The sequence below is a fragment of the Dermacentor andersoni genome, chromosome 6 (genome assembly GCF_023375885.2).
Source record: "Dermacentor andersoni chromosome 6, qqDerAnde1_hic_scaffold, whole genome shotgun sequence".
Lineage (NCBI taxonomy): Eukaryota > Metazoa > Arthropoda > Arachnida > Ixodida > Ixodidae > Dermacentor > Dermacentor andersoni.
Genome location: NC_092819.1, coordinates 109,897,646 through 110,041,824, shown reverse-complemented (window position 1 = coordinate 110,041,824; position 144,179 = coordinate 109,897,646). Strand labels below are relative to the sequence as shown.

The 144,179-nt window shown below is 49.1% G+C and overlaps 2 protein-coding genes across 3 annotated transcripts; one reads left to right on the top strand and one right to left on the bottom strand.

Moving 5' to 3' along the window:
* The first annotated feature begins 14,044 nt into the window (after window positions 1-14,044).
* LOC126522232 (uncharacterized) lies at window positions 14,045-16,108 on the top strand. The gene has a single exon (XM_050170961.1). The coding sequence runs from the start codon at window positions 14,045-14,047 to the stop codon at window positions 16,106-16,108; it is 2,064 nt and encodes a 687-aa protein (XP_050026918.1).
* A 17,199-nt stretch (window positions 16,109-33,307) lies between these two features.
* On the bottom strand, window positions 33,308-143,175 carry wts (serine/threonine-protein kinase warts). 2 transcript variants are annotated; one of them, XM_050171017.3, is made up of 10 exons: window positions 142,732-143,175; window positions 130,288-130,370; window positions 81,731-82,029; window positions 68,152-68,263; window positions 57,148-58,616; window positions 56,370-56,654; window positions 53,974-54,394; window positions 52,762-52,935; window positions 48,754-48,860; window positions 33,308-43,297 (listed from the first exon to the last, which is right to left on the bottom strand). In XM_050171017.3, exons 3-10 carry the CDS (start codon window positions 81,926-81,928, stop codon window positions 42,839-42,841), a joined length of 3,225 nt encoding a protein of 1,074 aa, XP_050026974.1. In that variant the 5' UTR covers window positions 81,929-82,029; window positions 130,288-130,370; window positions 142,732-143,175; the 3' UTR covers window positions 33,308-42,838. The 2 variants fall into 2 exon arrangements, with proteins under 2 accessions (XP_050026974.1, XP_050026975.1); XM_050171018.3 differs by lacking the exon at window positions 130,288-130,370.
* Between the last annotated feature and the right edge of the window lie 1,004 nt (window positions 143,176-144,179).

Here is a 144,179-nt window from a genome sequence, read left to right as displayed (position 1 = left end):
TGCTTGCCAAGAACATTATTGAACCATCATATAGTCCATGGGCGTCACCTGTAGTACTGGTCAAAAAGAAGGATGGCTCATGGCGCTTTTGCGTGGATTATCGGCACCTTAACAGGGTTACCAAAAAGGACGTGTATCCCCTACCTCGGATTGATGACGCCCTTGACTGCCTCCACGGTGCTCGCTATTTCTCTTCTATTGACCTTCGCTCCGGCTACTGGCAGATTGCCGTGGACGATCTCGACCGCGAGAAGACTGCTTTTGTCACACCCGACGGTCTTTATCAATTCAAAGTGATGCCGTTCGGTCTATGTAACGCCCCTGCCACTTTTGAACGCATGATGGACTCCCTTCTTCACGGTTTCAAGTGGTCCACGTGCCTGTGCTACTTGGACGACGTTATCGTATTCTCCCCAACGTTCGCTACGCACCTCGAGCGCCTCTCAGCAGTCCTGGACGTTTTTCGGCGAGCCGGTCTGCAACTCAACGCATCGAAGTGCCAATTCGGCCGTCGCCAGATTACCGTCCTTGGACATCTCGTTGACGCGAACGGAGTGCAACCGGACCCAGGCAAGATCCATGCTGTTACGCACTTCCCTGTTCCGAAGTGTGTCAAGGATGTGCGCAGCTTCATCGGCCTTTGTTCGTACTTCCGCCGTTTCGTGAGAAATTTCGCCGCCATAGCACGACCACTAACCGACCTTTTGAAAAAAGACGCTCCTTTCCAGTGGGGCGATAACAAGGCCTCTGCATTCTCTCATCTAATCGACATTCTTACAACGCCTCCCGTTTTGGCCCATTTCGATCCTTCTGCGCCTACCGAAGTCCGTACTGATGCCAGCGGTCACGGAATTGGAGCAGTACTGGCACAACGCCAGCGTGGCCACGACCGTGTTATCGCTTACGCCAGCAGGCTCCTCTCACCCGTGGAGCGCAACTATTCCATCACTGAGCGTGAGTGTCTGGCCCTAGTTTGGGCGGTTGCGAAATTCCGCCCATACTTATATGGCCGATCCTTTTCCGTTGTCACAGACCATCACGCGCTTTGCTGGTTATGCTCACTGAAAGATCCTACAGGAAGACTTGGTCGCTGGGCCTTACGCCTCCAAGAATATTCGTATACTGTCACCTATAAATCTGGCCGACTACACAAGGACGCTGACTGCCTATCTCGCTACCCGGTCGACGAGCCTGACGACGCCGACAGTAGTAGCCCCAACGGCATTTTCTCTGTCTCTGCCTTCGGTAACATCGCCGATGAGCAGTACCGAGACCTATCGCTGCGAGCACTTATCGAGCGTCTGCGCTCTACACCTACCGACGCATCCGTTCGCCGATATGTCCTCCAGGGTGGCATTCTGTATCGAAGGAACTTCCTCCCTGACGGCTCTGACCTTCTTCTTGTCGTGCCAAAACAGCTACGACAGACTGTGCTCTTTGAGATGCATGACGCACCCACTTCAGGACATCTTGGGGTAACCCGCACGTACGACCGCGTCCGCCGCCGCTTCTATTGGCCTGGTCTCGCTCGCTCCGTTCGACGCTATGTTGCTGCCTGTGATCCCTGCCAGCGTCGGAAGACACCTCAGGTGCTACCTGCCGGTCATCTCCAGCCGATCACCGTCCCTGTGGAACCGTTCTTTCGTGTTGGATTAGACCTGCTCGGTCCCTTTCCCACGTCATCTTCTGGGAACAAATGGGTAGCCGTCGCGACTGATTACGCCACCCGATACGCTATCACTCGGGCTCTCCCTACCAGCTGCGCCACTGACGTCGCGGACTTTCTCTTGCGTGACATTATCTTGCTTCATGGCGCCCCGCGACAGCTGCTTACTGACCGTGGTCGAAACTTCCTCTCGAAAGTTATCGCTGACATTGTGCGTTCCTGCTCCATTCAACACAAACTGACTACTTCATACCATCCTCAAACCAATGGCCTGACAGAGCGGTTAAACCGTACTCTTACCGATATGCTGGCCAAGTACGTTTCCAAGGACCACCACGACTGGGACATTGCCCTTCCTTACGTAACATTTGCGTACAATTCTTCCCGGCACGACACCGCCGGATTTTCTCCCTTTTATCTACTGTACGGTCGCGAACCTACCTTGCCCCTATACACGGCACTTCCTCCTGCTGCGGTCTCAACAAGCGAGTATGCGCGCGACGCCATCGCCCTCGCTGACCATGCACGCCAGCTTGCCCGTGCTCGACTGACGGCCTCACAGACCACTCAGCAGTGTCAGTACAACGCCCGCCATCGTGACGTACAGTTTTCACCTGGTGCGCTCGTGCTCCTGTGGTCGCCCTCTCGTCACGTCGGACTTTCAGAGAAGCTCCTTTCGCGATACACAGGGCCCTACCGCGTGCTGCGCCAGGTGACGCCTGTGACTTACGAAATTGCTCCTGTGGCCTCAACCTCGTCCTCTCCTGTGGCATCTAGTGATGTCGTACACGTCAGTAGGCTCAAGGCCTACTACACTGCTTCCGAGTCCGATCTTTAGTCGCTCCGGGACGGCGCTTTTGCAGCCGGGGGTAGTGCTACGGCACAATATGCGCGATCACGAAAGGCCAGCAGTGTGAAGACGACGACGACGATTAGAAGCTAGCGCGGGCTGTTGCCTCTTGGCCAAGCGCAGCGTATTTTCCTTGTAAATATATTTGTACATAGCTTTTCGTCTGCGTCTTCCTACGTAACAATATTACCAGCTGCCTGCATAACTTTCTAGAAATACCAAGACGCCAACTCATCGACTCCGCCTTGGAAAAGGATACACAAAGTGTTTTCTACATTGCATAAGACGCGCTTCATCCCCAGCTTGTTCCTTTAGCGATGACCATAAAGATGTGCGCCATTTACTACTACTCGAATGTCCCAGACAGGCGGTGCAACGACGGCAGCTAGAACAATAGCTACACTCCGCTAATCCTCACCGACCTTTCGCACTCGCAATATTTCTGGGCCCTTGGCCATCAAAAATAACGGAGAGCAATGCATTGAACGCACTCGAACACTTTTTGGAAGACTATAAGCCGCACAGAAGTACTATAAGTATAAGTACTAGAAGCACAGAGTACTATAAGCCGCACAGAACAGTAACACAGTGTAACTACAACTCCATTCCATTACTTATATTTATTAGTGCTTGTATATTACGCGTTATATTCTTTTGTATTCAGTGTTGAAGCTCACTTTTGATTGACCTATCAGTGTGCGTGCAATATTTTGTCAGTGTGTATTTCGCCCCTGTTTTCCTGTTCACCGCAGGCTGCGGCGCGGCCGTGTGTGTGTGTTTGTGGCTCCATTTACGAACTGTGTGTGGTGCGATTTGCCTTGGCGTTTTATATCGTCAGGTAGCAGTGACGGTGAACACAGTAGCAAAAAGTGCGTATGACAAAACTAGTTCTTTATTGATCAAATTTGTGCCCCTAAGAGCAAGTGGCATTCACAGCCGAACGATAGCGGCGAGAACAGAGGGTGATCGTCAAATACTTGAACTGCGGGTCAAGCTTGTCGGCTTTTATAGTAAACATGACTCGTCGAAGGTTCTATAGCGTAATCGATGGTGCTCGTATACCTTCCAGAAAGTACAACGCTACTCGCGTTTTCCCTGTTGGTAAGTTGCAGCAGGCCTGCTGGGAATCCGTGAGATCGTCCGTGGTTAGTTTGCGTGTTGGCTTTCGCGGATGGCTAACGCGATGGCCAGCTCTTCTTCGGCTTCCGTGATCGTGCAGTGCCGGGACGATGCACCCGAATTAACGTGGCCTCGCCGGCTGCAGACCACTGCCACTGCGCCCTTGTTTTTCGTCCGATACATGGCGGCGTCCGTAATACGGGGCATAGTATGGAACCCGAATGTTTTCTCCATGTACTGGGCCCTTGCTCTCCCCATGCCGTAGTGTAGGCTAGGGTCCATGTTGCGCAGTTTCGGGGCTACGTGATACCTCTCCTAGACATGACGAGGTATCGAACAGGTTTCTCGGGTTCGTATTGTTGTAGCTTGGAAGCCCAAGGTTTTAGGACCTGCCGGCCCGTGCGACTCCGTGTAAATCTCTGTTTTTGCGAGACGTAAAGAGCTTTTGTCAATTCGCTGAGGCTGTTGTGTAACCCTAGCGCCAATAATTTTTCAGTCGATGTACTCATCGGCAGGCGGACAGCGGTCTTGAAAGCCATCCTCAAGAGCGTGTCAGCCTGTTTCGTCTCGGGCTGTGTGAGATGGTAGTAGGGCAGGGTGCATGTGATTATGCGCACCACCAGTCTTCTGACCAGTCGAAGGGTGTCCCCTTCCTCCATGCCTATGTTCTTGGATGTTACGCCAGAGATCATGCATGATATCGCCTTGACACTGGTTTTGAGGAGCGTAAGGGTGCGGGTGGCCCGCTGGTTAGACTGCAGCCCCATGCCCACCATCCTGAGTAACGGCTTCTCTGGTATGAGGCCCCCGTCGGATGTACCTCGAGTTTTCGCGTTGGGTCTGTGGAATATGGAAGAATATGGAAGAACGTAAATGGGCTGGGAGAGTTTTCATGTATTTGTACAGGAAGAGCATTGATTTACAGTGGAGCAAAAGAACTAGGAAGCTCTCTAGCAAGTATGCTACCTTTATGGTGAGAAACATGGCAACAAAGAACGTCAAGCGGAAAGTCAGAAAGGCTGAGATAATCTCATAGGTGGCGGCAATGGAAAAGAAACCTGCTATGAGTAACTACACAAGAGGAAAAACTAAATCAGGAAAGAAACAGTTTATGATAGCTCAATTACTTTTCGAAGCGAGATCACGATGCCTTAGAACACGCACTTGTAAAGCGAGATGTAGAAAGGAAGAAGACGCATGGTCTTGCTGCGGTACAGCTAGGAAAACGATGGAGAATGTTTTATTAGAATGTGAAGATATCTGCCCAGCCGTCGATTTAAGCATCTCTGGCATAGAGTTAGTATAACCAACTCTAGAGGAAAAGCTGGCCCGAAAAAGTGGGAACCACTAGTGCGCCGCCCTCTTGCTACTGGTCAATGTGGCCAGAGCAGTTTCTATTGAAATAGCTGAAAACAAGTACAGGTCACCTTATGCTTTGTCATTTAAAAACGCATACCTGTTGGCTCTATGAAGGTGATGCGTTAATATTAAGTTTACAGAAAGCGCTTGCTAAGTGCGTCACTTATGTAAATCACAATGTACACATTCATGCAATAAAGGATAACACGAATTTCGGTTTTAAATCTGTTTTTTCGACGCGTAGTAGTTTCGTACAGTTTAGGTTTGACATCCAATCGCGCGTCAACACCTGACGCTACGGCAGATTCGTGCCTTTTTTGTCACCGAAGCCCTGAAGTGCTCTGGCATATACCTTCACATGTAAGTAAACGAATGTATCTTGTTAAGAACATCACGCGAGTAGACAGCTCCTGTCATGTATCGCAATCGTTTGAGAAGCGTCACAGTAGAGCATTTTTTTACATGCGGAGCGGTGTTTTTATTTGCAGGTTTCCCTTCAATAGGACATTGCTGGACAGGCGGACCAGCTAGCGCACCAGAATTGTACTGGCGAATCCACAAGCAAGTCATAGAATCTGTTTAATAGTTGCACTCAAATCATGCTTCTACAAAGGCTACAGCAGAAAAACAGCCTGATGCCGAGTATTTCTGTGCCACGAAGCAATCAAGAGGCGAGTGCCTAATTCGGACGAAATCGAGTGCATGAACCCACATATTAATAGCGTAGGCGTTTTATTAACTGTGCAATATTTTCAACCCTTCCTTGCATGCCATTTCATGTGGCATATTTTTTCTGGTCAGAAATGTGTGCAGCGAATCTATTTGCATGATCGACTCCGGGCCTGTGGGACCGTTCACTTGCACTTGATGCTGAGTCTTTTACACGTATCCATAGACTGCAGATATGCACGTCAGATCCCTACGAGCATTTTCAAGATTCAATTATTTTAGACACCAGGCACATATATGCAATACTGACATTATCTCAAATTCCACTAAGCAGCTGGGACACATTTTTGTTGAGTATACTCGCAGGTAAAATAGGTAGATCATGTGGACAGATCCAGCTCGTTTTCCTTAAATCAGTGTTTACAAGCGGTATGCAAAAATAACTTTTTTGTCGCGCACCAATTACTTTGCTGTATAAGCAAGAGAACCCACCACGTTAGTGTAACATATGTTGTACATCACACTAATATGTGCTTTAATTTACCAAGTCAGACGAGTTACTTTTATGGCTCATTCAGTCAAATCACACTGCAAGCTGCATTCACCAATCTTCTATTGGATTGTACAAATATTTAATGAAACATGTTCCCCTGTTATGAAGATATGCAATGACAAGCCCTTCTGTGTGTTCCAAAGGTAAAACTCGAGCTCTAAATTGAAGAAGACATTTCTAGTCAGGAACAACAAGCAAAAACGGTGAATGCATAGTATCAGAAACCCAAGGTACAGAAATTATGAGAAGTGTCGAATGATTTTAAGGAAAGAATGGTATTTGAAAATGCAAGACTCTTTAGTGGAAGTCAAGTAAGTCAATATAGGTAGAATACTCTGCAAAATTATGCGAGTGATGGGACGGCAAACAATGGGCCAGAAATTCTTTGTTTTTCTGCAAAAAAAAGCTGATGATTGTCATTACATAAGTCACTTAAGCATCATAAGACTGTTGCTTGATAAATTCAGAAACAAACCAAAAAATAAGACTCGCAAAAATAAAAAACAATTTAATGGTGCTCTCTCCACACTGGGACAAATAAAAATAAACGGATCACATCTAATGTGGACATATCAGACGCCTTGTGAAACACTAAAGGAAAAATTCAGTTTCGAGCTATGGCACTTGCCGCATAGATGTGGGGGGCCTTGCACCAATAGTGATAGTTACAACTGCATTTAGAAATTGAAAGCATTCATGCTGACAAGGATTATTCTTTATATTTTTGGCAACCACTTCAAATGCCTCCACCAAGTGTTACAATGCCGCACGCAGTCATACTAAGGATCTCACAGCAACACCTGCAGGTAAAAAGCAAAAGCAGTCTAAGTGCAGGTGTGTTCTGGACACTATGTTTGAAAACATTTAGGCAAGAAGAGTGCAAGAAGCAGACATAACTGCATTTATTTCCATAATTCCCCATTTGAATAGCCTTTTCTTTTTGCTTAGACAATGCCTACGCCTAGCCACAGCAGCATTTTCATGCAGACTCTGCAAGCCAAGAGGCCGTGGAGGCAAATGCAGGTAAGAGGCAAGAAGCAATAGCACTGGTATTGACATTCATCTATTTTTTCTTTTTCTTACGTTTCGGCAGCCAGCACACCCCGAACACCCACCTTGGCTGCGGGTGTGTCACCCAAGTCGCCAAGGAAGCATTTGACGGAAAGCGACAGGCAATGTGAATAGCCACTTCTCCATGTAAACGATACTCTTTCTCTCGGATGTCTCCTACGCCTCGCCACGCCAGCTCACCTGTGCAGACTCCACCAACAAAGATGCCGCGGAGGCACGTGCAGGTCAGAGGCAAGAAGCAGTGGCACTGGTATCGACATTCACCCAATTTCTTTATTTTTCTTACACTGAGGCAGCCAGCACACCTCGAACAGCCACCTTGACTGCGGGAGTGTCAGCAGATTCCTCTTGTACATATGCTCACAATAAACTTCAGTGAACTTAATTTGAACTTAATATTAAACTTGAAGGCAAATGGGACATTGATGAATTGCTTTTTTGAACATTTAGTGTACACATACATGTTATACTTTGCAGTGCTACAGAGCGTATCTTGAAGCTTCCCTCTATATATATTTTGCACCTTTAGTTACCTATGTGTTGTGTAGCCCTCAATGCAGTTCATGTTGTAGCAGCTGCTTTGTCTGTGTATTGCACATTGGATTAAGCTTTTGATATCCACAGGTGCAAAAGGCCTATACTTCTCTCACATATACAAAATAAGGTTATATGTAGTTCTCAGTGTTACAATAAAATAAAACAATCCGATCGTGGAATTGTGTTTATTACAGTAATTCCTATGGCAGTTATTCACAAGCTGACAACTTGAACTGGTAAATCCGTCATGGGAAGGAATTATATGTATACATATAGAAAAAAATGTGTGTGCGCGCGTGTGTGTGTGTGCGTGTGCGTGTGTGTGTGTGTGTGTGTGTGTGTGTGTGTGTGTGTGTGTGTGTGTGTGTGTGTGTGTGTGTGTGTGTGTGTGTGTGTGTGTGTGTGTGTGTGTGTGTGTGTGTGTGCGCGTGTGCGTGTGTGTGTGGGGGGGGGTGTAGGATTAGGGCGGTACGAAAAAACGTACCAACACCATCCTCTAGGCCCATTGCTTTAATATACCGTAAGAAAGCGTACTATGCATAAAGTTCATACAACTAACTCTGATGTTACTACACACACCAGGCGACGCGAGCTACATTTGCCACGACTCGCATTCGCGACTGCACCGGATGCCCTCCATATTATTCTGCTTAATCTTGCTCACTGCACCGAGGCAAAAGTACGATCATGGGGGCAGGTGTCTTTAAAGTATCTCGACCTTGTGAGGCACCGCTGCGCGTGCCAGAGTCTGGGCGAACACTTCCTGGCACACACCTGCCTCGGCGGCCCCAACCTACGTACCGTTCTGCTTCGAGCTTTCATCCCCCCACTGTCCCTTGGGTGCCCTGGTGTTCCTGCGCTGCCTAATTATAATCTCAGGTGCTCTCCTGAGACTTCCGTTTGTCGGTTACATGTGCCCTACAGCAGGATCAGTACTTCAACAAAAAAAAAAAACGATCTATCGTCGCGACGACAGATCGTGACAGCGGCTTCTACAAAATACCGCGCCCGTGCGAAGAGAATTACGGAACGCCAACGAGGAATCTGACCACAGCTTCGAGCTCCAAACTCGTAACCTCGTCGAGTGACACTCCTGCAACAGGCGTGACCGCTGAAAACCGCACACCGCTGGGAAATTCAACAGGACCATCCTTCGTTTGCATAACTGCCATCTGCACGGCTAACATCTACCACACCCACACCATCCCGCAACATAGAATAAACAGCCCAAACACACGGCTGCACGCACACCACATCACCACACTACAAGCGAGACGCCATGCTGCTACGCTGCTACGGTTCCCAGATTAAAACTGACTAGTGTCAGCAAGTCTAGCAAGCGTCTCAGGAGCTGGCAACCTGGGCGCGTAGCAACATTGTGGCGCTCTTGCCGTTCCCTATTTCAATGCATGGACCCTATGGGTAGCTTGTCCTCTAGAGTCAGTATAGTAACTCTATGATCTCTGGCCTTCTGGCCTCCTTGAAACCCTTGGGTTCAGCGAGAGCAGGGGAAAAGTAAACACATCCGCCGTAGCGATTAGTAAGCGGCGATTGGAAGATTGGTGGGAGAAAGTACGGAAACGACAAACAACGGAGGCGTGCAAAAACAAAGTTCACAATAGGGGTTCACAAAGTTGGTGATGGGAATTCATCGTGGGTTTTCGTTTCCATTTTTTTTTCTTTTTTTTTTCTTTTTTAACATAGGTAGGACATTAGGCAATATAATAAAAAGGGCTTGGTGGAACAACCTACTGCCCCGTTCCAAAAGGGACGCTCATAGCATTCATCCATCCATCTGGAGCTCCGCCGGGATGTGAGCGGACCAATCAGAGGGCGCGCTGGGGGAGAGGTCAGGACAGGGGAATAGGAGCACATTTCGTCGGCGCGCATGGGCGCGCGCCCATTCGCCCGCATTCGCCCATGGATTCCACTTGATGCGAGCGGCGGAGGGAGCTCGCACGAGAGCGGCAGCGCCGACGTCGCGCGGATCCCGAGCTTAGAGAGGGAGAAGCGCAAGCGGAGGAAGCCGCTACGGCCGAGGATCGAGAACGGGAAGCGCAAGCCAACCCCCAATTTCGAAAGTAGGAGGCCGAGCAGAGACGTCCACGCAGAGAGGTTCCTCCCACGGAGGGTGCCCGTGGACGGTTCCAGAGAGAATTCCTCGACCGTGAGTGCGACCACAGCTGCAAGCTGTGTGTTAGACTGTGGTTTCACCGCAACCTCACGCAACTAAAGAGTGCGCGCAATCCGGATCCGAAGCTTGAATCTAGCAAAACGAAGACAACGAGACAAAAGACTTTTATGAAAATCGCGCTAAACACGAGTTCATATTTCAAAAAACAACCACTAGCTTCGCTGTTTTGAAAGCTCTCACTGCGTGGAACTGGCTTTACTTTTTAGTCGCTTCTTCGTACTCTCAACTTTGATTTCACTTTTATGTGTTCTTTAATCATGACCGACTACGCTGTACATTGTCCATTTTTCAAACGTGACATATGGCGAAATTACGCTAAACCTGGTGTCCTGGCGCGACAGACATGGGAGCGGATGTACAACGGCTACGGCCTCTACTCGGACCACTTGAGAGGAAGGGGCTACGCCGGCTGTTGGAGTGAAAAAGCCGTCCCTGATCGATGAAGGTAAGGAAAACAAATTAGTGGTTGCTAATTTGTGCTTCTGTAGTTCATTATTTTCGCTCAAAAACCACTTGGCAGGGGACGGCGCAAGTGTCACGAGCACGGCCAGCGCTGTTTTTTCCTCGTCGGTTGCTACAGCGCCGGGTGCTCTCTGACGTTACGCAGCGAAATGTGCTCCGCGTGCGCCAAGAAACCACGTACTCGTCTGCGGTAGGCGATATTCCCGATTATAGGCCAAACTAAAATAACCGAACGGTTTTTCGCTGACAATGCGCGAATTCACGTTCCTAAAGTCGCGTCTCGCTTGGAGCAACGCGGTGAAGCCCGTTCTTGCCGCGCGCTGCCTTCTTTCTCCCTGAGCTTGGTTTGCCGCTTTATGGCAGAAATTCTTTCGGATAAAAAATTACAACACTCCAAAAAATTTTACACCCTTTGGTGCTTACCTTGTCCGCAAGCAATAATCGTCGTCTGCCTTGCTTGCGTTTGCTCTCTGGAAAACTAGGCGCTCGCTATTTTCCTGTCGAGAACGCTATGTCAAGCTGATGACGCGCAAGCCGTTCGTGACTATAGGAAGTACCGGGCTCGCAGCGTTATAGAAAAGGAATGCGGGCAAGACAGGTGATTGTTCGGGCACAATATAAAACCCAAAGGGTGTAAACTTTTTAAAGAGTGAACGCTCAGTTGCTCAGCACCTTTAAACTATTGGAAGTTTATCGTCTGCAATTGGTATTTCGCAAAAAAATAATCTGAGGCCAAATTAAATAAAACGCTCAATTACGCAGTCATTAACACGATGAATAAAATACTTTCATCGATAAAGAAGAGTAGCTCTAAGAAACTGGTGCCTTGTATTCTCAGCCAGGTATTGAGAAACCAGCAATGCTTAACATGTTACATGACTATATAGGAGCGCTAAAACCTGGAACATTGCTTATTAAATTTTGCGATTTCTACTTGAAAGCCTGCAACCGAAATTAATCAGAACAAACCTGCATGGATTGAAGGTGCTATTTTACGAAAACATTTCTATTTTTTGTCACGAGCGCTAGAAATTTCATAATGAACGGGCTTTTCATGTCGTGTTTCCATAAACGTGAAGCGATGTCATATGGCACGCATGTGTTGCCAATGGAATTCGCTTTACAGTAGAACATGACACCCATGCATAGACAGGGGGCATGTGCTTGTCCTGTGTGCCGGTGTGTAGTGTTCCTTGAAACGACGTGCAACTTCGGCGAAAATTTGCCAACTAGCCTGACAAGATGTTCTGATAATGCATCTGTCTTTACAGGTTATACATTGCCGCAGTAAGGCCAAAAGCGGAAAATATATTCACCAGAGGCCGCAGGCGTCACCAACGGACTGGGAAATGATACGTAAACGTGTCGCAAGTCAGCGAAGAGCTGCCGAAAGATTACCACGAGGGAAGCACAAGAGAAGTTGGTTTATCATGTGAGCCCAGAGATCTACCAACTCTTGCAGCGCCAGGTGACGCCCCATTATCGCAAGAGGAAGGGGAAGGACATGGAGTTGTGCGGTGTGTTACCGAAAGATAAGCTAAACAACAGTGCACTATAAGAACTTTTTTGCTCTAATAAGTGTCGCATAGACCTGCAGCAGTAGTTCTGCTATGCGTGGCTTATACTGCACATAAATGACATCGATCTGGATCTCAAAAACCAGCGTGAGAGGAAACCAGCTGCATAAACAAAGCTCCAAAAGCTTGAAAATTAATAAAAAAATTTGTTTACTGATATTGTGTTCTTTTTGTAATTCCGATATCTCTTAGTGCGGTCTACTGATGAGTCTATCGTTAGAAAATATTCCGGCATATTTCAATATTTGAATAAACATCGTGCAACGTGTTCTTTCTGCAGACAGTCATTGCTCGCACACTTGCACGCTCTTCAAAGATTATTACATAGCTACCATACATGGACCTAGGATGCTAGAATCTTCTTCAGCTTACTCCAGTAAAGTACTAATGTTCCTCGACACTCTTCAGTGGTTTCATTAATATGGCAAAAGTGCGAGGTGGGGAGGGGGTGGGAGGAGGGGGGCGCCTTTCGACAAAGTCAAGAATAATCTTAATAAGTAAAGAAGGCATGCTGTGCCAAAACGAGTGTTCTAGAAAAGTTGAAATGTGTCGACATAGAAATTCTCATAACGGATGACCTCCAGTCAATTATTAAACTCGTAACATAGCTCTAACACCTCTCCTATATGTTTCAAAAAGGTCGTACGAGAGTGAGCCTATAGGCTCTGTTAAAGAAAGTGCGTATTGTACATTCAGCGTATGAGAGGAAGGTCTTAAAAACCATTAAAAAGAGAATTGTGCTGAGCATGTTTCCCTGATGCATTGAATGCAGCCGACTTGCGTTGTTTTTAGAAAATATTTCTACATGTCCCAAAGCTACGCCTTCAATAATACCTAAGTGCATCACTCCGTCCTTGCCCCAACCTCTACTGACGATGAACCGCCGATTGACACATGCTTCTCCTGCATTTACTGTTTCTCAACAAAAATACTTAGAGCTATTTGTTGTATTTTGTCACAAAGTGCGTGTACTCCTCGGCGTCACCCCAGCGCCGCCAAGAGTTCCCGCCGCGGCGTGACCGGCGCGGGGAGCGCTCTCCCTAGATCCCGCCGGCACCGAGACGGGTTCCTCACGTGACAGCCGGCGCGCAGCGAGAGAGAGGGAGAGAGAGAGGAGAGGGAGACGAGCATGGAGTGATCTGCGAGAGGCGGGCAGAGTTGTTGGACCGGCGAGGCAAGCGGCACGTGAATTGGACGTCAGGCAGGCGTGAGGACGGCGGCCTGAGTCCCCGTAGCCGGAGCCTCCGTAGACGCGACCCCGAGTCCGTTCCGATCTTCGGCCGCGACGTGCGGTGACGGCGGACCCAGCAGCCCGGCGCCTCCCCAGCTCGGACGTCCTACTCGACACTCCGCAGATAAGCCTACGCCACGTGTTCAGCAACTCTCAGAACTTTCCGCCGGACTGTATTTTTTTAATCGTGTTTAATCTTTCATTTATTTATCCATCGCTTGTTACTTCTTTTATGTTCTGTTAGTGTAGTGCTTGCCGTATTTATTGTCGCGTGTATTTTTCATTTCTGTCGCGTATTTTTTGTTTATTTGCGAGTCTTAGCAGCTCCCACGTGGTGGGCTTAGTGTCGCGCGAGTGGCGTCAGGGCGTGTGTTGTGCGACCCGCACGCCTTCCGCGAGCTAGGACCCACTACTGGAAGTTTGCATGTTTTTTTTTCCCATTATGTCTCGGACATGATTTTATCTTATTAAATTGAATGTGTGTGTTGTACGTCGCCTCCCGTCTCATGCTTCTGGTTCACGGTCGATCAGGCGTGGACCTTATCGCCGGTCAGCAGTCGAACCCTCAATAAACGCACGCGGGGTGGGTTTGTTGTCGCCCCATCCCCTCCGGTTCGGAGAGTGCGACTAGCTCACCATCAATCTTTGACAACTGGCGTCCGCACGACAGGACTTGCTGACCACGATCTGCCGTGAACACGAGGCATAGAGGGCAGAACAAACGCGTTCTGTCAAAAAGCGTAAAAGGGCCGAAATATGGCCGAGGAAGCGGAACGATTTGTTGCGGTCGGGAAGCAGCTGGGCCTGGAAGGGACAGCGCTTCAGGAATTTTTGCGCGAGGAACGAGCGGTGCATCGCGAGCGCCTTAAAGAACAGGAGCAGCGAAAGCGCGAAGACGATGAGCGCGACAAGGCGCGGAGCGACCGGCGTCTCCTCGAAATAGAAAAGGAGCTTGAGCTACTGCGCGCGAAGAGTGATTGCGCAAGCAGTAGTGGTGGCTCCGAAAGCCTGCCCAATGCAGGCCTAGTGACAGCGCAGTTCGCGGGGGTCAGTCCCCAAAGACTACTGGCACCCTTTAACGACAAGTCGGACGACCTCGACGCATACCTGACGCGCTTTGAGCGAGTGGCCGAAGCCCACGGATGGGCGAGGGAACAATGGGCCACGGCCCTCAGTACGTGCCTGACGGGCGAAGCCCTTAGTGTGTTCGGCCGCATGCCAGCGTCGGAGGCGTTGGCCTACGACAAGGTTAAACGGGCCCTCCTACGTCGTTTTCGCCTCACAGAAGAGGGCTTCCGGAAGAAATTCAGGACGGAAGCGCCCCAGGATGACGAAGCGCCATCGCAGTTTTTCGCCCGGCTCGAGAATTACTGGGAGAGATGGGTCCACCTCTCGGAGGCCACGATATCCTACGAGGGCATCAAAGACCTCCTCCTAGCCGAACAGTTTCTTGAAAACTGCGAGCCCGCGCTGGCGATGTTCCTGAAGGAAAAGAAGAGCCGGGACACCCTGGATATGCTCCAGAGGGCCGACGAATATGTGAGCGCCCGCGATACAATCAACTTCGGCAAGCGTGAGGCACAACAAGGAGGGCAAGCCGGGGAGAATCCAGACGCAGACCGAGGCAGGCGACAATGCCACAGTGGGACGGGGCTCCGTTGTTACCTATGCTCACGACCGGGACATGTGGCGTCACAATGTACGAGCACCAATAAGAAGCCGGAACCGTCGAACAGGGAGCAGCCGGCCGCTAGTAATGTTTTGGCTTGCCTTGAGGAGGATGGCTACTTCGAATTAAAGGATGGCCAGCACGTGCCCGTCGTAAATCTAGGCACTTCACCAGGCATGGGCGATCTGCCTGTCGTCGAGGGCCGGGTTGCCGGGCACACTGTGAAGGTCCTGAGGGACAGTGGCTGCAACCTCGTTATAGTCAGCCGTGACCTTGTCCAGTCGTCGGATATGACAGGCCGGTACCGAGCCGTCTACTTCATAGACCGTTCGGTAAGAACTTTGCCCGAGGCTCGAATCAGAATAGACACGCCCTACTACCGAGGAGAGGTCCTGGCGGCATGCATGCAGGACCCACTCTTCGACCTTATCCTGGGGAACATCGAGGGTGCCCGAGCCCCGGCCGAGCCAGACAGCGCGTGGGGTGAAGCCTTCGTGCGGGATGAACGCGACTGGGCGGAGCCCTCAATGGCAGAAAGCCAGCCTCCGGCTGCAGCTGCTGTTATCACACGCCGGCAGACACAACAGCAGTACTCCCAGGCGTTCCGGAGATTGCAGGTGCCGTCCACCCTGGCTGGGGTCACTCCCGAGCAAATGAAAAGGGACCAGCAGCGAGACACTACCCTGCGAAAGTTCTTTCAGCTACACAGGGAGCAGCGCAGCGGGAAGTGCAAGGGGGGCGGATCATTCAACATCCGAGTGAGGGACGGCCTGCTGTACCGTGAATACGTGCCAGACTCGGGATCGAGCACGGTGCAGCTGATAGTGCCGAGGCAACACCGCAGCAAAGTCCTGCACCTTGCACACTGCGGTCTAATGCCGGGTCACCTCGCAAAGAAGAAGACCGCGGACCGCATACTGGCCAACTTCTTTTGGCCGGGAGTGCATGAAGATACACGCAGGTTTGTCGCTTCATGCGACATTTGTCAGAAGACGGCCAGCAGTGGGTCTGTAGGGAGGGCACCGCTCAAAAAGATACCTCTAGGAGGGCCAGTTCGCGAACTCGCGGGTTTGGGCCTTGCCCTACAGGAGTACGACTTTAACGTGCTCAGCGTCAAGGGTGCGGAGAACGTGGGGGCCGAATTGGCATGAATGGGTAGAGGAGTTCGTCCAGATTTTAGTTGTCTCCGTTTTGTTCTTTTTTTTTTTCACTAAGACTACTCCGTCCATCGTGTTGCTTCATAGCCTCGTTGAGGTTTGCCTTGTATTTTATCTTTTTCATTGTACGTCATGTGCTCATAACAGTGCGGGGACATTGCGGAAGTGTGGTGCAGTGGTTTGTGCGCGACTGTTCGCGCAACTCAAGAACGCTCATCGACGCGGTGGTGCGGGTAACCATCGGCAGCGATCAGAGGCTTTTTTCAGTGCGCGCACACGACTTTGTGTTTTGTTTTGAATGTTATTCTATAACATTCTTGTCGCCGGGGTGGTGTCACAAAGTGCGTGTACTCCTCGGCGTCACCCCAGCGCCGCCAAGAGTTCCCGCCGCGGCGTGACCGGCGCGGGGAGCGCTCTCCCTAGATCCCGCCGGCACCGAGACGGGTTCCTCACGTGACAGCCGGCGCGCAGCGAGAGAGAGGGAGAGAGAGAGGAGAGGGAGACGAGCATGGAGTGATCTGCGAGAGGCGGACAGAGTTGTTGGACCGGCGAGGCAAGCGGCACGTGAATTGGACGTCAGGCAGGCGTGAGGACGGCGGCCTGAGTCCCCGTAGCCGGAGCCTCCGTAGACGCGACCCCGAGTCCGTTCCGATCTTCGGCCGCGACGTGCGGTGACGGCGGACCCAGCAGCCCGGCGCCTCCCCAGCTCGGACGTCCTACTCGACACTCCGCAGATAAGCCTACGCCACGTGTTCAGCAACTCTCAGAACTTTCCGCCGGACTGTATTTTTTTAATCGTGTTTAATCTTTCATTTATTTATCCATCGCTTGTTACTTCTTTTATGTTCTGTTAGTGTAGTGCTTGCCGTATTTATTGTCGCGTGTATTTTTCATTTCTGTCGCGTATTTTTTGTTTATTTGCGAGTCTTAGCAGCTCCCACGTGGTGGGCTTAGTGTCGCGCGAGTGGCGTCAGGGCGTGTGTTGTGCGACCCGCACGCCTTCCGCGAGCTAGGACCCACTACTGGAAGTTTGCATGTTTTTTTTTCCCATTATGTCTCGGACATGATTTTATTTTATTAAATTGAATGTGTGTGTTGTACGTCGCCTCCCGTCTCATGCTTCTGGTTCACGGTCGATCAGGCGTGGACCTTATCGCCGGTCAGCAGTCGAACCCTCAATAAACGCACGCGGGGTGGGTTTGTTGTCGCCCCATCCCCTCCGGTTCGGAGAGTGCGACTAGCTCACCATCAATCTTTGACATATTTATTGTCTTCGAACTGTGCCATTTATGCCTAGATCACGATAGAACAAAGTGTATGACAAATTTTAAGAAACATTGCAATATGCTCGTGAGGAATTTCATGTTGATACCTTGTTCGCAATGTTACAGATCTGAATGAAGCTTTATTGGTTTTATGTGTTGTATAGCGTAACAAACCCAAATATGAAAAAACTATAGCCATTTTCAGTATCATTTGCTAAATATCGGCACATTAGCACGATGAGAGCTATGCAGAAAAGTGAGTAGGTATAGCATGCTGTTTGGACTAGCAAGTACACCCGTTGTATGGAATAAAAAGAAGTGTTTTTTACTGGTATGCGAAAACTGTGGATCTGCTGCTCTGGATAATTTTTTATTCACAAATAACTGTTGCGCAAAAATTTCTTTGGTAGAGTTGTGTTGTGCACAGCAAACAAACATGCCGTCTGTAGCAATTTTCTGTCTGAGTAATTGTAGGAAGCTGTCTTACGTAAGAATGATCCCAGTACAGAATGCGTCAATTTGTACACACTAATGATATACTCAGCTCTAAATGATTGTATTGAGTATTGAATGCCTTGCTGTGCGTTAAGTTGTTAATAAAAACAGTGAATAAACCAAATTTTTTCTGTCTAATGTTTTGCCAAAACAAAAATAGCCGCGTGACATGGCATGCTGGCTCGAACATCTTGACCAGAAAAAGAAAAGTTTTCGCGCAGATTCGTTGCGCCAATGTTGTGAGCAAGAAAAGAAAATTAGAAGCCGAAGGGTGCTGAAAAGAAAATATAGAAGAGGAAAACAATTTGTAAAAATTAATGAAGCGGTGTTGGTTTCCGTTGCCGCCTGCAAAGAAAGTCGTGTGCTCGTGGGGCGCATAGCAGACGACAAGCCGGATGGCATTTCCCCCTCGCGCATCAAAAAAACTGTTACCATGGAATCATGCCTTATTTTTCCTGTTTTTTTTTTCCCTGTCGGAGTTTGGCCTACCAAGCAGGGGATAAATTGGCACTCCTGACGCAATTCCCGTTTACCTGATCTAGCCGTGGTGGCACTTTAAATGTCGCTTGCGACGTACTTGCGCATGACATGGCAGCCTCTAAGCATGACATTGGCCTTCATGGACAAAGCTTTCGTTATCACCAAGAAAGGATCTGGATTTCAGGCGGTACCTTGGTGCTTGCTATCCAGACTAGAGAAAAAGCTTAATCACGGCAATAGCACTATTCCGTCTGCATACGCAAGTTGGCTAGGCCGGGTTTCTAACAGTTTCTGTTTACAAACAAGGACTGTTTGCAAATGAGTGGGACCTCTTATCAGTCATATGCAATAGAATCTCTTTGTAACGAAGTTGAAGGGAGAGCTGAAGTTATTTCATTATATCCATTACTGCCCTTCATTGCAATATATGCGCCTTGTCATGTACAAATTTGCACTTGCATAAAGACGGCATTGTGGCCAACAGAACGGATACGGGCCACATGCACGCTGATATTTTTATAAAACAGCAAAAGTAACTTCGGAGCGTCCTCAAAACGTGACTTCTTAGCATCTGACACAATTGCGTTTACAATAGCTGCTTTCTTTTTCAATGCGATGTTTCTTTTGCGCTTTCAGTTGGCTCGTGTCCAGGACCGGATTAAGAAAAATGAGGGCCCTGGGCTAATGCGCATGCACGCTCCCTTTCCCTATACTGACCCCCCCCCCCCTGTCACCTGCTACGCTACTTGAAATATACCATGTTTCATTTTAATTCCAATAAATTAAAAAGAACGAAGTGCGATCGACGGGATTATTATTATTGTTATTATTATAAAGAAAACAACAAAACTTGCTTGAAACGCGTTCTGTTGTAAACACCAACACATATGTTCACTTTGTGATTAATCTGCATTCTGTTTTCAGCAAAACCTAGGCTTTAAGGAAAAGTTTAGTGCACTCAAGACGAACAAGAACGTAGAGAAAACAACACAGCTCAGATGTCGATCCTTCTGAAGCTAGGCTTCGTTTGCATCACTAAGTTTAATCCCGTGAGGAGACGCATGGTTGTATACAAAACATTCTTTATTAAAATTCAAACATCAGGCTGCATTAATCGTTATACACGTTACTCTATAAATATTGTGACCCTCTTACGTGCATAGTGGTTTCACGCCTCAACAAACAGTATGCGGGGGCACCGAAGAGTGGTGAACGAGGAAGACGACGGGTGGCTGGCTAGCTGAATCTCGACAGGCGCTCAGCTAATCAAGGCTATCGCATCTAACGCTACCCGGCTTCAAAGTAACGCCTTTTGTGGGCGTAACAGAGTGGTGGAGGTGCGGGGTACGACACAACGTACCACGGAGTCGCAACATCTAGAACTTCGCCGGAGCCGCCGTCTTGCCGGTCTCTTGCCAACGACTTTCCCTACGGCTCAGGACGGAGGTGGACAAATGCCAGCTCTAGTTTCACCTGCTCAAAGGTCAGCGCTAGTTGGACCTTTGCAGCACTACATGGAACCACGCTCGTTTGCGGGAAAAATGGGCGAAGACGTCGACGAGTGGCTGACGCACTACGCAAGGGTGAGCCGCTACAACCGTTGGGATTCTGTCACTCAGCTTGAATATGTCGTACTCTTTCTGAGTGAGACAGCGCTGATGTGGTATGAAAACCATGAAGACTCCTTAACATCGTGGGAGCGCTTCGTCGAGGAAATTAGGAAGTGTTTTGGCGACTCCTACGCCAAACAGAAACGCGCCGAGAGAACACTAGCTCAAAGAGCTCAAGCTCCTGGAGAAACATGCACTATATACATTGAGGAAATCCTCAAGCTGTGCAAAATCGTAAATTCGCAGATGTCTGAGGAAGACCGAGTCGGACATCTCGCCAAAGGAATTGCAGAAGATGTATATAATTTCCTCATAGGCCGGGAACACGTTGATTCCGTTTCAGATGTCGTGCGTCATTGCCGTACGTTTGAGACGTTGAAAACACGTCGCATTGTGCCAAAATTTGGACGCCTGGCGAATGTGACAACCGTTGCCAGCGCCGATCAGAGCCCGTCCACCGATATTTCGTCTACTATACGGCAGATCGTGCGCGAAGAACTGCTGCGGCACCAGGAACTTGTGCGCGACGTCATACGACAACCTGATGCTTATTACCCGCAACACATGGCGCCTGCCGCACCCTGCGCTTCCTGGCAACCGGCGGTATGTGTCACAGACGTCAACCACAGAGGAGCTCCATGGCCACGTGAGGGCACATTTACGCCCGAACACCGACTTGCAGAACATCCTCGACCCAGCAGGCTTGCACGCAGACCGACCGTTCCTCCTGTACAGCAGGCTCAGCCGCTTCGCTCTGCTACACGACCCCCCACGGCTGAGCGCTTCGAAGGGCAGTTCATCGATCGTCGTTTACCTGTGTTTTATAGCTGTGGCGACTTGGGTCACATTGCCAGGTACTGCAATCGCCGCCAACACCGAGGTTCGACCGATCGACGATGTCTAGGCGGTACCACGCTCCTCTGGGCGAAACATATTCGCCCTCGCACACATATTTAGGAAGCTTGCCTCACCAGCACCCGGAGCCGCTGCGGAACCGTTCTCCAGCATCCGATCGCAGCTTGACACCACCACCCGCTCCTCGTATAAGCCGATCGCCCTCTCCGCGGCGTCGATACCCGTCGCCACCTCCGGAAAACTAGCCAGCGCGGCCGTTGGAGGTGAGGTCACTGGACAATCTTCGATGCCGACAGAGATACCTCCGACCATTTGTATGTTTAAGAATAAGGTGTCTATTTTAATTGACGGGGTTTCATCTATGGCCTTAGTCGACACGGGAGCAACCGTTTCAGTGATGAGTCTTGCGTTCAAATGCCGTAGGACGAAGAGTGATGTTTCGTTGGGACCGTGCCGATACGTTTCGCGGAGTGAGTGGGGAGTTGTTGTATCCTGTGGACGTGTGTAATGTAGACGTTACCTTGGGTGGTCAAATATTTAACGCGGAGTTCGCTGTCCTACCTCATTCTACGCATGACGCAATCCTGGGCCTTGATTTTTCGAAACTGTGTGGTGCCACCGTCGACTGCAAAACGGGTGAAATCAGTGTAGGTACGAGCTTTTCTGCTGCGTTGCCCACCGTATCGTGAAAGTGTGATTTGTGTACCCCGGGATACAGTTGTGCCTCCGTTATCCGCAACGTGTGTTTCAGTTGCCTGTTTCCCTACCACTGACGGAACGTTTGACGCTACCGTGGAGCCCGTTCATCTGAGTTGCATTAAGAGGAATGTACTGATACCGTATTGCACGCTGTCAGTTGTTCAGGGACGCACTAACTTATGGGCCGTAAACTGTTCGAGTGAACCTGCAATACTACCACAGGGTCTGAAACTTGCCGCCTACCATGAAGATCAAGTGCTATCGCTCGCATTCTTACAGAGGCCCTTGATTCTGCGGATGAGCGCCATTTCGTTAATGCCTGCCCTGCGGCACACTCCTCATTTCTGACTATGGTGAACAAGTCACTCAGCACTAAGCAGCGTCACGAAGTGGCGAATATCCTGTTAAAACATGCCCGACTGTTTGACTTTTTCCAGCAAGAGGGGCCACCATGGTTTCCTCCTTCTCGTATACACCATCGCATAGATACGGGATCTGCCCAACCTTTGCGACAGAAACCATACAGAGTCTCACCACCGGAACGCAAGGTGATCACTGACCATGTCCACGAAATGATAAATAAGAATGTATTCCAAGAATCCTGTACTCCGTGGGCAGCGCCAGTGATTCTGGTTAGAAATAAAGATGGTACATGGTTATTTTGTGTTGACTACCGCCGCCTCAGCACCATCACTAAAAAGGACGTATATCCTCTTCCGCGTATTGATGATGCTATCGGCTGCCTCTCACCAGCGTCTTACTTTTCGTCTGTTGACTTGAGGTCGGGGTACTGGCAGATTCCTATGCATTAGGCAAACAAGGAGAAAACAGCATTTGTAACACCAGATGGACTTTTCGAATTTAATGTGATGCCGTTCGGGCTCTGTAATGCGCCTGCAACTTTCGAGCGCTTCATGGACAACATCCTGCGTGGTTTGAAGTGGGAAGTATGCATGTGCTATCTAGACGATGTAGTGATTTTCGGGCGCACGTTCAGTGAGCACAACGCACGTCTCGATCTTGTGCCAGACTGCTTGGACAAAACGGGTTTGGTGCTCAACTCGAAGGAGTGTCATTGTGGAGAGCGCCAAACACTCGTTCTGGGACACGTAGTGGATAAGGACGGTATACGACCTGATCCAGCGAAGACTGCTACGGTGGAAGCCTTCAAGCAACCTCGCCATGTAAAAGGGCTACGCAGTTTCCTAGGGCTTTGCTCGTACTTCCGCCGGTTTATTCGTGGAATTGCCAACATCGCATATCCGCTGACATGCCTCGTCCAGAAGGGCGTTCCCTTTGAATGGACTCCTGAATGTGAAGCTAGTTTTCGTGAGCTGAAGTCTCGTCTTACATCCCATCCCATTCTCCGACACTTCGACCATGCGGCTCCCACAGAAGTTCATACGGACGCTAGCGGTATTGGCATCGGCGCTGTCCTTATTCAACGCGTCGACACCAAAGAACACGTCGTCGCCTACGCGAGTCGTTCTTTAAGTAAATCCGAGCGTAACTACACCGTTACAGAGCAAGAATGTCTTGCAGTTATTTTCGCAGCACAGCGCTTCCGGTCGTACCTGTACGGGCGCCCCTTCACTGTGGTGACAGACCATCATTCTCTCTGCTGGCTGGTTAATCTCCGTGATCCGTCGGGCCGGCTTGCGCGTTGGACACTCCGTTTACAGGAATATAACTTTACCGTTTCTTATAAAAGCGGCCGCCGACACGCCGACGCTGACTGCCTCTCGCGCATGCCGCTTCCAACGACGGACTGCGACGCGGACAACTTCGACTGCTATATCGCACCACTGGAGCCGGGATTTCCTGATATAAATACCTTCAAGGTCGAGCAACAAAAAGCCAGAACTTTAGAACCACTGCTCATTACTGCAAGGCAATCAGCACCATCCACTCGTTTCTGCGTTCGTGATGGGGTTCTTTACAAAAAGAACTATTCTGCTACAGGACCACGATATCTTTTGGTGGTCCCGGAGAGTCTCCGTGTCTCCATCTTGCACGCTATGCATGACGATCCAACATCTGGTCATTTGGGTTCTGCGCGAGCTCTCTACCGCCTTCAAGAAAGGTTCTACTGGCCTAAAATGCGCCAGACGACCGCACAGTATGTGTCCAGCTGCAGCGAGTGTCAACGTTACAAGCGTCCGACGAGTGCTCCTCCTGGTCAACTCCATCCAGTGCCACCCCCCAGCACTCCCTTTGAGCAAGTTGGCATCGACCTCCTCGGTCCTTTCCCGCGTTCATCCGATGGGAATCGCTGAATTATCGTGTGTGCCGATCACTTGACACGCTACTGTGAGACAGCTGCAATACCATCGGCTACTGCAACCGAAGTGTGTATTTTTCTGCTGCGTTTTGTCATTCTCCAACATGGACCTCCCAGAGTCATCATCAGCGATCGTGGGCGGCAGTTCACTGCAGATGTGGTCGAAGATATGCTTCGTCTATGTGCTTCAAGGTTTTGACATTCCACCCCGTATCATCCCCAAACAAATGGCCTTACGGAACGCACGAACAGAACTCTTACTAACATGCTGTCCATGTATGTCGCGTCAGATCATAAGAACTGGGACAGCGTGCTGCCTTTCATTACGTACGCATTTAACACCTCAAGCATGAAGTTACGGGCTGCAGTCCCTTCTTTCTTCTTTACGCTCGTCCGCCTCGTTATACACTAGACACTATCTTCCCGTTTTCCCGCCACGATAATCTTTGTATATCAGAGACAGTCTGTCTTGCTGAAGAAGCCCGACGACTTGCTTCTTTACGCACCCTTGTTTCACAAGACCGCTCAAAGGGACGCTGCGACCGCCGACGCCGCCACGTGATATATGACCCTGGTGATTTAGTGTTGCTCTGGAAACCAACCAGGAAACGGGGATTATGTGAAAAACTGCTGGCCCACTATGTTGGGCCCTATGTTATTACTGAGCGTATCAGCGAATTAACCTACCGCATAGCACGTCTCACATCAAATGGCCGACGGTCAGCAAAGACTGTCGCCCGTTTATGCAATAGGTATATGCAATACTTAAGGCAATACAAACATAAACATGCACTAGAATACAGATGAAAATTACCAACTGTAATTACAAAACATTACTTGAAAATATTTTCGTTAAAGGTAAGGCAAGCAAGCACGACACCAAATAAACGTGACACTATCAAAGACAACAAAAATACAGTTCTTTATAAGCACGCTAAATATCACAAGAAGAACAAACAAGAGACGAACACCGAAGATTTGCATATCTTGAATTACACTAATCAGCGTTTCATTGGCCACGTGGAGGCTGGGATGCGACACAACGAACTTAGTGGAACTATTCATGTATACCGCAAACAGTCCTCTTTTGAAATGGCATCTTTCGCGCCTTCGTTTTGGCGAAATCAGATATAGTCTGTTCGAAGGATGGATCGCGGAGGAGGTCACTTTCAATGGACATGATAGCAAGCGAGTTCACCTTGTCGTCAAGGAGGCTCGAACGAAGGCGATTTTTTATCAACGACAGCTTGTAAAACGATCGTTCGGTCTCACAGTTTGCCACGGGTATGCTTTAGTACATTCGCAAAGCAATAGAAAGGTTCGGAAACACATCAATAAGCTTTCTTTCATGCAGCAACTTCATTATTCCCAGGGGTCTCGTGTTCTGGCACACAGACTTGTGCAGAAAGTTCGCAAACTGAACGATTTCAGCGGAAAATGCTGGCTCCAAATCATTTTTGTAGGTTTTCACCAACTTCTCAGCCTGCTGTGCCAGAGTGGCCTCGCTCCCAATTTTAAGAATTCGAACCTTTCGCGGAGTTCAGTGTAGGCAGCCTCTCGCACTCACAAAGCAGAGCCTAGACTGTCAAGTACAACATTGTAGGTCTCTACGATAAAATTTTTTCCACCTTGTAGCGCACAATCGCATTTTCCGTCCTGGTGCTTACTCAAAACGATGCGTTTGCTCTCATCTTGATAACATTGATTGGTACTTAGCGTGCGTGCTCTCTCTTCGAAGGTACCAAAGAGAAGTCGCAAAGAATTAACAAAAGCCTTTTAGAGAGCTCAGCAGGTCTACAACAGTTGAAATGTCTAGGCCTGGTTTCTGAAGTGCCACGCTCGCTTTGTCAAAGCGCTCCAAGATTTCACTCCAGAAAATCTACATGAATGCGGTCTCTAGTTTTGTCATTTTCTTGGAGAGTGCGCTTCGTTCCTAGTGTTCCTCGTTCCTTGATATAGCTTCAAGGCAACACAAGACTGCATTGAAATTTTTCTGAATGGCATTACATGATTCAGCATGTCTTGACCACTTGGTATCAGTAAGACTTTTGAAAACAAGCTGCTGGCCAGTTCCGCCCATGCTGTCCAAAAGATACCTCGATCGCTTAGGTGAGGCAGCAAAGAACGCATAGTCTCTGAATTACAGTGAAATGTTTGACTGCCTCAAGGCAACTGTCAACGCTACACGCGCCTACTAAGTTCAGTGAATGACCAGCACATGGGACGTAGACTGCCAATTTGTTCAGGTGTTTGATTTGAGCTTGCAGTCCCTTGTATTTTTCTGACATATTACTCGCATTATCATAAGCTTGGCCCCTACAATCATCAATTGAGATACCGTTGGTCGTCAAGAGGGACATCACGGTATCGAAAAGATACAAGCCGGTATGCGATTCAATTGGAACAAATCCAAGAAAGCGTTTGTACACTTTCCCATTTAAATAGTATCGTAAAACAACTGACAGCTGATCAACGTGAGTAAGGTCCGGAGTCGAATCAACAATTAAAGAGAAGTATTTTGCGCGTTTCACTTCGTCAACGAGACGTTCCTTGACAGCCTTTGCCTTATGCTCCATAAATTCATCACAAATGGTTTTTGACAGATACGATGGGTGACCTTTTCCTTTGTTCCCGTAGCGTTTGATGTGCTCCTCTAGAAAGGGATCAAACTTGACAATGGCCTCAAGCACTCCCATATAATTGTCATTTCTCGGTGAATCAAAAATCTCCTCACTGCCCCTAAACGCTAGGTTGCGCTCAGCTAGAAGCTTAACTACAACGACTACGCGCTTCAACACCTCTGTCCAGTAAGCGGTCTCAGTGACAAGATGCTTATCCAGCTCCTTGTCAATTGTGCTGCTCGAGTTAGAGCGGGCGAGCCATGCTGCCACGTAGTTGCGGTGCTCGACGCTATTTTCATGAGCGCAAACCTTTTCTTCTGCTCTTTTCCAATCAGAAAAGCCGTGCGTGTTGGAAGCACTGGGATTGCTTGAAATCGAAAATAGTTTGCACATGAAACAGCAAACGGAACCTTATGTTTCCGAGTACATTAACCAGTGTCGCTCGTACGCCTCCCCATTTACAGCCTTTCGCACGAAAATATGAGGTGACATGTAGCGTTTCTGAGTTTTGCATTGCCTTTCGGAAGAAGGAAAATTTTCTGCCCGATTTTGAAAATACGATGGCCCTTTCTCAAGGCATACACTCCGAAAGCTGTCAGTAATTACGTCCGGCCACTTAGCAGGGTCACTTCGTAGAATCTCGCAACGTACCTCTTGCTGCGGGGGTGTCGTACTTCTCTGCTGCCGCAACGAGAAGCCGTCTCATTCGTCCTCTCGAGGCACACTTTGTGGGTGGAAACATGATTATTTGAAGCCAAACTAACAGGAAACAAGTGAGTCGGTTCTTGGAGTGTTGTTTCCTGGCGCTCGTCAGTAGAAGGAGGCTCATCGGGGAGGTTTGGCACCTGTTGTTCAGCAGTAGTAGAAATAGGGCGTGGCAGACCGGACACCTGGAGCTCTGTGGAAGGGGCCCGGCCGAGTAGCATAGACGTTGCTGACTCAGGAACAGAACAGAGCTCGGTTAGCGTCGGTTGCTCAGAAATATGGACGACCGAGGCTGGCACCGTTTTCACAGGATCGAGACAACCAAGATGAGTCAAACCTTGCTTCTTGCCAGGAAGCCGTGGTGATGGAGTTGGCAAGTCGCCCATAGAAGCACAGTCGGTACTATTGGGAGTTTGACACGGACTCTGGGTAGAGCCATCATACTGCTCCGTGGAAGCTGCATTCAGTAGGTACTTTGTCATCTTTGGTAGCTTCTTTTCACGCTCTTCCCTTTCTAACTTCGCCTTTCGTTTAGACGCACCAACTCTGATGCTTCCGACCGAGCATTTTCGCATGAATGGATGCTAATTGTTCACCGGGCACTTCGTCAGTGCGACGCGACCGCAGGTGTCCAACGGTGGCCATCCCGATGACTGGCGCACGCTGCCTGGATGGTCCGTGGCTGGCCGAGAGTGGTGCGTCCCCCGGGATCTCCTCAGCAGGCGGGCTTATGCAAGCTTAACCAGCGGCTCGGGGCTGAATCGCAGACCGCGATCAACTTCCTTTTATAGACGGGGGCCGCGTCAGTCTTTTACTAGCGCCGAAGCAAGCGTTCACATACGCATAGAGTACATATTCTCTCCTTCTCCCGTTCCGGTCTCGTCTTCCTATTGGCTAGGAGCAATCGTCTGTTCTGCGAGGTTCTCGATTTTTCTTTCGCCTCGTCGACGTTGAACGCGAGAACGAAGGGGAGAGAGCGACTCCTAGCGCGGGCGAAGTTACGCGCCCTCCGTCGCCTCTGAGTCATCTTTTTCTAATTCTTTCTGGAAAGTTCCGTCGAGCGCGCGCGAGGGTGCGCAGCCACTAGGCAGGAATGGGCCCTGGTGACAGGCCTTTGTGCACAGCTCTCCAGCTTCTCCCTTCACTCTTCCACAACCCTAGCCCGAACAGTGAACATTCCATGCCCCACGGCACGCGGACAAAAGCACGTGTGATGCCTTCTTTCCTTTCCTGCCTAGACTCTGCCATCAGACTCATCATCATCTGCTATCGGACTCATCCTCCCCCGCCCAAATTACCATCACGGTAAAGAAAAGTCGAATGGGAGGCACTGTTAGGTACTGCAGCACATCCCTTCTATGAGAAAGACAGCAGCGGACCTATTTGAGAGGTGGAGGGGTGGCGTGGTGGTGACGAGGGGCAAGGAAGATTTAGGTCCTCATCCCACATTAGATGTTTTAGATGTTTCTCCCTTGCCCTTCCTCTCCAGACAGCACTGGACAGACGGATTGACAGGAAACCACGAAAACTCTTCCAAGCAAACGCACCTCGCTTCGTAAGAAAGCTGTTTTTGCAGCTCGACAAGCTCTCCCCAAATGATCAGGCTAAACGCATGCTGTTACATTAGCCGGGGAGTCCCGTCTGCTCGTTCTGGTTTTCTCACTTCATACGTGTCGCTCGAGGTTCCGTTGCCCAAGGTTATATATATTAAGCAGGTTAGAATAAATGGGCTCCCTTCTACTGCCCGAGGTGAGGCCCTGGGCTGCAGCCGCCTTAGCCCCCCCCCCCCCCCCCCCTTAATCCAGCGCTGCTCGTCTCTAACACCGTGAAACCAGCGAAACGGCAACGCGGTTGAATAGGCTGCACGTTGCGACGCCAACAATGTTCGTCGTGTTCCCGCAGCACGTGACACACACAGGAAGGCGTATCCTCTGAGATTTCACCAGTGCAATCTCCGAGGCCATGCCTAACTGCAGCAGCCTGCGCGGTAACGCAGTAAAAGAAGGAAGGAAGGAAGGAAGGAAGGAAGAAAAAAGTGAAGGAAAGGCACGGGGGTTAACCAGTTTAGCTCAACCGGTTTGCTACCCTACACATGGGAGCGGGATGGGGGGTTGAAAGATGGGGAGGAGAGAGTGTAGTGGTATCGTGTATCAGTGTATTGGTGTAGTGGTATCATGCAGTAAAAGAAATTCAGATGGCGATAATGAGCCTCTGCTTACGCGCAGCTACGCTCTGTGGTGAGAAGGACCAGTGTTCGACGGCGCATTAAACGCAAATATCCAAAAGTTTTGAACATCGGCCGCGTATGTGTGCTCAACCCCGCGGAAAGCGATGTATTAAGCCTGCAAGGGTCGGGCATTTCTTGTTTTGGCGACAAATCAAGTTTGGTACATCTATTGGCCGAATAATTTTACTTCGTTGAAACAAGGTTTTAAAAACGTGGCTATCTACGGGGATTTCAAGGGGGATTTCACTTTGTTATATCCCATAAGTCGTTATGTCCCGTTTCGTTATAACGAAGTTTCACTGTAACATGTATTTGTTAATATATGTTGTTTTACATTCTAATTGCAGGTCCCAATTTATAGGTCAAGCATCATTAGGAACGAGTTGAATTTCCTGCAAGTGCATCAGCCTGTAGAACTAAGCCAGCTCCCTGAATCGTGAAGTGACCAATGTGTCCAATGACCAGTGCTTTGTGGCTGTAACATACAGCCACAAAGCAAAACTTTTGAAGGTGCATTAGAAACATTTTGCTTATGTACTGGCGTGTTATTGATTGATTTATTAAAAAATTCTTCGAAACCTTTGGCCAATTTAGCGCTCCATTTGTGTGATTAGTCATGCTTTATGTTAAGCGAGGCTCTCACAAGTGATCACTTTTGCGGTCTTGCGAATATTTCAGTGATGCTATGGAGGGTTGTAAGAAATGGGCCTTGGTGCTGTCGGTACAGCCAAGCTTTTTGCAATAATGAAAAGATTAGGAGCGTTCCCATTGATTTGTCTATTTATCAGGTAACAGGAGGCACTCAGTTCCTTTATAGCTACTGCTATAATGGAAAGGTGTTTCTGTTTTCAAATTCAGGTGTGTGCTCATCATCCATGCAAGAAAAACTTTCGTGATAGTGTTGCTGGAGTCGTTGATATTATTCCATCTGCAAATCTCTATCAGTCTTCACAAAGTAAGTAGAATGATCTTGTGTCTTCCTAGACCATTGAATATGTGCAGTGCATGCCGTTTCTAGCCAGATAACTGAAGCTAAGCAATATTTCGTTGGATATTTCATATCGGAAGGATATAGACCATATGGATGGCAATATGATTGAATCTCAGTGTGCAGAGAATTTTTAAAATGCAATCTTTGTGCTAGTGCTTCCCCTGACGATAGAGTTCCCGCTGTAAATTGGCAGGTATCGTAAGCCTTGGTGTCATTTTTGCAACTACTCCCTCGCCCAATGAACAAGTCATGCTTTTCGATTCAGTTTTAAGGTGCTGACAGCTGCAATGAATGTTAAACAGTCCTGACAATACATTGTGCTGCCACTTTTTAAACAGCTTTGAAATGGCTTGTACGTATGTAACCTTGTGGCCCTAAAGGACCTGCCACTCAACAAATTATAGGGTTACGTTACGTAAATGCTGACTAGATGTCATACCTTGCTCTTCACTTTGTTAAAATACGTTATAAGATGGCTACAAAACGTCTCGCAAGATTTCTTATCGCTGTTTTTAAAACAACTAAAATATACCTTGCAAAACATTATAGCCATTATTAAAACGGCTACAAGATGTCTTGCATGCCTTATTTGGCGGTGTATTAGCCTTCACGACGGCTACAAGACGTCTTAAGACATCCGACAGTTCTGACAAGTTGTCTTGAAGCCTTAAATGTATTGCCAATGCGTCTTAGCAAGACATTAGTAAACGTTTACAAGATGTCTCAAAGACGTCTTGCAAACGTTTAAAATGATTTTCAGGACGTCTTGCTGATCTTGTCAAGGCGTCTTGTAGACAGCTAATAGACTAATGTGTGTTCAGCGGGTACCTAGTTACCCACGTTGGTGTCAAAGGCATTTGCTGAAGACCGGCACACCTACTGACATATATCCAGGAACCCAAGATGGCATCATGCAAAGAGGTTCATTGTAGAGAGAGAGAGAGAGAGAGAGAAACTTTATTGATGCTATCAAGGGGTTTAGCGGTGAGCCGTCTTGCGCTTGCTGCCTGGCTCTTCAGCACGGGTGGGCCCCTATTCCAGGGCTCCACTGAGCCTGGCCACTTCGCACGCGTGCTGCACCATTGCCCTTTGGGCGGTGAGCTCGCTGCTGGTGAGCAGGCCCTCCCATTGCTCCGCACTCGGGTTTTTTATGTTTATGGGATGTGTAGTTATGCTTACATTCCCATGTTATGTGGTAAAGAGTTGGTATTTCTCCGCACCATGGGCAGGAGTTTCTGTATTGTGTCGGGTACATTTTACTTAGTATGTGTAGATTATAGAAAGTTCCGGTTTGTAGCCTTTTCCAGTCGGCTGCTTCCTGTTGTGTAAGTAGTGTGTGTGGCGGAGGATATTTGATTCTCTGCCCTCTATAGTAGTTTAATATTTCCGCACACGTCGGCTCCACCGTTGTAGGGTTCTCGAGAGGCTCTATCTGTCCAGCTCGGTATGTGATCTCGCGAATTAGACTGTCTGCTCTCACGTTCCCTTCTATCCCGGTATGGGCCGGTATCCAGAAAAGTTCGTGTTTCACTTTATTACCGAGGGTTCCTGCTCCGAGAAGGATTCGCAGGGCCCCTTTACAGACTTTCCCCTGCATGTAATGCCTGCAAGCAGCTTTGGAGTCTGTTAATATGGTTAGTGATCTGTTACTTAAGTAGCCTTCGGTCGCTGCAAGCGCTATGGCGACCTCTTCCCCCTCCGCTACCGTGCAATTCCTTATGGTTGCGCAGCTGATTGAACAGCACAGGGTGAGTGGCACATACCCAGTACTCCAAGTCAGCATCAGAGATTTTTCAAACAGCAGTCCCTTCCCAGTCCAGCATTTAGTGACCTATGTCGGTGTGATAAAGGTTGGTTGAAGAGTGGCATATATGTACACATTGCCACCTACTCAGTGATCCATGTTGGTCCAGTGGTGGGCTTCAAACCCTTTTACCTCAGCAATCCAACGCGCAAGCGATTCTACTGTTGACTATCCAGTGAACTAGGTAGGTGGGACAACAGATACATAGGGACAAACGCTGATACATAGCTCCCGGAAAGTCTGTGAAGTACCCGAAGAATGCTAATGCATAAGAAAGGAATCTGGCGATCGCAAACCGCCACTTTCCCAATAGGTGGGTATCTTTCCAAGCATCTGGAACTCCAGTAGTCGCCGGACACCCAACCGGGAGGACGCTTGCACCTATTTTACCTGTAGGTACCCGGCAGCAGCACTCGTCTGTCTTCCGTTGCAGCGGTGAATTCTCGACTATTTCACCAAAGCTCTGGTGGAGACGGGGTGCGCAGAGACCCTCGAAAATCTCTATGGGCCCCCTTTAGATATAAAACCCAATATAAATAACCAAGCGCCATATCGCGCTACATCTCTACCCATTAGAAAAAGCTGGTGGGTTCCCGGCGGCGCCCGGATTACCAGGATTCAAACTCGGTACCTCCCGCATACGAGGCATTCGCTCTCTACCATTTCACCGCCGCTGCGGAGACATCACAAGACCATCACATCACGTGACTTGCCAGTGCACAGGGCTTCTCAGCTCGCCCTCTGCCCTGGCCCGCGCATAAGATAACGTGACTTCCAACCAGCAGTCTGCATCTCAAGACACCAGCCTTCGCAGTCTTGCCCTAGCATCATGCCTTGCATGCTGGGCTGTCGTCCTGGCGCCCGTGAAGATCACGAGACCTTTAACATGCGGTGCGCTGATCCAGCAGGCTGGGCAGCTAATGCACCGTCGAACCTTGCACAGCAGCAAATGATGTACACACAAGTGAATAAAAGCTGAGCCTGAGCTTTTCATGCATTCTTATATTTGTTCAACGACTGTGTGACCATTTCCATTTTAGCCGGTTGTATGAAACTCCCAGCTTTCATTCTTCCTAGCATTCTCATGGTGGCGAAAAACTGCCACACAACTTTTACACTGTGCACCACAGGCAGCATTGACAACAGACAGAAGTCGATGATTCATAGAAGAGATTTAGTTTTATTGTTACTTCTGTGCCACAGCAACACAAGAGCAGAACAAAGACTCGAAGAAAGAAAAATCTTGTGGCAAGGAGGACAGAGGGAAGGAGCATTGTATAAAGACGAAGGAAATTCCAAGCACTTGACAGAACGAAAGTGACACAGCAGAATGCGAATCCGGAGAGCACAGAACAAGGAACAAAAACAAAAGCCTTTAAAAAGACATCCTCGCAATAACGTGAGGCTGGAAACTGTACAAGGCTTCTTTGTTTTGACTAAAAGCCCGCCTTCCTATGTACACCATCCTAGAAAAAAAAATTCGTATTGCCAAAAGAAATACAAAGCAAGAAGCCTATATATGTAAAAACAAGGGAAGCTACAAAGAGAACAGGGAACAACAGTCATATGTCCAACCAAAAATTTACAATATGTACACACGGCACAGAACAGGGGGGAGGGGGAGGGTTTTGGTGCAATAGACAAGAAAAGAAAACAGCAAAATCCTCCGCTTAGCACTTTGTTTCTTTGTCGAGGGGTTGGCAGGGCAGGGCTTGAGCGGAAGGCCTGTTTTCAACACGATCCATGCTCTGGAAACCCATCACTGCACTCTGCTAAACGATGTAGGAAGCAGTGTTATCACCTTTACTTCAGTGCACAAATGGGCAAAACAGCATTTTTCATGCAGGAATTTAGCATAGGAAACAATCTACATTGACACCGCATCCAGAAGCATCGTCAAGTTCTCTGTCTATTGTACAGGCAACACCATTCACCATTCTAACATTGCAAATTATTTGCAAACTTGCATCAACCCTTTCTATACAAGTGTGTGCTTACAGCATTTTTGAACATAGAAAAAGTGTTTCTGCTTAAATGTCAATGAGATATGCACAGAGCAGACATCTCATCCCCCATGCACCAGAACAAAATATGCATCGGTGGTTTTGATTTTTACACACTACGAGGTCTAAGGTGGAGCAGGGACCATTATTCATGGGATGATGTTCAGTGTGGAACCAATTAGATTTGCCTCACAGCAACAGACAGGCATGAATGAAGAATATTTTCATGAATACGAAGGGCATGGTCTGAGCATGACTAAACATTGCTTTGAATTCCAATGCGACATTTACATATCAAATGCACTTGGTTCAGCGTGCAGCACAATTCTGCACGGTAGAGTGGCCAGAGGAGGTGTTCCAGTGTCAGAATATCCCCCACCTCTCAAATTTTATCCCTGTGAAAACACCCTTTTCAAAAGAGAAAAAGTTTACAACTGCACTAGAAATAATTCCCTCACCACAACCCCCACATACGACATAAAGATTTAGCATCACCACAGTTCGAGCAATTCACATTCACCGGCACTCTGACCACACAAAGCTGTGGACTACAAGCTAATTTAACAAGGTACTTCTAGAACTAAGGGCAGCGGCATAATACGCAAGTCAACGCCTGAATGAGTATCCACAAGTGGTTGTTCTGTAGAAACAAACAGAATCATCCGATGACATTGCCAAGGCACACTGTGTCATACTGGCAGCAACGCACCAGTGAGATTGGATAGCCCCAACGTTGTGCCAAAAGACATATAAAGGACCCCCCGCAAAAGGTGAAAAATGGCAATACTACCTAATCGCTAACCTTCAACAGCTCGCAGGCAATGTCCGTGCAGCAAACAGCAACAAGCGTGGGCTTTAACAGTAGAGTCAAGACAGAAGGAACAGCAAGACCTATACTTGTAAACTTCAAGTATTCTTCGCTATTTAGGATATCACCAAATTTACAATGTCAAGAAATTGTCATGCTCAAGAACAACATTATAAAGTTGACGTATTTTTTTTTTGTCAAGCCAAATCTATCCTTGTCTTCCTCATGCCAATGTTCAAATATGAGAAAGAGTAGACAGTCCCACACATGTAAACAAGTACAGGATGGCAAAATGGCAGCAATGCACCACCAGACACTGCTAGAAATGTGTCTGTTTAAACAGACAGATGGACACACTACTTCAGTGCTTCCTGTCTTGAAGTGTAAGGTAAACACCCTAACTAAACAGGGCATGCCCAAACGAATCTACTTTTAACGTCAAACTGGACAAAAAACATGAATGCAGAGTAATAGACTATAAAAAAAACCTGTAGAACGAGTTACAAGTACGATCAAGGATGGATGTTTAAGCCTGAGTAAGGAGCTGTAACCAAATTACGGTCACAGCAGTTTCTTTATAGTCTTACTTCCACATTCCACAACACTCTCCTTGTAGGTATAAGAAGGTTCTATTGTTTTGCAGATTACCGGGATAACCATCAGTTAAGAAGTGCTTTCATTTTATTTATTGACATTCAAGAGCACTACTTCCAACTGAATTTTTCTTCACCTCGCCTTCAGGAGCATAAATGGGTCATACGTAAATGACAAAAAGACTGAGAGGCCTCGCAACATGCATGAACACAATCTCCCAAGAGACAAAGAAGAAGCACATTGATATCCTGTTTGCCTTGTTTGTGTACACCTCTCCATTATTCTTAATTTTCTGCTGTCCATGAACATAACTATCTCAACAGCAAATTGTATTCTGGGTTTCCTGCTTTTTTTTAGAAACATCTAGCCCTAGAATGATACAATTAACAAGCTGAGCCTTGCTTGAAAGAATGGCCCCAAAGAGCAGTCTATAACCAGCCCTTCGATTATTTTTTAAACACTGCAGTAGGAGAAGCAGGTAACAAAGAGGTCTAAACTGTCAATTTTTCTATGAGGCACTGAGAAATGTGCAATCGTGGAGTATACTTCAGACAGCATGCTTCAGCAAAAAGTTTCAAAGTCAAGCATCAAGTGCGACCGTCTTAAAGGACTCATTAGATTTCCGTCCATAATATATTGTGCCACAAAGCCAAGCTGACAGAAATTTAAGTCCATCTGTCAAGCTGCGGAGTACAGATATTAACCCAGAAAACTTAAGAATATTTCAGAAAAAGAACAAGAAATTGAATTGAACTGGTCGTCATTCAGCTCTCACCCACACGAACCTTATACACCATTTCACACACAGCAGGCAACAGTGTGGAAGCCATGCAATGTCTCCTGGCTATGAAGGTCAAAGGTACAGAAACAAAGTACGTACAAAACATTGCTGCTGAATACAGTTCCTCAATTTTGCCAACATTGTCTGTTGGTAGAAATAGAAAAGTGTTATAGCTTTAGTTGCCGCACAATTTGAAAAGACATAATAATGAGTACAGACTAGTACAGAGGTAATTTCACAGCTACAACCTTTCCAAGAAAACATGCAGAGTGATAGTTTTATCATGGCACAACTTTCACAGCTTTCACACTGTCGCCTACCAAGTATGAGATGGAAAACAGGCAATCTACACAGCATGGCATGAGGATGTGGCAGACAAAGCCTACAGAGATGAATCGTTTGCAATTTCTTACATGTGACCAGGTCTTCATCATAAGTTACTTGACAAAGAGCAAAGATTGTGCAGCACCAATGCTGTCATCTGCTCGTTTTTCAATTTAAATCATGGTATTATGCCTCAAAGCAACACATGGGCTGAGACATTGTAGTCAGGGACTCCAGGTTAATTCTTACCACATGGGGTTGCTTAGTGCGTGCCTAGATCTAACCACACAAGCATTCTTGCTGTCTGCCCTTTTTTGAAATGCGTCTGCCACAGTTGAGAATCAAACCTGTGACCTCGCGCTCAGCAGCATACCGCCATAGCTGCTGCGGTGACTTGTCTGCTCTCTTTACCTGCACTATGTTCCTTCGTTTAGAAACCCGCAAGTCATCTACAGGTACAAATTCCTTAACCCATTCATTCACAAGTCAGAGAGCGCAATGATTAACGACCAGCTACCACTCAATCTCGGTTTGGCACGTATGCACACTCACAGTAACGCACACAGGCCTGATATGCGGTCGCTTTTATGACGGACATGATCAGCCTCCAGCCATAGCCACTAAGCCATCGCACCACTTAAGTTAAATCTGTCGTGCCATGGCTGACGTTGCAGGAGCTGCAGCAGCACAAACACAAGCAGTGAAATTTGGCAGTCAGCTCTTCTCGTCAAAAAATGCAAAATAGGGTTTCAAAATACTCTACCCGTTCAAATCGATTTACTGTTTCAATTTTTGACCACTAAGTTTAAAGTTTTGTTCATAATCCTAGTCACATAAATCAAGGAAGGTGAGAGGCAAAGAACTCCGAACACTGCGCGAAGTTAGATTCAACAATGCTCCTAGCAAGGCTTAGGATTTGTGGCAGCTTGCTTTATGACTTTGCATGCTCTATTCGACACATTTGCTTTGCTCGTGAATGTCTTGATGGCATCAGCTACTAATGAAGCCCATGTTGGTGCAAAGAAAAGACATGTTGAATAGAGGCTCATACAAGGTGTTCGCAGTTCAGCTGAAAGTGGATGACAAAAATGGAAGAGCACCTCACTGCGGTCGCAATAGATCAACTATGAAACTAGAGCACATTCTCAGTCTGTGTTAAATTACAATTACTCTAGTACAGCCTGTACAGATTTCTTGAAACGCCAGAAAACCTGCACCAAACTTTTTCTCCATTGAAAACTTCTGCCACTGCTCAGTCTTTCTTAGTTTCTGTTTTGTACCTTGTCCGATGTCAACTACACTTAGTTTGTCTATTTCCCAGTCTGCAAGAGCCAAAAATCATAATTTCAGTCAAGTGAACTCGCGTACTGCATTTCCCGGTGTATAAGTTGAATTCTTTTTCATGAATTTTTGTTGGTGCATCTTATAGAAGGGTGTGAGTTATATATGCTTCTTTTTTTCGTCTGAAAAAACTGCCGTCAAAATCGGATTGGATGCTATGGCCAAGTGAAGCATGCTGGGTTGACCTCCTCTAGCAATTGCTATGGGTTGTGCGCAGACTATGGAGGTATCAGGGTCTTGTCGCAATCGAGTTGCCGAGCGTCGTGCAAGAAGGACGGAGAAGCAAGGCTAGCTGCAGCAGGCCAATCACGAGTCAACAGACTCTAAAGTCGTCGCATCTGCAGATCGCTTTCAAGATACGGCATGCGCCACTGCACAAACTAGGCAGTTGCTACTAAAGTACAAGCCACCCCCCCTCCCTCTCACGCTGCCTTCCTGCTCTCCTCCCTTGGACGCCATTCGGCTCACTGTTGCATGTTTTCCTTCACACATATAGCATACGGTGCATGGGGACAACGTTATTGCCCTTAGACTTTATACAGAACATCGTAGCGACCATGACAGCAGAAATGCGCCTGGAGTGTCCATATAACTGCTATCCCAATTCTAGAAGAATGGCACCTATAGGCTTGCACGTGACATGTGTTTGCCAAGTGAAATGTTACTGTATTGTTTTTAAATCCCTTGCCAAATGAACAGGTATGTCCTATACAACGGTGTGATTTATATTCATTTTTTTTTTCCTCCGGAAAAATTGCCGTTTTGGGGCAGGTGCAACTGACAGACTGGAAGATACAGTAATTACAGGACCTTGTTATAGTGAATCTGCGTGTTGCGAACACACGATTATAGTGAAGAATGGGATATAGCAAAGAAGAGCATTTTTCTATTATTCTGCAAGCACGTGACTGACTGTACTAACGAAACAATAAAACTGAAAGAAGAGGGTAGGGGCCATATTATTCACTTCAGGGGCTGTCCTTAACATTTTCCACTCTTTTTGTCCTTCGCCATTGGATGGCATGATGGCAGCTCTTTGCTGCCACTGCAATTGAACCCCTGACCCACTGATTTGAGCAGACATGGCACCACAGCCACTAAGCCATTGCACAGGGTAACCTAAATGTGCCATGTCGACGAGTGTCCCTCCTTAATGCAAGTAGGATGTAGCAAGTGATCACTACAGGCCCTTCGCCATGACGGGTGATAGGAAATGAGTAGAATCAAGGGAAAATAATCCTTGCATAATATGACCCCAGGCAAGGCAAAGGCAAGACTTTCGAGGAACCCGCACAATGACATAGTGCAAGCTTCATCTGGGATGCTGTCAGATGACGACAGAAGCAACAAAATCATTACCGATGTCACCAAAGATGTGTTTGGTCAATGACGACAAGCCTGTGGCCACAAATAAAGCCCAGATCACCCGAGCTCACAGTGTGATTAGAGACACACTAAATGCATGGGAAACGGGGACAAATCACTGCATGCTGCCTGCCTTGAGGTGGTTCTGGCAAGACTTTAGCAAAACTACAAAATAACTACAGTGCTCACGATACTAATTTAGAAGTTAAGCAACAACAACTCTGCACTTCTTGGAAGAGGAATTCATTGAATGCATTTCGGCGGAGTAAGCTGAACTGCAAATCGGCAAAATGTTGAGCCACTCTTAAACTAAAGATACTGATAGTGTTCATTTCTTTGGGTCACAATGAGTTCTCAACAAAGAGGTTGCACTGTAGAAGGCACACAGATTACAGCAGGCCAAACATATCAATTCGAGAAGCTGCCAGTCATTGATTTTTCACACAGGAAAATAAAGCACATCTAGCAACCGTCATACCAGCACCAACGTGTGCACCCACTACACTGAACATATCAGCTAAACACATCGTGAAATCACTGGACCAACACACAGGCATAGCTGCCCCACAAATATATATCGCTGCAAGTGAAATAATTTGTTCCACACTCAGTGTGCATCTGTAACGAGTCCTACAAACTGCCTCTAATGCTGGCCTCATCTCGTCAAATGATAATGGCAAACAAACACCGATTTCACCACGTTCAGAATGCATATGCAGCGACTTTGTCAGCACCACAACAGCAGCTCTCACCACTTTCCCACAGTAGTTGGGTTTGACATAATAGTTCTGTGGAAACCCCCAAGGTGGAGAGAAGTAATTAATAAAGGGAAAATTAGACATCCACCCAAACATAGCTAAGTGCTACAAAGGAAACCCATACAGGTTCCTCTTTTGTTTTTTTTCTTTCAAGGAACCCGTATGCATTTCCTTTGTAGCACTTAGCTACGTTTGGGTGGATGTCTCATTTTCCCTTTATTAATTACTTCTGTCCACCTTGCGGGTTTCTGCAGAACTATTACGTCAAACTCTAGCCTTTGCTTCGAGTTGCTGATAAATTCGACTTTGCCCTGCCATCCGCTAGCCACCTTCTTAGCTCAGATGGTGAGCGGCTGCCCTGAAAAGGCGGTGCTCTCGGGTTTGAGTCCCGGACCAGGACGAATTTTTCTTCAACTGCGAGGGTTTTCTTTCAAAAAACCCGTGTGGACTTCCTCTGTAGCACTTAGCTACATTAAGGTGGATTTCTCATTTTCCCTTTATTAAGTACTTGGGTTGAAGGCAACAATGAAGAGAATGCCGAGGACACTGACATTGCAGATATTTTTCAGGAAATTTTAGGTGAATGTCGGGGCATTCTCCTACCGAATCTTTTTCTTTTCACATCTCTGCCTCTTGACCTCATATGACAAGCAGGCTTATCATGGAACCAACACAACATGCTTTGTACCGTAGTTGCCCTTGAACCCTCTAAGGACTACTAAAGCAACATTCTTTGCAGCAGCGGTGATGAAGCGAAACCTGTCATGAAATCGATCTATTCAGTCAGCCTGTAAGACTGGGACTCCAACAAATGCTAGAAATGCTGAACTGACCATAGCGTTCAAAGGCTTGCTATGTTAACTAGTGAGCAGACAGGCCACGCAGGGTAACTCCCATAAGGCACACGATAAAGCTGGATTTCGAAAGGGAGTTTCGTTCAGGCTAGAATGCCATGTAAACAAGGCACAATAGACTATACTGAATGACGTTTTCGGAGAAGGCACTTTGCTCACACAATGTGTTGCCCTAAATGCTGTGTTCATGTTTAACATTGGACACAGATGCACTACGTTGGCCGACAGAAGAAAGTGCAAAAAAAAGTTGGGTCTCCGCCTTGGCATTTTCTGTCCGGGTGGCATCCTCGAGACTACATTTTACTGCTGCACCGCTTAACTCCCCTTCAAAGAAACAAGGAGCTGTGGGTCGTCACACACCAAGGCCAAACGCACCTCGAAAGATATTTAAAAGAAAAAAAAGAAGAGAAAGAACGAACAATCACACAGAACACGGGAGAGCAAACTGACAAAGGGAAATATAAAGGACAGACACTCACAGACTTCTCCAAAAATCCTTGCAGATCAAATAAATAACACAGAGGGCTTGGACTCCTCAAGAGGAGAGGTAGCTGGTGGAAGCTATGATACAAGAGGTAATAATTATAATAATTAATAATAATAGCGTTATAGAACAACAAGCAACAATCGCGCCTAAGGACGCCAGCTGGCACCCTTCTGTTGTCCCCCCTCTGCCGGGACGTGCACTGGGAAAGAAAAAAACATTGTCCAGCCACGCCACACACGCAGCAGACGACAGTGTCCTTCCCGAGCACCGCCTTGGTACGTATCACAGTCCAGCGCGTCTCCACAGCGACAAAAACAAGCCGCCCCCGTTGAAACAGCTCGAACGGGGGACGCGACGGCAAGGAGTGTGTACACCTTTTTTCTTTCTTTCTCGCGAAATTGAAACAGAGTCTCTTCTTCTCCTAGTAAAGTACCGGGACTTGGCTTTGCTTTGCTCCCAAAGCAAAAAAGGAAAACCTAAAACAAAGAATACAGTAACAGCACAGAAACAGTCACCACAACTAGAGCTCTTCAAAAATACAGACAGAGGCTTCGACGCAACACAGCGGTGAGACTCTTGTGGCGGCGCTTTGTCAAAAGGCATTCATTTTTCTTTTTGTTCGTTTTTGGCGCAGATGGTCAAGGCACTTGTCGCCGGATCCCTTTACGAGGGCTCATTTGGTCGCAGCCGGTGAAAAAACATCGCCTCATTGCAAGGTTGTCGGTGGCAGGGCCCTCGTATCACTTTGGACCTATCACTTGGCTTTGGCAGATTCAACGAGCATGTCATCTCGACAGCTGGTCTGCTGCGAGGTGATGGAGTAGCCGGTGATCCAAGCAGGTCAGCTGATAACAATGGTGTCAAGTGCGAGTTTCTTCCGGCTGGACATTCGAAGACATCTGAAGATTTTTTGCCACCTTTCATTAGCGACAAGCGCTACTCCTGTCCTCGGCCATAAGACATCTCTGCGGCATGTTGCGATGACCAGCATCATTTTGACAGGGTCGTTCCCATGCATGGGCCATTCCCAGAACATCCCTAGAACCTCATCCACTACACCTTCGCAAAGATTGCTTACCGGCACCCAGCTCTTCTCGGCAGATGGAGCTGCAGACACAGACCAACCAGAGACGGTTGCGAACTGGGATGCCAATAGCAGCCACAGCAATGGCAAAGCAGCTCACCACAAGCACTTGTGCAAACACCAGGCTCTTAGTTGAGTGCTATCTTCGGGCCTGGCCTCGTATACTGCACTGCCTTTCTGACTGCCAACATGAGATGCACGGCCAGACCACTGCTATTCGATGCGCATCGTAACTTCGAACACTGTCTGCCCCTCAAGTTTATCATCAAGACCACGAAGGGCAGGGCCTTGGTCACACGTAAACTGGAGACCCCTGTCCGTCCAGACCGTCCTCACTGGTTTGTGACCCCGTGACCCCCAGGGCGGCCCCCGTCCCCGCTCGGACAGGGTACGCCTGGCCGCCGTCGTCGAAGAACCGTCGGAAGGTGAACTCGAAGAAGGCATGCTCGGGATGCCGGCCATTGGGCTCGGGCGCTGAGGCCGGGGGTTTGTCGAGAACCATGTCATCCACAGCGTCGAAGTTGGATGTGTCAGCCGGGTAGCGGATGTTGGGAATGTAGGGGGCCGGCTTGTTGCGCAGGCCTCCCTCGAAGTCTATGGAGGCAAAGAACGGGTGCGCCTTGATCTCGTCGGCCCCGTTCCGGCCAAGCCGCTGCTCTGCACCACAGCAGAGCCGCAGGATTAGGTCTGTGCTTTCAGTGGACAGCAGGGCAACCTTGGGGATCTGCAGTGTCGTCTCCCAGTTGAGCACCTGCATGACAGCACACGATTACATACACATTACAGAATGCCACAAAAGTGATTTCTCACCGCAACACTACATCTTCGTCACTTTTCCTTTTTATTTTGCATTTTCAATACAATAGCCAAGCGATTTTTCGGACTCCAAAAAATTCGGACTTGATGGATATTCCGGACTTCATAAATGCACCATCAGGGTTCCCGTAGAGCTAATGCATTTTCGCAACTGATTTTTCAGACAACATAAAGCCAGAAGTTCAACTTTCTGGGCAAAATTTGCCATCACAGACCAGCGCTGAGTCAGGGAGAAAGCCATTGTGAATCTTGAGCCGCCTGACTAGCTTCGGATCGGACGTAAAGTGGCTTGGATCGGTATAGTAATTTGATTAGCAAGTATAGGAGGCATTCAAATCCATTCGGCAATGGTGGCGCCTGTTGTAAGAAACGCCTATCTGTAAGAAACGCCATGCTTTTGCCTGTAGCCTGTAGCAGAAGCGATTATGAGAGCCAGAAACCAGTCATGCACAGCCAGTTTTGGACACCACCTATGAACGCCAGGTGATGCTTCTGACAACCACCATCATCATCAGTTTTGCTTCAGTGTCGTAGGTGGTATCACGCACGTTTTCGTCCAGCAGTGATCTGCCGGCTTTTATCCAGTACAGTGCAAGTGAAATCATTGCCTTCCATTACTAGCCACCATACAACATGTCATCGCTATTTCAGTGTGTTGCGGCCATTTATTCAGCGCAACGCCTTGTTTTCGATGCCATGGCCCCTGCTCTTCACCTGCCTCCACCAAATGTGTCGAAGAACCGTGGAAAATATTCAACCATGACGCTGGACAAGAAGGCCACCATCAAAGGCTTATCGGGAAAGGATGGACCCATGTCGACGTCGCGAAGGAGTTTAATACAGTCGAACCCACTTATAACAATATTCAAGTGCCACGAAAATTCCATTGTTATAACCTATAATTGTTATAACCAGGTTGCATGAAAAAACTAAAATAGGGCGATGGCAGGGCTGATGTGAGAAAACCATAATGGTGGGGAGGTTGGTGCCCCTCCCCACCACTTTTTTCCATCGAGCTGCTGATTGTGTTCACTCATTTAACTGCTCCCTGGGCATTCCAATCACGTCTAGCAAGTCGCGGCTATTGGCATTAAAGAATGGCACTGCTATAACTGCAAAGAAGAATCACGGGTGGCAAGCGATATGCGAGCACCGCCAAAGCATCGCTTTGGTGGCCCCAAAAGGGGCTTTTTAAATATTGCGAGAAAGCTGCCGCGGCAGGCTGTCAGTTTGACAAATCCAGAAGAAACGCTGAGGCGAGATCACCACAAGCATCTCGCCACGTACTTCTCACTGGCTTGGACGAGAAAAGCCTATGTCCGTCAGCCTTGCATGCTTTACGCGAAGCTTGCCGAAATCCTTCTCCAAGGCATCCAGGTGCTCCACGTAGTGCAGCCAGAAGGTTCCTCGCGAGAATGAAGCCCCGGAGGGAATGAATCATCTGCCGGATCTCCTGTGAGAACAACGTTGAGGCAGCCTGCCCTACTGCGTCATCGCTGCCGTCGCCACCATCACTATCAGATGAAAGCACATTCGCAACAATCGCCTCATCGGTTAGAAGCATTTAGGCTTTCTTTTCTCTGGCAACGCCGTGCATTGCCGATGATCAGTGGGCACATCAGCCATCTTCAACTTTGGTGGCGAGTCAAACCAACTGTTGGTCAAACAAGGCTGAGAAACCGTGGCCAGGTACGACTTCGACACAACCAACAAAGATGAACGCGAGAGATTAAGCTGTTTGCAGAACTGCGCTGAATGAGGAGCCAGCGAGCAATATGCGAGCAATCTCTGAGCAGCGCAGTTGGCGCGCTCCATTCGTGTTTCGGAGGGTAAGGCGGCTTAGAACTATGGGCGCACCCCATTAGTGCTCGGAGGAGTGAAAGGGTGATGGGAGGGAGGCGCGCGGAGATGGCTGGAAAATGAGCACGTGTCAGCTGTTGATGCAGCGGCCCATCGTGTAACGGCTCGAATTTCTCGTTTTATTATTTTCTTTTCAAGGATTTCGCATTTCACTACCTTTCGGCTCGGACACCCTGCAGCCAGACTTCATTGTTATAACCGATAAAGCAACATCGGGACATTGTAGTAAGCGGGTTATTTCACCATGGAAAACATACAAAAGTTGAGGGTGCAGCAGCTTCTCATTGTTATAACCAATATATTGTTAAAACTTGTATCGTTATAAGTGGGTTTGACTGTATATCTAAACAGACGTTGTCTGATTATGTGAAAAAAAAGGAAAGGATCTTGTCTGCAGTCGACCAGTCACACTGTAAAACTACAAAATATGACCGGAAAGGACAACACCCGAAGCTTGAAGAGGCCCTGCAGCTGTGGTTAAAAGGAGTCCTAGCAAAGAACCTCCCCGTTTCGTGCAACATGCTCAAGCAGAAAGCAGAGATGCTCGCTTTAAAAATGGGCATTCAGGACTTCAAAGTTCACCTATGGGTGGATCCATGAGTTTAAGAAAAGGCACTGAGTATCTTTCAAGAAAGTTTGCAGGAAGAGTGGTGCCATGGATTGATCTAGTGTCACGGATTACCGGACGAGTAAGTTGAAGGCTCTGCTACAAGAGTATGCTCTTGCAGACATTTTTAATTGTGAAGAGACAGGCTTATTCTTCAAAATGCTGCCAGACCGTTCACTTTCCTTTACTAATGAGGCCTGCACTGGTGGGAAGCATAGTAAAGAGAGGGTAACTGTCATGGTCAGGGCTAATGCGGTTGGCACCGAGAAGCTGCCCCTTCTAGTGATCATCATCATCATCATCATCATCATCATCAGCCTGGTTATGCCCACTGCAGGGCAAAGGCCTCTCCCATACTTCTCCAACTACCCCGGTCATGTACTAATTGTAGCCATGTTGTCCCTGCAAACTTCTTAATCTCGTCCGCCCACCTAACTTTCTGCCGCCCTCTGCTACGCTTCCCTTCCATTGGAATCCATTCCGTAACTCTTAATGACCATCGGTTATCTTCCCTCCTCATTACGTGTCCTGCCCATGCCCATTTCTCTTTCTTGATTTCAACTCGCGTTTGTTCCCTCACCCAATCTGCTCTTTTCTTATCCCTTAACGTTACACCTATCATTTTTCTTTCCATAGCTCGTTGCGTCGTCCTCAATTTAAGTAGAACCCTTTTCGTAAGCCTCCAGGTTTCTGCCCCGTACGTGAGTACTGGTAAGACACAGCTGCTATTATTAGTGTTTTCGCACAACTTGGAGCAATTGGCACAGCACTTCCATCCCTGCAATAATGCCTATCATAACTATCATTGTCACGTCTATTCGATCTCGAGGGCATTTGTGAGACATAAATACAAATTAGTGAACATTTGATCATCAATTGAGTTTGGATTTCATGGGTGTATTGGGCAAAGAAATCTAGAAACTATAACACACCTGATGCTTTTCTTTTTGATGTGCATATCTTTGGGCAACATTTCTGTAATGCTAAGCAACAGATATGCACATTCATTTTGGCAAACATCAGCTGGTTTGCATCATTTTCTGTCAGAAGCAGGTTAACATCACATCGAAAAGTGCCATACCATTACGGCTATTCTCTGTGCCATCGAGCGCGTTTCAGATGCCGCACTTCTTGAATGCGTGACGCACAAGGTCCTCTGATATGCTGGCCCATGCGTACACAATCCACTTGCATAGCATGGCTGGCGACGCCCACTTCAGCTGCCCGGTCGGTGTCACTGCAGGCTCACCTGAGCTCATCCAATCTGCGTAACACCACTTGAGCGTGTCCTTGAACGGCTTGTTCGCACAAACATCTAAATGCTGCAGCTGAGACGTCATCCCACCCGGGATAACGACAAGTTCAGTGCCGGATTCGTGCAACGGCCTCTTCAGTGAGTCAGCCAAATGGCAGCATAATGCGTCCAGCATGAGGATGGACAGGAATGACAACATTGCGCTGGGCCGCCTACACCAGACGGACTTTATCCAGTCAAGCACAAGATTCTCGTTCATCCAGCCTTTCTCATGGCATCTCACGATCACATTTTTTAGCAATATTTTTGGCAGCTCCTCACCTTCAGGCACTGTCTTGCGCGTGAAGACAACATAGGGCGGGAGCTTGCGTCCCTCTGCCGTGCACGACAACATGACGGTCACTTGCGTTTTCTCGTTGCCAGTGGAGCGGACATAAACTTGTTTAGAGCCCTTTTCGTGCATGGTGACAGGCGATGGCATGTGCAGATAAACCGGCATTTCGTCAGCATTGCCGATTTGCCCTAGCTGGAAGTTCTTGGACTTGCGCAGCAAGATAACGTGGCGTTGGAAAGCCACAAGCAGTTCTTCGAACAATTTGGGCAGCTTTTGCGAAATCGAAGTTCAGCGGCGTAAGGAATATCCAGCACAGCACATGAAGCGATAAATCCAGTGCTTGCTTGCTTTGAAGGCAGAGCTCGGTAGCCCTTTTTCTCTTGCAAGCTCCTTAGCTTTTGACTGCATAAGCTCCACGCTCACAGCTAGATGCGCGGCTCGCTATTGGCGTACGAACTCCATCAGAGCAAGTTTGATTTACGGGAATGTCCCACTCTTCGGGCCACGACAGCTTCTTCGCGTTCCGCTGCACACGAAGAGGGCTTCCTTCTGTCGACCTTCCTTCTCTCTCTTGAAAGCAGCCGAGTACTGTTTTCGTGGTCCGGACATCTTGGTCTTTCAATGTGGGATAGAAAAGATGCACTTCATGAAGCCGAGGTGTGCTGCCAAGGTGCACACTCAACAACAAAGAAACCAAGCTGTAGCTATGCAGCAATACGGAAGCCAAGCCGTAGCCATGCAGCAATAACGAAACCAAAACTTGTAGCCCAAATTTCTGACTGCAGTTTTTGTTACAATCCCCATATAGTACAAGGCGTAAATTTGGGACGCTAATAATAGGATGAGCGTACGAGGGCGCTTGTTCCTGGCGGCAAGATAATTAAAATGGTGGTGGCTTCGATAGCGGTCATCGCAACAAGTCCACAAAATCGGACTGCGAAGGGTTTTTGTGTCCGAAATCATTGAATCCAAGAGGCACGTGGCGGTGCCCTGAAGGCATCCAGATGATTAAGCATGTCCGAAAAATCAGGCATTCGGAAAATCAGTCGTTGACTATTTCCAAAGAACAACATTCCTGTCTACAGCGCTCAAGCTGCTGTACGAACAGGCCACACACTATGTGGATTCTATGTCAATGTAGCCACTGAGGTCCTCAAGCATTAGGACTTAGCACAGCCATTAGAATATACCCTCTCTTCATTTTGCTACACACCTCTCAAGCACTCTGGACAAAAATGTGCAGCTCCATCGTCATCCCCATCATGCTATTCTTTAAGGCAGCATTGAGGTATCAGAAACAGTAACAGCCCTAAGCAGTGAAAGATTGGCACATACCTTATACTGCGTCTCACCAGGTGTGTTGGCTAAGAAAGGTGGCTGGCCAACCAGCATTTCATACAGGATGACCCCAACGCTCCACCAATCGCACGACTGTCCGTAACCTGCGAGCAAAGGGGCACACCATGTCAGGAACATGTGGTGGTCATCCTTCACAGAAATTTAGTCATACATGTGAAGTTTACACAAATAAACAGACAGACACAGAGTAGGACAGGCATACTGGTGTGCTCATCCTCTTCTGCAGCTTTCCTTGCTCGCGTTTCACAGGCATTGAACATGCCATTTAGAAAGGCCCCCTTAAAGCATCCCTAAATCTTACAAAATTTTGGTGACACATCTGCATAAACACAGGTCAGTTATGAAGCATGACAGGAGGTTTCACTGCTGACAGACTAGTGAAAGCATTTACCAAAGCGAATGTTTCTCCACAGACACAGAAGGGTCCTTGGGAGAAAGATACAAGGGGACCTGTGGAGATGTGGAGACAAGGGGACCATTCTAGAGATGAGTGAGCGATGAGCACGTTCACATACCATAATATTTCAAGTTATTGCCATCCTTACCTCTGCAACATATAAAATTGATAAGCTACAGGGGGACAAGCCCAATTTCATGTGTAAGAACAGAAGACTTATAAGGAAATGCTCAGAAGTCAAGCACGAAGAAATAGCAAGAATCCCCAATACAGTTGAACCCACTTATAACAACATTCAAGTGCCACGAAAATTCCATCGTTATAACCGATAATTGTCATAACTGGGTTGCATGAAAAAAATCAAAATAGAGGAATGGCAGAGCTGATGTGAGAAAACTTTAATGGCGGGGAGGCCAGTGCCTCTCCCCAGCACCTTCCTTTATCCAGCTGCTGATTGTGTTCACTCGTTTAACTGCTTCCAGAGCGCTGAAGCGTTGAAGAATGGCACTGCTATAACAACTGCAACGAAGGGTCACGGGTGGCAAGCGATATGCGAGCACTGCCAAGGCATCGCTTTGGTGGCCCCAAAAGGGGCCTTTTAGAATATGCGAGAAGGTTGCCACTGCAGCCTGTCAGCTTGAGAAATCCAGAAGAAACACTGAGGAGAGATCGACACAAGCATCTCACCCCGTACTTGTCACTGGCTTGCACGAGAAAAGCCTATGTCCGTAAGCCTTGAATGCTTTACGCGAAGCTTGCCGACATCCTTCTCCAAGGCATTCAGGTGCTCCACGTAGTGCAGCGAAAGGTTCCTCGCAAAAACGAAGCACCGGAGGGACTCAATCATCTGCTAGGCCTCCTGTGAGGACAACATTGAGGCAGCCTGCCCTACTGCATCATCGCTGCCGTCGTCGCCGTCGCTATCTGATGCAAGCACGTTCGTGACGATCATCCCGTCGGTTAGAAGCACTTAGTTTCCAAATCTATAGCCGTGCGCTTTCTTTTCACCGGCAACGTCGTGCATTGCCGATTATCAGTGGGCGGATCAGCCATCTTCCATTTCGGCAGCAAGTCAAGCGAGGCTGAGAAACCGCGTGGCCAAGAATGACTGCGGCGCAACCGACAAAGACGAACGTGAGTGATTAAGCTGATTGCAGAATTGCACTGAGCAACATGCAAGCGTTCTGCTTGTGGCGCAGTTGACACAGTTCATTCGTGTTTTGGAGGGTGGCGCAGCAAGAGCTATGGGCGCAGCCCGTTTGTGTTCGGAGGGGTGAAAGGGCGTTGGGAGAGAGAGCTGCGTGGAGATGGCTGGAAAATGAGGGCGTGGCAGCTGTTGGAAGTGGCCCATCGTGCAGCGGCTTGAATTTCTCTTTTTGTTTTCAAGGATTTCTCATTTCACTGCCTTTCGGCTTGGACACCCAGCAGCCAGACTTCATCGTTATAACCGATAATCTGGCATGGGGGCATTGTAGTGAACAAGTTATTTCGCCATGGAAAACATACAAAAGTTGACGGTGCAGCAGCTTCTCATTACTATAACCAATATATCGTTAAAACCGGTATCATTTATAAGTACAGTCGAACCCCAATGTATCAAACCCGTTTACATCGAATTATCCTGTATATCAAACAATTTCTGAACACTGCATATATACAATGAGCATGCATAGCAAAAATTACGCTTACATCGAATGAAAAATAGCGACGACTCCCGATATATCGAACGTCCTACGGCACAAAAGTGCCCCCAGAAGTTGGCTTTTTCTCGCGGCGGCGGGTTTTCCCGTCGAGGCCTCTGATAAGTGGCTTAGCACGGGGTGCAGATCCGTCCACCCGCTTTCCCTACCGTGACCACACCAGGTCAGGCGAGTTGGTGACAACCTCCCTGCAAAACAAAATGATCCTGGCCCACCCGCAGCACTTGCTCAGACAGCCAATCAGAGGCTCTTGTGCCCTCGTGAAAGATGGTGCAAGTTCAAGTTGGCTCACTGCTTTTCTCGTTCGTTGCGTTTGCACCTTGTGGGCCATCTCCCGCAGTGCTGCCGTGATAACCAGCGTGACGCAATGGGATGCCTAGCCCGGTAGCAAGTCGGATGTTGCCATAGCAGCGAGATTCTGGGGTCCACTCTCAGCATGATCTTGAAGAATAAGGCGCAGATTAGGAAAAACGACCTGGTGCCCATGGTGCACGGCATACGCACGGCTGTGACGTCGGAGCGGCTGTGTACAAGTGGTTCATCCGAAACTGCTTCCGACGTGCCAGCTTCCGCATGCCCGGTGATGACTCTGAAAATGCATATGAGTGTGACAAACCCATTGCCAGTGTCGCCGAGTATTTGAAGCAAGCTGCCACAGTTTCTGGAAGCCGCTGACAGATCATCCAATGGTCCACCAATTTGTGAGTACAGATGGTGGTGTCGTGACCATGGGAAAGCCCGAAAACGAGGACTACACTGCCGACATCATACCGAACACAATTGAAAGCGGGTAAAATGAGGAAAGTAGAGACGATCCTTTGCCCACATCCTCCGAGGTTACCTGTGCACTCACACTACTCCGGTGCTTCTGCGCAAATGTTGAAGGTTGCAGCTTCAGCTGCTCTAACTCTTTAGACAATGTGGAGAAGAGCGTGCTGTCGCAGGTAGTGAAGCTGCCCAAGCAAAAGATACACAAGACAGGATACAAACTAATCTAGTTTCATCAATAAAGTGCTTTTATAAATGGTATGTGCTTTTATGACCAGGTTTGACGGTAGATGTTAGTGTATGAAGGGTCTTGGAATGCTTGTTAAGATAGCCACACGTGACACACATCACTGTGTGTTCTGCATTCTGCCTGTTACAGAGAGTAAGCGCAGGCTGGGGAGCCCCTCAGGCTACCCTGCGACTGAGTGTCAGCGCAAAAGAAATAAACTGCTCTCAAACCCATCGAAAGCGTTGCCCGAGCAAATCAAATGCAGATCATCTAGGACAGTCTAGGCTGACACGTTGAAGAGGCCTGATGACATACCGACAGCATTGCAATCCAATGTTCCTTTCATCCCACGCACACGACTGGGTGCACTCATTCATCTCACAGGGCCAGCTGGTGAGAAAGTCTGATGTCATCTTCATGGATGGCAACTACAACACGCTCCTTCACCTTTATAAGCGCCCCTTGTGGTTATCACTAAATTATGCTCAGGAGGCTGTGGGCCAGGGTAAACCTTACACCAGCATCCTCCAGTACTTGGAACTGGGCTCACTTTCTGCTGAATGCAACATGTCCGTCCCCTTCCAATGAGAGAAGCAAACAACCGCCACTCTATGTTCACTTGTCCAGCCGGACAACAATAACACTCCCATCTGCTGCAAGCTGGCCTGCCCTACAGTGTTATGTGTAGCTAGACTCGCTGAGTGCACAACAGATACCACAAGACACTCTGAATTCGTACACAACACAAACCTTACGTTACACAACATGTACCAAACACTACACCTTAGGGCAGTTTCCACCGAAACAAATCAATCTTAAAAAAAACGCAGGGTGCTCCCTCTAGCCACACTGTGCATTAACATTGCTCAACCAAGCTTCGCGAAACTCACCGTGCCTCGCCAGCACCTCAGGCGCGATGTAGTTGGGTGTGCCCACCAGGGACTGTGCCAAGCACCGCTGATGTTCTCTCCTCCGCCGTCGCTCCAGTGGCTTGCTCCGGGCGCACTGGCAATCCTCCGACCAGTTCTTGTCTGGCTCCATCGAGTCCTGGCGCGCATGCTCACCTGCGAAAGGAACCTCCAGTAAGCCTCAATCGCCTTCACAACAACCGACACAGTGCAAGCTTCACGGAGGAAGCTGTGCTGATACCAAACTTCGATGCAAAGGCATGTGGAACTTTCAGCGTACTAGGAGCCACAAAAAGGAAGGAGGTGTCACGAAGATGAGGCTGGGACATTTCAATTCAATTAAATTCAGTTATTCATTTTGACATCATATATGCAAGTGTCAGCCAATGACATCTACTGTACGGACTCGTGTAAGGGCTGCATTTTCTGTTTTTCATAATTTTGGCGAGGTGCGGCCCTTGCACACGGCCAGACCTTTTTGTCAAAATGGTGCCAGCGCAGCCCTAACTTGTGCACAGCCCAGATGTACCACTGTGTCACAGGTCAATGCCCCCAGCTCTCACCACCTGGTCGAGGAATGTGGGAGTATGCAGAGCGAACATTCGCCAATGCACAGCATCGGGACACCAAACGTGACTGCTTCTCCATTGAAATTTTTCTCCCCAAATTTTGGGCTGTCAAGTTGGGGGTGCGGCCCTCACACAGGTGTGGCCATTACACAAGTCTACACGGTATACAAATATAACTACTCACAGTAGGTGTATTCAAAATCTTGTTGAAGAAAATCCGTAATATGACACTATATTATACCAGATATATTCCACACCTTAGAAGATGTGTTGTGCTGCTCCTTTAAAGATACACTGAACAGAAATTTAAAGTTAACCTATATTAATGCATTCAAATGATGGAGAAGTTGTGTAAACTAGAATCGGCACAACATTGGAGTACAGCTGGTGACGCCACCTTTAAAAAGCTTTTTCAAAGTATTCTAGCACCAAAATGGCGATGCACACAAACATGCTTTGACATCAGTGCCGTTGCACTGACAACCCAGCACAGCGACTCGGGCATGAAATTCAAGAAAGGGAAATAACTCACTTCTGTTTCCTCCACCATAATCAAATAAATATTTAAAAATGCAACTTTGAAAGCATGTTTTACTAGCAGAAACTGTTCTGGCCTTCTGCTCACCGTTCTTCTGGTAGTACTTGGAGTTGTGCGTCCACCGAAAACCCGTGCAGAGGCCAAAGTCGGTGAGCTTGATGTGTCCGTCACGGTCGATGAGCACGTTGTCGGGCTTGATGTCGCGGTGGATGAATCCCAGCTTGTGAACGCTCTCCAGGGCCAGCACCAGCTCGGCGATGTAGAAGCGCGCTAGGTGCTCCTCGAAGACGCCCAGCCTGATGAGCAGGGACATGAGGTCCCCGCCCGGGATGTAGTCCATCACAAAGTAGAGGTTACGCTCATCCTGGAACGAGTAGTAGAGCTTGACGACCCACTCGTTGTCCGCCTCGGCCAGGATGTCCCGCTCGGCCTTGACGTGTGCCACCTGGTTGCGCTTGAGCACATCCTCCTTGCTCAGGGTCTTCATGGCGTACAGTTGGTTTGTGTCCTGCAGCAGAGCGGGAGGCAGTTTGATTTGCACAGCTGTTCTTCTTTTGTGGCATTATGGTAAGGTGGGAGTGATTAAAAAGACTGATATAGGCAAAAAGAATAAAACGCACGTTAGGACTGCTGTACAAGCACCTTAATTCTTTGCTGCATCATTTATTTAAAGTTAAACTATGGGGTTTTACGTGCCAAAACCACTTTATGATTATGAGGCACGCCGTAGTGGAGGACTCCGGAAATTTCGACCACCTGGGGTTCTTTAACGTGCACCTAAATCTAAGTACACGGGTGTTTTCGCATTTCGCCCCCATCGAAATGCGGCCTCCGTGGCCGGGATTCGATCCCGCGACCTCGTGCTCAGCAGCCCAACACCATAGCCACTGAGCAACCACGGCGGTTGCATCATTTATTTGCTTTGCCACTAAAGCACGGCACATGATGGGTTTGCAAAGCATTCTTCTCACTGCACATCTACAGGGGTTCTAGAGAGAGGTGGCCCATGCGCACTAGGACTAACATATCATGTCACATACTAACATATTGCATATCAGGCAATGCTAAAATGCTGCAATAATGACATGAGCATAATAGCACACACTACCATTCCCCCTCTCTGTGGGTAACCTGTGGCGCTAGTTTTTATGCTACATATATCTTTCTTGCTAAGGGCACAAATGGCAGCTTTCGTAGGTGATGGCAGTCCCACACGTGCTAGCACCTCTGCCTGTCTCGGTAGCATCTACATGCATATTTATTTATTTATTTATTTCGTGTACCCTCAGGGCCAGGGGCATTAAAGAGGGGAGTGGTTACATCAAATACAGAAAAAAAAAGTACAGTGCAGCAAAATGGTTATTACTACAGAAATAGATGGCTCTCGGTTATACAATGTTATCTGAGTGTTCTTGGAATGCTGGTCAATAAAATGAAATACGGTGCATGCAGTGCAGTAATACAGTTTTCCGGTAATACAAAAACAGTGATACAATTGGTAGTACAAAACACGAATTAAATGCTCCTGTTTATACAATGTTATCTAATACTGCCATGAAGTGCTGATGGTCAACAATAGTAGCGGTTGAGGCGGGTAGGTGATTCCACTTAGCAGGTGTACGGGGAAGGAATGAATGAGACATGACATTGGTTTGGCATAATGAAATTCTGACTTTGTTATTGTGATCTAAACTTGATGAAATGTATTGAGGAGGGGAGATAAGTTCATTGCGAAGTGAAGGATGATGAAATATCTTATGAAAAAGTAAAAGGCGAAGGCCTTTACGGCGAGAGGCTTAAGATGGCAAATCAAGGTTTAATTTCATTACTGAAGTGCTGGCAGTTCGGTTATAATAAAAAAAAAAAAAACGAGCATAGTTATTTTGTACCATTTCTAATGAGTGAATTAGGTTTTTCTGAAAGGGATCCCAAACTGCTCCGGCGTACTCAAGCTTTGAGCGGACTAATGACTTGTATAGCATTAATTTTAGGGGAGACGGTGCCTTAGTGAAATTGCGTTTTAGGTATCCCAGAGTGCGGTTAGTGTTTTCAATTACGTAAGAAGCGTGCATGGACCACGAGAGGTTTCTAGTAATATGGATACCAAGATATTTGTAGGATGAAACAGGGTCTAAGGGGAGATTATTAACGCAGTAAGAAGGAAGCTGGTTAGAAGTTCTGGACACGCACATAAATTTACATTTTTTTATATTTAATTCCATTGACGATGATTGGCACCAAGTAGAAATAGCGTTAAGGTCGGATTGAAGAGAATATATATCAGTGTCGCATATTATTTCCCTGAAGATTACGCAATCATCGGCGAATAAATGAACATATGCCAGCGCACTTTCTTTCACTTCAGTGTAACCCCGTACCTAAATGTTACACATTATTTCCTGCATTAAAGCAGTGAATACCAAGAGAAAATTTCAGAAGGACAGATGCAACACGCACAACTCCCACTCCCTCGTTCTCCTTACGTGCTTGCGGACGAGGGCCACCTCGCCAAAGGCTCCAACTCCAATGCGCTTGATGTGGTTGAACATGGACTTGTCCATCTTGGCACGACTGCGGCGGATGTAGTTGGACTCCTTCTGATATAGCATGTGCCGGATTTGGCGCTGGGCCTCTTCCGACAGCCCGACCTTGGCCATCTCGGCCTCAAGCTGCTGCCGCCTGTGCTGCCTCTGCTCATGGCTCTTCATAATGTTCTCCACGTGCTGTTCCATGAAGAACTTGTACGCCTCCGGAGAGTAGTTCCGCACCTACATGGGGGGCAGCCACAAAAGGGGCATGAGCAACAGCTGTCTCAGGGTGGCAAGTCTAGGTGCCAAGGTTATAAAGGGCCCTACAACACCCTTTACAGAAGCAGGAATGTGTCTGGTATTAAATGGCACCAACCAATTTTTCTTTAAAGAAAAGAAAAGTGCATGCACCTATAGACATAGAGTCACCATTGTGTACATCGCACGCCTCGGTCAAAGCAACCCCGAGTAACAGAAACTAATCTAAGTAATCTAATACAGTACACAAAGGCGTGACGCCTTTGTGTACTGTAAGCACCTTAAAATACTACGTGGCCACCACGCTTTGGCAATAAAATGCTGGATGCGGTTACTCTTATCATCAACTATTCTAACAACCAGTAAGTTTCCAGCAGCTCACGACAGTCGCGAGTCTGTCCAACGTGCCATCCAACAAACGGAAGAACACTCCGACGCGTGCCGGCCTCTGCCGAACGAACGCGCACGTACGCACCTTGGAGGCTCGCCTCTCCTCCTCCTTCTCGAGGGGCCAGTTCCGTCGAACGGGAATGGGCGACTGATGGGTCGTCTTGCCCCGGCCTGAGTCGTGGGTCGAGTCCGACTGGGTGGACGGCGACGAGGCCGACGTCACCGACACGAACGACACGGGCGACTCGGAGCGCGACGCCGAGCTCGCCGTATCTGTGGCCACGGGCGAAGCCTTGCGCGGCGCCGCCCCACCGCTCGGCGCCCCTAAGGACGCGCCCCCTTGCAGGGCCGACACCTGCGAGGAGCAGATGCTGGCCACCGTCGTCACCAGGTCCGAGGACGCCGTCGTGGTGGCCACCGACGTGGTCCGCCCGCTGCTGCCGAGCAGCGAGGGGTTCTTGGAGGAGCCGTACGCGGCCGCCGCGGCGGCCCTCTGCGCTGCCAGCGCCACCACGGACGACGCGTAGCTCGGCGGCTCCGTGGTGGGCACGGTGGCCGCGGGCGGGGGCGGCGGCGGGTCCTGCCGGTGCAGCGCGTAGGGGGGCGGCGGCGCGCCGTTGTGCGCCGCGTACGGTGGGGGCTGGGGCTGCGGCGCCTGGACGGCCGTGACGGAGGCGACGCCGCCTCCGCCGCCGGCTACCTGGCTCGGGTACGGCGGCGGTTCGTGGATCCGCGACGAGGCGACGGACATGGTCGGGGGCCCCGACGACGACGAGGACGACGAGGCGGCGTAGTTGTACGGCGCGAGCGGCGCCGTGGGCGCGATGGCCGTCTGGAGGACGGGCTTCTGGACCTGCGTGCTCTTGACGGATTGCATGATGACCGGCGACTGGGACTTGGCCTGCCGCGCCGACCACGCCTGCAGGGGTCGAGGCGGCGGCGGCGGCCCCGAGACCCCGGCACCGGGCGACTGCGCCGCCGGCGGCGGCGTGTACGCGGGCGGAGGCGGCAGGGCGCGCGACTTGGAGCCCCCGGAGGCCACCGAGTACTCGCTGCAGCTGCTGCTCACGGTCGTGTTCGCGGGGCTCTGGCGGCCCGAGCTCGACGAGGCGGCGTACGACGGCGCCGACGATAGGCTGCCGCCGCTGCACGGGTACGGGGGCGGCGGCGCGGCGCCGCTCGGGTACAGGAGGCGGCCGCCCCCCATCAGGGGCACCGGGCTGGGACCCTTGAGGAGGGGCCCCGCAGAGCCCGACGAGGTGCTGCTGTAGCCGCCCACCGAGGACGGCGCCCGCGGGGGCTGCTTGAGCAGCGAGTGGTGGTGGTGGACGCCGGCCACGGGGTTGCCGGCCGTCGGCCCGACGACGACCCCGCGCGGGGGAGGCGGTGGCGGCGGCGGTTCGCTGGGCGGGAAGTCCGGGGGAGGCGGCGGTTGCCGCACGCCGACCGGACTGTCCGAGCGCGTCGCCTCGAGCATGGAGCGCTCCCAGAGCGGCACGCCCGAGTCGGCCTGCAGGCTCGCCTTGCGCAGGGCCTTCATGCCGCCCACCTTGCCTGCGAGCCACACACGTTCCGGACGCTTATAGCTACAGCAGCCTCGGCTTCACAGCGGAAGCAAGCGAGCGGAGGCTCCGGTCACACAGCACAGGCGCCCGCCATGCTCGCACACAATGACACAGAACGGGGCCAAAGAAACGGCTCCTCCGCGGCACACATTCACTTTTCGGCACACAAGCACACTCTTCGAGACGCCTGCGGACAGCAGCCGTGCCACCACCTCCGCGACGGCAGCGGAACGACAAGCACTCGCGGCAACGGACTCTATTTGGCACACCACGCCGACCGGGACGAGCCGCGCGGCACGTCTTGCGCAGAGAGACCGAGCGGTGCCACTTCGCGGCCGACCTGATCGACGAGCAGCGATTCCTTGCGCGCGACGTCCCGTGACGAGCCAGCACTGACCGCGGGCGGCCGGGAACCGCGGGCCCGCGCGTTATAAATAGCGCTGCGCCGGCGCCCCGAGCCGACCGCGCTCCGCCAGCCCGGGGAGCGGTCTGCGTGCGTCAGGCGCGCGGGGGGGAGGGGGGGGGGGGGGCAAACAAACGCGCAGCGAGCACCCGTGGCTGGCACGCAGCCCCGTCTGGCCCCACTTCCTCACAGCGTTTCGCACCGCTGCAGGCGGATTCCTGGTGCGCTTGCGGTTTTGTCTCTAGGCGTGACTCGGGCCCTGGCAGGGGCGCATTTGACAACGGTCGAACCTCGATATAACGAAGTTGCAGTTGCAGCGGGAAACTTCGTTAAATCACGAATACCGTTAACACGAGGCTTTAAAGTTTCAGCATTAAAAATAACTTCACAACTTCCCAGAGAATTCCGGGTGGATAATATCCTCTTAGTAAGCACTTATAATCAAATCGCACGACGGTCGGGCCATAACAGCACGGTTATGAGCGCCAGCGCTCGCGGTGCAGATCGCACCGAGAGCAATACCTCGACGTGGTTCGCGAAGTCCGAGCTTGTCGCGCGGCGCCGTAAATCTTGGACGCCATAGCCGACCGTGCTTAGCGCCCGCAGCCCGAGCCCCCAAATTAACAACAAAAGTGCACAAAGACACGAACATTGGTCTTGAGCAAAAAACAAACAAAGGAAATGGCACGTTAATTTCGCCACATAGGTGGAGCACTGATGGCGATAGCAAAGAGACTACACGAAGGTTCCTATTTTTATCGGTGTCACGCGCACTCAGGCAAACATTAACAGATCTCACTCGACGACCACGAACTCGCAGTCTCAACGCGAGCGAGCGCTACGAGCCGTGTCCCGGAAACATGAGATTACGCGACCGCCAACACTGGACGCGCGGGAACGACAAATTGCGCGCGAAGGCACCGTCCAATCCGGCTTGCCGCGGGGAGACGAAGATCGATACGGCACGTCGCCCGCGAGGAGGAGAAGGCAGATGGGCGCGCGTTCGTCACGAAGTTACTTCGTTAAATCGCGAAAAATAAACAGGCGGTTTTCAATGCAACTAAGATGGGGAAATGAAGATAGTTCGTTACATCGCGAATTTTGTTAAATCGAGATTCGTTATAACGAGTTTTGACTTCATAACCCCTCTCTTGCAAAAGCTAGCCGTTTCTTACTTTTCATCGCTAAACACGACCACTCCGGCGACGCAAACGGGCACCGCCGAGAGCCTCCAACCTGGACACGTCGCGGGTTCGGTCGGTCACGCTGCGTTCAGAGACGAGGCCTGAGTACCACCGACGCCCGCGTGCTCGACATTCCGTCCCAGGAAAGACCGGCGGTGGTGAAACGACCTGAAACTCGGCACCACCCAGCGGACCCGGCATGCGTCTTAAGCCACGTTAGCTGACGCGTCACCAACGAGCAGCCGAAGCGGGACTGGCCACTTATTCAGAAACTCTGACGCCAAAGGACGCTACTCACCGTTAAGTATGCCGCGCTTCCAAAGAAAGCACGGATCATCCGTCCAGCTAAGAAGCCGTCGGTAATTTTTCTTCCCTGAAGTCCAATCGTTTAATTAAACGTCATTGCCAAAACATTTGTCACCTAAAGACGTAAGGTGAATACTCGCGCCGGATAGCGCTGCCATCTGATGGGGCAAGCTGTTCGCACCTCTGTTAGCGGGTCGAGCGGCGACGATAGCAGCGCGCTCGTTCTTTTCCGCGTCGCGTCAACAGATCACGGCGATCTTCGCGTGTAATTTACACAGTGGAAACGCGCTGCGCCAGCCTGACACGAGATTACGCACAGGGTCTGTTTGGTGGCATCGCTACTAAAGACATGTTAGTGATGCGTTCTGCAAATGTTAGACAATTACTTAAATTAACTAATAAATAATTGCTGGCGGTTTCTCTGCTGCACCGCGAACAACATGTGCTTGGTCTTGTTCGCGTATGACGATCCGTCTTTCTTTTCTTTTTTTTAAATACCGGTGCACGATAGCTCGCCGGGCAACCTCGCGCGGTACAGTGAGGACATGCAGGCTCGAATGATCCCTGTGGTCGCGCGTTCCACGGACGCGCTACGCCTCACGTACTGCAATTATATACCAGCATAGCAGTCTGTCGCACTGACGACTTCCGAGTTCGTTAGTGTTTTGAATTGTGAAAAAGTTTTCCGACATGCATGCTTCTCTCACGGCGTCGCCACACGTGCGTGGACCTGCGCGCCTTTCTTTGCCGGCTGACTGGAGTCCAGCAACAAACGGAGGAGGCCGAGATGCTCCTAACAGCACGTCACTTCAACGGAACGCGTGCAACAAAGAATTCGAACCTTACTACATAGTATATACGGGAGGCATCTTCTCTTGGTAGGGGCGTATTTCCCCTAACCGTGAACGCGACGGGCCGCGAGTTATCCGTGACGACGGCTCGTGGTCGCAACCGCATGCGCCGAGAACCGGGCGTGTCGTCGCCTCCGAGCTCAGTCAGCGGCGGCGACAGCAGCCCCCCACCCACCGCGTGACGCAGCGCTGACGTCCGAGAGAGAAATCGCTTCGCGCACGCGGCTATCGGCGAGCGCATCGGGCATTTCACGCGTCCACACGAGAGGCGAGGCGGCGCCGTTGGCAGCGCGCCCCCGACGATGAGTCAGCCGCCGGCAGCGTCGCACGCGCAGACACTGCATGCCGCCACGCTCGCTTCCTCGTCCGCGGCGCTCGAACGAGCAAATTATGCCGTATGGGCCAGATCGCAACGTGGCTTTCCGCTTCGTTTATAGCAGCTTCGAGGAGGAGGAAAAGAAACGCGAACGTCTTCGAGAAATCTCTCGGCGATACGGAAGACCTCGCGAGCTACGTATCTGCAGTATTTACTGCAGTATCCTAGAAACGCGAAGAAAATAAATTAGAAGGATGATCGAGAGGAATGCCAAGTTAAAACATTTGAAGCGCTGTGCACACAATAGCGCACGACAAGATTAGTGCATCGACAAGAAAAAAATAATCATCGATGAAAGTAACCATATTTTAAATGCGTCGCACAGATCTTGAAACACTTCTGATTGGAGTTGTGCTGCAAGTTCGAATAACGCGTGCAAAGTGATTTAGTAAAACGAGTGGGAAAGCTGGTGACTGCTCTTGCTCGATGCAAATATATGTCATTTTATGCAGCGCGTTCACTCATTTCATATATATATATATATATATATATATATATATATATATATATATATATATATATATATATATATATATATATATATATATATATTGTGTTGCACCAGGCCTGGACAGGTGCGTTTCAAGCCCGATAGACACGAAATAGTTGCTATACCCCCATATCTCGTGTTCCTGCAACGAGTTCTCGCGTGCAGTCCATATTCTGTAAACTCGACAAGACTCACTACAGAATATAAAATTCTTAACCTATTCTGCAGCTGTAAGCCTTTCATATGATCCTGGAGGTGCAACAAATACGGTCAAATTAACATCTTCATCAACATAAATAGTTGGCGCCTGAAAGAGGTTAAGCTGCGTTGGCGAGGTGCAATTCCGCATCAGCGAAACGGCCACTCTTTGCGCCGGAGAAAGCACGGTTAAGCCAGCTGGAAACATGGCCGCTCGATGAATTGAATAGGACGTTATTTTACGCCCTTGGCCAGATGCTCAATCGAGTTTCAAGGCCATCCAGGCATTACTGAACTGTTTAAAAATTACGGGCCTGGATTGCAGACTTTGAGCATGCCAAATTGCTTGCCATATGTTCATCTTCCTTCTATCGTCATCGTCACTCATCATGCGCTTCTTTCTTCCCTCTTTCCCCTCTTCCCCTTCCCCTATGCCGAGTAGCTGGCTAGAGGAATATACCTCAGGCCGACCTCTCGGCATTTCGTATCATTAACCTTGTCTCTCTCTCTCTCTCTAGCCGCTCGATGAAAAAACGTAAGGATTGCGTGTTTTCATCGAACGGCAGTCCTAGACACGACGCACGAAATCGTCCGCAGAGCCGCATATAAAACGCTGCCACGTGGAAGGCGTACCCATGCACTGCGGATGAAAATATTTTGCATCAGCGGGCCCGGTAAACAGTAGTGAATATTGAGTGCGCAGTCACACCGCCCGAACCCGAACTGACATGTCTCACTGTATGAACTCGTAAACCTACGTGCCTCGACCAATATGGCCGCCAGATGCTTCTTTCGCTCCAGTGCGCGGCTGCGAGAACTGCCATCTCCAGAAGTCTTTGCATAACATCTCTGGAAGCACGTTAGCGCCGACGCAGGTGAGATGGAACTGTGAGGCACGCACGAAGCGCGCGCGCTGAAAACAACACTCCAGGGCGGTGCGTTTCAGGCGGTCGATTCGGCAGCGTGTTTGTATACCACACGGCACGGGTGGGGGGTCTACAGAGCAAAAAGGAATAGGCGCCGCGACCGAAGTGAAAAAAAAAATGCGTTAAAGAACTGACGTTGCGCCCTGGCTTTGTTCACTTCACGATCCTATACCGGGATCAGACAAGATTTTGTCAGACTACACCGGGGCACGTTCCTAGGGAACGGCGGAAACCAGTCACCCGAATCTGGTATTACGACATATTATAGCTCTTAATAACTTTTTAAGGCGAAATCCCTATGTGACTCGTTGCGCGATGGCCTTGAAAAAAAAAGAAAAACGCGGCGTCTAGTCGAGTGGTACAAAAAAATAAATATCACGTGACCTTCTCCGAGCGATCGCGCCGCGTGCACACAGAAAAGCAGCTGCTGCGTTGCTGACGTCACGTGGCGGCAGTCGACTGCGAAGCGAGAGAGACGGCGACGGAGGACATCGACCGAGGTCTAGCGCGTTGTGCGGTAGGCCTCGGAAGTACGCTACGGCCGATGATGCTCGCCAAGCGAGTAACGACGTGCGAAGCGGCGGGAGCAAGGCGTTCGATCGCGAATGCTGCTTTCCCTTGCTGAGATGATGCAACGTAATCACTTACCGGTGACAAGGATGCTGCACCACTTGGTAGTGCATAAGGAGCTCGCGTGTGTCGCTCAGGAGATCGACCTAAAAGCCCCACACGTGTACTTCACACTGCGGCTCGTTATCTTTGATCATATAACTAAATGCATTACCACGTGCGCACTAGGCCTTCACCTTCACGTGTTACAAGAGTGCAACGCGCTACCGAACTTTTCAAGCGAAGCTTGTACTGGCTCACAAGTTTATGTGGCGATGCAGTCACGCAAAAAAACCCAGATGCTCCCAGAGCAGAGCAGCTACGCGATAGCGCACACAATAGGGTGGATTGATTGGTTGCGCGCTCACGCCACACGCGTAACCAATCAGAGCCGTTTCGCTTCCACCGGGGAGAGAAAGGGCAGGAAAGGGCTTCACGCGAACTGCGCCGGCTTCGTTACCGTTCGGCTCATTCTCGGAAAACGGATGGGACGGCCACGCGTTGCGCGTTCCACCGAGGAACAGGCAGCCTTCGACGAACAGCGGCGAAAACTCGCTCGTGAAAAGGCTCCCCGTCGGCGCGCCGATCCAGCCGTTAAGGCCTAAATATAGCCCGACGTAGCGTGAACGCACGCACATGTTACGTCACGATGGCGAAAACAACACCGTCTATCGTTCGACCGATGGTTCGACGCACTGGCGCCGCCAACGTAACCGGACGCGGCCAACGCGCGCCGATAACGTTGGACTATGCACGTGCCTTTAGAGCCGCCCCAGCCCAGGCAATCCGACAGTAACGAGGAGAATCCCGAGCTGAAGGGGTGGGTGGCCGAAACAATCCGGCACCATCATCTGTGGGTTACTTAAAGGGACACTAAAGCGAAACAATAAATCAGTTTAGACTAATGAAGCATTGTTTGAGAAGCCTGCAGGCAGTCATTTTAAAAAAAAATAGTTTGATTATTAGATGAGAAAATGAAGGTCCAAGTATCAGTATTTGAATTTGGCGCCGAAACCCTAGCGCCGGTACGTCAGCGTGACGTCAGGGATTCGAAAGTATGTTCTCGCATTTGGGCCGCGTTGGCTAAATAAAGGTTCCCGAAACTTGCCATGTTTAATATTTGGTTCCTTTAGAACACAATGTAGTCAATCTGTACCGCTATATATAATTAGAAGATGCCATCAAAATCCAAGACGTGACAGGCCCCAGATGCGGGAACTTAAGTAGGCGTCGCCACCCGTATTTCGTTCTTGCGCTTTTTCTGGCTTACGAGCTGCGAGAACTCGTGTCCTGCGACGACAAAACAGGAGCGCACGAAACTGAGCGGGAACACGTCAACTTGCGCGCGCGACAGCGGGGCACTCTTCTTAGCGTTGTAAGAGTAGTGTTTTTGGTGTTGTAGAACGGTAATTTACTGATGCAGAAGAAATTATTTTTCGCTTTAGTGTCCCTTTAACGGGGCCATGAACCACCCCTCGGGCTTGGTTCGAGGGTAGCGTACGCTGCTGTGAACATCTCAGCCAAGTTTGGCTGTCATGCGCGATGCGTGGAGCTCGCAAGCGCATCGCGAAGTCACCTTTCTCTCAAACGCTCTCTTTTCAACAGAAGGTCCTGTCCTCACTCTCTTCTAGACGTACTATTTCGTCCATCCCTTATCCGGCTGACATCAATCAAGCTAGGTTCGGCTACGTGGCGTAGATACCGCGTCCGCCGCGGGGTGCCGCCACGAGTCCACTGGCTAAGTGCACTGCGGCTCGCCGAGGTCAACTGCGCTTGGCTTATGTTTAGCGCGTCGTAGGCACCAAAGGCGGAAGTCGTGGCGTCTACGTTAACATTCGAAATGAAATTTGAACAGCGCGCCACGGTGACATTTAGAAGGCGGATCGTTCTTGGCACGCCCCACTGCGCCGTAGCCTTCGCAGTGCAAGGAATTGAAGAAGGAACGGGAGCACAGCGGAGGCCGTGTTTGATTGCCAGTAACTAACTGCGCTTCTGCCGAACGCACTGAAGTATTTTTGCGGCAAAGTATTTCTGAAATAGCCTATTTTCACTTCAAATGCATTTGTCCACTTCGATAAAAAGTGGTTCAGGGCCCCTTTAACCGTGACGAAGGTCAGGAGCATGCTGAACAAGCGTCGCTTACCCCCATTTCCCGGTAGGGAAAGGGTTGGTCCCTTTTGTGAACGCGGACCCCGATGCGCATTCAAAGCCGCCTGCTCTCTCTGTTTTCGCTCTCCTTCCACGTAAACATTCCTCGATACTGTTTTGTGTGCGCATGGGCGTCTTGCGCTGGAGTTTGAGGTATAGTAGCGGCGCCTGGTGGCGCCGCGGGAAATGACATCTGGGTCGTACCAGCTTGGGTCGTATTGAGCCCTGGATGTGGCGAAGCACGTTTCTAGGCCGAGTTTTGCGTCGATTCGCACTTTTTTCTGCCCTGTTGCGAGTACGAAAATGCTCGTCACTTCTCACAGACCACGCCGATCACGCTGCGAGCTGGCCGCAGCCTATAGTTTAACGAAAACGGACTATCCGTGTGCCGTGGGACGTAATTCTGGAAGCAGAAGGAATCGGCGACGCCGATCCGGAGGGACCTAGCTCAGCATCGAAAAAGCGTCACCGTCGATACTGCTGCGTCGTGGGCTGCCATGAACAAGAAGGCCTGAATCCCAACATCCGATTCTATCGTTTCCCTTCAAGGCCTCACGAAGCGGAGCGTCGGGCGCGCTGGGTAAGCGAAACTTCGCGCCATGCTGACTGCTTCACCTGTCTTGAAGCTTGCTTGATTATCTACGTTCTAAAATTCGGTCTTTTGCACCTGCAGTCCCGACGGCAGACCGACATACTAGCAGGCATGGCCATGGTGATTCACGATTCGAAACCCGGCCACAGCGACAATTAACAATTCGACCGATGCGAAGTGGTGAAGTGACCAGGTGTGTGCAAATGACCACAAATGGCCGGGCTGATTCGGTGACAGTTCACTACCCCACTACGAGCAGCACAGGTTAGAGAGTTAAATGTGCTCATACTTGACCTCAAGCCAGCATGTTGAGGCAGCGCAGCAAGGTAGTATTGATTACAGCAGATCGATGTTCGAGCGCTGTCATTAAAAGCTACATCAAGCGAGCAGCGCACGAGCTCGCGCTGCAGCGCGATTCGCACGTACGTGCGAGCTCATATGCATTGCATCAGTTATTGCCAGTTACTAAAAGGGACAGATGGCCGCTACTACAACGCAGGCATAACTACTTGTTTAGCGGCATGCAGTCAACAAAGATTGCAGGAGGCCCGCCGTTTCGCGGCATGTCGAAAGACCGCTGCCGTCGCGGCGCGTACCGTCGTGTGCTCGAGCAGTTCCGTACACATGATGCTTGCTTATCGCTGCTGTGGATTCATTTATAGCAAGCATTTCCTCGCGTTTGTGCGCCTGAATCTAGCAGCGTGCAAACCTTACCTGATGTTCCGCTTCGTACGCGACTCGCTTCACTTGCGATTGACACCACGCTAAATCTTCGCCGCTTAATTCTTGAACGGCGTACACGTATTCGGCCCTGCATAATTTCTTGCCTTTACGCAGCGTGCCACCCCTGAAAAAATTTTCGGCGCCCGATATTCGCTGCAGGCAGTGATACAACACAACCGAAAGTGGCGGGTCCATATTGTAAACGTGCTTTCCGAAGCAGACGACCGAGCTTGGTACGACCCATTTTAGGACAGAGGGCGCTTTTTAGCACCTTTTTTCGCAGCGCCCCCTGGGCAATGCAAGAGCCCCATAGGCTTCAAAACTAGAGTTCTAGCTTGTCCGAAAACTTCGTGCCGGAGGGGTGCACACGGCAGCAGTGACGCTTCGTCTAGCACGTTTTCGCGGTGTATAAGCGTTAAAAGAAGCTTTTTTTTTTCTTTCTCTTTAAGGTGGCGAGGTAGAGTACACTCGGTTACTGCAATAGCAGCAATTCCCTCGTCTGGTTGATCTCTGCGCCAGCACGTAGCACCGCCAACAGGGCCGCTCACGTTTGCGGCTTTGGTCAACCGCAGACGGTGATCTAAGCTTGCGGACACGCTATAGCTCTCTCTACCATCACCCGACGCTGCCTCCTAGGCGCCCTTCCCGCGCGACTCTGTAAAGCGGCGCAAGGCGGGCCCACCGCACACGGCGAGTCGGGCGTGCTGAGGCGTCGTACCTGGCGCGCTCCTGGACAGCCCGTTGACCATGGCGGGAGGCGGCGGCTCCTTCTCCTGGCCGAACTCGATGCCCTTGGAGGAACTCCACTTGGAGCTGCGAGAACTCGTGTCCTGCGACGACAAAACAGGAGCGCACGTCAACTCGCGCGCGCGACAGCGGGGCACTCTTCTCGAAACAAGGGCAACTCGCACAAAGAGTTCTACCGCGCGGACAGACTTGCCCGGATAGCGTACGTTGCCACGCAGCAAGTTGTCGAGCGATGAATAGTTACCAAGTCTTTCAGCGTGGGTTCAAAACACCTGGTGCGAGCCGCCCCGTGCGCTAACCGGTAAAAAAAAACTCAATTTACGAGTGGGAAAAAAATTTCCACAGTAATAGTGCCGCTGTCCTATTCACGAAACACTCAAATTGACCTTTTGCAAAAAATGCTGCTGTTCGTGCGCGACAAAGGTATTTTGCAACCTTAGAGCACAGATTAATAATAGAACAAAGTATCGTTCCTAATCGACAGAGTCGCCACGGCAGGAGCCCGTTTATTCTGCAAAGGCTCCACGGTCCCCAGAACTTGATCAATTTAGGCGAACCGCACGCAAGGCACCCCACTGGCCTCCGTCGGAGCCCGCGCAACGCAAGCGCCGGCCGACCCCGACGAACCGCGGGGCCGAGCTTCGGACACGGCCACCGACGGGCGCCGGAGGGGCTCCCAGGCGAGCACGCTCGCGACACTCCCGCCGGGCACGCGAGGGCGACCGCGGCGGCACGAAGCCAACGCACGCGTCAACGGCGCCAGATGCGCGACCTGGGCGGCGAGTGGCCCACCGAGCCTTCTCGACGGAGGTGGAGAATGCCCAGCGGCGTCGCTCGTTTCGACCCCGTATACGAAACGAGGGCCGGCGTTGGGGCCCCGATCACCGACGTAATGCGCGATGCCCGGCCACACATCTTCGACTGCTACGCGAACACTTTCAGAGCGACGTCATGGTCACGAAACGTCGAACGCACGCGTGCGACCATCTTGTGCATACGAATCGACTTGTTACAGATCGAAAACAGCAGCGTTAACAGCTCAAGACTGGCCCTCAAACGCTTCCGTAAAATAGCGTACATTCACCTTCGGTTTGAGGACGCCCCGTCCGAGTAAGCGGCTCTCGTTCCGTCATCCCTGCCCCTCATCACATGGGGCGATCCGGCCCAACGTCCATGCATCTCGCGTTGCGGGTGAGCGCGCAGTGAACGGACATTGGACAGTTTTCGCTTGGCGTAACAACGGGCATCGCGGGATCGAAATGCGTATGCGCAGAACGCTAAGCGAACCTTACCGTTTAGCGTAAGCACGCTATTTCTCGCATATAACGTTGCCGTCTTTGCGTGGTTTGTGTAGTTTACGTAAAACATGGCGGCGGTCCCGGCCGCCCGCTTCGAACTGAATCTGGCTTTGTTTTCGTAGAATTCACTTCGTTTGTAGCAAATGACTGTGTAAATGGCTTTCGCTTAGTATCATGCGGCGTCGACGACAGAGTATTATGGATCAAATTGAGGGGTTTTCGAGATCGCTTCCCGTTTCGAACGCGTCTAAGCCTATCGAGAGAAATAAAGATGATGATGATGACATCCCATTGGAAACGGAGCAGAGACAAATCGTCCCTTAGCCTACTTGAGTTACTGAGGTATGCTATCAATGCATTTCCCTTCAAGCATTCTCGTGTATACATCTCTTTAATCTTCTCTATCATCTACTTTGTACCGCTGCCTATGCCAGTAATGGATCCGGCCGCATCAGTTTCTTCCCTGCTATTTTTCCACCAATACTCTTAACGTCTCCTGCTCATCTCGACTGCTGACCGGTTTATATCTCCGTCTACTTTAAATCCAAGCGCTTTTGGAAGGTGTACTTTACATATTGGTCTCGCTGGATGAATCCCTTCGCATTCTATTAAGATGTGCGAGGTCTCCGGATTTTTTCTGCGCAGCACATACATGCCTCATCTAGTTGCGAATATTTGCCCCGGTATGTATTTGTCCTTCAGCAGCCAGCTCGAGCATCAAATAGCGAGGCACTTCCCTTCGTGTTATCGTAAAGATGTTTCCTTCTCATTTCTTTTTCTCATTCTCGTAAATCTCCACGGTCCTTTTCGTTTCCATTGTTTGCATCCAATTCGCCGTCTGTGTTTCTCCCAGTTTCGTGAGCTCTTCCTCCATACTGTGTCCACACCCTTTAGGTGCAGATACCTGTGCACTTTAGCCGCCCATTTATTTTGATCCGCGTTCTTGAGTTTTTCTTCAAACCTAATTTTCCTCTGTTCTTCTCTGCTTTAAACGAGGCCCAACCCACGTCCCCCTGCACTCCGAGATGCCGGTTCCACCTATTGATGAAGTAGGGAGATAGGCGCGACGATGGCACATGGCCTCCGAGATTGGAGATTTCGGAGACTATGGCAGACAGCCCGTACTGCTGTCACAGAACACCTACGTTCCACTGTTTAGCCGCAGACCGGCGGACATCACAAACACAACGCGCTCCTGGTTTTTAGTGCGCTACCACTCGCACTTTCCGGACGTACACACAGATAGAATCACTCAGATGCACTATATATGTGATATGCAAAGCGTAATGTAATGTAATGAAATTCAAAGCGTCCCGCACATAAACTACGCAATCCCGCTATACTAAAACTCGCTTTCTGCAAAGCTCGTTTGCGCAACGGTAACGCTATCTCCCTTAACCCCGCTATTACGCTAACGTTAAACTAAAGCCGCCCGCTGAGCGGTAGGCGCCGCAGCGACGCGCCTCCCACCCTCCTCGTGCTGCAGCTTACGCAACTTTCCTCCTCCGCGCCATCCCGTTGAGAGAGGAACATCCCGATAATCTCCCGGCGGCGACATTACACGCAGCCCGTCGTGTCGTGACGGCCCGTTTCCCAATCACGCGAAGCTCACGCCAAACATTCCGCATACCTCGGCGATGACGTCCGTCACACTTGTTCCGCCATCGCCTTTCGCCAATTCAAAACTAGACGCAACGCGCTTCGGGCGTCGCGCGAAGCGGCCGCAGAAAACCGCCGCGGTAATTACGTCGCCGAGCAGGTCGGGAGTTTGACTCCGGGCCATATTCTTTTTTTTTTTTTTTTTCAATAAATAATTTTTTCTGAGGCTTCCTTGACCGCGGCTGCTACTGCCTGCCGTCCTGCCGAATAGGTTACACGCCCGTCCGATGGCGGCGAGAATAACGTGCGGCGGTGCACAAACGTAAACACTGCGCGAGATTACGCGTCGCATACGATCACAATAACGACAACTGTACGCATCGCATTTACTTTTATAGCGTGTAATTTAACTCTCCAGAGAGCTGCATTGCACATATTCGTATGTTCGCTGGATTTTCATTTTCTTTTTCGGGCTGAAGGGGGGCGGGGGCTAAAATTTGAGCACATTTTCACATAGCCACAGCGGCCTAAACCCGAGAAAATACTTCGAAATCCGTGACGCGATACAGATGTACCTGCGATGAGGTTTCCGCGCGAACCTTTAAGAACGTGTGTCCCTCGTTTTCCCTTGTAGTAATCATCAACCTCTAACGGCGAAATTAACGCCGCTCAGGCTCCGAGAGAACGCTTTCGTCAGACAGATACCGTGGTCAGCGCAGAGCGGCGCCAGCGCAGCTCGGCATTCGGTCCCACACTGCTCGCGCAGCCCGCGTCGCACGCGCGCGCAAAAGAAAGACTCCCTCGGGCGGCCGAGAGAGAAGGCCCCATCGGCGGCGGCGAAAGCGTCTCCCCAGAGCAGCAGCGGTCGGCCCGGCCGGCGCCAGGCGACCGGTTTGCGCGCCCGGGCCGAGCCGCCCATTACTGCCCTGCCAGCGGGCCATACTGCGGGTGGGAGACGCCCGCCGTCCCCTCCTCGGTCGCCGCCGAACAACAGCCCTCGGACAGCTGCCGCCGAGGTCCACCTCGCCGAAAATTAAATTACCGGACGACGACCAAAGGGGGAGGGAGAGAGAGACGGGTTGCGCCTCCGCCAACGACGGCGCGAGCGGAAGAGCAGTGCGGCTCTGGCGACGAGCGATCCTCCTCCGCGCGGGACGGCAGTCGCGATTGCCACTGCTCCCCCTCCTCGCCGGTGCCGCGATAAGAACGCGTGCGTGCCACGAAGTTACGCAAGCGCACGACGACTTGTCCGAGGGGCCCGCCACCGGGGTAAAGAGCAAGGGGGACGCTGCGGTACAGAGCCCCCACGCCCGAAATTAGACGGCTACTCGGTGCAGCTGGGGCGACGAAACATGTGCTCTTCGGCCTCCCACTTCTCGTCACGGACCCCCGTTCTCACCAGCCACAGGCGTAGGAGCCGTTTTTCGAGAAAGAAAGAAGACGATAGAAAAGCGCCGCGATTTCCCCACGATGGCTTCGGCAGAGCCGTACAAGCCCTATTTAAATTGAGTAACTGCGCGACGGGGCAAACGGGAGGGACGGACGATCGCGTACCGTTCCACACCGAGGACCGGAATGGAAGCTTGCTACGAGGCGCTGCCAAGTTGCCTGGTTCCCACCCGATGACGCACAACGACAGCTAATCTGTGTGCGTGTTCCCTGAGAGGGCGCGCAAAGTTAGGCCGAATTAGCACTTTTTGCAGCCATAGGCCGATCCCCTGCATGGTATTTACCTGCTCCGTTTTCCTGCACGTGGTATTTACTGCAACACCGAACACTAAATCCTCCCGTCCGGCAAAACGGATAAGGTAAATACGAGGCAGGGGATTGCAGTTTACGCCTCACACGCAAACGTGGCACGGCAAAGGAATCCGAATTCGCGAACGAGCTCCTACGCTAGAATTGTTCGTAAGAGCCAATCGTGGAGTCGAACACGCCACCAGCGAAGGCCACTGGCGAACGGCACTTGGCGAACGAAAAGCTTTGCGAGTTCGGCTCGCAGCCGCGCCACTGCGAAAGCGTCAATCTTACCCGACTGCTCGTAGCGACAGTAATGCGATGAAGAGGGAATTTCTCGCGTCACCCCACAATGCCAGAGCAGTTTCGCGTTGCGTTGGGTTCAGCGGAGCATAAGCAACTAACGCTATGATGTGCCAAACACAAGGTGTAGTGTCTCCAAAGGGGTTAAAGTCCCCTCGACAAGTCCTTCTCTGGGAAGGACACCGAGGAACCCAAGAAATTAGATAAAAAGCATCAGCCTTCTTCCCAGACATGAGAATGCGCGAGAGCAGTTTTCTATTCATTCCAGTAACAAGCCGGGCGCACAGCGCTCGAGAGGCAGCCTACGTGGGCGTGACAACGTATTCGTCGGGCTCCCGAGTAGTCCTCGCCGTCGCAAACAGTCGGGCCCCATTACCGGCTCCGGGCTCCATCACCACAGATTCATCCGAAGCTGCAAGGACGCAGCCATTGCGCTCGCTCTCATCTCTACGTCTGCCACTAAAATTCTTTCCGACTCAAAATCCGCCCTATGGAATTTCGCCAAAAACCTGGCATCCCGCACCACGGCCCGGTTTCTACGCTTCTTGCCCAACCCACCCACTCCGCGACCCTCATCTGGACCCCCGCGCACGCAAGCCTCCCAGGTAACGAGGAGGTCCACTCCCTCGCCCGAGGTCTTACTTTCGGGGCCGGAGTTTGACCCCTCTGCCAGCCCGGGAGCGACTGTTTACCTTCGCAGGTATACTTACCCACTACCGTAATACCCTGCATGTTTACGCACCGCCAGCTCCCTCCCTAACCCTAACCCGTTTCCCACTGGCGTCGACTGCAGACCCGAACTGCTCCCTACCCTATTCTCCTTCATGCCCGATACCCCGATCAGTGCCTGTCCTCCCGTAAGCTCTGCGGAAAACCGGTAGACTGTTCCCGTCAGCCTCACGTGCCCTACTTTCCCGCACCCTCCACCCGCCAACCACGGCGGAGACATATTGGGAGACTATGTCCTGGCCAGCTGCTCTGCTACAGTCCAGCGCCGGATTATCGCCGACGCCTTGACCCGGGTAGCCCTCCAAGGCCACGCCTTTGCTCCATAAGGGCAGCCCCTCAAGCGCTGCCTCGTGCCACGTAAGATCGATTTTGCCCCCCCCCCCCCCCCCACCACACTGCATTTATTTGGCAATAAATGATTTCACCACCACTGCCGCAGCGCTCGGATTACACTTGAAAGCGCAGAATGTCGAGCTGCTCGCATGTTTTTTATTGGAACGCAGCGGTACACGTTCTCGCAGGTTCCGCGAAAAGGCTGTGTTTTCGCTTACTTAATACGTAAGGCGAGTAAAATAGAACAGCGACGTGTTCGCCGTAGATGGCAGTCTAGGCTGCGGATGCCAACTCAAAGCGCTGCGGCTCGGCTCCTTCCGAGGACTCGTGTGCCCCATCAACTTCTCGCGCCTAGTGTATATACGCGGCTCCCCTTAGCCAAGACCTTGGCGGGCCGCGCACACGCAAACGGGCTCGAATTATCCCGGCACGGAAATCAAGGTCGCGTCTGCAACTTTCATCGCCTCAAGAATGTGGAAATGGCCGTCGATAGCCGCCACGCGCGTTGTCGCAAACCGCGCTCTGCGAGAACGATCTTTTGCGGAACCCACACGTATAGCTGTGGCCGTGCTTGTACGGCGGCGCCCGTCCTCCGAGGCACAACTCGGCCAGCGCCGACCCCAACCACAAGGCTCGGCCAATGCAACCTGTCGTGTGCGCGCCGCGATAGCCAAGTGGATACATATTGCTTCTGAATTTGTTAAATGTGGTGCGTCTTTCTTTCTTTTGTGCTTCACTATACGTGTGTTCCTTACCTGTTCACTTTTTTGTTGTTGTTGTTGGATTCCACAAGCGGTGATTTTTACATTCTCGCCAGAAGTCTTTGTGACATGGCATATGGCTCTAATATCCACTGTCGCGCTGCCATTGACTGTCTGCAAGGGTACAGGGATCCCGTCAAGCTTGTCGACTGACAAAACTTTTTGTCCCTATTCCCTGCGTTTCTGGTGCATGAAGTGCAGGAATAAAACTTGACTAAATGAGGCACTGCGCTGCTGAGCTCGAGGGTTCGATCGCGGCCGCATTTCCGTGAGGACGAAATGAAAAAAAAAAAAAAAACCGAGCGCTCGTGCACTTAGGCGCACGTTAGAGAATCGCCATGTGGTCAAGATCGTTTCAGAGCCCTCCACTACGGCGTGCCTCATAATCACATCGTGGTTTAATTTGGCACGTACGAGACCCAAGAACGTAACTTCAACCCGTGCATTCCTTTTCTCCCTTTTGAGCGCAGTTATTGAGCCAACAAGTTAAACTAAACCTTCGCACATACGAGGTGCGCACAGCAATAAAAGAGAAACAGCATAACCCAGGAACCTTCGTATACGCAGGGCCTTGGTGTCCCGAACTTATGATTTCTTGTTTCGAAAACTCCGTATTAACATTTATAGAACATCGCTGACGCACACGCGAGCAGGACACTGCTGCAGCCATTGTCTCGCTGACGTGCTAATCACAACGAACACGTCCTACTTAGGTGCTGGTGTAAAGATGGCGGCAGCGACCATTATTAATAGATAGTGGCTGTTCCTTTATGATCTTGCCATAGGCTATAGTTGGTTCATCATGAACGCGCTGATCCTGTTTTTTATGTGTCTTTCTTCTGTCCTCGCCTTCCTCACCGCTGAAAAAAAAATTTCTTCCAGCATTAATTTGTTATTTTGCTTTCAATGAGGACACAATAACGCAAGTTTCTGTAAGCGCCGCGTAACTGAATATGGCGTCAAAATAGACAGTTTTAGTACAACGTAAAACGCTTGCGTTAGCGTTAGCCTGCGGCGCAAGGCTAACGCATAGAAAGGCTGCACTGCGCAGCACAAGGTAGTGCTTTAGAATAGCGGAACGGAGAAAAGCGCTAACGTTAACGGAAACATATACGGCGCCATCTAGATTACAAAACACGAAGCGCTGGAAAGCCAAATCCACACGAAATGTCGAGCTGATTCAATGCCGAATCCGCAAGTGCGTCCCTAAGTCAAGCTTATCCAAAGCTACAGTCACTGCGTTAGTTGCGCATGTATAGGTGTTTGGTTTCAGTGTTGTTTTGTCGAGAGTCGTGAAACACACCGATAATTCTTAGCATGCCGCGATGGAGTGTTCTGTGGGACCCATGATACCTGCCCTTTTTTAAGTTGGGATGACATAGACGCCCTCATGCTTCGTGAACGAGAGCGACCGCGCAGGTTGTACGTGTCCTCAAGAAGCGGCCTGCTCAACATCCAGGCTATTTCGGAGGGGACGTTTCGCCGGCAATTTCGCTTCCAGAAGGCGGATTTCCTACTTCCTTCCACTTCTTTGCAACGGACGCCCATCTTGACGTCTGTCCGAATGCATTCAAGGCGAGAGGTTCATGTCATCGTCGTTAGTAAAGCGCACACGCATTGTGACCACAGCACCGACCACACTACTTTGTTTTGCCGCAGAAAACGTGACATGCATCGGCTTGACATGCGGCTTTACGCCAAGCGAACGAGCGAAATACACTTGGGCGCCATCTCGAGGTGGATACAGCAAACATCAGCAAATTTACCCTCTCGTTAAGCCTACTGCGCCGCTAATCGAGAACGTATATCGTAAACAACGTCCCTTTGTCACCTGTACGCCGCTGTCGAAGCATCATCACACAAATCTAAAGCAAACACGAGCATTAGTGGGGAACGAATGAGCCGAACAGTGCAGGCCGACGACTCGACAGATCCGAAGCGGGCAGCTCTCACTTAGACGGGTACCGCCATGTTGCCGTACGTAAGGGTACCCCTTGCATGCGTTAGCGTTCACCGCTAAATCCCGAAAATTGCGTACGCGCGTGCGAGCGCCAGCACCGTTTACGTACAGCAGATGCGGGTGCACGCAACGCTAACTCTTTGCGTTTGCTGCTTTACGCTATACTAAAACTGTCTACTATGTCGCTATGCTGCTGCCACAATACCGTCACTCTTGCGGTATTCCGTAAACGCCAGCTGTGCTATGCTCCACGTCACAAGTCGTTTGCAGCACTGCGGAAGCTCCAAGGCTCCTCATCCTCGAGATATGTTTGTCCGCGTTGCGTCGTCTACTCAGCGGCTGCAGAATTTGCGGTGTACAACGTGCATGCGCGAAGATCCCAACACGTCACGTAGCGCTCTATCGTATCGTGTACCAACAAAAAACAGAATTCCCTCGCGCCGCCACTGATCAGACAGTCCCGCCCGGAGCTACACTCCGCTGTGCATGGACACTGCCAGTGTACGCCTCGTACCTTCGCCGGTGCTGCAAACAACTCGCGAGTGTGCTAGAACACTCTAAACGGCGCACCAACAGGCTACCATCGACCCATTGGCGCTGCTCCAAGCAGCGCCAACGAAACTCGACCAATTCCAGAATCAAGGAAAAGCTTCTCGTGGCCTAGTGTGCTAGACACACTTGGTAACTGTCAAAGAGACACAAAAGACGCATACACAGAGCCAACAAGGTGGACTCCACGTACAATGGGGAGGGCGGGGGGGAATAAAGAAGGAAAAAAAAATAGCTAGCTCCTACGCCACGGATGTCCAAGCTCCTGGGCATGGCCAACAAATATTGGACGACGGACGGCAGGAGATGAGGACGTACGGACCGAGGGTTGTCGGAGAAAACGAAGAGTTGCACTTTCACGCACGAGAGGATAAGGCCAACCACTGGCACGGACTCGTGCAATAAGAATGAAGAAAAAAGAAAGAAAATGGAAGAAGGAATCCGACCGTGTAGTTATTCGCATTTACCAGCCACTGGACGCCTACGAAGACCGGGGAATTCCAAGTTGCAGAGACCGAACCGGGACTTCCGCAGTTGCCAACAGAGAGGTTGCAGAACCATTCCGGTATCACTTCAGTTTCCTGGACATAATGAACGCGTCTGCAGAGGGGTGATGCCGATGAGACACTATGGCGAGAAATCCCCGACCTAAAACGCACCACGCGAAATTCTACCCCGCACGCAGTTCCTCCTCGCGTACCAAAAGAGAGGCATAGTGTGGCGGGGAAGGGGTGTGAGACGGTGCAGATAGGAAAAAAAAAAAAAGATAAATGTAGGCACGTGCCTGCCGCGGCACGTGCCGCTCGCGCAGCGGGTGGAGGCTGCCCACACGGGCTGCGGCAGGGAAGGCCGCTCGAAAGGCGCAGGCGAGAAGCCACGGCTCGCACAAAAGGGCCAGAGGTACCGCGGAGGGACACCAGGAAGGCCTGCTCTGTGACTCGGCGGGGGCACATTCGGGGCGCACAACACAACAAACAAGGAGCAAACGAAACGCGCATAGTTCTTTCTGCAATCCCCGGGATGCCTTCGCTAAATATCCACCTCCGTGCCCACTAAAACGAGTACACCCCCCCCCCCCTCCCCCCGCCGAGGAGTGGGGAGGGGGGTAGCCTTTGCCCTCTTCGTCCGAAGAAGGAACGCGAGGAGACGGAGAGACCTTTCTCCGTCCGGCTGCCAGAGCGGTCGCCGGCTGTCGGAGGAGAGCGGCCACGAAGGCACGCCCGGAATGCGCCCAGCGCCGCCGCTCCCCCTCCCCCCCCCCCCCCCCCCCCACCACACACCCGGCGCAACATCGCGTCCTTTTGTTGCCGCGGTCTGCCGTGGGCGTGGTGGCCTCCCTCTTCGTCTCGGCCGCGCAGAAACCAAGGGGGCCTGCTCGAGGCGCGCGCGCGACCTTGAGGATGGAGCGAAGAAGGAAGGGAGGAGGAGAAGACGACGACAGCAGCAGCATCTCGGCGGCGGCAGGAGGCGACCGCAGCCGAAACGTCCCTCGCGGCGCCAGCGCTGCCCCCAGCGGATCGGCAGGCGAGGGGAGCCTCTCTTTTGGCGGCAGCTTCTCGCCGCCGGCTGTCGCCCGCGTCCGCACCCTTCCGCCCCCGGGCGCGGGACTCGCAACGCAGCTGACACCGTTCCGCGAAGGCGGCGACACAAAAGGGCCGAGCGCTCGCTGTCGCCGCGACGCTTCGGCCGCCGTACCGCGATTCGAGACGGCACAAATTTTCGTACGAGCGCGCTGGCACGCTTGTCCCTCGCAACGGTCGCCGCTGCCGCGTCCGGCGCGCCGTGGAAGCCGTCGACGTCGAGCGCCTCGCGCTCGAACGAGACGGCACGGCGAAAGCGGCCAGCGCTCGAGGATTTGCCAAGCATGACGTCACCCGGGCAGGCTAGAGGAATTACTGGCAACGCATTTCCTCTCGGGGACCGTGCCAGGAAGTCTCGCCGAGGCAGCGTGTAACGCTCGGCGGCGTCTGGCACTGATCTAGCCCGAACCCCGAGCCGCTGGGGACGCAAACGAGAGTCGCTGTGGAGTTAATTTTTTACAGTTTTTCGCACCGGAAGTTCGGCATGCGAACGCCGCCGGACGCACAAAAGAAGGCAAGCAGGACTGCGGGGCTTTCGGTGCGCAATGACGCTTGGGCGCGGCATTTCTAAAGCTTCGTACGAAACGAAGCTGCATTAATAAATTAGGTTTGCGCCGTAGCAAAGCGGCTACTCTTTTATCGTCAGAGGAGGCTCGCTAGGCCAGAAAAGCGGCAACGACAAGACACAAATGACAACGTCGCACTAAGTTGCCACTGATTCCCGCGGCGATCTCATGAATTTCGACAGCGCCTGGCTTGTGCTCTAGCTCACCGTTTGTCGACAAACGATTACGGTGGACGCCGAACGCTCACTCAAAGTAGCAAGTGTCGAGAATTATTCGTCGCCAGAACGGCCCGACAACGAGAAAACGAGTAGTCTTTGCCGCGATGCATCAGCAACAAAAAAAAAAAAAGTTTCACCTTCATTTTTTGCGATAATTATTATTTTCCTACTAAATATATGACAATGTACAGACTCCCAAGAATACGCTGCCAGTTTCGATTCATTCACTGCTAGTCATTTGTGTGAATGACGATGTCGAGCATGAATAATAAATAAACCAAGGTGGCATTTCTGTATTTTCTTTTTCTTTCTCTTGTGCAAGCGCATCGAGCCTACAGACAATGGAGTCAATGAATATTATTTGCTCTTTCTGTTTAAATATAGAAAATAAAAAGGAAAAGTACACAATAAGAACCTGCCACCCTACGGGGTGGGGGGGGGGGGGGGTAGACGAGTATATATCTTCAGCGATGCGCGTACAGGCAACGTGCTGTTCTACCATCCAAATTCTTGGGTATAAGTGGAGGTGTACAAGATCTGACCCTGGGAGTCGTGGACGAAGGAAATGAACTAGGAAGGGACCATTACGTCACGCAGCCAGCCTAGACAAGCGAGCTGTACGCGAAGCCATTCCCTTCTCTTTATTTCCCTCGCAAAGTCGGCCCAACACGCCACCACTGACACTGAGCTATGGGCCGAGAACGTTTAGATGCTGGAAGTTTTATTGCGACAACCATAGTGGGGACAGTTTAGGCGAATTTCCGCCGTCGCCGCGAGGTTCCGTATTAAGACCAACTGCGATGATTCTATCGATAAGATTCTATTCTACCACACGTTGTCTGAATAAACTCTTTGACTCTATCGCGCCCCAAGAAGCCCGCAATTGCACGCAAAATTGACGCGCGACTGGCCGCTCGAGGCGCTGTGCGTGTATTCGTGGGCTTCTTTCGCGCTCGGGAAAACACTTTCATGTAGTACGTATCGAGCAACATAAAGCTGTATCGGGACTTTTCCATGTCGGTCTACAATTTGTTCATCGACACTATTAATTTAATTACAATGTTAGAGAAGTCTATCAATTAATTAAGACTGATTATCTAATTAGGCGGAATGAAACAGAGTAGTGCCAGTATCTCCAAGCGACGGCAAACAACATTACCTTGGTTCTGTCCAGCTATCTGGCAATCGCACATTTTTAAACCCTGTATATGTTGCGCAAGGTTTGACGCCAGCGCCCATTATGTGCCCACTTTATTCAGGCGTTCTACCGACCAAATGTGCGTACGTCAAAAAAAAGGGGGGGGGGAGGGGGGGCAGGCTGACGAAGAGTACGCACGGTGCGACACGGGGTGCGCGGACACACATAGCCAGCGGACGTATGGAAGACACGGGCAGAACGACGCGTGAAATAACAACTGTTCATTCTCACAATTCTGCACTTTCGCTCGATGACATAACTTACACATGCCCTGTGGTCACGTAGTCGATGTCTTTTGTTTTTGTCCATTCATTGTTACTGCGCTACGAACAGCAAACACGTACGGGGAGAACATTAACCCCGATAGGAAACGAATACACAAACTGCTTCTTCGTGTCAGTTTTGTGTATTCGTTCCCAGTCATCTTGACCCCGCTAGTCTGTGTGCCGTATTGTACGTTAACGTACACCAACTAGCCCAATTACACCGATACGTTTTGTGGTGCGAGAGAGCAATTGATGGCGCACTCTCACACCTATCGGTACACGGATGCATTTTTCGAACGCTTTCAACCATCCTCCGCTCGCTTTGACGTTGTTCAACTGCGTCACGATTTCTTGCGTTGCCGAAGTGTGGGCTCGCCGTGCCACCATCCCCTCCTCCTCTCCCCCTTCGCGGCGGCAGCAGCAGCGCGCGCAGAGGCGAGGAGGAGCACTCACCTCCGAGGAGGCGACGGACGGCGCGTACGAGCCGGACTCGCTGGCCGTGGAGGAGGCGCTCGACCGTCGGTCCCTTCCCTGGTGGGCGAAGGGCATGAGGCTGTTGCGAATCTGCTGGAGCGCCTTCTGGCGGTACTCCTTGTGTGCCGGTGCCCCCCCGGGCCCACCGCCGGGGGGCTCGCCGCAGGGCCGCATCATGCCCCCTCAGCCCTTCTCAGGGAGGTCCCCCCCCGCTAGGCCCATCGGGTCGGGGACCCCCTCCTCCTCCTCCTCCCCCCAAGGGCGACACCCCGAGAGGCCTGCGGGAAAAGAAAATACGCACGTAAGCGGGTGAGGTTAGGTGACAAGACCAGCTGGTCAACACTCGCGGCAGCACAGCACGCACGGTTGTCGGCCCATCACTCGTGCATTGACAAGGCCGGCGTGACGAAAGCGGCGACGTCAAAATCGCCGCACCCTCTATTTGTCTCCATTAGATTCAGTCGGGCAAGGTAGCGTGACAGCACAAGGCCCGTGCACTTCGATCGGTGTCGTCTAGAGGGCCAAGCGTCTCAGCGCTTGGCCGCGAGGAGTTCATCACTGGGAGAGAGAGAGAGTGCGCTCCGGCGGCGTTCAACTGGACATTCATTCGTTTTTCTTGCGCTATAAGTACTGTAAGACGCAATGGGGACGAAACGAAACACTCGATATGAAGCAAACACGAGGTCACGCACGGGTGTCACAAACTACCAACAATAAACGGGTTGGTACAGTAACATCGGAGTACGTGTTACTGTACTCTGGCAAAGGCTGGTCCACCAGCCGAAAACGTTAAGTAAACACGTCTTACTTTCAAAAAGCTCGTCTCATTCCTGCATTTATTTACACACCCACACACACGCATATTATATACATATATATATATATATATATATATATATATATATATATATATATATATATATATATATATCGTTTCGCCCGTGCCACGGCCGAAACGTTAAAACATTAAACGCGCAATTTTCGTAAGTGTTCCCCTTCCTTCCTTCAACTACCTATGCACCGGACCTACAGAACTTTTCCTTGAATTTGTATATACATTGCCAACCTTGGTGCCACCATATGTTGGCTCTTTATGATAGAATATATACACACGCTCTTCTATAAGCCCTCTGATCGACTCTCTACCTCTACCCCGTGAACCGGCTTACCATACTTCCCACATATTCACCTTTAATGAGTAAGGATTCTTTGCCGAGTACCCCAACAAAATTTGTCCGTCCCGTGACGCATTGTGTCGGCCAAATAAGTGTGTAATTCGTCAAATTAACACCTGTAATCGTTACAACAGTGTAATAGTGGATGATTGGTAGCTTTAGAAGAAAAAAAAAATTTTTGACCGGGATTCGCACCATGGACCGCAGCGCGGCAGGCAGATGTCTGTGTTAGCCACATTGATGGACAGCGTTAGAAAAAAGAAAGAAAGAGAAAAAACTGGTTATTCGCCGTCGCTGCGTCAAAGTCGCAACAAAAAAGGAAAATAAAGAAGCTAACACATGTAATAGTTATTGTAGTGTAATATTTGACGATTGGTCAAGTTAGAAAAAGAAATTGTGCCGTCGCGGCGTGAACGTCGTAACAAAAAAGGAAAGACGATAACACATTGAAGCCATTGTAGCGCAAAGAAACACGGAGAAAGATGACAGGACGACACCACGGGCGCTTTGACTTTCGGCACAACAGGAGTTAACACGTGTGATCGCCATAATAAAGTAATACTAGACGATAGGTTACGTTATAAAGAAAAACAAGAAAAAAAAACTGGTGACGTCGCTGCCGGCGCGTCAGGGTCGTAACAAATAAAGAAAATTAAAAAAAAAAAGCAGTTGGGTGGCAAAAAGAAAAAGAAAGTTGCGACGGCGTTTCGGCTCAGAGGAAACGATATGTCTGCAAAATAAATGCATAATTGGCCAAGATAGCACACGTAATCGTTATAGTAACGTAATAGTTCATGACCGGTAGCGATGAGTAAGCATGCATAAGCTAGTTAAATAACTAAGCAAAAGCGAAGTAGCAGCCGAGCCAAAGAATGCTTACGCATTAGCGCCGAATTTCTGTAGCAATTTTTCCACTTTGACATTCCTAGTGCTAACCGCTTTAAAAAGTGCAATTCAAATTCATGCTTCAGCTGTGTGGAATGTTTTAATGTAAGCGCCGTAGTCCGTAAGATATTCACGTTTTTCTGTTGCACAGATTAAACAGATTCGAATGAGACTACGAGAAAGGGTGCTGTCAACGCGTCCAGCTGCTTCGCTTCCGTAAGCTTTGCTTTCGGCGCTACAGAAAAGTTCGAGACCACAACACCAGATGCGCGAGCAGCTTCCTGGAAAAGGCTGACGTGGCTTTGTTTCCGTCTCGGAGTGGCTGGCGCCAAGAGATTTCCCCGAGGCGTGGCAACCCGAAGCTCCGTTCGACAATGCACAACAGTATCCCCGTTGAGGTGACTTCTCGGCACAACACGAGTACGCAGCAGTGAAAGCAGCTTCGGTTGCTGGGAGAGAGAGAACGGATATCCTTCCAGAAAGTAAGTCAAGAACGAGGGATTCGGAGGCGAAAGCGAACAGCTTGCGCTCGTTGATTCGACCACGAGGAGACGTACGAAATACGGCCGCACTCTGCGGCACCCGAAACGCAGACGATAATGCTCGACTATGCTTTTAGCGCGTCAGGTGCTCCGAATGACCTTGCCGGGAGGGCAGAACACGATGACTAACGCGCTATCCGCGCTATGCGGCTAGGAAAGGTTGTTTCTCCGCATTTCTCTCGCTAGGCCGGCGGTAAAGGAGCACTGCTACTTAAATGTGTCTCTAAGGACGCGCCTGCAGACAGTCGCGGGGTGCAAGCAAGCCAGTCACAATACGAACAAAGGCCCCGACACAAGACAGAGAGCTCGGCGAGTGAGAAATAACGGTGGGACGAGCGAACGTGGAAAAAAGAAATAAAAGAAGTCTGGGCAGGTCTACGCAGACTCGGTGTACAGGCACACGGCCGAGAACGAATGTCGGATGTTCGCCGCGCTGCTTGACCGGAAAACGACGGCGGTGCGGTGGAGGCCTCTACGTGGTTGCAACGCGAGCTCGCTGGTTGGAGCTCGCTTGGAATACCGGCGCAGCCCAAACGAGATACGAACGAGAGAAGACATAGACGCACGCGTCGCTATGAGTGGAGCCGTCGTCGGCTTAACCCGAACAATGAAGACACATCTCTAGCGTATATCAGCTTTAACAAAGCAGGCCGTACAGGGCAAATATCGAAGAGCACACTATAGCCAAGGCATTCAATGCGCCCCAATTAGGTATCTGCAGCAGCAGCATGTGCAGAAGCCTTGCAGCGCAGCATTTGGAAATACGTTATCGCTGCCGGAAGTTAGCGCCGCGTCAGTGCGTTCCCATGCGATGCTCGCCTCTGGGCATGTTGTTTTGCGCCGCCCTAGTTAGTATTCCGGGGTAGCCACGGCTACCACTTGCCGTGCTTTAAGAGACTTCCTGCGCTCGTTCCGGCGACAGCAGAGAGAGAGAGAGAGAGACTAAGGATGCACTTCCCTACCTTTCTGGCGTCAACGCAACGCTGCGCACTCGCCCTCAGTCGCGCTCCGTTCACAACGATGACGGCTCGCGTTACACGCCCCCCCCCCCCCCCCCCCCCCCCTCCGGAGCGCAATCTCATTGCGACGCGCTCCGAGCAAGCGCCAGCCGCTGCCGCTCGAACAGCCCCACTTAAAAAAGAAAGAAACTCGGCGAGCGCGCTGGTGGGTGTGCACGCGTGTACGCACCCACGGCGGCGGCACGCGGCTTCGCGTCACCTCCGAGCCTCCCGCACGTGCCAGCGTCTGATGACGGCGACGTGCAGCGTCACTGGACGCGTCTTTCGCCGGGCCGAGAACGCGCGCAGGTTCGCCAGCTGCGACGAGGTGACGTCAAGACCGGGGCCTGCTACGTACAGCCAGCCGCGGCTGTATACCGGCGGCCGAGTGGACATCTGTGAATGCCGCGTGACCAAAAAAAAATGTCCTCGCGCAGGACATGCCCCGCGCTACGAAATTTCGCCACCAGTTCCATCGACAAGTGCGCCGCTTTCAGAGACTGAGGGAGAAGTAGTAATAATGCGAGCAGCGTGCCCCTTATGAAAAAAAAAAAAAAAGAAGAAGAAAAGTTGTGCCCTCAATGACGAAATAATAGCACGAGTATAAAAAACAAAGCGGGCTAGGAAACTTGAGCGGTGGCGATTATCACGTTTCGAACGCAACGCAATCCGTTCCACCCAACTCGAACAGACACGTCGGAGCACGTCACCGAGGCGGCCAGCACTCGCCCGGTCTTCCACCACTGCATACAGCAGACAAACGCCCTCCTGGACAACGCGACGCCTGTTGTGATGGGAGCCGTGACGTCACGGATGCTGGCCGACCACTTCAGAGCAAGACGTCGAACGACGTGTGAAGCGTTTGTTTATATATATATATATATATATATATATATATATATATATATATATATATATATATATATATATATATATCGCTTAAGCTTTTTTTTCCTTCTCATGCTGAACCTGACCCTACAATATGTACTTCTCGAACTTGACGTTGCCGACGGGTAACTGGCCTCCTATTGTTCTTCAAATCGAACGAATGACGAAGCAGCGAGGCAGTGTGTATGTCTGTTCGTATACTGGCTACAATGTGCGTAATGGGGCCCCACCGTTTACAAACAGCAGCCTTTGAACGCAGCAGCGTCGCCTTCGGGTATACAGAGACGTCGCCGTAGAAGGTACTGGGTAGTGACGGCTGCAGAGGTTCTTCCGAGGGGGGGGGGGGGGGGGGGAGCGATTCGATGCCGTCTGCAGCCATCCTTTCTTTAACCGGGCCCGGGACAGACACGATGTGCCTCCCCTATTCCGGCGAACCCTGTCGCCCTTTCTTCCACAGCTCGCACGGCCCAGACAACGAGCCTCTCTGTCTACTTGCACCCCGGGTCGGTGCCGTTCCGCCCAGCTGACGTTTTAACTGTCAAAAAAGCTGGGTCGACGAGAGAGTAAATAAAACCACGAAGCAAGCGGGGTCCCACCATGCGACCGCGCATCCCGTCACCAAGTTGTTCCCGGTTCTATTTTACAGGCACACTCTATCAGAGACGCCACCACCCTCCTCAGGGAGCCTATTGGCAAGCGCTGTTTTAGGGTGGTGGCATCAAAATTTTGACCGCTATTTACCACCGAATTTAATGAGTAGCCATTTTGGTCCCGACTCTCGCTAGAAGTCACGGCGCATTCCTGTTATTTTTTTGTCACCCTCTGATGTACCCATGTTGGCACGCGCTCTATTAAATTTCTTTTAGTTTTACACCAATGCGCACGCGAAACCTGTATGCAACATTATTATACAAGTTGCCCTTTTATTTTACCTCATCAAACTTCTATTTCACATCCCGCGACACGCATGCAGCAACAGGTTATAAGGCACGGAGCCGTGCTCGTGGTGTAGTGCTATCTCACGTCAAGAATGTGAACTGCATTAAGCACTTTCGTTACCTTCCACTCGTACGTATAATACATAAAGGGTGTTTTTTCGAAGTGTGCTGCAATAAATACTTACTAGCCCGTTTAACTAAAGACCTGGACGTGCCATGTAGTGCGCTCAGGCACGCTATATCTCTGGCTGCTAAGGCCAATGCTTATCGAACAAAAAGTTTAGTTTCACGTCCCCGAGGGCGGCGGGAAACCTGGCTGGTGTTTCGCCGTTTTGTGTCCCGCATCTTATAATACGTCGCAAAGTTTAGCCCGGCAATTCAGCTGGCGGCGGCAAGTACGCTTACAACGCCACCCTAAAACAGCTTGCACGTAGGCTCCCTCCCTCCCCACAGCATTCGGGCGCCTCTGCCGACGTCGGTGGCAGGAACAACGCGTACGCAGGGGCTTCAAACGGACACACGTCGCCAGCGCGTCCCTCGTGTGCTGCCGGGCTCGACTCCCGGCAAGTGTGCAGAACGAACTCCGCTCCTCGTTTCCCGACTCCCTCGCCGGCGAGCCTAGTCCGGCCGACAACCCTCTCGTGACCAGCGACCGTCGCGACACACGCGGCGAAAATAAATTACGTCGTCCACACGTCGTCAAACGCGCAGCGTTGCACGTGCTCTGGAACGGCGTTCGATCGTGGTGTCGTCATCCTCGAGTTCTCTGTTCGCATTATCATCGAAAGCTAAAAAAAAAAAAAAAAAAACAACGCGTCAGCGCTAGAGGCACTGGCGCGACGGAGCGCGTCGTCCGTTCACTGCGACAGCGCGTCGAACTGTAGACGCTGTTGTGCTCGACAACGTATACCACCAGCGTGCGCGCGTACGTCGGACTATATTCGGCCCTTAAAAGAAAAGTTGCAAACGTAAGTAAAACATCGAGACGCCGCACAGCTCGACTGACAGGCTAGGAACGCGCACAGCGGAGCTGCATATAGCTACCGTCCAGCGGTTGTCGATGTCCGTACGTCTACGCGTCGCGTCGACACGAAAAAAATGTTCGTCTCCAGTTTCTCGCGAATGCTCTGTAGCTCTCAATTGAGTGTAGGTATCTTGGAAAAAAGCCATACTGAAGTTGGCCGCTAACATGACTATCATTACGCCGCGTTTCCTTTAGTTGTCACAATTGGTTAGTTTACAGTTGCAAACGTTGCATAATTCCTGTCTGCTGTCAGTAGATGGCCGCCTGCGAAGGCAGTATGCTTACAGAAAGCGGCTGTAACTCTTATTTTATCGAAACTATCCCGAAACAAATCATATGACAATTAGCCCCTAAGGCGACTCCACCATTACGCCGCGGGCTTCAATCTACTTTTCATAATTACGTAGTTCCCAGTGAAGTTGCAAATATTGTTACGCGAACGAAGGGTTACGAACTGGAGGCTATTTACAACGTATATTTACAAAGGATAACTGCCGCGCTGGCCAGTTCAGCAGACAGCTCGAGAGTCAGAGAGCGTTCGTCGTGTTCGTCGGGGCGCCTACGTGCATCGGACACAAGAAACACGCAATATGCGTGTATCATTATCGCCGGCGGCAGAAGCACCGTACCGGTGCCTCTAAATATCGCTGATAACAGGAGAGTGGTATGGTTTGAGGCGGGCAACATGCACAACGTCAGTGGAATTCGGGGCAGATGCGGCACTGGTACCGACTGGGGCTATTTCGTACGTAACTCGAGTCACGGCACGCAGCACTCGATGTGGGCCTGTATGCCGAGACAATATTGTGGAATTCCCGTCTGCCATGCGGCAGTAGCTGCACACGTCCCTACTTCGTAAAAGAATTAGAAGAAATCGCTCCACAATCAAAAGATGTGTTCGTCGTCTGTGTCCTTCAATAATAATAATAATAATAATAATAGCAATAATAATAATAATAATACTAATAATAATAATAGCAACAATAATAATAATAATACCTATACATACACTGATGCGTCGATTGATGAACACACCACAGCTTCGCTTCGCGTCTTTCTTCACAGAGTGGAAGGACTGATGAATATTTCTTTGTTCATCTCATTTGTATGTTTTACAATTACCACCGACTCTCGCCCCCTGCTTAGGTTAATGACGACGATAATGTCCCTGAAAGATGGCACATCCTTGTGATTCAAGTCGCTTCTATTAGTCACGCGCCTTTTTATCATCGCGGATATTTCAGTTTACCGCTAACTCTCATCGTGAAGCACGAATGTTTTTTTCTTCTTAAATATCGCCATTTGAAGAGCGGTCGACGTCCCCCACTGCGCATACCTGATGTGTCGGAGTGGGCCTACCGATCAACAAATTAATGGCGTCAGCTGTGGGGCCACTGCTCCGTAGAGACATACAGAATACATTTACCTACGGAAATACCTACGACTCCTCCACACGGACAGTAGGCCCACGGTTCTCGCCCTTCATTATCAAAATGTTCTTCCGCTGACGGAGCACGCGATCTTTATCGGGAGGGGGGTCAGCTGCATCGCAGTGCCGAGTTCGGCGCCCTAGCATATAAGGCCACATTGAGAGCCACGATGACCTTCCGCTGTATATACATAAGTTTATAATGAAGGCGCGCTGCCGATACTTAAAATCAGGAACGCGTTTGCGTCGAAAGAACCTTCTCGCTATTTTTTTTCTCTCTTTCTCTTGCGATTCAAATTCCCGTGCCAGCAGAGAATGCGGATCGACACAATGGAGGAGTCTCAGAAAGAACGCCGAGAAGCAGCGTGGCGAAAGAGCAAGCGAGCGCCAGCTGCCGTGGTCGCACAATCCGCGCATATCGCGGCATTTGACTATCGAGACGGATTATACCAACGGCAGCGACTGAATTCGCGTAAACACCTGTCCTATCCGCACACGATACCGCTTAAATGCGACGTTGAATAGATTTAAAACTCGAGTTCGAGGAATGCAAGCATAGCGCCAGGACGAGGAGAACATGGGGCATATTTTCGGTGCCGACTCGGGGTCGTCTGCAGTATCGCGTCGCGCGGCGTCGTCTCCGAAACTAGGGCCGAATAGCGCGCCCGGAGCAGCACATGCATAGTGCGCGTTTCGACAGCTTTACGCAACCCCACGCGTCCCTTAGCCATCGACGCGGAACCCGTTGGCGCCAATTACCAACACGCACTCTCTCCCTCTCTCACTCCTTCTCGCCATCACTCACTTTTCCTCACTTGAGCGCGTACACTCTGCCCTCAGCCTCGCGTCCTGCGCTCTCCATCTCCTTTCGCGTTGCCCGGCGGATCCTCCCCCGCGGGGCCCAGAGCAGCTCGAGACGCGGGAGAACTGGGAGTCGCGCAGACCACGGCTACCGACCGCGCTGCCGGCGTCGTGGACCGAAGGAGCGTAAACGCTCGAGCGCAGCGCGGGCCCGGGAGCCGGCGTGCTCCAAACTCCACAGTCTCAATCATACGGTTGTACGACGACGGCTTTGCGGTAGGTAGTCTCAGCTTGACGCCCATGCTGGTCCGCTGTGCTCGGACGAGTGCCTCGGCCACGGTTTGGTGCGCACTCAGCTGGTCGGCAGGGAATGCGCCTGCGAACGGCGCTCAACGAAGCCGGCAGAGGAAGGCCAGCCGGGCGCGCGCCGGAGCTGTCCACTTTGGCTCTCGCAGCGTCTGCGGTTAAGACCCGCCCCACGCGCAACGCACGGATATCGGAGCAAGGAACCGTTGCTCGCATCATTTTTCACCGCTCTCGCGCGTGTCAAGAATGTATAGGGCGGTGTTGCCGCATACCGAAGACGAACGATCAGAGTTACTGTAGGGAAGACCAATAAGCCGGCGCCAACATTTACTTAAACACGAGTGATAAAGAAATTACGGTCGTGACATCATCTCAAGTATCTTGCGCAATAGCAACGCAGAGACCGTGACTGTCAGACGGGACGACACCGACGGGTTTCGGCAGTAGACAGACCCAAAGTCGTCGCGCACGCGCGACATGTGGGCCGCCGTGTGCGCTAATTACGCAGCAGATCGGGCTCCTCTGCGGTGCGCGCTAAGTTGTCGGAGCTCTGAAAATGAAAAGCTTCGCGATTGAAATGAACGCCTATACGCATGCAATAGCGTCGAAGGTCGTTCGATTCGAAGACATACGTGCCGAATCCAAACTGCACAGCGGGACACAATTGGCTGCGGCTGGGAAGCCACGCTTACCGAAGGCCTTCCTTTGTGGAGCATAATACAGACGCTGCGATTCGGGGCGGCGCTGTGGCGCCTAAATGCACTAATGCTATCAGCATTCTCAGCCTACTTCCCCGACTGCAGGTTACAAAGCGTCTTCGGTAATATACGGTGTCGCTACTTTACTTGAATGCTAATCGCATGAAACGTCGACCAGTCATCATCAGATGATGCACACTTTATACCAAGCACCCTTTATACACCAAACACATCAAACCGTCACATTTTTTACAAAATTTATACATCACACCGTTGACGTGCACAAACGAGGCTTTGTTTTCGGCGAGTTCTTCTGATGGCGATAGCTGCGACACGTGACACGAATGTTCCCTGAAATAAACTTTAAAAGCTATCGCCGTCAAACTCTCGCATCCGATATTTAGGTGCGCACAAGGTGGCCAGAATTCTTACGCAGTTTCCCGCTACGCCTCCTCCCACCGTATCTGTTGAGTTCGCTATTGTGTACGGTAAAAATGTTTATAAGTCTTCCGGGTAACGCCGTTAGCCATGGGACACTACAGTACCCTTAAGGGTGTAAGCATTTTTAGATTGCGATCCGTAGCCATCGAATCCGAGGCGGACAATTAATGCAGGAGCCCTTAGTGCAGTTCTCTAACCTGGTTGGCTGACATCACCAGACGCGGAACTGACGAGATTGAGTACGGAGTTTATCTACAGATAAGCAAGGACTCTAGTACAACCCAGAGACACACAAGACTCAACATCACGAGTTTTGAGAATATAGACGACCAATTACAAACGAAAATATGTACCTTTAAATTCATCAGGGAGTTTCCTCAAAAGCTGAAAGCGTTGGAATTGGTTTCTTCTGCCCTTTCCACCAGATAAATACCGATAATACTTTTACCAGTCCAAACAGAGGCAGACAGAAACAGCAAGCAAAGACACGGCGGTTAACCGGGTTGGTGTCAATCTCACATAGATAAGGCGATACCGACTCGTTCCCAATCACCAATAATTTCACATGCCATGCGCTCACTCCTAGTCACACGCTTCCACAGTCACTTCCATTCCCTCGCCGGACACAAAATCACATGCATACGACCAAACAAGACATAAATTCAAAGGAAGATGGAAACTTTAAATGACGAGAAGGAGGAATGTTCCGGCTTTAAAGCGACCTTCCTTGTTCGACTAACACACACGGCCACTCACACTCGACCACAGCGTCCGCACTCACGTCCGACAAAACTCGCCACGCACGACTTTCATTCACGGTCGTGGCCTAACCGGCACTCACTCCCGTTCGTACACTCACGTCCCCGTTCATTAGTAACGGGACGTTTACTACCTCCTCCGTCACTCACCGAAGCTCTCTCCCTCACGCCTGGGGAAATGAATGCGGACAGGGTATACAAGTCACGTGCACATCGTAGGCGAGCAGGCCGACCTATGCAAACACAGAAGCGTTGCCGCGTTCCTTTTTCAAGGGTCTTCCGAAATCTGCCCGTACGGATACGTGCACTCACTAGCACGCACATGTGGCAGCCGGTCGAGCCGATCGGCAGCCGATCGAGCGCAAATCTGGCGTAGCATTTCGTATTGGCGCACCGCCTACAGTCGGAAAGACCACTGGACTCAAGGAGTCGTCGAATTCCCGAACAGTTTGCGCCCGCTGCCAGTAAAACCGCACAACACTGCGTTGCTCGCATATACTGCGTATACGGGCTGGAAAATGCAGCGTCCATTGATTTTGATTGATTGATTATGGGGTTTTTACGTGCCAAAACCACTTTCTGATTATGAGGCACGCCGTAGTGGAGGACTTCGGAAATTTCGACCGCCTGGGGTTCTTTAACGTGCACCTAAATCTAAGTACACGGGCGTTTTCACATTTCGCCCCCATCGAAATGCAGCCGCCATGGCCGGGATTCGATCCCGCGACCTCGTGCTCAGCAGCCTAACACCATAGCCACTGAGCAACCACGGCGGGTATAAAAATGCAGCGTCCAGGCGGCGTAAATAATATCGAGCTTTTCCTCCCATCCCGTGGTCCGTAAACTTTTCACTCCGACTGCACAGGCGCAGCGCGCACTTTCTCTGCGCCTCCTTCCCCTCTCCCTCATTTCAACAAAAGGAGAAAAAAAACATGAGGACTAATCGACCGAATGCCATTACACTGTAAACAGAAAGAAAGGAATGCGATCGCCAAAAAGAAAAAAAAGAAAAAGAAGGCGGACGTGGAATGCGATACGCCGGGGCCGACGCGGATGCAGCTGCCGTGACGAGGCGGACTCACGTGCTGTTCACAATCGACGCCCCGTGCCGACCGCGCACACGCGACGATGCCAGCCACGGCAGGTATACACGTCCAACGGCGAGAGAAAAACTGAGCCGCATTGTTTAGTTTCCCTTATTTTTGCTTTATTTCGTTCATTTATTTTATTTTAGTGTTTTTTTTTATTTGCGGAACACAGCCGTTACGGGCTGCGGGCAAGTAAAAAAAAAATAACTAAAGGAAAATAGGAACCGCGAAATTGTCAGCAGTGCACGCTATTTGATTTACGCAGGGCCCACCGCCCGGACACGACGTCCGAGAGACGGCAATTATGCCGAGTGACGGGAATGCGTGTTGTTTCAAAAAAAAAAAAAGAAGCGCGAGAGGAATGTTGGCGGCCGACTGTCGACGAATAATGGCGGTATTCGAGTACGCTGCAGTACCGCGCGTACGGAGACAGTCGTTCGCCATTTGCAGTCGGCGTCAAAAATTTACCGGGCACGAGTTCCACGAAGAACAGCTGGATCTCGGTGCAAATTCCGCCTGCAGCAGTGAAAAGCGCACAGCACTATGCTGTCCGCATATCTAGTTCAGTCGCTCTTCCCTCTCTCTTACATTCCCTCACTGTACTATACTTTCCCGAGCCAAGTCTCAAAAGCACCCAAGGTAATGAGCAAAATTTGCAGGACGCTTAAGCTTCGCCTTTAAGAGTGGTACGCGATAGCACCCAAAAATCCCTGACTACTTCTCACGCTTCCCGGCAAGTGCAGCTTACGTAACCGTAATGTATACCGGGAAACGCTGGCGGCGAACGCTGTGCACGAATGCGAGCTTGCTCGTAGAAACGTGGGCCACGATGGATGGTTGGGTGGACGTTACGAACGTCCCCTTAGGAACGGGGTGGCGGGTTGCGCCACAAGCTCTTGTTATTTTATTGGCCAATGTCCTACACACGTTGAAAAAGAAAGAAAGGACGAAAAACTACTCACGACGAATTCAAATAACCAAAGTTTCCGAACCCTCATTGTGAACTTTGTTTTTGTACGCCTCCGTTGTTTGTCGTTTCCCGACTTTTCTTCCACCAGTCGCCTCTTACTAACCTCCTATTGCGGACATGCTCACTTTCCCTCGCCGAACCCAAGGGCTTCAAGGAGGCCAGTGATTCGCAAATTCGACCGCTGGGCGGAGGCGAGTGCAATCTGCAGGTGTAAAGAACCGGGCGCGTCGGCGGGCGCCAGTCTAGGAGGCCATGGCCGCTCTCTGAATGACAGAAACGCTGGGAAAGGGCTGTTGTGTTTCGAGTTGCCGCGTTACAGAATTGTGTTTTCTCGTATGTTCGAATTACAATCCGACGCTACCATGTCTGCAGGCTGTGTCTAAGTCGTACTTTAAGATTTTTCTGACATATTTCACCTTGAGAAATTCACTTAGTTCAGTAACTTCCTTGCGCTACATGGAGGGAATGCGTGGCTGGGTATGTGTTGTTTGGGATGCTTCAGCCGGAACTACGGTCGACGCAGGACGCCGGCGCCAGATTTCTTGCGGCACGGGGTCTTTAACGTTGTAGCGTTCATACAACGGTGGTGGTGACAGGCGGGATCAAAGTAAACTGGCAGGATTGCTCAGCGTATCTTTCCGCCATGCCCTGAACGTCCTTCCACCACCACGAATCGATCGGTGCAGACTCTCGCAGAAGTAGAAGCCGCGAGACACTTATTTGCGCGCTATCAGCGGTCCTTCCGGGACCTGCGCGTTCGCTACCTTCCAAGGGAGCCGACAGGGGCGGCTCCGCGGTGAATCCCGAACTCCTTAACGAGACAAGTGTCCCGCTTTCAAAGGGATGTCCATGCTCCATCCCCCTGTAACCCGTCGCTTTCAGGCTAACCCGTCGCTCTTACGACGCGTGGGAAAGGGAAGTCTTTCTGCAAGCAGGACAACTCTCTCGCGGAAGTAAAAAAAAAAAAAGAGCGCCCCAGGCTCCCTCCGCTCTTTGCCTCTGACCTCGGCAATAGGATAACCTGGCCGCCGCCAGTGAGTGAAGTGATCTGGTCGTGTGACGAGAGGTGAGGCTGCTCGTTATTACTTTCAGGGACTGCAGTTCCCTGCACGATCGACTTACCCCACTTGGTATTGCAAACACTTGTGAACTGGAAGAAAGAGCGTCTCCTCACTAACGTTTGATACTGCACCTAGGAGTCGCGCGAGAATGCATATACTAGCAGAGAGTGAACATGCAGGTCAGTATCCGTAAATATTCCTTTTCCTCAGAAGCAGCGCACCGGAAACTGTTACGGAGTTATAGAACTAGCGTCCCCAAGCTGATCTGCGTACCGAAAAACCAGGACTCCTTCGTAAGCTTTTTGTACTATTGGCCTATAGCGTCTAATTGGGATTTGTTATACTCGCTATGGACGGCGACGACAAACCCTAGGGGCAACATCGCAGTACTTCCTAATCGTTTCAGAAAAAAAAAACTATTACGAGTTTTCCGATCTCTTATCGACGCTGCCTATCAAAGAATCAATATAAATGTCGTGTTTCTACACTCGTGAAAGACACAAAGAGGGTCGTCATCAGCAATAGCCAAAGCACAAATGCTTCCCCCGGCGATCTCCAGTCGCAGCTGCTCGTTGTCAGCCTGCAAGTTTAATCCCCCCCCACCCCCACCCCCACTGCTACTCTCACCGCATCATCGTCACGAGGTCGCGGTTCCGACATCCGGACACGGAGGCCGCATTCCGACGGGGGCTGAATGCCAGCGCAGGTCACAGCTCGCGTGGTGTTCAAATAAATGTCAAGAGCAATTAGCTTGGCCCTGCTGAAACCACACAGTCAGGGAGCCAATCATTCAACACGCGATGCACGGCGTCAAGAATTAAAAAAAAAAGGCAGAAAGAATGCGGCACGAACTGCTATTTCCGTACGCCTCGGTACAACAATGCCCGCGGTGCGCTTCTGGAGCAGCCGCGTGCGTGCGAGGCCTGGGTGCGCGTACGGTTATTCGCTACGCCTGTGAGCTGCAGCAAAAGGACATGGTGTATCTTCGACGCCTCCTGGGCATATGCACGATGAGACCGAGCGAGAACAAGAGGCGGAATGCAGAAAAGTGAACGAAAAGCTCCGGCGACTCTCCGACTCCTCCTCATCGGGCGCTTTCTCGCGGCTCCCCCCCCCCCCCCCCATTGTTTTTTTTTTTTTTTCAATGCGTAAGCATTTCTATGCCTACCGAACAAGGAAACCCGTCCGTCCGTCCCGTAAGACGATCGCTTTCAAGATAGGGCCCGCAGCCGCGAGCGAAGACCTTCGTGATGTCTCTCGCTTCAACGCGAACTAAGCGACGAGAACAGAACGCACACGAAGCTATCAGCACTTGGCGTACTTCGTACCCGTCGCAGATGGCCTTCAAGGTCGGGCCCGCGCTGCGCCATACGCAGCCGCCGCCGGTGTACGGTTGATAATGGTTCGCATCGAGAGGAGGCAGCGTCATCGACCACGTCTAAGCACGAGGTCTACCGAACGTGACGCCGTTCAATTATGTCACGTACTACAGTACGCATCGGCCAGTGCTCATCCTCCACGAAGCAGCGGCATCATCCAAACGCACCGTGATCCAATTTGAAGATAAAGAAGAAATGCCACAAGAACCGACCAAGAGTCAGTGCATGTGATAAATGTTGTATACATTACATTGTATCATTTACAAAATAAAAATCCCTCTCGTCATTTCATCCCATGACCACATCCTCTGGGAATTACCTATAACGTGAGTGAACGCTGCTACTACTCGCCTCTTCTTCGTCGTCTCATGCTGCACGGTCTCAGTCAATATTTCAGTGTTACAACCACGCTTCTCCGTTTCACGATTCTTTCGCGGTGTTTCCCACAATTATATCAAACACAGCAGCATACGACGACGAAACCGTAGGTCATTAGTAGCAAATGCTTACATTTAGATAACTCCCACAGGAGATTCGGCGTGCAACTATTTTCCCCCTTTCCCGGTCCGCTTCTTTTCCGAGCTGCTGCTGCTTTTCGGCAGACGGCGGGCGCCTTCTTTCCCAGGGCCATGCTGCACAGGTAGCAAGAACCCCACTGCGCATCATTCTGCGCAGCGAAGCAATCTATCTGCACAGCCGGGCATAGACACGTACTGACCTCTGCTTGGCTCACAACGTTTCATCGCAGTAGAAGGCGCACGTGGTTAGAGCTCTCGGCTTGAAAACTCATAGGCGCACGTTCCGAATCACTGGACCGCCGAGAAATTGTTTTTACCTCGAGTGAGCATCGTTTGGAATTCTCGCCAACGGAGGTAGACGCTCAACCTAATGCGTTCTCATTCTCCGTTCGCAGTAAAGAAACAGAAAAAGCGCTAAAGACTCAACCGGAATGAAAACTGGATTGCCGGTAAAACAAAGCCACAAAGCCAATCAGTAATGACGAGGGGGCAGACAGCAAAAAGAAGGCTTGAACACAGGAGTCGTGGAGGCGCCACTGTTTTCACGCAATCGTCCTCCCCGCGTTTCCTGCCACTCTTTCCGGCACAACAGTTAAGGTAGGCGCAACCGCAGAATTCCACCAGAGTTCGTTTTTATTCCGCGAATGTGGATGCGAACAAGGCGCGCGGTATTCCCGCGCTGTCCTTTCTCCGGAAATCATAACGCGCATGTGGGCACGTGTTCAAGCGGCGCTTTCAACCGCCAGAAAAATTTCAAAAAAAATGTGTGTGTGTATACGTGCGTGTGTGTGAACCGATGAATCACAGGATCCGGCCGTGAAATAGTTCATTGCTGGAAGAAAAAAATAACGCAACGTTACTGACATTTCGGCCGCGGAACCTTCGTCGCAGTCCGGTCCCGCGGCCGAAACGTCAGTAACGCTGCGTTATATTTTCCTAAGTGCTCCTATTCCTTGCACTATACATGTTATTCAGCATTATTTGGGATTCCAAAAACGACTACCAAGTGAACCAACGCGTTTGTTTAAAGAGAGGGAGAAAGGCAAAGGAAAGACAGGGAGGTTATCTCCGGTTGGCTACCCTGTACTGGGGGAGGGGCAAAGGGATGCGATAGATGAGAGAGAGAAAAAGCTTGTTTAAATTGCGTAGCCGTGCCTATGAGGTTGAGAGCGCGCATGCGTGTGACGAGGACAGCCCGTCGACTATATACGACCACGTCGACGACGATCGTGTGCCAGCTGTGCCAGCGTTTCTATTCCGACCGTTCGACGGGAGCTCACGACATGACGACTGTTCGGTTCAACATGGCTGGTGGACGAGCGCAAGCGAGGAAAACACAGATCGTGACGTCATCAGCAACTAGCTATACGTGTTATAAGACCGTAAAACAGCGACGACACCTGCACTCCGGCGAAGAAATGTTAAAACGTAACTAAGTTGTGCAATCACGGAGTTTGAGAACGTTGCACAGCTCCTACGTGGCGTAAACTACTACGAGAACGGGAGAAAGTGGGCCACTCCCGGAGATAGTATACATATCTAACAGGACGGGACCTCAAGGGGCGAGCGTAAACTGCGAAAAGAGGCGCGGGGCGTCGCATCGCTAGCGCATTATACCATCCATGTAAACGGCGCCAATGCGTTAGGAAATCGGATCGCACTAATGCGACGAAATTTAGAACGCTGGCGTGTCGCACTGTGGAAGCGAGAGGTAAAGCTAGAGTCGGAGGTCGCCGCGTGCTCTCTTCCGCTCAGTGGCGAAACACAAATCGCAGGAAACGGGTTCCGGCTTGTTTCGCACGGAGGATGCGCCCCCGTGTGATCACTGTCGCATAGCGCTGACAAAAAATAAAATGCGATGCGCTATACTGTCGCATTCGTGTACTGTCTGGAGAGGGGGGTGGAATGCTACAACCCCGCCCCCCTCCCGTCGGTGTTCGAGGTGCGATGAGCAAACTCCTTTCTCCGCATACGCCGAAGAAGCTGCAGCGGAGCTGTTTCGCAAAAACGCTCGGGTCGGCTTCATTAACATCGCGCAGGGGCCTATATTCATCACGACCGACGCGAGGGCGCCCCATGGCGACCGTGACAAACACTGTGACGTCACAAGCTGGAAATGCGCCGGCGCTCGCATTCCGCACGCTTGCACGTGCGGCTCTCCCCGCTGCCGTCGGCACGTACAAGTGATGGTATACTAACGCGGCCGCTTCACTCGAGGACGAGGCGACGTCAGCGTCACCGCGGATCGGCCCCCTACGGTTCTCCAAAGCTGTGCGTTCCGCAATACAATTAAAGGCCGCGGAGGGAGAAACCGAAAGGATGCGCGACTCGCTCGTTTTGCGGACTAGACTAGACTGGAACGCGCGCACGTACTTACTTGCATTACGTCCCATCGGTGACAGATTTAATTTATCGGCTGCGCGCGCAAGTTGAGCTCTCCGTCAGACCGCTCTTTAGTTACGCGTTCCGTGAGCGCCGCGACGTGGATTGGGGGGGAGAGAGAGAGAGAGAGAGAAAAGTTCGTTCTCGTTTCACACGCTCGTCAGTGCCATCTCGCGTACCTTTTTCGCACGGATCGCAGCTGGCATCGCAAACGATAATGCGCGCCGTCTTGCAAACGCTTCGTTTGACACTCTCAACGGTAACGAGATCTCCCAATAAATGCAATAACAACAAACAAACGTCATTCCCCTCGCAATGCACGCACTACACGATGCCGGAGACCAGCGGTAAACTGCGCGGCCAAGTTCCAGGCCGCGGCGGTCGCCTTCCGGGGGCCGGCCGCAATGTGAGAGAACGCTCGCGACACTTTATGGGTCGCGAACGCGGCGCGGCGATTAATGGCCCAAAAATTTTATTCGGCGGTGAGATCGTGGTTCCGTTCTGGCACGTACAACCTGCGAATCATTTTTTTTTTTCTTGACTAGTGACAAAAGTTCAGCATAGTGACAGCTTCACAAAGTCGCAGACCCCCCCCCCCCTTTCATTGGCAGCCTTGCTGCGACGCCGCATAGTTAACGCGAACAAACTTTTCCAGGCATCACCCCAAAGTGGCCATCTTGGGCCAGTTAATTCTGTATTGCGGAACGGCTCTTGCGGAGGGCATGAAAGGGCATAACCAAAACAAGAACGAAGAAGAAAAATCAATACAGTCCTACCTAGCACAGTTTTCAGGCTGCATTTCTGGTCCATACGATTGTTTTTTTGTTTTTTTTTTTTCATCTCTCGCTTTCTATATAAGTACAACAGTCTGACAGGCGCACGAAATACTTCCCACAAATCACACAGCCAGCAATAAAAAAGAAAAAAAAAACACTGGTAGCGCCCTGGACACGCCTAAAATCGCGCCGCGTTCTCGGTGCCTGCAAATCGACACGCGCACACAGGGTCGCTCAAAGAAGAACCGGGCGCACAGCGCGCTGTTGTTTACCACACGGGCCCGACAAGGTCGCTGCCACGTAGGAAGGCCGTGGACGAACAATAACGTGCCGTGCAAGGAAAGAAAAGCGTAGGCAGCCACGTTGCCCCCGAACGCATGCCTCCGGGACGAGCAAACGGAGCGAGCGTAACGCTATGCACGGAAGCCGCGAAGAGGCAGGCGCTTTTCGAAGGGGTGCACCCGGCAGTCCGTCGACACGACAGACGAGGCGCAACCGTTGAACTCCGTTTCCATCGGGCACGACAGCGAGGCAGCGCTGCCTATTTCCCGACAGGCACTGTGCCTCGGAAACGAGAGGATGCAAAAACGCGATATCCGCTGTACAATGCAAATAAACTGTGGGGCTCTGCGTGCCGAAATTCCGATCTCGTTACGAGGCGAACGCGGTAGTGTGGTACACCCGACTAATTTTGGTCACCTCGGCGCGTCTTTTGCAGTTCGCGCCCGTGCGCACAGATTGGCGTTTGCCGGGTTAACCGAAATGTGCGCGGCAGAAACAGTGCCGGTATCTTGTAACGCAACATAACCAGAAAGCACGCCAAACTAATACTGACGTGAGCTACCTCATTCTACTTATCCGATTTTGTGGAGCGTTGGTAGCGACACAATCGTTAAGGTACGGTGCTTTCAACGATAACTCGCGCCACACAGTGAATTTTCACGCGCATTGTAGTTGCACTCATTGTTGGAGAAGTATGGGAGAGGTCTTTGCCCTGCAGTGGGCGTAACCAGGCTGATGATGATGATGTAGTTGCACAAAGCGTCACAAGATGTCACCACCGGCATTGTTACCGGCTGCGGTAACACTGATCCGTAATCGCTAACTGTACAGACGAGGGGGAAAAAAAGGTTGCACGGGAAAAACGGCATTCTCCTGACCGCCCTTTTGTGGTCGTTAGAAGAAAGAAAGGAGAATTCGCATGACCGCACCGTAACTGCCTAGTCGTGTGCTGAAACTTGAACGTCAACTAGCGGATCGTTGCGCAGTTGGGTGAGGAAAGTGGCCGGACAAGGAACGAGGGGGGGGGGGGGGCTGTTTGCTACAGTCGCACTGCCTGGGCTCCTCGGTTTTGAGGGCGCACTCTCTCCTGCTCCTGTACACAGCCAAGAGGCGCAGGGAACACGATGACGCAATGTCCACGGAGCATGCGGCTTACGCCGGAGGGGGGAAGCGCGAAACCGCCGGGTGAAGAGATAAAAACCATGTCGATGGCCTTCCTGTAGGCGCTCCCCACACCCGGACTTTGTTGCCGGCGGTGGCTGAGGGCTTTTTCTTGCTCCTAATCGCAGTGGGAACGGACAGACCGTAGCAATCCGAGAGAAAGAAAAAAAAGCGAGAGAGAGAGAGCGCGCTTCCGTTTGCGTACTCTCGAGAGGCGAGTCCGCTGTACCAAACTTCATCGGATGAACCCGCCGGACAATCAGAACAACCAGCGTGGAAAGCGTGCTGTACTGAACCGAACAAAAGCTAAATGCTAAAGCAGTTTCAATTAGTTCTTTCAAGGCTCCGCTATCGCTGATTGAAAATAAAAACTGAACTTGAATTTCTTGGATTTCGCACCATAACCCCAGCACCGAAGGTTCGTCAGTGTGACGTCACTGTTCATGTATGTGTATATATATATATATATATATATATATATATATATATATATATTCCTCCATTTCTGGACCGACGAACAGCACAAAAACATTTAAAAGTTCTCGAAACTTGCTACTGTCGATCACCAGTTTTACTACAATGCATGGTAGTACTGACTTACCAATAAACAGGCAAACACTCGCGTAGGGGCTGTCATCACGGCCACTGTTTTGCAACGGCACTGCAGAAGCGTAATTTACCAAGTTACTTAATGAAACGTCCCTTCTTTTCGTGTCCCTCAAAAAGCGGAGTAGATGAACTCCCGTGCTTGACGGTAGGTTCTGTTGCAAGCAAGGCGATTCGGGTTGCATGGCATGACGACCGCTGGCATAACAGCGCCCCTCGTGAGAGGCACGACTTGTTTAGGGGCTGACACTAAAGTCCCACCTGCGTTCACCCTACCTGGGTGCTGCGCACAGAACCGGGACGACTCCGGACAAGACGTTCGAACGTTTCAAAGAGGTCTGCAAAGCGCTTCTTCGCTGTGCGGATACCCTTGTCTGGGAGGGGAGCTGTTGCTTCGGCCGCCCCTCCCCACCCTCAACCCGACACATACCGCGCCGACACTTCTACGACACGTGACTGGGTTATGATACGTGACTACGATACGTAATGCGCAGAAAAACACTCGCGGGCTGACAAATGTGCCGCGTCCAACAGCTGTGGCCTTGAGGTATACAGGCAACGCGCACGCACGCACACCACTCCACCGCGAAGTCCTCAGATTCCTTCTCGAGCCGCCCATCGCCGGAAGCCGCACCGCACGCGCGCGAAAACCGTACACAGTGTGAACTGAAATATGCGCAGAAGTGACCGATATGTGCAGTTTTTCGCCCGACCGCACGCTTGCGGTGCGGCTTCCGGCGATGGGCGGTTCCAACAGGCCAACCGCGTCGAGCAACCCCGCTTAATTCTGCAGCGCTTGCTGGCGACCGCCTGGTATTTGTAGTTGTGAGAACGAAAGGGAGAGTTCTGCTGGCCGCACCGCAAGCCGACGGCTGGCATCAGAATATTGGCCAGTAAGCAGTACAGCAGAGAGGGGGGGGGAGAGAACGGCGATGTGAAAAGAGGCGGTATATTTAACTCGTTTGAACAAAGCACTGACTTAAAAGCAATACACGAAGAAACAAGACGGAAACACAGGTTGACCGAACAAAGCCCTGTCAACGTGTGTTTCCGTCTTGTTTCTCCGTGTAGCGCTTTTAAGTCGCCGCGTACTTCAAAGCTATCAAAAGGAACCAAGTAGCCCCATTTATTGCTCTGGTGACACTGTATTCACGCTAAGCGGCCAACACCGAAGCGCGGAAAGGGACGTGGCCGGAGTGTTCTGGCCGGCGCACAAAGGCCACTGCCGCGGTTCTTGTGTTCTCCGTGTCCCGCTTTCCATCTACGACGTTTCGCCTGCAGCTGCACAAGACGCGAGATTTCCCAAAGGGTCACTCGAACAATAGTCGCTGACGAATAAGTCACGTGATATGTGCATCGGATCATTGCGCGGTTACGCTCGTGACAGACGATGACAGCGCGGTCGGAACAACTCCATTCTCGCTCCGACGGCACAAACGCGACGGAGCCGGAAGTTTTCACTGTATACCGCGAAACACTTCGCGCGGACAAAGAGTGCACCGCGGAAACGTGTGATCTATGATCATGTGATACACAAGTCGCGAGCTCAAATCGCGATTTGCTCCGCCCTGTGAATAGGATCCAGCACTCCCATCACCAATGCATGCAGCGGTGGAGAAGAAGGGAAAGGAGTTGAACAACGCATAAAATTATTGCACGGCGGCAGCATGGGGATATCAAGGAAATAAGGGAGAAAACTTAATCTCAACAAGAACGTCACGTTTACACGCACACTGGATGGGCCACGGAATAGACGGCGGGGACATATGGCCTCCGAGATCAGAAAGCAAGCGCGGGCGCCGCGTCTCTGAAGCTATGTTAGCGCCATAGAGTTTCCTACAAAAATTGTTAGAGAAAACTCTGATACTGCAACAAAAGCCAGGAAAGGACTCGGAACATCGTAATGGAATGCCAACACATTCCCTTAGCAAGACGCATAGCGAAGGTCCACATTCAGAAGGTGGAAGGATTAAGTGGTCAGCAGTCGAGATAAGGGACGTTTGGAGCAATGGTGGGAAAGATCAGGGAGGAGATTGATAGAACCGCAGTCATTGCAAGTGTACTTAACGGTACAATATAGCGACAGAGGTTTTAAACCCGAAAGTTTCAGATTTAGATCAGATGGACAAAAGGCTAGATGGCGGTAAATTTACTCTTTAAAAAGTTCGCAGCCTTTGGGGCTTCTCTTGTCCCACAACAATAATCGTCATCTATCTTGCCCCCATTTTAACGCTGCGCACCCCGTACTTCCAGGTCGCGAACAGCATGCACGATATGACATTGCATGCACGATGACATTGCATTCCTGACAGGAAAGTAGCCAGCGCTTGAGTTTTCAAGAAAGGAAACGCAAGCACACCAGACGACGATTATCGTTGTGTGACATGCCCCGAAGAGTGGGAACATTTTTAAGAGTGTAGCAAAACCTGATTAAATTACGCAGACAATTTTTTGACGCCCCGTTTCTAAGGGGAGACGGACGTTTAGTCACAAGCGGTGGGATGGGTAGCAGCACATGAATTTGTCCAATCTTAGTATTTGTGGCTTCGGACGTTCTCGCAGTGTTATTCGGGCATTGCGTTCAAAGCATAGCGTCCATGACGTGTTTCTGGCTCCTAAAATTTCCGCCAGAGCATGCAGCCATCACACGTACGGTATTCAAGATGGGTTTCTGCTACAGCCGTCGCTGGAGCGTGCCTTTGGACACCACGATCTGTGGTTACGTTTATAAATCACTTTTTTTTTCTCAGCGCATTAAAGGGAACAGGTCGGCGCAGACGTGCATAATCATTGCGACGAGTTGTATTTACACGCAATGTTTCGTTGAAAACGATCCATTTGAAAAGTCATTTGTAGCCAAGCGGAGGAAGTTTATAAAGACAATGTACGCGGGGCGCTATTCTGGACAATTCCGCCATAATGTCGACTTCGCCATCTTGTCGGTTCCGGTTAACCCAGAGGGCTGCTACGAGGTCTCCGATTGGCTCAAGATGACGCCATTGCAGACTACGACATTACTGGCGGATTTTAACAACATCCATAACAGCAGCCCTGCACAGCATCCGCGACACTTGAATCTCCCGTAGACACTAGAACCAGCGTCTCATCGAGTAACATTATCTCACTTTTTCTTTTTTTCAACGTTATAGAAAGAACCCTGTAGTGGGAAACTGTCATCGGGGCTCTAGCATTTCTTCTTTAAACACGGGCCACTGCAGAGAAGAGGCCTCGTCCGAAGAAGGACGGCCCCCCAGGCTCCGCGAGCGGCGACGAGGTCGGAATGCCGAGAGCGCCGTGCACACAAAGCGCAGCCCCGGGTGGAGTGCGAACGCGCGCGCGCGTCTCGGCGATTGACGCAAGCGTGACCTCGCCGTCATCGCGCCAGCTGGCGACCCACGTCCGGCCGGCACGGAATGCGCCGCTCGCATGTCTGTCCACCCCCCCCCCCCCCCGGCCTTGCTCCCTCTTTCTTTCTCGCTCGTTTGTGTACGCATGAACGGCGGATACGAGAAAAGACGACAAGTGCTCGTAACTCTGGCACGATTCGTCACACGTCGCTGACGGCAGCGCACGGGCCGATGGAAATGTGTGAAAGGGACAGATAGACACAAACCTCTCTGGCGTCGTGTGACGACATCGCGGAAGGAATCGGTGCCGTTTGCGAGCACTGCGCGCGGATACAAAGCGTTTCCGCTAACTTCCGCCACAGGTATAAAAAAGAAATACACGTGTGGGCTACGAGACTGCAACCACTGTGTTGTTGCCCATTACTTCGCATCAGTTAAATTTCAGAGTGATAATTAAACGCAAGATACTCAATGGAAAAGTTGTAGAGCCCCCTATGGAGAAATACCCAAAGAATTTCTTTCGGCGAAGATACCTGCTGTGTTCTTGATTTTTCCTGGCTGGAAAGAAAGGGCCAGAGATTCCGAAAAATTGCCACGCGACTAGGCGCTTGTGCGCACCGACATTAGTGCCCTCAAACATGCTACCGACGAATGACCGACACTTCACGATAAATTTATCGATTTTTATGCATATATTTCAGAGGTTCCAGGGTCTGGAACTTGCGTGCGGGGGGGGGGGGGGGGGGGGGGCAGCGGGGGGTTATACAATGAAAAATAGTTCTAGTACAGAAAGACGGTAGGATTATTTTACTTGATATAGCACTCAATATACGAGGAGTCTATTAGGAAAATAATAAAGTTAGTTCATTTCTGAAAATTATTAAGTCACGTATGTTAACAATAGAATCAGGAAGCCCGTTCCAAGTTTTAATTCCACGACGCAAAGCGGAATTGTTAAACGCACGCGTTCGACCAGACGGACGTTCAAAGCACGCGTTATTATTTATACGGCTATAGGAGCGATACGATCTTACACGAGGCAGTGTAGTTTGAGGGTGACCGTGTATTACTTTGTGCAGTAAGCTGATTAGAACAATATCCCTACGACACTAAGTATGGAAGTGAACGTAATTGCTTTTTTTTTTTTTGTTATACTAGATTAGTGTGTTACAGCCATGGGCAAGGAAGGGTGCAGCGGTCTGTTTCGAAAGATTTGATGAGATAGCCCCGGTGAGGACATCAGATGGCAGATGCGTATTCTAGCTGAGGGCGCACAAAAGTTTGGTAGGCGAGCTCGGGAGTAATTCCAGGTGTGGCGTGAAAGATCACGTTTGAGACAGCCTAATGCTTGCGATGCTTTCGCGGTTATCCTCTCTACGTCCGCGTACCACGATGGGTTCGGTGTGAAACGAATGCCAAGATATTTGTAGCAATCTGCGAGAGCGCGTCCTTCCCCGTTAAGCAAATAAGTAGTGAGGGAATGTGAGAGCTAGCGGCCAAAGGTCACGGCTTTGCACTCGTCAAGTGTTCGAGCTCATTTTACGACACGATAAATCTCGGAGCACGGAAATATTTCGCCGCATACTTCCCAAATGCTTTGGCGTGCGTCAGCGAGGCTCGCGTAAAACGTTCGCGTGAGGCGCCCTTCAGAAACAATCGCAAGACGCGGGGCCACGAACTGGAGGCTGGTCTCGCATCCACGGCTTAATCGCGTCGTGCTCCAGGCGCAAAGGCCTCCGCGGCATTTGAGAGCTTTAGTTTAGGGGACGCAAGCAGCTTGCGTACGCAAGAACTAGGGGCCACGGTACTGCGCATGCGCAGACCCCCACGTCTGGGCCTGCGCAGGCGTATTACCGTCGCCCCTAGTTCTTGTGTACGCAAGCCGCTTGCGTCCCCTAAACTAAAGCTCTCTATTTTTCGACGCGAGCAGGGCGCGTTCGCGAGCCGCCTGTTTCGCCGGGGGACATTCACAGCACGTGCAATCCAGGCTAACCATGCGACCGAATTTCGGACCGCCCGAGACGCCTAGTTGCAGATGGCCCGGGCATTAAGCAGCCTCCGCGCAAATGTTTACCTGTAAAATGGGTGCATTACGAAGTCGTTTTTTTTTTCCTACCAAAACTCAAAGGAAAAAAAACAAGACTTCTTGTCTTCTATTGCCGGGAATGACCTAACACCTGGAACGTCGAACCAGCGCGGCGCCCGAGCATGACCTGCGAGATCGGGCGCCGGCGTCCGCTAACGGCAAGTGCCCGCGCCGTCTGCTAAAGGCGTTATGCGAAGGCTGTTAATGAAAGAAAACGAAACGTTTACCAGCCTTGCACCTGAGCTACCGCTGCTTCGACAGTATATACCACTCATCTACAGCCAATTCGGCCTATGCAAGTGAAACCACCAGCCGCGGTAGCACAGTGGCTATGGCGCTGTCCTGCTGAGTCCGCTGGTGCTGGATAGGGGGCGACATGAAAAAAAAAAAAGAATATAAACAACCGCTCGCGTACCGAGGTGCACGTTCAAGAATCTTGGGTGGCCGCGACTCACCAGGGGCGATATTCTGTAAGAGTCCACCTAGTGAACTGTCCATCTTGGCCGCTGCTGATTGGCTAGGGCCACTCGTATCCTCCTCTCTCGTACAGCTGCATCCAATCACCAGCGACCGAAATGGACAGTCCGCTAGGTGGACTCTCACAGAATAACCCCCCTCCCCCCACTACCGGGCGCCTCACAATCAGATCCTGTATTTTGCACGTGAAAACATCAAAATTTAATTTTTAGCTATGTATGTGATATTTCGCTGCATTTCACCCGCACGCACATGCGCACGTATGGAAGCGAGCTCATCGCTGATGCACTCGGCAACGACTACTTTCGGCGATACCATCGCTTTGGCCACGCCTTCGTCATCGGCGCGCGCTGATTGGCTGTTCTAGCGAAATCGCACGAGCTGATTGGCTGGTTGGGCACTACGTCACACGATTTTGCTCAACCAGCCAATCAGCGCGCGCTTGACGGCCATATATTGCCGAGACGACAATGTCGCCGAAAGTAATGGTCGCAGAACACGTCCCCAAAACCAACCTCTTTTTTTTTTTTTTCAATTCCAGCCAGATGCGGCCGATCCGACCGTTCATCGCCCTCTCCTATCGCCCTTTCGTACTCTCCCACGTCGGCTAGCGTTCGCGCCTGCTTTACGGTCGTGGGGGAGAGTAGTGGCGCCTCACAGCGGAAGTCGAAGGAAGACCGACAGACACCGCTTCTCATCGGGAAGGGCAGCGGCGCGCGCTCAGACGCCCGCGTTACGCAGGTGTACGTACCTACATTAGTCGTGCCATTTGGGTAGCGTCGCATCGCGGCAACTCACGAACCTAAGGCGCGCCAACAGAGAGAGAGAGAGTGGTTCTTGAAGGGAGAAGGAAAGGTTGACGCTGTTTTCTGCAGCCCTTGCGGGAGCACGGCTCAGCGTCAAACGCCAACAGACCCCCGAGCGACTGCACTGGCATTGAAAAAATTGAGGAGGCGTTGCCAGGACAGATAGCAGTGAAACTCTAAGCGGCCGCCCACCGAAACGTCCGCGATTACAGGCAACACGAGGTACACATCACCTATCAGCTTGGCCAGCCTCAACCGCCGCGCCGACGCTGTACACTAATCGAGGTCGCGTTTGTTTCCCTCTCTCGTAGACCGCGCAACGACACGCCACCCGGAGGAGGACCACGCCAACTGCGCCGGTGCACGCTATAGAACATCGTGCCACGCGGCGTCCACGCCACAATGCGCACGGCCGACAAGGCACGGAAAGCGCGAAACCCTGCACGCAGCGCCAACTGAGCCCCGAGCAGCTGCGAGGCTCGTGGACGCCGTCGGGTGTGCACCACCGAATCGGTCTCCTTTCGCCGCCGAAGCCTGAAGAACAAACAGCTCGAGCTGACCGACGGAGCTAGCAAGATGGCAAAGGCCCCAGGGGCCCTGGACCACATTCGCCGGGATACCACCTTTGTGAAAATAAAGTTTTTCATTCATTCGCCGCCGACGACGGGGCATCGCAAACGCGAGCAGAGGCAGCAACGCGCTGCTCCACGAAACTGCTGCCCCCCCGAAGGAGCGATGCTGGCCTGCTCCTTCCTAGTGGCTGCCCTTCGCACCCTCGACCAGTGTTGCCAGATGGCCAGAAGAAAAGCCACTAGCCAGAACCCCTTCAAATCGGCACATTTGCCAAAAAGTCCATAGCTCTAAAAAAGCCACTTTGGTGTCATAGAATGTATTGTTTAAATAATAAGCAATTACTGTTGCTTCGATTTAATAAAAAGGTTGTTAAAGTACAACAAGACTTCCGAGATGTCAACGCAAGGCAGACGATTACGTGCCCTCTTCTCGTCACTGCACAGCCAGAGATGAATGACTGATGACATGGCAATTTTGGTGCACCACCTACCCTCTTCATGAAATACGAGAGGGCGCTCTACTATTTCCTTCCACGATTAAAAACGCGGCAAGCTGCCCCGTCTCCGCACGCTTCTAATCTCGCAGACCACGATTCTCCTCGCACGGAAGCAGCACGATGCTTACACCTCCAATCTTAGCAAAACAGCTGTCGAAGGTCCGTCCTGGCGACCCTTAGTTACAACACCAAAAATTACCAAGATCTTGTTTTAAACCATGCAAATAGGTCGATTTTTCATTTGATCCGGGAATCAGCAGAGCATGAAGAAGATTCGTAGATCTACTGACAAATCGGCAGGCATTTCAACACTGCCCCCGACAGAAACAATCGAATGGGACACCGCGCAGGGAACACACCTGTTGCGTTCTGGATACTACATGGGTCACCCCTTTTTTGTTGTTGCTTCAGAAGAGCGGTTGTCTCGAATTTTTACATGCGACAGCCCGTCAACCAAAGGAAAATTTATACTGACCCCTTGAGAAACTTCGCTTCGTTTAACGGAAATCTGACCACAAAATAAGGATGCCAAAAAGAAAGAAAGTCCGAAAGAATCAAAGTCTGAAATCAATGGCAATATTATAAAAAATTAAATCCTGGAATATTACGTGCCAAAACCAAGACCACATATGAGGCAAGCCATAGTGGGGGACTCCAAAGTACTTTCGACAACATGGGGTTAACGTGCAGTTAAACCTAATAAGTACAGGCCTTTTTTTTTTTCTCACATTTTGTCCCCATTGATACGTGGCCTCCGCTGCAGCGATCAAACCTCTGACACCGAGTTCAGCAGCAAAGAAAAGGTGTTCTGTATGTGACTTTGCAGAACACTATTAAGTTTGGGCAAATCAGCAAAGCCTGCAAGGCAAGCAAAATTCGTGAGCGGGAAAAATATTTATCCACCCGACTGCAGCATGAAGTCACTCAGGAATACCATAGGGGTTTCTCAGAAACCACTGTTGGGTTACATGATGGATGTACCAGCAAGATGTGGCCAAGATAACATATAACCGAGGGCTTTAGGCAAACAGCACCCCCATATGTTGATAGGCTTCTGTTAATGCTAATAGAGTTTTCCTTTTTTTCTATCGTGAACAAGCAACCAATATGTAAGTTTAATGAGCTACTATTTATTACTTTACTTATTCAATAGGGTGCCAATGCAAAGGTTGCGGAATACGTCAAGAAATGACTGATAATAGCGCACATAGCAGCTTAGGTCGTCTGTGGTCCCTTTTTTTCCGAAAAAGCCCTTGAAAAGAAAATACACATGACAACTTTCCCCACCCCAGTAACACAAGCAGTCTGATACGTAACCATCATCTAGTACATTATGTATATTACACACTAGGGACAGTACAAATGAGGGGCACAGTCTTTCAAGGGTTTGGAAAGTGAACCATTACAGTATTGTGATATTTCGGAGTTTGAAAGGGACCAAAGATAGGCACCATAAGCTACTGATGCGACAAGAAAAGAGCGCAGCTGCTTATTTCCAGTGCCCATAGTTCACAAGGCTTGTGTAAAGATTGACACGATGTTTACACAAACACAGCAGGTACATTTTTAATTTTTATTTATTAATTCATTTCATGGGCCTTCTTTTTCATTAAAAAAAGGTCTTCTTCACGAATCCTATGTTGCTTTAAATGCTGTTATCATTAATTTCTCAATATACTCCACAACCTTTGCATTGACATCAAATTGATTGGGTAGGCTTATAAAATTAGCTAATTAAATGCATTCATGAATAATGAACGAGAAATACCGATAGTGACCACCATGAACAACACCCATCAAATACAGTGAATGCTGTTCACTTGGTGCCCTCTGACAATTTTTAATTCTTGGCAACATCCAGTTAATTCAGCAGAATATTACAGAATAAATGGGAAGTTACTTCACTGGCCACTGCATGTTTGCAGTATTTCACATAGCTTGCCCAAAAAATATTTTTGAATATAATAACGAGATAAAATTTTCACTGGCACTCCAATCTGCATCATCAATCAATATTTTGAGTAAGGTCAATTATTAAGGCTTATTCGCGGTTCTGCCACATGTCCATAAAGCCAATGTAAAATGGTGACCAATATGCGGGCTGCCGAATGATGGTTTATTAAAATTTTTAGACTCAATCTGTGCAAGTCTCGTCGGAAACATAGTTGCACAAGTGCAATTTTGGCCAATTGCGTTTTCGCTGAACTTTTAATTACAACCGCCATTTGGCAGCTAGGGTTGACAAAACAAAAACCTTACATCCTTGTCTCACCTATCGCAGCGGCAAAAGCCAGATTTTTTCGAGGTATGGTTGAGCAAAAATTTGAGTAGCCAGAGTCCGAATTTGAGCCATGATTACAGTTGCCATGGTATGTTTGTGGGCACGAAGTTTCATAAGAGCAAGCAGGTCGTTTATCAGCGTGGCGTAATATCATTCCCATAACCAGATGTGGTGCAGGTGCGATTTAGAATGTCACACTCACAACATCTGCCCATTAATCGACGCAGATATTCTGATAGAGCGCACAAGTGAGTGCTAAAATGAGCTACATGCTGATGGGCTACCTGCTAGTTAGTTAAATTGGGTTTATTGGCGCAAAAGCGACTTAGGCTTTGCTGTGCCAGACACAGGGGATTAGAAAGTCAACAGTAGAAACAGTAAAACTGGCATTACTTAAAGTCTGTTCAGAATGCCTACTATATCTGCAAAAGGCACAAGTGAATCCTCTCCCAAAGTGAGAGTGGGGTGTAGTGGTACATGCAATAGTATAGATCGTGGAACTGTTCTTGTCTTTGTTGTTTGATAAGTGGGCATGTAATTAGAATTCGTAGTACTGTAAGTGGTTCTTGATATATATCACATATCGGCTATGCTTCCTTTGTGAGTAGATAATCGTGTGTGGGCCCTATTCAGAGTCTGGCTAATATTACCTCAGTGAAGCGTTCTTGGCGATAGCAGGTTTTCCATTCACCTAGCACCGGTTTGATGAGGTGCAATTTGTTATTATCATTCATGTTCCACTGACACCGCCATTTGTTATTCAGTGCTTAGCAAATAGCTTAAAGTACGCTTAATTTAGATACAGTTTCTTGCATTAGCAGCACACATATCTGCACATTGGGATCCCAGGATCCCAATGTGACTTGAGACTCAGCAGAAACGAATTGAGTGGTTTTTATTTATGTGTGACAGTGTGTGTAGGATGTCGCCAATGCAAGGTTCTTGCTCGGATTTTAAACTGAGGGTTTTAAGAGCACTTGGGGAGTCTGTGAAAATGACTGATCTTCTTGTGTTTTCCAGTTAAAGCTTCTTGCACTGCCATCCACAGAGCATAACATTTGGCTGTGAAAACGTAATCGAATAGCGGGAGTATAACAGTCCGTTCCCAGGTTCCTGATATGACATTGCTTCCCACATAATCGTGTGTCTTTGAACCGCCTGTGTAAAGCTCGTTGTAAGTGCTGTATGTTTCTCGTACTGTGTGGAACTCTTATGTTACTGCTCCTGTGGGGTATCCTGCTTCTTAAGGTGTATTAGTGAAAAATCTAGAAATTGTGTGAAGTCTCCTCCGGGGGCTAATCTCAACGGCTTATCTGCAGCATAAAACGCCTCTCTTGGAATATCGCATTCGCAACACTTTTCTCATACCGAAGTATGAGAGGTTTGATGGCATGCGGTTTATTTGTGTAGTGTATTCGTGTGTTACAGTATGTGACAATGCCACAGTATATATGTCCTGGTGATGATTAAACTCTGAGAATGTAATCCTCCTGTCACATGGGAAGATTTAATGTCATTCGATGCATCGAATGCCATTCGGTCTCTTGTGGTGCTACACAGTAAAATATAATGGCATTCGCAAATGATAGCATTGACGATCTGGAACAAAATTTGTGAAATTCAAAGAAATTTTGTGCCTATTAAACATGTTTAAGAAATTTTGCGAGTACTTTTAAAACGAATGAGAACACTTTGACACCAATTATTCACAACCAAAAGCACTTCGATCAACACATCCAATATGGCTGACCGGCGCAACAGACTCCTGATGCAAAGAGTAATAGCACTTTAGCACAGCCCATGGTGAAAATATCATCGCGGCAAAAATAATTATTCCTTTTTATAAGTCTAAAGAAATATCTTCTGACTTTGCTGATGCACGCATTATTTTTTTTCACGTTGCGTGTCGCTGTTGTCTATCTGGGGTGAAGAGTAAACATTCGGTTCGAAATCAAATGCGAATGAGTTCCCCTAACTCATTCGATGGCAAATGTCATTCCATTCGAATGACATTAAATTTTCACGTGTAAATCCCGATTAGTGGGATTATATGCGAATGCCATTCGATTCGAGCGACATTAAATTTTTCCGTGTGACAGGGGTATAAGGCAGCATGGGTTGTGGTCTTCTTTGTTCCATGGATGGCTCGTTAGTTTCTGTGTATAGACTAGGAACAGGGGAAGTTCTGTAGGCACCAGTTGCTATGCATAGCCCTAGATTACAGACTGGATCTACTCGCCTGAGGTAAGACTGTCCGGCTGATCTATACACTACGCAACCGTAATCTATTTTGTTGCATACCAAAGATAGGTATATATGCAGAAGACATTTCTGGACAGAACCCCAGTGATTCCGTGACAAGACTTTAAGTACATTTAGTTCATTGTTTGCTTTAATTTTCAAACTATTTATGTGTGCTAGAAAGTTTAGCTTCTTACCAAACACAATGCCTAGAAACTTGCGTTCTTTTTTAACTGGTAGAGCACATTGGTGCATCTTAAGGACAGGGTCTGGATATAAGCTCTCTTTTTTTAGAAAAGACCACAGTTACAGTTTATTCAGTGGAGGAATGAAAGCCTTGTTTGGTTGCCCATTGTGTGAGTTTATTTAAAGTGATTTGAACTTGTAGTTTGCAAGTTAATATGTTCGATTCTCGGCACACAATTTGGAGATCATCAACATATAATGGAAGAAGATGGAATTATCCTATCTACAGGGGTGGGATTACCCAAAGTTGTTTTGGAGCAATTCGTTGAGTGAGTAGAATTCCTTTTTGGAGCACTTTGCAGCAGACTAAATTTTATTTTGGAGCAGGCCAATCTGAATTTTGGTGGAATAATGGAATATGGCAGCACACCTCGAAACCACAACGAAACAGAATAAACTAACAAGAGTGCTGTATTGCAGCTGTCTTACACTAAATTTTGAAGCAGAGTACTCTGATACTGAAACTGTCTAGTGCATGCAAATTTTGGTAATAGTGCCTGTACATCTTTAATTAGTGACAGCAATCACAAAAACATGCATTCTGCAATAGTCAGCCACATTTTGAAATGTAGCCAAATAAATTTTTTATTAGATTTATCTTTAATTTCTCAACAGTGTGGGTGAAGTGCCTGGAAATGCGGTTCACCAACAGACTGTATGGAGAAGCCAGAGTTATGAACTGTGGTTTATTATTCAATTATACGGACACTCCAGGCGCATTTGTGCCGGCATTGCAGTGATGTTCCGCATAAAGTCCAAGGGTGACAACATCGTCGCAGCGCACCGTATGTTGCATGTGTGAGTGAAAGCGTACGAGAGTGAGCTGGCGATGACCGGCTCAATCTCGCGCGTGCGAGGGAGGAAAGCGGGAACGAAGCGCGCCATCTTCCGTCCTGCGCAAAGCACCAGAGGGAGAGGAGGAGAAGGGGGTTCTTCTCCAGCTGCTGCTGCATATGGCGCGGCCGCACAGGCCCTATTTGAAAGCGATCTGCGATGGGAACAGAGTGCATGTGTCGAGCGCTGATAGCTTCGTATGCATTGTTTTTGCTGCTTAACTTGTGCTGAAGCGAGAGGCAGCCCTAAAGTCAATTGACCCGCTGCTGCTGCCGTGGTTCTTCACGCCAGTGTTTTGACAATGCATGCACATGGCGAGTGAGATGGGCTCACATTTGCTTGTGTGTGCATGACACAACGCTTGTTAATTTAGTCAGTAAGCAAATGATTACAAGTTTATACGACCGATAATACTATCCTTACTTCATCTAGCTGTTTGCTAATTTGCTATCCCAATGAATAGTAGTTTACGGCTTATTTTTTTAAGGCATTTTACGTAAGAGCAGGGCAATTCTAATTGCAAGCACCTAATGCTTAACTTTCTGTTATAACATACAACTATTCCAATCTGTTTTCATTCCAGATCTACCATTAGCCCTATGAGATGGGTCAAAATGGCTCAGGCCTTGCCCATACAGGAATAAAAACAGACTGGAACAGTTTTACGTTATACAGACCCTGGGGACAGAGATGCCCGCCCACTGAACCCGTGCAGCGTGTCCCTCCTTATTATCTAGTCTAGTTTGTTCACAGCGCTCTCCGCCTACTTTTCGTTGTTCATGAGCCTCAGCTAGGGAGCACCGCGCCCCTCAGCCCGCTCAACCGTATTCTAATACACTCTAAATACAGCCGGGAGTGGCCGCGCTCGTGCCAAAGGCTACCGGAAGCGCTGAAAAGTCGCACAAGAGTTACGAGAAACTGTGCGGGAGGCGCCATCGTACGGTGTGCGGATTTGAATGTTAACGGCTGCATTTTTTTTTTTTTTAGTACGAATCCACTCGCTGTTCGCAGGCCCTGCCAGTGCACATGTGCCGAAGCCATTGTAGGACAGCGCAGCACAATTTCGGTCCATTTTCAGTGTTTGGTGCAGTTTGGCACAAGAATTTGCATTTGTATCAAAACAGCGCAATTGGCACAGGAGTCTCACCCCATATTTATGGAGTTCATTTTCACCACGAACAGTGTTGTGCTTAGCATAGTTCCCTGTGGCACACCATTTTCCTGGACAAATATACGTGAAAACACTCTTCCTAGACAGACCTGAAATCTTCGATCAGACAGTCAGCTAGACATTTGAGCATTTTTCCATGGATCCCTAGATCTGCCAAATCTCTTAATATGCCAAATCTCTAAGTAATGCTGTACGCCTTTTCCAGGTCAAAGAAAACTGTAAGGCAACGTTATGTAGAAAAGCATTCTGTATTTCAGGTTCTAGTTGGACAAGCTGATCAGTTGAGCAGTTCGTTTTATAACCACATTGGTGAATGTCTAGTATATTCTGTGTTTGAAGAGTGAATGTCAGCCTTGTATTTATGATGCTTTCATAGGATTTTGCTAAATAGCTTGTGAGGGCAATGGGCCAGTAGGTGCTGGGAGCTTTCCAGCTTTTAGGAACGGTACTATGATTGCATTTTTCCATGGTTTTAGTATTATGCCTGTATCCCACATTTTGTTGAAAAATTCTAGAGCTTTTCCAGATGCAAGTGAAAGGTGGGAAAGCATTGAAAAATGAATGCAATCATGATCAATTGCCGTTTTCTTTTTTTTCTTTTTTTTTTTTGCTAGCAGAAAGTGCCGTTTAATTCTTGAAGTGTTAGGGAAGCATTGCAGTGTTCATTTGATGTCCCTGTAATGGGCAATCTGTTTCTCTGCAGACTTTGTACTTTAGAAATGCATCAGAGTAGTTTGCTGAGCTAGAAACATTATAAAAGTGTTCACCCGGTATGTCAGCTTCTTCTTGTAGTGTTGTCTGTATGCCTGGAGCTGTGAGTAAAGGTACTGTGTGTGATGAATAGTCTCCCCTGAACTTCCTGAGCTGATCCCACAACTTTTGGATATGACTGACCTATTCACTGAGGACACATATTCTTGCCATGATGCCTTTTCTGCATGCCTCCAGACATAGCGCGCTTTCGCTTTAGCCTGTTTAAGTTTATAAGGTCACCATTAGTGGGTACCTTCTCAGGAAACCCAAAGTCTTATTTTGTTGTTTCTTTGCTTGTGTACACTCCAGTGTGCACACCAAGGGTTCAGCTTTTTTTCGCACAATGTTCGATGATTAGGGTATTGCCTTTTCTGCTGCTGCTATTAGGACTGCTGTGAGTTTTTCATTCATTTCATCTATGTTGAGTTATGGTGAAAGGACATCTTTGAGTTCTGCGTTCTCCGTAAATAAAGGCCAGTCTACATGCTGTAACTTCCAGCGACATGGCTTAGAGTTTATGGTAGATAATGCAGATGATAGTTTGATGATTGCCGGCAAATGATCACTTCCATATATAGTGTCTAGGACTTCCCACTTAATATCACTAAAAACAGATGGTGGGCAGAAGGCTAAATCTAGCCAACTAAATTTGTGTGGGCTTGGTAAAAAATATGTTAGTAAGCCCAAGTTTAAAAGACATATGTTTGTTGACAAAACAAAATCTTCAATGACTTGCCCTCTTTGGTCTGTTCTATCGCTGCCCCAGAGAGCACAATGGACATTAAAATCTCCTGATAAAACAAAAGGCTCCGGCAATTGGTGTGCTATATTTTCCAGGTGTCTAGTAGTAAAATGAGTATGGGGTGGGATGTAGTCACCTAGATTAAGGATCAGACGTCTACAATTCCAATGGATGATTAAAGCCATTGTAAAGCAACTAAAACTGTTTACTTTTGTGCGTGTGAGCTAGAAAGTGATAGGTAACATGCAATGAAAGGATCACTATTCTAATTGAGGGCAGTAACTATTCAGGTTACTTATCCCTTTTTGCCGCTGATACACGAAGCTTGTCTTTCTTAGCATGCTCCAGGGAGCGCTGGTTTTTTGGTGTCAATGACGCCATGGTTATTGGGTCAACCTCCACGGCCTTCTCCGAGGAACTGGACAATTGAGGACTAGGTGTTCAGATGCATGTCTTAGGCCTCGGAGTTTGATTAAGCCTTAGGCCTTGCGACACAGCAGTCTGCGGGCCCACCCTGGATGTTGACGGAGCAGCGCTGGCAGCTGCCATCAAGGCGGTGGATGAGTTTCTACAGGGCCACTAAACGTGACCCCTGTAAGCACCTGAAACCTATATCCCCCTGCCGCGCCACATTGTCATAACTCATTTGAGGTCAGTTAAGTGAGAGAGTTTCTTTCTTGCTTCGTAGAAAGAGGTCTTCTCTTCCATCGTGAGTTCAACTATTTCTTTCTCTTTCCTCCAGAAAAGAAAAGATCACGAATAACCTGCATGATCTCCTATGCAGCTTGCGCAATGTGGAGCAGCATTACAGTTGTCCATGGAGTGATCCCTGGCACTACACTTTGCGCATGTTGCTTTACCTCTCTCTACATGATTGTCACGCATGCCTGAACCTCTGGCACTCTGGTCGGGTTTGGCACGTATGGCCTCACGTTGACCTTTACATGTCCTGCTTCAAGCGAAATAGGAAGAATCCTGGTGCCAAAAGCAAGTATAACATGTTTGGGTGGGATTTGTTCGTCGTTTCTCCTGATTGTTATTCTCTAAACTTTGATCATGTTTTGCTCTTGGAACCCCTCGAAGAGTTTGTCACTTAAGAGGAAGCTTTAGCTCGGGCCCAACTCCGACGCGGCCTATTCAAATACATGTAAAACGCAAAAACGTTTTTATGAGATAACCCCTGGATCGATTTTGATGAAATTTGTTGCATTTGAAAGAGAAAGTTAAATTCTAGTGACTGTTGGAAGCGGAATTTCGATTTAGGGCTTGAATTTTCTTAAAACGATTTTCAAATATTTGACCATTTGAAAAAAATAGAAGCACGAAGTTTACAAATTCATAGCTCTGCATCAAGAACTAATATCGCAGTTCTGTAAACGGCATCCATTATATCATTCAAAGCGGACAAATTCAGTAGGTCATTTTACATCTTACGTGAATTTGTTACTTTGGTTACAACGGTTTTGCAAAAGTTGTATTTCCCTATGATTAAATTTTTTTAAATTCATGTGTAACATATCCATTTTGTCTGCTTTAGATGTACTTTTAGATGCCATTCACAGAATTGTAGTATCGTTTTTAGTGGTTGAGTTACAGAGTTGTAAACTTGATAGTTTCGTTTTTTGAAAATTTTCGATTTTTGCCAATGTTTAATAAAAAGTTGACGACCTAACTCAAAAATTCGAAACCAACAGTCACTAGATTTTAAGTTTGTCTTTTAAATGCAACAAACCTCGTCAAATTTGGTGCAGTGGTTGCCGAGAAAAACGAATTCTCCTTTTACATGTATTTAGATAGGAGCACTCGAGCTAAAGCTTCCTCTTAAGTTAAAGAAGTCTTCTTCTGAGATCATGCCCATGCTTGTGTTTAGTGACTGGTGTGGTGAGATCATGACTTTGATGTCACCAATGGCGGTGAGATTGGAGAGTTTTTGCAACTGTTCTTTCTTCTTCAGTTCGAGGAGAATGTCTCCACTTGTCATTTTATAGGCTTTGTAGTCTTCTCCTATTTTTTCTTTGAGGAATTTCGCCACCAAGAAAGGGGACAGCTGCTGCATTGGAGCGTTTCCTTCATTATGCAAGGCATGATAATGTATGACTATGCATTGATTTACTCGGAATGTGAATTGGAAAGGTGGAAGTACCTCTCGTGCAGCCTCTTTTCAGAGGCCGACCTGGAAGGCAGGGGAAAGCTTCTAACACAACATATCAAAATTCGGCAGCAGTGGTAGCCACCCACCACCAAGCCCAACAAGGGTTGGAAACAAGGTTTGGAGGATACCTGCAGATGCCAGCTATGCACCGCCTCTATAACATAATATATATACCCGAGACTGGATATACTACACAAGGTTAACCCTTGCCATCGGAAAATTCAGAAATGTTGAGAAGCGAACAGGAGACAGGAAAGATGTAAAAGTAAGAGAAAGAAAAAGGTTGCAGAGGGGGGCAGGAAAAGGTGACCGCCAATCTCCCCCGGGTTGGTCAGTCCGGGAGTGCTGACTACGTGAAGCGGAAGCCAAAGAGGTGTGTTGCCTCCGCGGAGGGGCCATAAAGGTCAAAGCACTTGGCATTGGCTCAACCCAGGACCCTCTTTTCCCTGGACACGGCAAACCTGCTGAGCACTACCTGCTAAGCAGACTGTATGACTTATTTGTTCAGCGCGTCTTTCCTGGCTGATCCGCGAAATGAGCGTCAGTTCAAATCACCTTTAGGCAGTCCGCATATAAGCAAACACCGTAACACTTATACACAACATTCATAATGCATTGTATAGCACAAAACGGTTTTTATTTTCTTGTGGCCAAGTTAGAACTATGTCACCAAACACACCCACACTCAAAAGACTCCAATGCTGAAGCGGATTGCTTAGGCTTGGATTGCAGGTCTAAACTCTAGCCAGCACATGACTATGGCTGTGTGGTTGCCACTGAACACACACATCCAGCTAAATTTGGCGACTTCACTAAAAATTAGTGTTTTCGCACAACTTGGAGCAATTGGCACAGCACTTCCATCCCTGCAATAATGCCTATCATAACTGTCATTGTCACGTCTATTCGATCTCGAGGGCGTTTGTTAAACATAAATACAAATTAGTGAACATTTGATGATCAACTGAGTTTAGATTTCTTGGGCGTATTGGGCAAGGAAATCTAGAAACTATAATACACCTGATGCTTTTCTTTTTGATGTGCATATCTTTGGGCAACATTTCTGCAATGCTAAGCAACAGATATGCACATTCATTTTGACAAACATCAGCTGGTTTGCATCATTTTCTGTCAGAAGCAGGTTAACATCTCACTTCGAAAAGTGCCATACCATTACGGCTTGTGAGTTCCTCCAACTGGCAATCAAACCAATAAACAGTAGGAGTAATTTATCCTTTAAATATTTCCGACTATTGCAAGATGAAAGTCAGAGAGTATTACTTACAAATGTTACACGAGTTACATCACAATCTCGCTGAACTTGCGTCAAAATGTGCCACAATGTTTTCAGATGCCAAGCGTTAAAGGCAAGTTTGGTTGGCCTGCTATATACCTTTCGAGTGTGTTGATTTAACTGTCTGTGGACACCGCCATTATTTCCAAAACGACACTGACTTTATTGTTCCTTTTTAGTCTTGCCTTGCTGCTGCCTCCTGCGGTGTCTTTGCCCGCTACATCTAGGGTACTGTGTGTACAATTGCAACACATAAAAGTGGACTCACTGATAAAAAATTTACAGTAGAACCCATCTATCTCTGAACATCAATGTGAGAGTATTTCATTGAAGACTCTACAAGAACACCATCATCGTGGGAACCATAGCAGAAGCACCACCACAAAATGTTTTTTAGGCACGCACAATATGCACACGTAAGACAACATTTTGGCACAATCTACGAGGCCCTAGCTACAGTTTACTAGAAGGAGCAGTGCAGCGGGCAGCACTTTCCGCGTGGCTCTGGCGGCATCACTGGATCGACCACTCTTGAAAAAAAAAGCAGATGAAACACTTACATTTACTGTGATGCATGTATATGCTAGGCGCGCATAGGAAATTTGGTTTAGATTTTTGCCCGAAGCACTTCGTTTATTTAGTTTGTATTCTCTGCTTAGGGTCAGAAAATAAAACGCGTTTTGTTTTTTGTCCCAGATGCACAAGCAGCATCTGAATAACTATAGCGCGTCTGTCCTCTGGCCACGCTGTCAAGAACATGGGCACTTTCAGTCAGAAATTAATCCCGTCCGAATGAACTTTCTTCAACACTATAGAAAATGAACACTCCTACACGTTCAGCAATCAGGATCAAGTTTGTTTAGCTCATAGAGCTTGAGGGCGCAGACAACAGTATATACGATCGCAAGTGAGCAGATTCAGATCGTACACAATCGCAGTCAAGTGACAGGGTAATTAAACTCAGCTAGTCCCCGCAACATCAAAATTAAGTTTAAATTAAACAGTCACATTATATGTGTGTTCTCATTGGCACACCTTTCAACAGCACATTATAGGTGACGCCTTGGAAGATAACAGAACCAGCCATACTCGTCGCTGCTGATGCAAGCCGAAATGCTCATCAATTGAAAAGCAGCAGAGAAAATGTGCATGCCAAGAAAATGAGCAAGTAGCACGAAAATGTGCATGGCTTCTTTGTGTGCAGAGGCCCACAGAAGCCATTTATTCTGCATAAGTCACTGAAATTCAGCTCTAGAAATCATGTTGCACCCTCAAATTAAGTAGAATAAACAGAATGAGAGTACTAGATGAACAGTGACGCCAGAAGCCAAATGGCAGCTTTGGTGAAATTGCAAAGCAGCTAATTGTGGTATTTACGGTGACCATGCTTTGGCAAGCAGCTTACGAGGTAATGTTTATTCCTCCTCATAAAAGGGGCACAAGCTCATGGTCTGTGCAATCTTAACTAAATGCTCACTATACAGGAATCATAGACTATGGGGACACAAACAAGAGCCGGTAGGGCAGAAGTTTAAATTAGGCAGTTAGTTACATTCTATGCTTGTTCTCTCCTCCTTGGCACACCTTTCAACAGCACATTAGGTAATGCCTTGGAAAGAAAAAACTGCATAAACGAATAATGTTGTACAGAATCAACTGTTCTTGTTGCTGCTGATGAGAATTGAAATGTTCACAAATTCAAAAGCAGCAGACATTCAGAGTATAAACCACCGAAAGTTAAGCTAGATGGTAGGGATTCATAACGAAAGAAAGTAAGGCATACAGAAACGGACACAAGAGAACCAGACAACACAAACACCAACTGAGTTGGTGTTTGAGTTGCCTGGTTCTCTTCTCTTGTGTCCGTGTCTGTACGCCTAAAGTCCAGACCACACGTACGCTTGTGAATGTGCGCAAGCTCGCATCCACGGGCCCATTGCAACGACAGACAGTGCGGCACCACGCTTCACTTCGTACACATCGAAACATGGCGCGATCTCAGTGAACAGCTAGTCTATTATCGTGCGCTTAGGCTGCCTTGCGTTGGCGCACCTGGCTACGCAGCTACGGCACGGTACATTCAGCTCTCAGCGAAGCAGATTTATATCATGCAAAAAAGTGCATAATCGTTCCTTTTTGTGCTGGTCTAACAGCTCTAAAAAGATAACAATTATGCTTATAGATACTGAAGCGTTTTGAAACACTATCAATAACAAAGTACGGAGTGGCATCTTCCAAGGCATCTATAAGTGAGGCCAATGAGCACACGCTGTCGCGCGTCTTTGCGGGTGCAAACCACCATTACTTGCCAGGCGCGCAGACACGAGCTTGCGCGAGTCTACAAGCATACATATGGTCTGGGCTTTACCTTCTTTCACGATAATTCAGAGAAAGCGGGCAAAACAGCACCTAAAAAGCGCTTTCAAGCCAGGCAATAGGCAACCACATGCAAGAAGGAGCCACTGCAGTGCTGCTGCCTGCCCGAGCTGCTCTGCCCCCTTCTGATTCACTGTACCTTAGCACTGTCCAGAGGCCAGAAACTCTCAGATCCAGCTAAGTAGGTAGGTGGAGGCAAAAAAAAAAAATGCTCCTGCATTTATTAATGTGGTTGAAAACATTTTGCATATATTTTGAGGTGTTTCTGATTATATCTGCACCCTTAATTCTTTGCCTGCAGTGCCAGTATGTGTCCATGTTGTGGATTGACATTTTTTGTTTGTAACAGTAATTATTTACATCCAAACAAATACCCGAGGGTATTAGATGTCCTCAAAGTATGGAACAGATGACATGCATGGTTTTGTACCCATTTAAGACATTGCTTTTGACAGATTTCAGGTGTGCAGTCCACAAAGTGTGAGCTCAATAAAACCGAAAAGTAAGAACTGTTAATCTGTTCTGTGCACATTTAATGGTGCTGAACATGTAAGCAATGTGTGGAACTTTTCAACAAATAAAATTAACTGGTGCCACAAGGCGACATCTAAACTATCCCACACCTAAAGTAAGCATTAAATGCTGCTTGTATGCAGCAAATGCAAAGCAACAAGAACACAATTTCTTTTTTTATATTGTAACAAATTGGTGACATTCTAAAGCGGATGTCTAATCAGCTAGAAACCAAAGCTGTTCAATTTTCTGCAAATTTAATTAAATGATCACTACCACTCTAATTACCTTCCAAGCAGCAAGCACTTGTTTCTCAGCAGTACATGCAACAGCGGCGCACAATATGAACTATTCCTAAAGCTGCATCTCGACAAGGCACACTATTTTCCTCACGTCAATAAGAAACAAACACACTATAAGGACAGTTATCAGGCGATTGAATGCAAGGAACTCAAATATTTCTCTCAGAGAAAAAGATAACAAATGAAGGCACAAGCCACCTTGAGGAATGCATAAGATTTTCTCTGGAAAGTTCATGGCATAAGTGTTTCAGAATAGAATGTCTTCCCTGCAGACGCATCTGCAGAGAGCACATGTTCCTTCAGAATGATTGACGATTTGTGAATGTGATGACTGTTGTCCTTGCATTTACACCACATCGAGCCAATTGTGAAACTCCTTTGCTTGCTTTTCTCTCACACAGTATGTGTAACTGCGCATGTTTTAGAGCCGTCCTTAAAATAAGGTCTTTATTCATTCATTCATTCATTCTTCTGTATTCTAATGTGCCTTGTCTTTTCCTGCAACCACTCTGCACTGTGGGGCATTTTGAAAAGAAGATATATTCACTGACTGCTGCACAGAACAATAAGCAAGCACGTAAACGTTGAAGACGGCACACAGATAATCCATATGTGCACTATTATGCATCAATGTTGAGTTGTACATCTACTGTTGGAAAGAACCTGGAAACGATTGAGCATGCAATTCAAGGACATGTCTTTGCGTGTACTTTAGCGAGAGTCATCTGCTCTTGACTAAAATTCTTGCTGAAGCGTATTAACTCATAAATAGCACAGGTGAGAGTTACGTAACAGCCCTTCGCAATGCAGATATGCAGAGGCAATACCTGGTTATATGTAGGCGCTACCTGATTCGAACCAGAATGTGCGGAAGCACTGTTTTGTTGTGTGAAATGTCCTTGCAGCAAAACATGTAGGATTAGAATATCCAAATCATTGCAGAAACCTTTATAAGAGCAGAGTACACAGCAGCGCAGCTGAGCATGGTGTCACCACAGGTGACCACAAGTGCTGCTTTTCACTGGTACATCCTAGTACTCCGCTAAAATGGTTAAGCTGACACGTATACACAGTGGCCGAAGTTCTCGAACATGCTTATGGTCAGTCTCAAAAGTATTGAAACCACGGGATCTGAGAAAATGCTGTATTTCCAAGCAGCTTTGCGACTGTAGCCAGTGATACCGTATAGCACAATGTTGTTCGCGTGTACCAGCACAAGCAGAAATATTACGAAAGATTCGGTACATACCTGAACGTTGTAACCTCAGCATATATTGCATCATAACTATTGTTTTTCTTGGTGTGCTAAGAGCTGAACTTAAGCTTAGCACTACTACAAACAGACAAAAGCTGAATAGGCAGTAGTGCCACATTCCCTTCCCCCTTCTCACTCGCATGCCAACATTTCACTGAAAGTAATGGAAACCAATGGGACATAAGAAATGGAACAAAAAATCATTGTAGTAACAAGAAATCAGGAAGTCAATATATAAGCACTGTTTTTATGAAGTGTTGTCATACTCCATAACCCAGCAGCAAAGTTATCAGGTTTTTCAAGGCCCATTAACCCTTTGAGGGTCAATGACATAAATACATGGAGCCGCGAACAAGTTCAAAAGTGTCAATGTCGTATATTTACGGCACCATCTGTACATTTAAAAAGCGCACCAATTTCCTAACTTTTTCTTTGTTATCATGTGCTGCCACTATGTGGGAATACAGGGAATTTTTTTCGCGTACCTCCCTCTCACAGTTTTCGTTGCATGGTTTGTTTTAGAGCTAGTTTGCTCCCGCGCGTCTATATACCGCCGCTTGCGCATTGGCATGCGCGCTGGAGGCAGTTTGGGTTTTGTTCCGCGTGCGGTTTTGGCTTCTTGCACTTGCAAAACTGATGGCTATCTTGTTACTAATCGCTCAAAGGGCTACCGCTTGTTTCTCGCTCTTTTAGTGCTCAGAAGGGTGCGCATAGGAAGGATGTCGCCGTGCATGCGTTTCCATTGCTTTTTTCTTGGGGGGGGGGGGGCTCTCACAAAAGCTAATTGCCTCTGGTTGGCGATAAGATGAAGATTAGCGGATGTTTGTCACACTTTTTGCTTTTTTGACGGGCACACAACCACACAGTTTTCTTGAGTGCACGCGCCTACGCAGTTTGATTACACTATGGACATAGATATTAGTGTAAGAGCAGGAACAGGTGAGAGTTGCAAAATATTTTCGTGCGCGTATTTTCAAAGCCTTGAACTATGTGTATAAGATTGTCTCAAAATTTTCATTCTAATGAGTTTATTTCCTTTTTTATTGTTGTTATTCAGAAATGAAGAGTACATATATACCAACGCAAAATATTTTTTCTCACTTTACGGTCACCCTAAAAAAATTATGGTAAATTTTTTTCGAAATAACTCCCTAAGAAGAATTGGAACCTGCAATAAAAAAAATTTACCATGGACAGATGCATATGGCGAAAGAAATCGACCTTCAAAAGGTTAAGACTGCAGTGCAACAGTGTGGTACACATGATCTCAAAGGCCATGCTTCGGGTGTACTGCAATATCGCCACCTAACCTCACAAGCAAAAAATCCTGCGCATAAGCCTTGATCTATGAGGAAAGCGAAGTTCATTCTGCTTAATTGAACACAGAGCAACATAGGCATGAGTCCAGTCAACAGCCAACTGCAAGACACCCATTAAAATCAAAGCTGTGATAAAGACGAGAGATGCTAGAAGCAGCGGGTTAAGAAATTTCTCATGTGTTCTTGACACTGCCTCAGTGACATCCTTTGACGCACTATCACCATTATGAAATGGTGCTTAATGTGAGGCACTGAACCACTAAGTCATCATGTTATCTGTTGAGAACTAATATGCCTGCTGAATGAGACGGGACAAGCTTATCTTGTTAAATGCACTCAAGCAGCAAACTAGGGGGGTTAGCATGCCTCACTAAAAATAATCAATTTGGGGATGGTGCATATAGGGAAGTCATTGAATGGTGTTTTTGTTAAATATTAACTTTAACAACATGGGAAGTTTGGCTACTGAAGAGCCCGCTATCTCAAAAACAAATGGCACAGCTGAGCCAAGATGATCCAAAACATTTAGTTGTTTGAATTAGTCAATTAAGCTCTCTGAAGATTAATAGAATTAGCTTGAATATGTGGTTTGTCATTAACTGCCAATGCAATGTACCCCTATAAAACCATAATTTTCAAGCACCCTTAATTCAGGTGTATTTCGCAACTGCAAAATGTCCCGACTGAAGGGCACATGAAGTTTTCTGGGAAGAAATATGTGCACCATAATGAAAACTAAATATTCATTTTGTTGGCTACCTTTGTTGGCACATTCAAGTGACTCGACTGCAAGACTTTGTGGCATGCCGGAAAGAAGATTGTATGCGAAAGAAACAAGATTTTGTGTGCAGGCGCGTCACCCAATTTTGCACAAGCTAACTGATGGTTCCCTTGGACGGGAAGTGGCACATGAGAAGTCATGCATGAAAGCGCACGTGGCTGAACTGCCACATGCAAGGCTAAACAGACTGCACTGCTTCGAAAAAGTGAGCCATACAGCACAAGCGCAAAACTGCAAGGTTTAGTAGCTGTGAACATGCCCAAAGTCCCCAACTTGCAAAGAATTGGCGCAGCGAAATTATAGAGTTTAACAGCGCATGCTCTCTCAGCCTGCCGCTGGCCTCCTGATTATCCTGAATGGCTAGTAGCTGATCGGGAGAGGCAGAGTTGCAGAATACAATCTACAGATTAGGACAAATATTTCCCCAAATGCTTGCCCAAATGCTCAGTTTTCTTTATTTTAGTACACCCAATATGGGTTCCTTAGTAGCATTTCACCACAGTCACATGGATTTTCATAAGCCAGGCAGACACTGAATGACACTGTCCCCTTAACTTTGGAGCATCAGCTGTTGTTCAGTGTTCCTTACCATGACTACGCCACGAACAAACCAGCATGACGCTTAACAGTCCTGCTGACCCTCAGAGGCAGTGGGGATCACCCAAGTTGCCATGTGATAAGTGCCAGATCCTCCATCTCCTCAGACAACCGGCTTTTATCAGCTCCCTCCCTTGACATATTGGGGGCAACGTGGCACAGACTCTTGTCGAGTTCCAGTCTAGCGAGCCTCAGAGAGGCACACCATGGAAGCAGTCCCATAACCGCAAACACGGCCACGTGGTACACATTTTGAAGCAGCACTTGTGCCACAAGCATGACAGCACTAAAGGCACACTTCCACATGACTTTTTCTGATGGATGAAGCATTCGATACTCATCTGAATCGAAAATAATGGCACATGTTCTTGCATTTACATTACCGAACAAAGCACAGCTGTACGAATGTAAAGCCTAGGCAGATTACAATGTTTACCTTAAAGTGTACTCTGATGCCTGTAAAATCATCGTGTGCCGGAAAGTCATGTAAATTGTGCAATGGTAACACGTTTGGTAGCCCTGGACCCCTGCTGCTGAGCACAAGGTCATGTGTTAAAACTCCCTGCCACTACTGCATTCCATCGGGGGGCAAAAATAATATGATAATTTGTGTTGTGCCAAGCTTCGACAGCACATTAGCCGGAGGTGGTCAAAAATTAATATGAAGCCTTTTATTAAAGCATCTGTCGTAACTGCTGCTTTACTCTGGGACGCCAGACACCCAACACTCAATCAATCAGCATATACCAGGACAGACTGAAATGATAATGGAAAAGGGAATCTCTTACATGCGATTACTTGAAAGTGCAATGTGGCATCACTGCGTAGCTGGCTGCTCAACATCCGTGGCCCCAAACCTTTGCCTCCGAACCTGGACCACAGTAATCCCACACGGTGGGGGAAACACAAAACTGATGTTAAGCTTAGACTCTCAATTGCCTGTATTTCAATACATGAAATAGCACAAGTACAACACGTCCAAGTGAAAAGCTCTGACACCTGCTGCAGTGGTTCAGTGAGTAACAGCTTTTATTTGCTCAGCACGAGGTCATAGGTGCGGGTCCATTATCAGCCAAAACGATCGCATGTCGATGGGGGTGAAATGCAAACATGCACTGTACTTGCATGTTAACGGACCTCAAGTGTTCAAAACTAATCCACAGGCATCCAGTATGGCTTCCCTCAGGACCCCAACGTTACTCTGGAATGTCAAACTCCATCAATCAATAAAAGCTCTGATCTAGTGCTGCAAGCCCAGCATATCATTTGTTTCTCAGAACCTTCTTGATTCAAAACTATGATGACAGCAATGATGATGACCCTTTTTCTTGTAAGTCATGCAAATCTGTCGGGCCAGATTAAAGGAACATTTGGCTTCCACAACTAACTGTATACACAAAGTTTGTAAGATAGCTGACTCAATGAAAAAAAAAAAGAAAGCATTCCACAAATGCTACACGCAAAATTTGAGGATTGTGAAGTAAGCTTTCTTTACATACTTGAGAGTTCTTTTTTGTTGTTGTTAAAGGCCTCTTAGTGTGTGACATTATATGCAGGGAAGTTCTTTCTACACACTGACTACCAGTACTTCTTAATTTGATCAAAATCCATTTTCAGCATCCATTAAATTGAGCATACAAGCTAAAAGCAATCTGCGTACACTATGGTTACTGCAACGATGGCAATGCAGCCATACTCTATTTAACATGCGATCACGGTGCTGCATGGTTATGGTGAACATGGTCACTGTGGAAAAGAGAAAATAATAAAAAACAACAAATGCAAAAATAAGCAGTCTTGACAAATATAAAAAAAAATTCCCCAGATGCCAGTAATTCATTAATCCTCGTAACTAAATGAGAATGAACTGCTCTCATATGCACTCTATCGAGCTCCAACTTGTTGATAAGTTTAGAAGATATTGAGAACAAACCACTGGAATGCGTATAATAACACTTAATTTCTAGACAATGCTCTCCTGCGCAATGTGAAGCTTTCACGAATCAGCAGACACCTTATGCACTGTCCACAGTGCATCCATTGGCAAGCAGTACAGCCGTGAACAATAGAAATATGAATGAGTTAAGCCTAATTAAAAGCACTTTTTAATTCCTGCTTTAGCCAATTCACATAATGTCGGCGTGATTACAGCCTGTACACTTAGTGTGACAACTATATCATCTTTGGCAACCAAATAAGCAGTGGTGCAAGATGTGCCCTCGAGTTATTGCTAGTGAAAGGCGTTGTACTTTGAAATTTGTTGTTCACACTTGATTTCTGCATGAATAAACCCTTGCAATTTTTTAATAATATTGCGGGAGTGTTGATGGCACAACATATCAGCACCTTATAAGGGCGGTAAGCGGCAACATCAGTGACAATATGTGCGAGCACGCAAAGCAATTCTCTCTCAGTTCGAATGCCATGTGCTGCACTGTGCATATAGGGAGTGCAGCCTTTGTTATCCACGAGGCCCCACTGCACACCGGCTAGGCCATGCAGCTTCAGGTATCTGCAATAATCGCTTCTGCTTCTTTTTTTTTTAATGACAATGTTTTGCACGTGCTCACAAGTTTCCTTTTTAATCTTTATTCCCTGGTGCATGCGTGGATTCCAGTAAATCGGGGAAAAAAAGGCGTTAAGTGGGTCGCACATAAGAAATTTTAATCTCCACCTATGCCACACTAGACCTAACATGCCGTGCGATCGTTTCTGACTCCCGCTCCACCATTATCAACTATATCAACGGTATGTCACACCAAGCCTCGCGCATCTTGCAACAAGCACCCTGCCCAACCGACCATCAGGCTACACTCATCTGGTTCCCAGCTCATGTAGGCGCCATTCACCCGCACCTCCCCAACCTCAACGAGGTTACCCACTCCCTAGCGCGAGGGCTAGTTAACCTTGTGGGAGACGCGGAGGCTGTCCCCCTCGGTAGGGATCACCTGACACACTACAATGATCTTGTGAAATCCTTCTACTTAGAGCATAGAGCCTTCCCCGGCCCACACAACAATCTATCCTAAGTGCAGGCTACAACTTTCCACCTGCTACAAACCAATATTTAACCCTCGTTACACCATTACAACAAGATCTACCCAGACAATTACCCCAATCCCACGTGGCATATCTGCAAGACACAGCCAGCCACATTTCTACATGTGCTTTGGGACCGTACACAACAATACCCCAACACTAGCCTCACGACCCTCTCGTCGAGATGGCACACTGCCCTGAGTAGCTCCAACCTTGACAACCCAGCAAGCCTGCGAGGCGGTGGAGAGGCAACACCTCGACATCCCCACGTGGGAGGCCTAGGCCCAGCCACCACGTCTTGCTGGTTTCGATAAAGTTTATTCACTCAGTCACCCATTTTTACACCGGTTTTTCGCAAACAGGACTGCAAAGATAATCCTGGTAAGTCATCTGTGCTCCTGACGTGAACAGCATAGCAGACAATGCTCGCACCGGAGAGCACCTTGTGGGCTTGTGCATACTGCCACAGATTATGCCGCTTCTCACTATTATAAGCCACTGATATGCCGTGCGGCCAACGCTCGCACAATATTATGAAAAAATTGCGAGGGTGTGCGTGCAATGTGCACCAATTTAGCAAGTCCAATAAAAAGTGGGCGTTTTATAGAGTTCACCATTACCTTTTGGATGACTTCTCTCTTTCATTCTTTTTATATGTCCGTCATGAACTTTCAATTATTCCAAAAAGCTCATGCATTACCAAGTGAATGCCAGTGGAATTAATGAATTCACAACAGTGCAGACGCACCTCATCTTGCTCAGTGCTGTGTTATGGTACCGTGCCTGAAGCATTAGCATGTGTCAGCACATATTATGTTTTCGCTTGTGCAAAGCAACCCGTCGTGATAAAACGTGCTTGGAAGATAAGGCATGTTTCACTTCCACTTGATTTGAACAGACTGTTCCAGCATCTCTTTCCAATGCAGTTTTTCTCGTTACTGTAGTGATGGTGGCCTCAAAATAAAGTTCCCGTGCAGCATGCAGTTGCTCACAGCTGCACTGCAAGATGAGTGTGGTACAGCACTGGTACTGTTTGTGCATTCACGCAAGAATTGCTCCACGTCCAATTGGCTGCCGTCGCCACTGTACTATTGCTAACCTTTGTTGTGTTCTTTCTCACCCCTCATTTTCCTCCAAAGCCCATCTTTTCCAAAGAAAGTCTTTACTCCTTCGCATACATGCGTGCACAATATGCATGTGCACAGACAACAGCTTTAGCAGACGATGTGCATTTACTGCATCTGGGTATTTGTTCTTAGAAGTACGCAGATTGCTATGCGTATACGAATGCTCATATATGCTATTATAGATATGGTTAATAAAGTGGCAGGCTTCAAGTATTCCCGATGACATCATATGGGATGCCAATCAAATCGCTCGCCCAAGTGACATCCGTACTGAGTACAGCCAAAGGAAGCCAAGGAAAGCACAAGGGACAACCTTTGCTGTTTTAATTCAAATATAGACGTGACAAGTTAGAGGGAAATGAAAACGGACAAAGCGCAACTTGCTGCTGGGAGGAGCTGAACTAACAAAAAACAGCCGCCTGAGGTTTACTTTCCAGCTCAGTCTTGTACTTTGACTACTACCAGTGTAGGAGTTCCATTATTGCACAAAATGCGCTCGCATCAAGTCATTGTAATGTGCACACGCTGTAGCATCATTCAGAAACACTGCCTTATCAGACTGCATGCAACATATACAGTAATTCCCAACATTATCACAGTCACCACTGGTTGACTCCAATGCTCAATGATACTCTAAGTGGGGCCCGATTATAAGACTAATTAATCATATAATGTGACAAATACGAGTTATGCTGCAACTTCCACCTGAGTGCAGTCACCATTCCAATGGGTGTAGAATCCAAAAAAGCTAATATATCATGCTTTCAATGCATGCTACAGGGCCCTGCACAAAGTCCTCCCCCCCCCCAAAAAAAAAGAGATGTTTTACATACACCAGATGTAAAGCATCATTAAGAGAGCATTACATTGCAATAATTGCTCAAAAGCATTTAGTAATAGTGGACATAGAAGCAATCGAAGTGCAGCAAAACAATGGAAAGAGGAGGCATCCTGTCACACAGGCCCTCTCCCATTGCCTCGACCAGCACACACAAGCAACGTTCCTCCCCTTTCTTATCGCATATCTGAGCCATGACATTTCAGTTACAATATGCACATCTTTTCCTTTTGGCCCCTCTTTTTTAGTGTTGTGTGGCACTCTTTTGGTGGTTATTTCATGTTTGCCATTTCATAGGAACTGCCCGGCTCACGTTGCTGCTATTTGTGCGTTGCAGGCAGTGCATGCGACTGGAAGGCAACAGCCTCTAAAATCATTGCCACTGGCAAGTAGTGAGGCCCTCCGAAAAGGACGATCATAACCACAATCATATCTCCAAGTTGTAATGACAATCATGTCTGCAGATTGGAAGATGCGGATTGGAAGAAACTACAAGCCAATGATGACACTGTGTTGTGATGTCTGTTACGTTGAAAAACAACTTGGTAAGGAGCAAGGATTTCTGTCTCCAGTAATATTATATCAGAAGGCTGCAGGTAGAATGAAGGCCAGTGAACAAGACAACCTTATGCCAGAATCTTTCAAGGAAACCCACAAACAACCCCTGTCTGCACACAGCTCCCAACATAAAAAAAAATCTGAATGCTGATCATGCCAATCTAATCTTATCGCGACACCATCCCTCACACGATGTTACCACACTGGATGCATCAACCATGCCCTAGACCACTGCTCCAAATAACCAGTTCACTGTTAACCACGAGTCACACATGCAAGCTGAAAGTGTCACTCTGCGACCGACTTATTGTGCAGCATACACCTGACAGTTCCTGCACAAGATTAAGCAACTAAGTTGACCAGTGTTAAAATTAATTACTTAATACTCAGGGGTTTTACGTGCCGCACTCATGATCTGATTATGAGGCCCACTGTAGTGGAGGACTCCGTATTAATTATGATCACCTGGGGTTCTTCAACGTACGCTTAAACCTAAGGACGAGAGCATTTTAAAATTTTGCCTCCATCGAAATGCAGTGCCACGGCTTGGATAGAGCATGTGACCTCGATCTCAGCTGTGCAACGCCATAGCAACTGCAGCAGATAAGTCGACCAATGTGCCCTAGCGAAAAGTATCAGAGGGCATGAAACACATGCTGTGCAAATGTCAAACCTATGATGCTCCGAATTATGACGAAAAAAAAAAAAGATATGAGTAAGCACACCTCGCTAAACACCGCTTCAACAAAGTTATTTTCTTGTTTGACTTAAAGTGCAAAAAAACACAAGCGCACAGGAAAGGAACAAAAGACAGGATGAGCGCTTTATTTGTCCCTTGTTTTGTTTTTTAAAGCAATCTGGAATACTTACAACATTTATGACTTATGTTGATGTGTGTTTGACTTCCGTTACCCATTTCTTTTTCTTATCCTTCTTGTCATTTCATTCCAATTGTTCTCAGCCGCAGTAGCAAGCTCTGTTATTAATAACCCTGACCTCTTCTCGGTGGATATGAAGCAAACATTCCTTTTGCTTAGTTCGGCTTTCTTATCAACCACTGCCCACAACTGGCCAATCCTGGTGATAACAAGGGCAGTGTGTTGCTCAAACCACTGATAAAGCACAAAAAGGAAAAAAATTGAAATAAAATGGCCACAGTAAGCCCCGGCCCAGCTTTCACTAAATTCAGCCACTCTGTCCAAAGGGAAAAATTGAATTAATTTTGTGTGCTGCAATTTAAGTTCTAGAGCATTCCTTGCATTTCCAGCATACTAAGCAAATGCAGCAGCGGAACAGATTCAAAATCCTGCAGGTTTTCAGTTAAGTTTTGCTGCGGACAGCAGTATGAACTCAACCCATGAATGCACATTTAAACGCTTGAGCTGAGGAAACAGAACTAACTCTTTTGTGCATGATGTGCTTGGAAAATGGTGAAAGTATACCGAGAACAAATCACTGTAACAAAAAAACAATTAACCAGGAGAATGTGCTACATGACAACATACTAGCATTCACTGCAAGTACACCAGACATCATCTATAGTAACATGCTTGGCACATATTAAGAAATCTTAGATCCCAGGACCAATCAGAGGTGCCATAAGACATATGCAATGCATTTCAAACGTAATTATTTTCAATTGCACTTCTCATCCCAAAGCAGTCTCTTGGTATGTACGATAGCACAGTGCTCATCAAATGTTTACAGAATACTGGATCAGAGGAAACATTGAATTTGCAAGCAGTCTGTGACCACTGCCAGTAAATCACACAGCCCTATGTTGTTTCAATTGGCAGGCTGTGGAAAATATCTAGCCTTTTGCTAAGGTGCGTTAACGTTTTATGCCAATGGTAGCATCACTCTCAATATGAGCCGCAACAGAGGCGCTCGTGGCCCAAGGAGCTCCAAGACCGCACAGCGCCGCCAACATATGAAAAATTGGAAAATTAAATGTCGTCCCAATTACCAGTATTTAATTTCAATTTTTCGTATGTGGGGTGCCATTGTGCCGTCTTGGAGCCCCTTAGGCCATGGGCTCCCGTGATGTAGCTCACACTGAAAGTGATGGTACAGTCGGCATCTGAAGGAGGTTTACTGGTCGATTACAGTTCCCCAAAAGGTCCCCAACTTTCCCCAACAGTTGAGGTAAGGCAGACAAGAAGGTGAGTTCTACATGTCTACATGCAGATGCCACAGGCCTGCAATCTGCCAGTCCTTCGTCATCTGCACTATAGATTTTTCCTACAAAATTTACTACAGGGAACATTGGTGATAGTGTCTGTGAGAGTACGGTGGTTGAGACAGCATGCGAATAATGGGTTGTACACGTAGTAACATAACCTCCACCCTGCTGGCTTCAACACAGCTTTGTCCCATTCCAAATTGATTATTTTCCACACAATATCGTACTATAAGTGCAACAATTTGAACTAATTATGCATCTGTGCAGAAACATACTGCCTAGATGCACGATTGTGTAGAAATTTGAAGCAAAATTGCAGAGCCCTGAGCAAAACATAACGGTGCCTCATAAAATTTCCACAGCGCTGACGTACCCAAGCATAACTTGAGGCACAAACAGCAAAGGTATACAGACACCACGCACTGCGGGAATCGGTGTAAGCGAAGCATTCACGAGCCAGCCAGGCAAAATGGTGCATTACGACCACAGACACACCAGGAGGTTTGAGTGACAAGCACGTCCCTCAGCCAGTACGGTTGATCTTAGAGAGAAAGTGGAACCTTTATTTAGCATTAAAACGTGCTGAATCATAAGATGCAACATGCTTGACCTTGTAGAAACGCGCCACAGTACGACGAGAGATGTGCAGCAAATTTCGTGGTCAAACGTGGGAAACTCTCGGCGATAAGAGACTGACGATGGCAGGGTTCCGCTTAGCTGCCTCAGTACAATGCTCCGGTAGAGCACAGGCCAGCTACCGTGTTTTAGATGCCCCGGTGCCTAGGCAAGGGACCTCTGAGTGACGCCCCAGTCCGAAAACCAATACCGGATCATAAGACACAGACTGCAAAGTTGCGGGAAGAGCCAAACAAAGCAATCGCCTTAAAAATAAACAGATCACCCCGTCCGTTAAACATATTTACATGGGAGTGCAGCTTGCCATCATCCTGCAACCAGTTTCTAAGCACGGCATAGTCTCGAACGCAGCAGAACCTAAAAATTCAAAGAAGCACCCTTGTCATTTTTTACTTGTTTACATTCCAACTTATGCAAATACAGTGCAACAATGTTCAAGGGAGCACGTCAAAGCTCTTCAAACGACCATTTTTGTATACATGCAAGTTAGCAGCTCACTCACTGCCATTTGCTCTATGGTAACTCTGATCTTTATGAATCCTTGTTATGGAACTTTTTGTTCCAGTGCAGGAAGAACGGAAACCACTGGCTTTAAACTTGCCAGGGCGAGTCTGTAGTTCCTTTAGAATGTTCTGCAATATTTGTCTCAATCAATAGTCATTTAAATAATCTGAAGATGCTGCCAAAATACATGTCACAAAGAGCTGGTGCAAGGACTTCAAGGTAGTACAGCCAGCTGGTTTGTATTCTTGCTTCTTTCTCTTTCGTACAAAGACTCGCCCCTCAATAAGACCAACCTTTTTAATGCGACAGTATCATACGCGGACCTTACACACGTTGTAGGTATCCATCTGAAGAAAAATATGGGCCCCTCCCAAAGTCAGTACAGTCAAACACAGCGTCTCAGAGCACTAGCAGTCATGAGCCAAGAATGCAAGAAACTGGGATATGAAGCGCGTGCCAGCTGTTTTGTAAGTGGAACTTTGGCGCGAGAGAATCATGCATGCGATTGTGTCCTAATCCTAAGAGTATTGGGCTGCTGTCATGGAATACAGAGGTCCAATTCCGTATTCTTCAACGCATTTCTTTTCTTTTAGCATTACAGGCGGACTTCACCAGTAACTCGAGGTGTGTTGAGCAAGTGTGTCTCAATGTGCACAAAATCGCAAGCTTGTATGAGGTATAGAAGCGTCACTTTGATAAATGATCGTGTGCAAGGTATGCATGTGCAGCTGTCGAGATGGTGTAAGAGAGAACTAGCAGTGCTAAGTTCTGGCCTAGCTTCTTCTTTTTTCTTTTAACTCTAGAAGTGTAACTTAGGAATACAACTTAACATTACTCTTCCTAGTACCTTTGCACAAAACAGTTTTTTTATTTTCCCCCACAAGAAATATAATACTACTTTCCAAAAAGAGAATTCATATTTTGCCAGCCACACTCAAACATTGCCATTTAAACCTGTGAGGCTTCGCACCTCAAGCTTATGTGGTCTACAAGGGACATGTTGTGGAGACCTTCAGATTAATTATGACCACTTATTGAAAGCGTGCCTGATATGCAGGAGTTTCATGCATACCTGCCTAATCAGAACATGACTACCACCACCAGAAATTGAACCTGTGATGATATGCTAAGCAGCAGAACGTCATAACCACTAGGTGGTCATCTGTGCATTGCATACAATTTGTCTACAGCACTAATGTTCAGCTCACTGATGATGCTACTTGTCACGCCTTACAGCAATAAGCATGAAAAGGAAATTTTGACATACACCCAAGAGCAGCTATAAGGCTACAAATTGAACCTCGTATGAGCTTCTATTGAACAATTCTTCTTGCTCCAAGGATTCAATCTGGGGCCAATGCCATTCTGATATGGTCACTCTACCATCCGAGTTAAACAGAAGGCCAGCAGATTGCCGGGTGAAGACGTTTTAATTAACTCAAAGCGCAGGAACACAGAATATGGCAAATCAGTTCCACAGAAGTCCATGAATGCCTGGGCGACAATTTTTCCTCTCAAGAAAATTTCTCCACATTGCAGATTCATGTAGGAACTGATTTGTCAGCACCAATCATGTAACCAGGCAATTCTGCCTGCCTGCCAAGACATCCAGTCTTCACTGCACCATAATACTGCAGGCACTCAATAAGAAAGTACAAACAAAAAATCATGCAATAACAAGATGCTGTTATGATCAGTGGCTGCAGACTCAATGTTAAAACTTCCAAGCTAAAAAGCCAAGGAACAAAAAGCCAGTAAGGATTGTATGAATGAGGTTAGAACACAACTTTGATAGTTAACCCCTTCCGTGCCATGTTATTATTCTGATCAAAAATGGCCACATCATTTTCAAGAACTGCAGCTGCCGACAAGTTTTACCTCCTCAGAAAGAATAAATTTGCTTCCGTTTGCACTATCCCATGGATTTTGTGCGGCCATCTACCAAAAGCACAACTAAGCACCGAGAGAGAGAGAAACAAGCTTTAATGGTATGCTGGAGATGTTAGCCTGACATTCTGTTCACTGACGTTCTTGCAGGCCACGAGCCTTAACGAAACTTTGTAAATATCTTTACAGTGTATCTATGTGTGTGTGCGACTGTACATGCTGTTGAGTGTTCATCACTGTATATGTGATAATCGCCACCTAGCACCGAGGCAAAACTAGGCTCGTCTATGGCATAGCTGGAAAATACAAAGTACCATTGACAAGCAAAGCTCATCCTTCGCTGTTTTTACCAGAAATGTGCAGATAGACACAGCTTGAACAAGGCATGGATAGGATTAATAATACAGCTCGGGAACGCAGGCAAGCAGACGACACGCAGCACTATGCATGTTGTCTGCTCTGCCTATTTTCATCTAGTATGAAGGCATATTCAGTCAAAAGTACTGTTACAGTATAATCTAATGGTCCTACAGTGCACACTCAATCAGGAATATACAAAGTACTTCGCAAGCTTAAATGACAGGAGTTGAAAAAAAAAAACTGTAATGTAATTGCACAAGAACAGCTAGCAGCATTTTCTCTGTCCCAGTGAACAATCAAGCTATACCTGCTTTCTCAGAGTATTACTGCGTGCAGGGAATACAGAATGCGCTCTTTTCTGATGCAAAGCATTACGATTCACAAGTAACAGCCACATATGTCCCAACCTGTTGAACAAATGTTACGTGCTGTAACAAACACAGATCCGCCGAAACTCTCCCATTTTATGACGCGTCTAGTACACCAATACAAGCTTCCTATTCCGCCCCAGTTTACTAGGAGAGCTCGATCACGTCGTTTGCGAGTACACATCCTCTACTGTGACAAGCGCCGCTTACGTTCAATCACCGTTAACAAATTTTGGGCACATGTAACGCTGACGAATGCTGAACTGTCGAGCTCAAGTGGCAAAGCTTACAAAGCCAAGAGACAACCATACGGTTTGTTGAATCGTGGCGCATACCGAGCGCAAATACAGCGGCTGTATCGCCGACACTCCGTTGATGAGTCGCTGACACGCGCCGATAGAACGAAAGGGGAGAACGACCGCGTAGTTCGCTGTTTTCCCGCATTCTCTGGCCCCCGAGAGAGCCAACCGTTGATACGCGATGTCGTTCCAGGCCGAGCGCGATTGCTTCTTTTCCCGGGGCCCCGCGACGCACCACAGCTTTCCATCGCTTTGAAGCACACCCCTTTAGTACACGCTGCCGCTCACTCTAAGTGCACACGATAATTCTCGACGAGGTTATTAAAAGGCTGACGACGCCAGCTTCAGTTTTGACGGTGCGCGACCGACAGCCGACCGCGACGTAAACAACCCTCTCATGCGGGAGACTCGCCGCTGCTGACAACAGTAAAAACTGACGATACAACGTGAAAAGAAAAATTACGGAAAGCGCGCACATACAAAGCAAGGCGCGTCAACCGACCGAGCCAACTGCGTGACTCACGGACAGTGGAGCCAGTGCGCGTGCTCAGGCCAACCTGCTGTTGTTGACAGTTCGCACACTGGGCGCGAGTATCGATGATCCGGGCGCGGGCGCTAACTGCCGTTGAGCTCGTTTGATGAAACGCTCGCATCGGCACGCCGCGTGAAATAGCTTCCGCGAATGCGGCGCAACGCGGAAAAAGCCACTCGGCGGCGGTCAAGCCAAGCGCTCTGTTGCGAGGACGCGACTTCTTTTTGTTTCGTCTGAGTTTTTCCTGGCGTCTGCTTCTTGCGTACACCGCACACTCGGTACATGGCGATCTGGGTCGTGGCACGCTGCAATCGCAACTGCGGCGAAGACACGGTGTCAAGAAACCAACAATCCGCGGCATGCCACGAGCCCCGAAGCGACCGAATCGAGCGCGTCCCGAGCGAAACCGAGTCGTCGTTAGGCTTAGCATGAATAAACTTTCTGCCGGTCGGCAGCGAGTGCCCCGGGGCCGCGTTCGAGTCGAAGGAAACGCGGCATGCCAACTCGAAACAACACCGCACTTATAAAAACCGTGGTTTGCGGAAACGTTTAACGCCTCGATTCAGCATCGCAGCGCGCAAAAAGCGCGCTGCAGTAATGTGATATCCCGAAGCAGACCGCGGCACGCACCACCACCGCATCGCTCGTGCTCGCGCTTACGGGCAGAGATCGGATCGCACGGCGTCGCGCGGCGCCTTGGTCATCGAGCGTGCCGACGTGAGCCGTGCATTCCCATAGCTGTCCCCAGCATGTCCTGGCCGTACGCGCGTAGAGGCAAGCAACCCCAATTTGCTGCCTCGGCAGTCGCCATGTTGGCTAGCCCTCGCCGCTCGGGACGGCACCAAGAAAGCGCGTTCGCCAGCGGTGGCAGCGCGCAGGAGCGTGAAAACGCGAACACCTACCTACGTGGTTACCGGGACACGTGTAATCCAGAGCAGCGACCGTCACCACAATGTGCACTAGTCACAACGATGCGCGGCACTGCACTTCCAAACATGGTCTCCGAAGGACCACGGCGCAGATCATTTACACGTAGGACCGAGAGCTGCTGGCACGGTATCCTGCGAGAGCGTCGGTCGGCCGGCCCCGCCGCGCAAGCACTTCAAGCACAGCAACACTGCACGGCCGTCGGCCGAAAACATCGCGACATGTTGTCACCGCATTCGTCGTCGTTTTCAGAAACAGTTTCCTTGGGGATCCATGAAACAGGCGCCCGGGAGCCGACGGAGTTTGAGTGGCGTACAAGCTCCTCCCACCTTCCACATTGTTGACATTCCAGTGCGGTCACGTGACGCGCTTGATTGACGCACGCTCCGCCTCCCGCGTGCCTCGCATTCCTGAGGCCGACACGTGACTCGCCAAGGGGGGGGGGGGGGGGGGGACACTCCTCTGCTGCGGCGAGCGTTCGCCCGAGCGGCGGATTTGCACGATTTTATCCCCTCGCCCGGAGATAAAAGGAGAGGTCGCTTTCTTTAGTCGGCGCACATTTTCGCTCGCTCGAGTCCGCGGCGACGCCACCGAACGCGTGGGGGTGCGACGGCGTATATCAAAAGCAGCAGCTCGCGCAAATGCCGACACGCGTCCGCTCCGATAGTCTCACGTCCGCCCCGAGAAGGCACTTCCTCGTTGCTGACTGCGCGCACTTTCTTCCTGCGTCGCTTTTTTCATCTGCGCCCTCCCAGCGCGCAAAGTGCTGAGCGCACACGAACGTCGTCCGATGCGTCGATCACATACTGCAGCGCGGGCGAAATAAGAAACCTCCCGTTTACTTTCTTTTCAGCTGCCACACGCGAAGCGTTCGCGTGGAGTTCGTTGCGAACTCGTCTCTTCCTCTTGTAGTTCACAAATATAGCTTTCGCGAGAGCGATCTCGCACGCCATGCTAGCTTGACGATTTCCTTTCCTGCAAGCGCACGAATCGGTGTGTTCCTCTCCCGATGGTATAATGCATTGTTACACTCGGGTTGACAGTTTTCCCCGTATCGCATCATGTATCCTACGGGTACACCAATGATGGGAATGAATTTCACTACAAGCGCTTTCTTCGCCCCCTGACCGATAGTCACCATCAGCTCCTCTCAACAATCAGAGCGAGTTGAAGGTCATAACGGAGAAAATTGCTCTCTCTAGGTGCTTCTTTTTTTTTTCTGATGTTGACTGCGAGAAAGGCATGCGCAGAAAGAAAAAAGAAATTTCATGATTGCCTCGAGACAAGTTTGTTCGGCAGCCGAGAATGTTTCAAACTGGAATATACAGTAGTTTTGTATATGTATGAATTATAGAGTTATACGTTATGGAGTTTTGCGTGGCAGAACTATGATATGAATATGAGGCACGCTGGGGTGGTGGGG

Coding starts and splice junctions, on each gene's coding strand:
- LOC126522232 (XM_050170961.1), top strand. CDS start 14,045: ATGGCCGAGGAAGCGGAACGATTTGTTGCGGTCGGGAAGCAGCTGGGC.
- wts (XM_050171017.3), bottom strand. CDS start 81,928: ATGATGCGGCCCTGCGGCGAGCCCCCCGGCGGTGGGCCCGGGGGGGCA. Junction 68,264..81,730: donor CGTCCGTCGCCTCCTCGGAG/GTGAGTGCTCCT, acceptor TTGTCGTCGCAG/GACACGAGTTCTCGCAGCTC. Junction 58,617..68,151: donor GCTGTCCAGGAGCGCGCCAG/GTACGACGCCTC, acceptor TGTGGCTCGCAG/GCAAGGTGGGCGGCATGAAG.